Genomic DNA, 136,046 nt, shown 5'->3' on the forward strand with positions numbered 1-136,046 from the left:
GCCCTCCCCTCCCCTCCCCTCCCCACCCCACCCCGGCGGCCCCCACCCTGAGTCCACTCACGGGCTTTGCCGGGCTTGGGCCGCTGCAGCAGCTCGACAGGGAGGAGCTGCCTTCTGGAGGCACCGGAGAGCCAGAGTGACCCGCTTGCGGGGCGGCGATCCCCAGCCATGGAGGAGCTGGCGCAGCGCAGAGGGGCAGCAGCCCTTCAAAGGGGGCGGCGGGACCGCTAGCAGGGAGCAGCTGCGCCACCACCCCTCCTGCCCAGGCTGCGGCCCAGCACCCCTCCTCCTGAGGGCTCCTGCAGCAGATGCATGTGGGCAAAGGCCCCCATGCGCCTCCCCCGGCTCCCACCTCACCATGCTCGGGCTCTGCGGCTCCTGGGAGTGTGAGCCACTGCCACTGCTGCCCCTCCTGCAGCAGGCTCAGGGCCCCGTGCCCCAGCAACGGCTCACATTCCTGGGAGCCGCAGAGCCCAAGCACGCGAGTGGGGAGCTGGGGGGCTGCACGGGGGCCGGTGCCCGCATGCATCTGCTGCAGCCTGAAGGAGCCCCCGGGGGGGATGCCAGGCCACAGCCTGGGCAGGAGGGGTGGGGGCAAGGCTGGGAGAAATGGATGGACAGAAAGGACAGGAATACTTTGGAAGTAAGTTTTTTTACTATAGTAATTAAAATGTGTATTTTAGATAAGGGTGGTCTTTTGAAGAATTTATTTAAAAAACCATATGTCTGAAGATCCAAACATTTAAGGGTAAAGATGATTGTGCAGCCAAAAATCTATGCAAGGAGTTTTTAGAGATGTGATTTTATAATCTTCACCAACTCACTAATGAAATATTTTTAAAGCAAATTTTAAACTAAGGTCCTGTAGAGTAACATGTTCTGAGTAGGTTTCAGAGTAGCAGCTGTATTAGTCTGTATCCGCAAAAAGAACAAGAGTACTTGTGGCACCTTAGAGACTAACAAATTTATTTCAGCATGAGCTTTCATGAGCTACAGCTCACTTCTTCGGATGCATAGAATGGAACACACAGACAGGAGATATTTATACATACAGAGAACATGAAAAGATGGAAGTATGCATACCAACTGGAAGAGTCTAATCAATTGAGATGAGCTATCGTCAGCAGGGGAAAAAAAACTTTTGAAGTGATAATTAAGATGACCCATAGAAGGTGTGAGGAGAACTTAACATAGGGAAATAGATTCAATTAGTGTAATGACCCAGCCATTCCCAGTCTCTGTTAAGGCCTGAGTTAATTGTGTCTAATTTGCATACTAATTCGAGTTCAGCAGTCTCTCTTTGGAGTCTTTTTGAAGTTTTTTTGTTGCAAAACTGCCACCTTCAAGTCTGTCACTGAGTGGTTAGAGAGGTTGAAGTGGTCTCCCACTGGTTTTTTAATTTTATGATTCCTGATGTCAGATTTGTGTCTATTTATTCTTTTGCAAAGAGACTGTCCAGTTTGGCCAATGTACATGGCAGAGGGGCATTGCTGGCACATGATGGCATATATCACGTTGGTATATGTGCAGGTGAATGAACCCCTGATGGCGTGGCTGATGTGATTAGGTCCTATGATGGTGTCACTTGAATTGATATGTGGACAGAGCTGGCATCGGGCTTTGTTGCAAGGATAGGTTCCTGGGTTAGTGTTTATGTTGTATGGTGTGCGGCTGCTGGTGAGTATTTGTTTCAGGTTGGGAGGCTGTCTATAAGCGAGGACTGGCCTGTCTCCCAGGATCTGTGAGAGTGAGGGATCATCTTTAAGGATAGGTTGTTGATCTTTGATGATGCGCTGGAGAGGTTTTAGCTGGGGGCTGTAGGTGATGGCTAGTGGCGTTCTGTTATTTTCTTTGTTGGTCCTGTCCTGTAGCAGGTGGCTTCTGGGTACTCTTCTGGCTCTCTCAATCTGTTTTTTTACTTCAGCAGGTGGGTATTGTAGTTTTAAGAATGCTTGATAGAGATCTTGTAGGTGTTTATCTCTGTCTGAGGGATTGGAGCAAATACGGTTGTATCTTAGAGCTTGGCTGTAGACAATAGATCGTGTGGTGTGTCCTGGATGGAAGCTGGAGACATGTAGGTAAGTACAGCAGTCAGTGGGTTTCCTGTATAGGGTGGTGTTTATGTGACCATCGCTTATTAGCACAGTAGTGTCTAGGAAATGGACTGCTTGTGTGGATTGATCCAGGCTGAGGTTGATGGTGGGATGGAAATTGTTAAAATCACAGTGGAATTCCTCGAGGGCTTCTTTTCCATGAGTCCAGATGATGAAGATGTCATCAATGTAGCGCAAGTAGAGTAGGGGCGTTAGGGAACGAGAGCTAAGGAAGCGTTGTTCTAAGCCAGCCATAAAGATGTTGGCATACTGTGGGGCCATGCGGGTACCCATAGCAGTGCCACTGACTTGAAGGTATATATTGTCCCCAAATGTGAAACAGTTGTGGGTGAGGACAAAGTCACAAAGTTCAGCCACTAGGTTAGCTGTGATGTTATCGGGGATACTATTCTTGATGGCTTGTAATCCATCTTTGTGTGGAATATTGGTGTAGAGGGCTTCCACATCCATAGTGGCCAGGTTGGTGTTTTCTGGAAGATCACCGATGGACTGTAGTTTCCTCAGGAAGTCTGGTGTCTCGAAGATAGCTGGGAGTGCTGGTAGCATAGGGCCTGAGGAGAGAGTCCACATAGCCAGACATTCCTGCTGTTAAGGTACCAATGCTTGAGATGATGGGGCGTCCAGGATTTCCAGGTTTATGGATCTTGGGTAGCAAACAGAATACACCTGGTCGGGGTTCTAGGCATGTGTCTGCACATATCTGTTCCTGTGCTTTCTCAGGGAGTTTTTTGAGCAGATGGTGTTCTGAGTAAATATTACAGTCATGCACAACTGTTTTTGTCAGTACATTCAGAAACTGACAGATACCTGGGGGTTGGCAAATGCCTGTTAAATGGCTTCATTACCCCTTGAATGGCTCTTTAACAGTTTCACTGTTGTGCTAATAGGTCTGGCAGGCTGGAGGCTCTTTCTCTTTTAACTACTAGATCCCCTTCCCAGGAAGACTAAGGGTATGTCTACATCTACAATTTTGCAGCGCTGGTTGTTACAGCTGTATTAGTACAGCTGTATAGGGCCAGCGCTGCAGAGTGGCCACACTTACAGCAACCAGCGCTGCAAGTGGTGTTAGATGTGGCCACACTGCAGTGCTGTTGGGCGGCTTCAAGGGGGGTTCGGGGAACGCGAGAGCAAACCGCGGGGAAGCAGGTCTCCTTCCCTGGTTTGCTCCAGTGTTCCCCGAACCCCCGAGCAAGCAGGTCTCCTTCCCCGCGGTTTGCTCTCGCGTTCCCCGAACCCCCCTGCAAACCGCGGGGAAGGAGACCTGCTTGCTCGGGGGTTCGGGGAACGCGAGAGCAAACCGGGGAAGGAGACCTGCTTGCACGGGGGTTCGGGGAACGCGAGAGCAAACCGGGGAAGGAGACCTGCTTGCACGGGGGTTCGGGGAACGCGAGAGCAAACCGGGGAAGGAGACCTGCTTCCCCGCGGTTTGCTCTCGCATTCCCCGAACCCCCCTGCAAACCGCGGGGAAGGAGACCTGCTTGATTACCAGAGAGGCTTCCTCAGGTATGCTGGGATACCTGCTTATTCCACGGAGGTCAAGAAAAGCGCTGGTAAGTGTCTACACTTGATTACCAGCGCTGGATCACCAGCGCTGGATCCTCTACACCTGAGACAAAACGGGAGTACGGCCAGCGCTGCAAACAGGGAGTTGCAGCGCTGGTGATGCCCTGCAGATGTGTACACCTCCTAAGTTGCAGCGCTGTAACCCCCTCACCAGCGCAGCAACTTTGTGATGTAGACAAGCCCTAAGTGTGATATGCAAGCTATCACTTAAATCAGCTTCTGTACCAAATGACTGGAGGAGAGCTAATAAGACACTACTTTTTTTAAAAGGCTCCAGAGGTGATCCTGGCAATTCCAGGCCGGTAAGCCCAACTTCAGTACCAGGCAAATTGGTTGAAACTATAGTAAAGAACAGAATTAGCAAACGCATAAATGAACATGATTTGTTGGGGAAGAGTCAACACAACTTCTGTAAAGAGAAATCATGCCTCATCAATCTATTAGAATTCCTGGAGGGGGTCAACAAACATGTGGACAAGGTGATCCAGTGGACTGTACCTGGATTTTCAGAAAGCCTTTGACAAGGCCCCTCACTAAAGATTCTTAAACAAAGTAAGCAGACATGGGATAAGAGGGAAGGTCCTCTCATGGATCAATAACTGGTTAAAAGACTGGAAACAGGGTAGAATTAAATGGCCAGTTTTTAGAATGGAAAGAGGTAACTAGTGGTGTCCACCAGGGGTCTGTACTGGGACCAGTACTGTTCAATATGTTCATAAATGATCTGAAAAAAGGGGTAAACAGAGGTAGCAAAATTTAAGATGATACAAATTACTCAGGATAGTTAAATCCAAAGCAGACCGCAAAGAGTTACGAAGGATCTCACAAAACTGGGTGACTGGTGACAAAATGGCAGATGAAATTCAGTGTTGATAAATGCAGAATAATGCACACTGGCAAATAACCCAATTATATATGCAAAATAATGGGATCTAAACTAGCTCTTACCACTCAAGAAAGAAATCTTGGAATCACTGTATAAATCCACTATATGCCACTATATAAATCCATGGTATGCCCACATCTTGAATGCTGTGTGCAGTTGTGGTCAGCCCATCTCAAAAAAGAAAAATTAGACTTGGAAAAGGTACAGAGAAGGGCAACAGAAATGATTAAGGGTATGGAACAGCTTCCATATGAGGAGAGATTAAAAAGACTGGGACTTTTCAGTTTGGAAAAGGAGGCAGGGCTGGTGCAACCACTAGACAAACTAGGCAGTCGCATAGGGCGCCAAGTGGATGGGGGCGCGCAGGGCCATCCTTAGGCATAGGCAGCTGGGTAGGACACCTGAAAATTTGGGGCACCACTGAGTCTTAGGCCTTGGCTACACTGGCACTTTACAGCGCTGCAACTTTCTCGCTCAGGGGTGTGAAAAAACACCCCCGAGTGCAGCAAGTTACAGCGCTGCAAAGCGCCAGTGTAAACAGTGCCCCAGGGCTGGAAGCACGGCTCCCAGCGCTGCAAGCTAATCCCCACGGGGAGGTGGAGTACGTGCAGCGCTGGGAGAGCTCTCTCCCAGCGCTGGCACCGCGACCACACTCGCACTTCAAAGCGCTGCCGCGGGAGTGCTCCCGCGGCAGCGCTTTGAAATTTCAAGTGTAGCCATACCTATAGAATCCAGGACAGTCCAGTCCACACCAGTAGCGATGCACCATTACTTAGACTGTCAGTTCTTTGGGCCAGGGATCACCTTTTTGTCCTGTGCACAGCACAGCACCTATTACCTACTGCAATAGAGGTAATTAATGATAATGATGGTTGCAATGGTGGAAATTGTTTGGGGAAATGTTCCAGTGTAGACAAGAGCAAACAGCATAAGGTTTGCACAATAATCCTTCCCATGAAATCACAGAAACTGGAAAAGATGTATTTGGTCTGATCTAGCCACACAAGAGCCATGTTATTCCATACACCATATTTTCTAGTGTTTTGTCCAGTGTAGCTGTAACTGACATTTCCAGCACATCGCTTGGGATGCTACTCCACCATCTGTTAGATCTAGCTCAATTTCACCACCTCTCTCATTGTAATTATACCTCTAAACAATTCATTCCTCCTACTTGGTATAGTCCACCTTGGCAATACTGCATCGTGAGCCCTTGCTTAGGGCAGTGGTTCTCAACTTTTTTGGGCTCACAACCTATTGGTAGACCTTGATGGCCTATTGTGACCTAGTAAATTGCTTTTTGCAAAAAACATCTGGCTTACTGAATATTTCTTACCCACAATATACACATATTAACATCATAAGTATGTAGCTGTGCTGCTGTAGTGGCTATTATGTAGACATATCCTCAGTGTGTTATCCCTGGTGTCTCCATCATATTCCTAATCTGACATTTATATCCTGCATAGTTCCTTCATTTTCCATTGGCTACAATGCTTTCCTTCACTCCCTGTCCTGAAATGGGGTAGGATGTTGCTGTGCGCTGTTAAGCAGCTTGCAGGATTCATTACATAGAGGGTGACAAGATAGCAAATGTGAAAAATCAGGACGAGGGTGGGGGTTAATAGGCGCCTATATAAGAAAAAGCCCTGAATATCAGGACTGTCCCTATAAAATCGGGACATCTGGTCACCTCCCAGAGGAGGCTGCAATTCCCTGACAGATGGTTTGAAGCGAGGCCTGTAAGTAGGCCATTTGCATATCTTTTTTTTTTAAGTTTCAGTCATTTTTAATGGGTTTTTTTGTTTTTTTTTAAAGGAACTAAGACAGAATTCTTGCCCATGAGCTGTCCCAATCCTGATTATTCCAATGAACTCCATGGAGCTGTGGTCACTATTTCTGATATTATTGGCTCCCCCTGCCTCCCAGAGTGTGTTGTGAACAAATCAAAGCTGCACCATTCCAGCATCTGAATAGGCCAAAGACTTGGCTGATTGCTTTTTATAATACTCTTTATTTGATTAAAGAATCTGTATTCTTTGTGTACACTGGAATGTGTTCTATTCCCTAAGTCATTATTATACAGGGTTACAAAACTTTTTTTTTTAAATATTACCCCCAAAGTAATTTAAGAAAAATGCTCCTTTGATGTTTGAAACTAACCATGACTCCATTTTAAAATAATACAGACAAGCAACTCTTGAACACAACTGAATTAAGATTCATAGTCTGCTTAACTACAGGACAGGATTTGCTTCCACTCCCTCCGAACACATCACCCTCACATGGAAAGTGGGCTGGTTTGGGACCAAACCTACAACCCTGTTAACAAGAACACAGGCGTCACCTACCAGTTTGGTGCTGGTTTTGGTTCTAAATCCTGTTTTTTTCCCTCCCACCCCCCCCAAGTGGAACATTTTATGAGCTGGGTTTCTCCTCCCTCCTCCTTTTTTTTTTTTTTTTTTTCTTTTTTTTAGTTTCAGGATTGATGGATCTGCAGAGAGAACAATTGGAAATCCCATAGTTGCCTCCCCCTCCCCTCTAAAATACCCGCCTGTCCCACAGGCATCCAGACAGCCGCTCCCCCCGCCGGCAGGAGGCGCACAGCCAGCGAGCCTGGATTTTTCCATCGCCCCCTCCCCCCCCCCTCCGTGCTCCCCTGCAGGCCGCCGCCCCCCACCCCCTTCACTCACATCCGGCCCCGCCCCCCGACCAGCCGCCCATTCATCACTTCCCCTTCGGCGCGCGGGGCCCGCCCCCATCCGCTCGCGCTCTCTATATAGCGAGCGGCCCCCGCCCGCCCGCCTCGATTGTCCGACCTCGGAGCAGCCGCCGCCATGTTGGCGTTGAAGCGGAACGCGGTGATCGGCCTCAACCTGTACTGCGGGGGCGGCCCGACGCTGCCCCCCTCGGCGCCGGCCTCCCCCAGCGGCGCGGGGACCCCTCCCGCCCCCGGCCCTGCGGCGGAGGGCGTCCGGCCGGCGGCGCTGATTGGCGGAGCCTCTTGGGGTTCCAACGGCCATTCTGAGGGGGCCCGGGCGCTGATTGGCTCCCCCGCAGCCGCCCCGTCTCTGGTGGCCGGGGGGCCCCGGCCCGGCCCGCTGTGGCGGCCGGAAGAGGAACTGGACGGCTGCGACCCCGACGCCGAGCGGATGGGCCCGCCGGGCGCCGCCGGCGGCTCCCTGCCCAGCACCCCGCCCGCGGAGGACGACGACGACCTGGACGGGCTGTACCAGGACTCGCTGGAGCTCATCGGCCGCTACCTGCGGGAGGCGGCGGAGCTCGGCGGGCCCGGCGGCAAGAAGCTCTTCAAGCGGCTGCTGAGCGGGCCGCGGGGCGCCGGCCCCGCCGCCATGGAGAAGGCGCTGGAGACGCTGCGGAGGGTCGGCGACGGCGTCATTGAGAAGCACCAGATCGCCTTCCAAGGTGGGGGCGGGGCCGGGCCACCCGGGCGGGCGGCGGGGGCGGGGGTGGTCGCCCCTTCCAAGATGGCGGCTGGGGAGGGGCCGGGCCCCTTGGGGAGCCGGGTTCAGGCTGGATCCCGGCTGAGGGGAGTTGCGCTTGGCACGGGGGGGGCCGTACACGTGTGGTGCCCCCCCCGGAGAGCGCAGGCGGGGGGGGCCCAGCTGGTGGCCTGTAGAAGGCAGCGGGTGTTGAGTCACGCTGGGCCGGGGGGCTTTCGGCCTGATCACGGGCGGTGGTTCCCAGCCTGGCTCCGGGCCCCTGCAGCCTGTGTCTAAAGGCTCATCGCAAGCTTGGCGTTGGCCCGGAACCGGGGTTTTCAGCCTGTGCCCCGCAGCGTTTCCAGAGCGGTCTGCACCTCCCTTCGACATTGGTGTAGGAGGCCCGCGGATGGGAAGACAGTTGCAAACTCCTGATCTGGGGAATGGCGAGCGAGCCCCGAGGAGCAGGCTGGGGAGTGGGGCTCTCCAGCTGCATGCAGCAGGCTGGGCTGCAAGGCTCTTGGCACCACTTGGAGGCATTCTTTGCAAAGCTCTTTGGAAAGAATAACCTTCGTTTCTTCCAAAACGAAACCAAACCTTGTTTATCGAGAGGGTGGGGAAAACCCTTTGACTTCTGCAAAGCTAGATTGTCACATATTAACCATAGCAGGGTGCAAGAAGTGAGTAAACATGCAAATATATTGTAAATCTTGTCCAAAGGTTAGCCAGTTATGGATTAGACCTTTTATCTTCTAGGCTGCAGTAAAACAGAAGTACCAGCAAGTATTTATTCAGACGTTGATTTGTTGCACTGTTTTAGCATTTTATACCAGCTTCGTCCTTTAATGCTGCACAATAGTCTTAAAATAGCTACAGAAACTTGAATGCTAAAGTCCATGTCCATAGGTGGGTGTCCTGAATCTTCTTGACTTGTAATATTCCCATCTGTAGTTTCTGGCAACCTCTGAAGGTCACATTGTTTTCAGTTCTCTTCTAGTGTCTCAAACTTGATTAGTAATAACAAAAGAGAATTTCAATACTACATTAAGCCCTGAGTTTCAGGTTCTATTGAAATGCCAAGCTTTGAAAACTTTTTCATGAAATTTGTGTAAGTCACATCTTACAGTAGTTGCCATAATATGAAGTCTCAAAACTCCTGGAGACTTATGAGCAATGCTGTAACTTTTTTCTTTTTTGAAGAGAAACCTCAAATAACTTCTAAAATTTAATGAGTCTAAAGTATTTGAGATACTATAGACTTTCCACGGGTTATATTGTCCTTAGTCAAAGAAGATAAGGACTTTCTGGGAGTTTAGTTCCTTGGGGAATGGAATTCATTAGCCTTTACAGTTGGCATTAAGCCACCTGAATAAATTACCTCTTTCATGAGTTTGAGTATACTGCTGGGATAAACAGTATTTTTGGGTGACTAATCTTTTAACTCCTGGTGCTGGATAGGGAACTAATATTGGAGGAGAATCCTGTAAATTTTAACCAACAACAAGAAGTAGTTTCAAATGTCTGATGTTTGTTGTTCATCAAGAGGGCCCTGGGGCCAGAATGGTTGGACTTCCTTTTAATAACTAAACTAACATGATAAAGAAGTGACCATTTTCATAATTGTTCCAACTCACCTCGCCTGTTCAAGGAGTGGCCAAAAGACAGGCTGAAAAGAAACTGATTTCGTTGTTTAGTGGTCTGTCATTCTATATCCAGTGAGAAGGGAGGGTACTGTGATTTGGCTAATACAGAGATTTTTCCCAAAGCTTAAGTGCAGTGTCACAGCACTTTCATTTTAGGTCCCTGTCTCAGAAAGGCTTTAACAAATTAAAATAGCTCATGCTAATATAATTGTGTACTAACACTTCCAAACTTAATGCCTGGGGATAATGGCTTTCCCATCTTCCTCTATTCCACTTGGGAGGAAGGATATACCATACTGTCTAGCCTCTAAGGAGGATATTTTTGCTGGTGTTTATACTACCTATTGTATAGTGTTTGCGGTCACTTAGTGAGTTACTTTTGTAGTCTCAGTGTGGTTTTCTGCTAATCTTTTACTTCAGGGATGCTTCGGAAGCTAGACATCAAGAATGAGGATGATCTGAAGTCAGTGACTGCCGTTGCAACCCATGTTTTCAGTGATGGAGTAACAAACTGGGGTAGAATTGTGACACTCATCTCTTTTGGTGCCTTTGTTGCAAAACACCTGAAGAGCATAAACCAGGAGAATTGCATCAACACACTAGCAGGGATCATCACAGATGTGCTTGTCACAGGCAAACGAGATTGGCTAGTTAACCAAAGAGGCTGGGTAAGTGAGAGATTATAGACTGATGGACAACTTTGTTAGCCACATTCAGTCCCTGCAATGTTTACCTATCTCTGGCTGACGCTTGGTGACACCTATGCTTGTACATGCCTAAGGTATACAGGGTCATTTACCACTCCAGTTAAAACTACTGGCTGGAGCAGTGCAAGCAGATTATGAATCACTTAATTGGTGTAGTAAACATATGTGGTGCTTTATGGTGTTAATCTGTACTTAGAGCACTTTCATCCATATATCTGAAAGCCCCATGTACATATCTCCAAATTAAAGATAGGAAACAGAAGGTGCAAAGGTGAATTCACTGGCTCTGTCATACCATGAGTTCTGCAGTTAGATCCAAATTTCACACTCAACCCATGAGACAGGTTCCCTTAATCAGGTGGAATGCAGTGAATTGTTTCTGTATTTGGTACAAGTTTGTCATAATTAGTCCCCAGTTGGTGTGCAGGGATGCTGCTGTTATGAGAACTTCATAAAGGCAAACTGCATTGTGTGCCTCTCTTCCCTTCCCTTCCTCCCCCCCCCCCCCTAAAATGGCTAATGTTAGACATTAATAATTGACTTCTTTTTTTTTCCAGGAGGGATTTGTTGAATTCTTCCGTGTAGAGGATCTAGAAGGTAGCATCAGGAATGTTCTGGTGGCTTTTGCAGGCTTTGCTGGACTGGGAGCAAGCTTGGCCTATATGATGCGATGAGCCAGGAGTGGTATAAATGACCTAAATGCCAGGTGGGCTAGCTCTCCTTTGCATCTGGAGTTACTGAACTGCACACTGCCTACTGTGAGAGAATACCTATGACACTGTACTTCGCAGGAACATAGAGAATAACATCTGGGAATCTCGTTGAGTAACTTCCCCCCAGAAAGGATAGTATGGTGCAGTCTGACTGAGAGTACCAAGAGGATTTTTTGCTAACGAGAACAGAAAATGAAGCAAGTAGTACTGCTTCCTTGAAGAGCCCTGTGAGAGGATGCTAAGAGTATTATTTCCAAGTGCAGCCTTGTCACCTAAGGGAACAGCTCCTGTTCTGCAAATCAACAAAAGCACCAGTGGCTCTTACTCTGGACTACCTAGAGGCTTTTATTAGTTTGGTGTGATGGCTGTACGTGGAATGAGTTTCATTTCCTTAGCTCTGAGTTGTGATCATAGCTTACTGGAAATGTGGACTAGGGTCCTGTGGACCCACTGAGTCTCTAAGTTTTGTAGCTTGTGTCTTGAGTTAAAAGTGAAAAAAGGTTTATTCTGGGTATAACCAGATATACCAGCTATGAGTGGAACTTTTGCTGAAATATTCCTACATTCCATCAGCAGTAAAAAGGGTACAGTCAATCTTGAAAGCTGAGAAACCTGACCTTAACTGTAGCTAATCAACCTCAACAGGCTGTCAGTAGAGCTCCTTAGGCCATTATTTGCCCCCTCTGTTATGACTCCCAAAGAACACATGCAGCTAGAAAGGGAGTGCAGTTGTAAGTATGTAAAAACTTCCCAGAGGGTGGGGAGGCTGTACAGAGAACTTTGTAAATGTCTATAAAACTGTAAAATATGTACATTTTTACAGAGATCTCTTGAGAAAGATGGCTTGAGTGAGTCCAGATCACTTTATTGAAATACTATACTTCAGCCCATTGCACACAACATTTTATTTTTTGCTTCTTTTACCTGACTTCCACAAAGTGTCTCTTCCTCATGTACTCTAGTAAAACTGCTAGGCTTTTCTGGCAAAGATCAGCTATGTGACTGATTATTGTGTTCCCCATCATGTGCTGGCAACAGCACAAGTGTTCTTTTTATTATTTTGTTTTAATCTTTGGGCTGTTCCTGACTCTTTAATGGGTGGGTGAGTGTTCTGGAAGCCACTGTTGGCTATTTCCTAGTCACGTTTTATTTTGACCTATTTTTTTAGTCTTGATTCAAAACTAAGCTAATTTGAATGTAAGCATTTTCTGAAACTAAATAAAACTAAATTGGATTGAATCTGCAGTTAGCACCATGAATCCATTAATTTGACATAATTCAATCCTTCAGTAGCTACTTCTGGACAGACTTGCGGGGAGTAATCTGGTTTAACTATGAGCCAGTTGATTCCCTCTTTGGGTGCACAATAGTTTCACGTTGAATTTTGTTTTCAGCAAAATTAGGTATTGGTCTTCACTGTATAAAATCTTGTTCAGACTGAATTAGAGTTGAAGTGGAAGCTAATGTAAAACAAAGCCTAGACTTTAAACATGGTGCTAGTGTCAGGCTGGCTTGTTTACATAATAAATGAGCATCCTACTCTTGTCAGTAAAGTGGTTTTTGTTCACTTCTGCACAATTAAATCTTGCTGCTGTTCCTCTGCCTGGAAGTTAAGGCAGTAGCACCACATAACAGTATTCTGTGGCCAAGTGTATGCTATGACTCTAGTGAACTTTTCTCCCTAATGTGCATGTAATTTCCAGCCTTCTGCTACAGTGGTAGTGGAAGTCTTCAGTTATCGTATGGGCATGTACAGTATATTCATTCAAAGTGTTCTATGGGCCTGGGGTAGCTCATAGCCCTTGCACAGGGCTTGGAGCTCCCTCTGACCATAGTGCTATCTCTACTTGCATCCAGCTGTTGCATCAAGTCACACAGATGACAGAGCATGATAGCTTTTCTAGTACTCTCTGTAAGCAGCTGTTCTGGCTGTCTTAGCAATAGTTTCCAACTGTGAACGAGGGGGTATCAAGACAAATCCCTAACATCCTGTCCATAGTACAAAAGTTGTGAGAACCCTTACTCCATGATCATGTTCAGTTGACCCAAAGTTATGTTAGTAAGGAAACACTCAGATTCCTCTCCAACACTTTAAATCTCAAATTGTTCAGCAGATTACAACTATCTTTAAAAGGAGAAGGGGAAATCTTTCTTCACTGAGCAGCTCAATTTACCTCTTCAACAGTCACATACAAGAGTTCAGCTAAACATCACACAGGACTACATAAAAAGTGCTAACAGCTGCACTCAGAGGCTCAACCACAAAGGGAGAGGCTAATTCAACAGTTGCAGTAACATTTCACAAATAGCCTTTAATCTTTAGAGCTTTTGTTTAAGCTTGGGGTGGGTTAGTCTCTTCAGCCCTGCCCTGACATTCAGGCAGAGTCCAGACTATGTGTACAACTGAAATACTTGTTCCTTTTCCTTCTCCCTCTGCCCAGCCCCCAGATGTGCAACAGCCTTCACCAAACAAGTGTAGTTTTTCAAGGGTGTATTAGATTCCAGCTGCTCTGCAATTGTGCCTGCCTGCTTTTCTGTAGACTGTTCCCTCCTAAAATCATGCAAATATATAAGTATATCTGTATTTAAACCACACGTGCTTTCTATAACCTAGTAAGGGTTTACTATTAATTACAGCCACTGTGTAAACTAACAGTGCAGTTTTAGCTATACCTAGAGCCTACTTTCTTGCCTGAGGCAAGAAGACATCAATTGGTATTCAAGTATTGTTCCTGCTTGAAGCAACTACCCAGGATTGACTGTCCCATACAAGCTTCTGTAGAAACAAGTACCTCTCCACGGCAGCTTCCCTCCTCCATGAGGGCAACTGGCCTGATGCATCTTGCTGCAGAAGCAATTCGTGCTGATGTGTTCTTACCAAAGGTTCCTCTTGATAATGGGATATGTGCTAGAGCTGCTAGCTTTTGACCTACCCAGAGTCATGCCCTCTGTCACTGCAAGCTGAGGGTGTTAGGACTGCTTTTAAGGGTATAGTGATAGGGGGCAGGGGGTTCTTCAGTATAAATGCACCTTTCAATGCCAGCAAACAGCTGTATGATATTATAGGAGAGTGAGGTGCAGGGGTTTACACTTGGTTCACAGTTTGATGTTTCTGTTTGCAACTAGAAGCTTAATTTTGGTTTGGAACAAAAACGGGTTTGTTGAAGAACAAGGTGATGAAAAAAGAATCATGCTTGCTCACCCTCTCAAAGAGCTTTAGACTGGCTCTGTGTATACTGGTGATAATGACAAATTGCTTATGGGGAGGCAGGGTACTTGACACCATGGCAAATAGCTGTTTCATAGGCCTGTCTGAAAAGGCAAAAGCTGTATTGTGTGTAGCATGGGATGGTCGTGATCCTAACTGATGGGGTCTTCTCCCTGCTGCTTCTATGCCTTCAGCCCTTGCTTGGGAGGCAGAATTCTTGGCAGCCTTGTTAAAAATGAAACCTTCTCACGATTAAACTAGAAAATGCTTAGTGTAATAATCATGTGCCTCCCTTTTCCTCACCCCCACTTTGAATGAACAGTCTGTCAGCTTTCATATAACAATGAGGCAGATGGCCACCTTCTAGAGCAGCAGCTAGTCGCTGGCCCAATCCTCAAAGGTATTTGGGCTCCAACTTCCATAGGAACCAATGGAAGTTAGGGGCCTCAGTACCTTGGAGAATCTGGGCCTCTGCCCCTGGAAGAAAGGTGGTAGTTTTAGTATATGGTGATGAGTCTGGAAGTGTTTGGCTAGGTCTTCCTTTTAAGCTGCTTTTAGGAATGTTCTCTATGCAACCTCTTCCCATAGTCCAGTGGCTTCATACAAAGGTGGGGCTGTGCTATGGAAATATGCAAATACGGAATTTGTAGAGTGATTTCCCCTTCGCTACTTGGCTGCTCTTTTTCTAGGTAGTGGGTGTAAAGTGCGTCAAAGCTCTCTTGCTTCCTGGTAACCATGTCTATATTGTGAAGGCTATCTATTCACCACAGCCTATCTCGGCTTTGGTAAAAGGGTGGCAACTTCCTTTCCCTTTCAAAGAAGGGCTTTCAGAGAGCAGAAAATGCGCCAGTAATCACACTCCATACTTTATTTTTCCCTCTCTGAAGCAGTTAGTTAATAAAGGCTCATGTTCTAAACAAGAGTTTCCTCCAATTTTTGAACAAGGTCAGTGACTTCATTTGTCCTTTCTGAGAATGATCCCGCAGTTCCTGGAACCAGCTGAACTGATCAGCTAAGAAACCCTCCTTGCCCTGTTAACTATTAAGTTATCACAACACTAAGACACAGGAACGTCCATCAAACCCAAGGCTGAAGACATGCAGCAGTAGCATTTCTGTGGTACCTAGAGGCCTCATTGAGGTCCCTGTGGTTCTATATGGACCTATCTAATGCACACTATGGAGGGGCTGATTGATGTAGCAGGGCTTCTTGTATATTTCATTTAAAAAGAAGTTTGGGGCTTGCTTATGCAATATATCCTACTATGAAAAGTAGTTCCTGGTAACAAAACACAGTAGTAGGAACATGTTATGAATGCCTGCTCTATCATCTTGAACATCTCTCTCTCATCCCCCATTCCCAACCCTTTTACTCTCTTTTTAATAAAGATTCCCTGGACTATTTGAATCCCTTACTCCCCTGCCCATGATGGGGTTTGTGGCCCACTAGCCAATCTCAGCTCACTTTATTTTATCAGAAACTGGCTGAGATTTTCAACACTGGCTCTGGGATTTGGACATCAGAGGAGGGTGTCCAATCCCTTCCCCCCCACTTCAGGAAGCTTTAAAACTCACTCAAAAACTAGACTATTGAATATAGTCACAGGATGCTAATAGAATTAAAAGTGACTGCAGTGTCCTCAAACTGCTGCTGCAATGGCAGCCTGCCATTTTGGGGATAATTCAAAACTCGCCTTCAAAACTTCACCACTCTTCCCCCCTGCCCTGCCTCAAATCCCTATGGGGCAACCATTATTTTCAGTCTGTACCCCACTGACATTTCTCTGCATTTAACATCCTTGGCAGAGGGATTTACTGTGTACCATGGGGTGTTGGTATGTGGCTGGAATACCAAAAAGGTCTGTCCACAATGTGTCTTTGGAGCTTTTAAAATCAAGTCATTCTGCTTACCAGCTTGCCTCCGCCACACGCAGGCTGATGCCGGTTGTTGCTCAGACATACAATGTTTCATACCCTTTGAAGGGCAAGGAGGGAGGGGATTGTGCTGTACCTTTACAAAGAATTTGTTTCTGTCACAAATGGTTGTTAGATCCCTGGGCCCAGCCCTCAAAGGTATTAAGGCTTGGGAGTTTGGAGTCTGAATACCTTTTGGGGAGCTGGGCCCTGACTACAACTTTCAGGTCAGAATTGAAGTGGGGAAAGGAGCAAAATGGTAATCAGAAGTGATGTTTAAAGGTCAAGCTCGTGCCACCTGCTGTGGCTAGAAACATACTTTTATGGCACTGCAAAAGTAGAAACCTCAGCACTAATGGAGGGTTAATTTAGTGTTCTCATTGGGCCTTTGTCTAGCAGTGCTTTTGTACTACTGGTTTGGGGCAAAACATTGAGAGTTCTCAAGCGAACAAATGTAGTTTTCAATCTCCCAATTATAATGCTCAGGGCATGATGTCGTAGTTTCTATAGTGACAGACAGACGCCATAAACAGAGGACTGCAGTGATCAACTGTCTTTGCCAGCTATTCACTGCTGCTCCCAGCTAAAATCCCATAGCTTGGCTCCATATACCAAAGTTACACTGTACCAAAGTATAACACACTGAACACTCAGCAATGTGGTTTTTTGCATTCTTGCTAAAGAGCTTACTTCATACGGTGGCATGAGACTAGGCCCGTTTCCTTTAATGGATGCAAGCTGAAGGTTTTCTGAAATACCGTGCAAACAGCAATGTGCAAATCATGCCTGAAATTTTTTGGTGTTGCAGTGCAACCGTTGTGCAAATCTCTCTTGGCATGCATGCTTCTGCAGGTAGCAGGCCAGTGCTGTGACAAAAATAGACAGCCTAGGGCTTTCATAGAAATTTGAGATGGAAACAACCTGTTACGTGATCTAATCCAGCAATTTCCAGAACCCCACCAGCCCCATTTTCCTGGTTTCTTTCCTAGAGTCTATTCAGTTGCCCCAAACGATAGTTTTTCCATTATTTCTCTTGGGAGGCCACTCCAAGTCCTTGTAGATGGTTATATTCGCCTTTTCGTTAGACTCAATTAAATAGCTCCCATCTATCACCATAATATCTGAACGTTTCCTGACTCCTGATCAGGTATCGACATATTATCCCCATTTTAGAGATAGGAGACAAGGCACATAGATGAAGTGACGTGATTGAGATCACAGACCATGGGTATGTCTACACAGCCGACGTCAGAGCGCTGCCGAACGTGGCTGTGGAGTCGCGGCTCCACCGCTGGGAGAGCAGCGCTGTAATAAAACCACCTCCGCGAGGGGAATCGCTCCCAGGGCGGGGAGTAGCACTGTCTACACTGCCACTTTACAGTGCTGAAACTTGCATCGCTCAGGGGGGTGTTTTTTTCACACCCCTAAGCGAAGAAGTAAGTGGTAGTGGTACACCAGGCTTGAGTCTGTAGCAGAACCAGATCTCCTGAATCTTAACGCAATGCGCAGCCTCAACTTCCTCTTCTAAAGTGCTCCACTTTGAGTCTTCCCTTAGACAAACTCACATCAGTTTTCTTCTCAGAAGTGGTCATCAAAGGAAAGGTACTTTTTCTAAGTGCTTGCTCTCCATCCTTCTACTGTGGATATTTTAGATACTTATCCCATTACTGTAGTATCTGAACAATTAAAAATGTTCGAAGTATGTATTCTCACCCCGTGAGGCAGGCCTGTGATCCCCATTTACAGATCTTTAGCGATAGCTGAGCAGATAAAGTCATGAGCCAACCCACCCCAACAGCTGGTTGCACGCAATGTTCTCACTTCACATCGTGGTCCCGACTGTTGGATTGGCATCTGGTTTTCAAGTCCCTTTGCCAGCCCGCCGGCTCCAAGCGGGACATTCTGTTTGCCTTCAAAGCTGCCATTTGTGAAGCGCGTTCTTAGAAAGTCCCTTTGCTCTGTTCTCTTGCCAGTGAGCAGATGCTAGTGTCCCAGAAATCCCCGGCACGTTGGCCAGCACACCAGCCTCCCTTTCTTGGAAGTCTCAGTAGAAAGAGAAAGGCTAGAGGAAGCCATGACCAGGACTAATGGGGTTCGGGCAAAGCTGCTGCGATGGATGCTCTTCAGCACTGCCACAGGGCTTTACACCTAAGCGTAGTCCTATGGACAAAGCTGACGTATGGGATCTTCGCAAGGGAGCCTCTTTTAACTTTCCATCCTGGGAACAAACACTTGAATGCTGCCCATCTGTTAACACCATTGCTTTCCGATGAGATCATTGCCTTGGCTCCTACTGTAATAAGAGACCCCAGGGCCTTGCAACAACAACAAAGGGAATCCTTCCAAGAAGAAGGAGGAATCATTGCTAGAGACGGGGGGAGGGGGCATTCTGTCCCCCAACAAGTTTGCACTGGTTCACGGTTGCATGACTGCTGGAGTTACATTGATGTAAAACTGGCGTGAGTTGCCCTGAGGACGTTTCGTGCCACCTTGGCTGCATTGAGCTGCCTTGAAGTGGGTGTAAATAGCTCTCTGGAGTCCACTTAAGGCAGGGGGCCTCCCTAGCTGATCTCTCGCTGCACCAGGCCTGCTCCCAGGCCCTCAGCACAGGGTGCCGGGCCAGAGCACGCTGCACTGTGGCTACTCAGTGCTTCTCAGTGGCCCGTGGAACAGAACAGAGTAAAGAGTATGGATACTTCCACACAGCTGCTGGGAGGTGTGATTCCTAGCTCAGGTAGACATGAGCTAGTGCCTAAAAACAGCAGCATGGCATGAGCCAGCCACCTGAAAACACCCCCTCCTGGCCCCCGAAGCATATCCTTGGGCAGTTCGCTGCCTGCCGCAGCTACGCCCCTTTTGCTGGCTTGAGCACCGCTAGTGAAAGCTCATCTACCTGAGCTGGGCGTCGCGCGTCCTAGCGGCTGTGTGGATGTGCCCTATGTACCCTGCATGGTGCCTGATGCAGGAAGTGCTGCCTTCTCTCTCCACCCCTATCCCTGCCCCAAGTGCAGAGTCCGGGCCAGGCTGCTCAAGGACGGACCTAGAAGCGAGCGTGGGAGGCATTCCATCAGGGTGAATTCATGCCTGGATCCCAGCCAGGGCTGGAATGTGGATGGCTCCCATTTTAATTTGTTTCTTGAGTGTCATTAGTGCACTGAACAGCCTGGGTTGCTTTTAAACCAGGGTCATTTCCTACCTTCCCCAGGGAGCAGAGGTGACTTTGAGCATTTCAGGTTGAGTTCCTCTGGCTGTCACGTTTTGTTTACCAAACAGACAGTATTTTACACAACATATTCCCCTCGAAAATGCCCCAGGACAGCCCCTTCCAGCGGGTATAAACTGGCAGAGCTCCCTCAAAGTCAATGGAGCTGCACCAGTTTACACCTGCTGGGCATCTGGCCCTATTGACTCCCATGGAACCATAACATTTACACCCACGGGGGTTTTGGCCCCACTGACTCCCATGGAGCTACACCCATTGATGCCAACTGGGGGCCTGCCCCCCTGATTCCACATTGCACGCCTGGCCCCATTTCGCAAATGGGTGAGGGCTGGACACACCTGAGCTCCAAGCCAAGAGGTGGGCCTGGCTGAGGGTGGCTATTTCAGTTGCCCCTCAAGGTGCAATAAAAGAAATCCCCGGTCACTCCCACTTACTTTCATAGACTCAAAGGCCAGTAGGAACCATTTGAATCATTTCGGACATGGGTTCCACACAGTCAGTTGGTACCAGCTGCTGGCTGTTTGACAACATCTGTGCAATGTGCCAGAGGCGCTCAGCCTGGTCACAAAATCTAGGCAAGGACCATAACAACAGGGTCCTTGGCTGGTGATCTTAGAGGAGAGGCTCCAGGCTGAATGAGCCGCACAGCCCCTGCTCTGGTGGGAGGCTTGAATGGCTTCTGCCTGTTGTGAGGCAGACTGGAACACAAACCACCTGGGTTCTAGCTCGGATAAGGCATTCCTCCCGCACTGCCCCTGCATTCCCGAGAATCCTCCTTTCCCTCCCACGGTGGCATGGAGTTCCAAGGAGGTCCCTGAAACTAGAAATGCTGCGGTAAGGCGTTAGCGTAGAGAGTCCCTGCAGTGCCAGGAGGGGTTCTTCCCTCGCTGTACTTAACCCACCTCCCTGGAGTTCTGCTGTTGACCTGGCAGCATCTACACCTTAAGGGTGTAAGTGCATCGCATGAAATCTTTCACAGCCGATGTAGTTAGATTGATCTCACTTCATGGTGTAGACCAGGCCTGAGTCAACAAACAAAAGCAAGCCCAGGGGCTTGGAGAAATCGGAGGCCAGAAAACACGTTTCAGGCCCTGCGTCTGATCCATGGACCATCCAGGGGATGTTCCATGGTTTTGTCCTTGGCCTGATGCCACAGATATGTCTACTGCAATTCCCAGGCTTTAGCACTGGATGGTCATCTCTCCTGCTCCAAATGCAGACCCCATTTCTCGCCACGTAGCTGGGAACTGGGCAGCTTTGGGTACTCTAGGTCAGTGGCAGGGGAGCTTCACCAATGGAACTGGGTTAGCTGCCGAGGAAAGACGAATGAGTTGGAATATTTAATGCTAAAGTACTCTTTGGTAGAGATATTAAACCTCATGCTTCAGGGTCTAAACCAATCGAACTAAAGGGACCAGGAGGAAACCTAATGTGAGATGCAGATTATTCCTCGTCTGCCTGATGAGAAGTTTCTTGGACCTTCTTCTGAAGCATCTGGTGTTACGCAGGGTCAGAGACAGGATACTGAGCTCAATGGACAATGGGGCTGAACCAGCAATTTCCATGGGGTTGTGGGTAAGGCACTGGGCTGGAACTCAGGAGATTTGTGTGCTAGTCCTGGCTGTGCCACTGTGAGTAAACCAGATAATTTCTCTAGGCCTCAGTTCCCAGGTGCAAAATGGGGTAATGAGATTGTGAGCTCTTTGGGGCAGGGACTAGCCCTCACTGTGTGCCTACAGGACTTAGTACAATGTGGCCACCTCTAGAGGAAGCTGCAGAGGTAGCTGATCATCTGCCCTGTGTCTACAGCTGAGTCAGTTTCACTTTAAGCACGCTCAGGGCCAGCCCAGCTGAACCTGCTTTCTCAGAATTCAGAAGCCTCTTGCTAAGAATAAAGTGAGACGTTTCGGTTTTACTAAGAAATCTGAAGGAAAGGGCACAGAGCTAACTGGGGCCCCGGGCAGAAGTCGAGCATGCACAAGAGATCAGGGCCCGCTTCCTGGAACAGCAAAGGATCAGGAGAGATAAAACGCCAGCTGCAGCTTATCGCTTCCCCATAGCAGGGGTGGGGGCTAGAGACAGGACTGTGCGTCAGATGCAAGTGGCTGAGACTAGCTCACATTCAAAGGGGCTTGGCTCCCTGTGGCGCACAACAAAGCCCCAGCGCTGGAGCAGGGCTCCATTCTACGCTCAGACCCCAATGATTTCCAACTGGATGTTTGTCCCTCCCAAGGGCTGGCAGAACCTAGCTCTTTTCATCCATTGGTCTGAAAGTATTTCACGACACAGGGGAAGTAGCACCAAGCCCTGTTTTACAGGTGGGGAAACTGAGGCACAGAGCACTAGAAATGACATTCCGTAGATCAGAGACAGAACCCAGGGACCTGGAGCCCAAAGCCCACATGGGGTAAGGTAGCCGTGGAGGCACATCCAGGAAGCCAGCTGAGCTGAATTTATCTCACTGGAATTCCCCTCCCTGATGCGATTTCCGGTTCCAGCCCCTTTCTCCCCAGCCCAGCCCCATCACCTTTGAGAAGGTTCATCTGATCCCTGCAAAGGGAAAAGAAGGGGATTGGCAAATGAACAGCCTGGGGGAGGAGATCGAAGGGGACAAGAAAGCAACTGGGGCCTGGGCCGGCAGGTAAACGTCAAACGGAACCGAGAACAATGCAGCGCTTGAGAGCCAGCTGCTTCTGGGTGGCAGCTGGTGCTGCAGGCCTGGCCTGCCATCTGTTCCCAAACAGCGGCCACCCGTCCTGGCTGGCAACAGCTGCCTCTTTTGTCTGCCCCTTTGCGACGAGCAGCCTGGCCAATCGACAGCAAGAGAATTAGCCCATCCTGCTTTGTTCCTTCCAAGCTGCAGAACCCAGGGGCTCAAGGAAAATCCGCTTCGCCCTGGAAATCCTGAGCTGTCCAGCCGGCAAGTGGAGAGATCCCATCCCCCTGCCCACTTGCGCAGGGTGAGGCTCCACCTGGGAGGCAGCTAATCCCCCTCACACACACCCCCGGGTGCCGCGTGCTTTCTCTGCATGTGAGCTCAGCATCATGGGATCTCCTGCTTTCCCCATCTCTGCACCTCGTGCAGTGCGTGCGCCTCCACTCAGCACTTTGCAGGGTCCAGGAGAGAGTCACGTTCTCTGCTCATCGCACCTCCTGCCCCCCCGCTGGGTGTGAGCAAAGGGGCTAGAGCCCAGCCGGCTGGAGGCCACCTGCAGCCTGGGGGGGCGGGTGTCAGACCCCACGCCCCAGCCCATATCCGGGGGATCCAACCTGCACCATCTCGGCTGTACATGGACACAGAAATCAGGCTCTCCCAGCTGGATATAGATTAAACGCACCACGAGTGGGGCCCGATGGGTTAGGCACTGAACACACACACCCACACCCACCCACCCCTCTCTGGAAACACAATCGCACACACACAACCCCCGTCACACTGCTCCTTCTCCCATGTACAACCCATGCAACCCACTCTGTGTACCACACAAACCCCTCCTGCACGCACAGCCCCCATGCAGACCCAACCCACACAACTTGCTACACACACACAGCCTGCATACAAAATCCACGCAACCTGCTCTGTGTACCACACAAACCCCTCACGCACACACAGCCTCCCCACACACAGCCCCCATGCAGACCCAACTCCCACTATACACCACACAACCCGCTACACACACACACACACACACACTCAGCCTGCATACAAAATCAACACAACCCCCTCTGTGTACCACACAAACCCCTCCCGCACACACAACCCCCCTACACACAGCCCCCATGCAGACCCAACCCCTGCTATGCACCACACAACCTGCTACACACACACACACACCCTGCAACAAAATCCACACAACCCCCTCTGTATACCACAAAGCCCACCCCCCCACAACTCCCTACATATAACCTTCTGCATACACAACCCCCTCTGTATACCACACAGCCCACCCCCACACAACTCCCTACATACAACCCTCTGCATACACAACCCCCTCTGTATACCACACACAACCCCCCACACACAGCCCACACAACCCCTTGTACACACATGCACACAACCCCCACCCCACAGCTTCCTGCTACACACATCACCTTCCTCCAAGCCTAACCCTCCCCCCTCATGCGCACATGCAACCTCCTTCCAGTACAAACACTGCCCCCCCCCCCCCCTTGACAGGCACAGACCAGAACACACCGCACCCATTCATAGCAACACACCCATGTCCCATCTCCATGGCTGAGCGATCCCTCTGTGATTCTCCCACTGGGAAGCAGACCCTGCTGCCAGTTATCACAGAGGCAATTCCAGCCCAAGACCCCAGCTCCTGTGCCCAGGGGCTCTCCTGCCTTCTGAGCCAGTTAAACACACCCTGCGCCTGCTCTCAAAGCTGCATGGAGTACAGGGGAACCCTGGGTTGCTTAGATCCAAGGTGCGCCTTGTTCTGAGGTTCCGCTCAGAGTCCCCGTTGCCGCTAATAAAACTAGGAGCCGTTTCCATTAGGCACCTTGCAGCTGCTAGGGTGGCAGGGTTGGGGGAGCGGGGCAGGCTGGCAGCTGCAGATCCCCATGCTAGGCCTGGGCACTACCCAGAAACCCTGGGGTGCTTAACAGCCTCCAGCTGGGCTTCTGCACAGGGCCAGGCCCTCCCACACCTTCTGCAAACTGGCTGAGTCCCTGCTGAGGGCAAAGGGCGTTATTCCTGCACAGGGAGGAGAAGTGTGTGACAGCGGCTGGCTGAGGGGAGGGGAAAGAAATGGAAGCAGACACCGGAGCATGCTGGAAGTGGATGGGGTAGTCACTTAGCCCTCACAAGAGATGGACCCTTGAATCTAGCTTGAATCTAGCCAGCTCGGGTGCCAAACAGACTTGTTCAGAGCCGCCCGCAGAGGGGGCGGAGGGCAAGTGGAGCAATTTGCCACGGGCCCCACAGGGGCCCTCACGAGAGTTTTTCGGGGCCCCTGGAGCGGGGTCCTTCACTTGCTCTAGGGGCCTTGGAAAACTCTCGTGGGGCCCAGGCCCCTGGCGCTTCTTCCACTCCAGGTCTTTGGCAGCAATTCGGTGGTGGGGGGTCCTTCCGCTCCGGGACCCGCCACCGAAGACCACAGGCCCCCTGAATCCTCTGGGTGGCCCTCGACTTGTCCAGCCCCTGGTGAGGTCTGAGCTACTGCAGGTGGGACCCGAGGTAGCTAGATTAACAGTAGCTTGGCTGTGTGTACACGAGCTGCGCTCACGTGCAGGGCAGACATACCCTAGGACAGGAGACACACAGCTGGGGAAGCACAAGGCAGCAACGAGACGCTCCTGGTCAGCAGGATGGATGGTGGTCTCTCCAGTTACGGGTTTGACTCCCGGCCCTCCATGCCTCTCTGGTAGACACACTGATATTTCCCGTGAGGTTTGCTCCCTTGGTGTGCGGGGGTCATGCAGTTTCAAGCATCAGGAACCAAGGTCTGGGCTCCATACATCCCAGGGCATTATCCATGGGAGCTGGGAGGGGTCTTCGTCCTGAGGTGGGTGTTTGGGGGAGAGGAAATCTGCTAGATCATCCCTTATGTGGCTTGTTTCAATAGAGCCAAACATTCCCCCATCCCCGCCAGTGTCCCTGCTAGCCACTCTCTCCTGCAGCATGGGAATGCCTGGACATGACTGGTCCCCCATCCCAGTTTAAACTGGGGGGGAGAGAAGGTGCTCTTCTGGATAAGGCTCATGCCAAGAAGCCTGGATTCCCCGTGCCGTGTGAGCTCAGGTACGTCAGCTCCCCTCTCTGCGTCTCAGTTTCACCCTCTGGAAAATGGGGGTTGTGATACCAGCCTGGCTTTGGTGAAAGCGCTTCGGGATCCTTGGATGGAAGCTGCCTGGTGCTGAATATAAAGGGCGGGGGAGGGTGGCAGTCTCAGCCCCAGCAAGGCCTCAGTAGCATCCATCTCGCCATGGTTGAAGGGGAAACTGGTCAGTTTCCTGAACATTAATGCCAGGTTGAGGGTTGACGCTGGGCTCAGATGGGGACTAGTGAGACTGGATGGTGGAGGTGGTGGAATCTTCTTCTTTAGAGGTTTTTAAGGTCAGGCTTGACAAAGCCCTGGCTGGGATGATTTAGTTGGGGTTGGTCCTGCTTTGAGCAGGGGGTTGGACTAGATACCTCCTGAGGGTCCCTTCCAGCCCTGATATTCTATGATGAGCATCTGAGGGTTATTGCTGGGTCAGATGTGGGTCAGATGAGCATCGTGGGAGCGTAGTGAGTCTCTTGGAAGAACCAATGGAACTGGATGAATATCTTGGGGGGTATCATTGAGTCCCCTGGAAATGTCCATGGGATCACAGGGTATCTCGGGGGCGTCTGTGGAGTCAGATAAGCATCTTGGACGGCCCAGTTTGATCAGCTGATTCTCACATGCCCGGCTTTGAATGCTTTTCTCACCAGCGACCTCCCAGGGGTTGGGCTTCATCTTTTGAGGCATTACGCTGGGAACCCCTTGTGGGAGGATGCAGGTGGGCTTATCCCACTCACAATCAATCCCCTGGCATTGCTCGGTGGCATCCGGAAGCTTCCAAGGGGCAGGTCAGCGGTCTGGCAGAGCGTATGCCAGCTGAGCCCTGTAATTTCCCCGCCGTCGCTAGGGAAGCGACTTTGCTTTGTAGCTGGTTTCCCTATTAGTCATCCGGCCCCCTGACATGCAGATGGAACGTTGAAAGCCAGCGGGTGTATTTCACCTCAGGGCGGCCGGGGGAGGCTGACCTTTTCACGAGGCCCGTGACTAAGCCAAACTGGGTTAGAAACAAGAGTTTCCACAGAGCACAAATATTTTGGTTGTTACCGGCAGTGGTGGCCAGGCAAAGAGTAGAGGAAACCATCTGCTCAGAGGACAAGATTGGGCACATTTTGCCCCATTACACACATGGCCCCAGCCAACGTGTGGGTCCTCCGCCGACTCTCATGGACGTGCTTCGAGGTTCCATTGCGGCAGGCGTCGCACGGCCATGGAGTGCGAGACAGGGGAAGAAAGGGAAGGGGGAGAAACTGAGGCACAAAAAGGGGAAATGACTTGCCCACGGTCACTGACGGAAATGGGAATAGAGCCCAGGTGTCTGAGACCCCAGCTGTATTAGCCCATCTTTCTACACAGCCCTTCTATGGCACCTGAGGACCTTAAACCACTTTGTAGACAGAGGTTATTAGCTCCCTTGCGTCGATGGGAAAACTGAGGCACGGCAAAAAGGCCACTTGCCCAAAGCTACTGGCTAGCCTTTTGCTCTAACCACTAGACCCTACTTCCTCCTCAGCTCTGGAGGAATCACATGTAGGCAGTAAGACTCTCAATGACTCGCCAGGGGCCATTCAATTCTAGCATTGCCCATTAAGGGGTGTCCTCCACCATCCCTGCCCAAGCAACCAGCACACAGCCACTCTCAGAGGCAGGCTACAGAGCCACGCTCTGATCCAGCCACCATGGAAACCAAATCTCTGCCCCACTGTTAACCCCAAGAGCCGTCTGCTACTCCAGATGCCTGCGAGCCAGTTTAATAGAGCTGGAGAAATGTGCTCCCCTCTCTCTAGGGTTGCTTGCGGCCGGTGGAGCTAACCAGGCCAGCTGCAGAGCCCATTCTGGACCTGTTCCCACGAGCTCCGTTAGGCCCTGGACCCCCAAACCGTGCAGGCTGGAGCCCCATGCCAGGCTGCAGCCTGCGTTCTTCAGCGCTTGACTAAGCTTTTCCCCTTGGCAGCTCAGCGTGTTTCTGTCTGCCTCGGTGACAGCACAGCAGGGCCATGACTAAAACAACACTCTGCTCAGCTCGAGCCAGCGGAATGGGTCTTTGAGCCCCACTGGGCTCAGCGGTTCCTGGGCTGATGACGCCGGAAGCTGCGATTACAGAGCACGGCGCTACATGGCTCACACTATTATGGGGCCAGGTTAGGAGGGCCAGGCCGCAGCGTACTGCACATTGAAGAAACTAGAAAGGAGCCTGTCACAGTGGGGGCCCTGGCTTAGATGATCTACAGATCTTCCCAGGGCAATACAGCATACAACAGTACCTAACCCTAATATGGCACCTTTCATCAGTACATCCCTAAGGAGGTCAGGATCATTAGACCCATTTTAAAGATGGGGAAATGGAGGCACAAAGAGAGAACAATCGCTCACCCAAGATTACCCAGCAGCATTTAACCCAGGGTCTTCTGCCCTGGGGACATGCTCTCCAGAGATGCCCTTTGAGAGAAATCTTAGCAGCTGCAGACCTGTCAGATCTAAGTAAATATTAAAGTTCCCTAGTGCTTTCCATCTGTTGTCCATGATTTCTGCTCTCTCCCCATCTGTGTGCTAGTTGGCTGCTCTCCTCCACCCCAGAGGTGGGTGCATTACCCTGGTACTGTTTGAATACACAGCTTGAGAAGCCCTTTGGGGGAAGCATTCAAAGTGCGATTGAAATGTGAGCTCAAGAATGTTGCTTTTTTAACACCGTCCGAGCTGTCCGGCAGGCTAATAGTGCCTGCTTCCGGATGGTGCCTGAGATTTTTACTGGAGTTGTTCCAGGGGAGCTCGGTGAAACTGGCCTCCGAATCCGAACTAATGGCTACCTTCCTCACAAGTCAGAGCAAACGTCCAGCCCTGGGCTGAATATGCTGTGGGTTGTCAGCGTCCCTAGGCTGTTGCTAGATTCTAGCTCCTGTGTCGAGTTTGCCGGGTCTCAGCTGAATGCAGAAGGGGGAGTTTATCGGCCTCACACACGCACCACAATGTCCAATGGGATTGGAAGCCCCTTTCCCAGGGTCCCCTGAGGCGTAGCCACTGATTTTTGGTTTGCCCTGTGAGTGCTTCACCCCGACTCCACCTTGAGGCCCCACCCTTACTCCACCCCTTCCCCCAAGACCCTGCCCTCACTCCACCTTTTCTTACCCCTCCCTCAGCCCGCTGCTGGCTCCTCTCCAGAGCTCCCTCCCCTTCCGCCTCCCTGAACAGCTGATTGTTGGCCCACCCAACAGCTGTGACTGGTGCCTGCCAAGCACCTCCTATTTTTTTTCCATGGGTGCTCGAGCCCCAGAGCATGCATGGAGTCAGTGCCTCTGGCCCAAGGGATGCAGCGGACAGGCCCAGAGGTGCCATGGGAAAAATGCATGACAGGGCCCTGGGCTAATACCCAGCAGTCGGAGCTCAGCAGAGCAGCATGCGGTCACCAGGCCCTGCAGGGCTGTAGCCGAGGTCTGGGGAGCAGCGGAGGGCTCTGAGCTGGAATAGCAGGGCAGGAGTGCTGGAAGCCGGGACCGAGATGCATTGGCAGGGCTGAGGGAAGCCCAGGCCTGATGAAGCTGTGGGCAGAGACATGAGTGGAGCATCGGGACAGGGATTTGCCAGGGGGGCCAGGGGTTGGACGTGAGGTGCATTAGCAGAGCAATCCCAGGCTATGGAACAGCAGGGGCAGCTGCAGTGTAGGGCTGACATGCACCGAACAAGCTGGGAATAAAGGGGAATTTATACAGCTGCAGCCCTTGCTGTATTGCCCCCTCTTCAGTGCTTAGCAGTATCCCATCAAGTGGCTTTCTGCTCCTTCCCTAGGATTCGGAGCTGGGTGGATGCCCAGGGCCCCTCTCCCATCTGCCCTCTTTAGATCCCAGCTCAGGGGAAGGGGGCCCGCAGGGAATCAGCCAGGGGACATCCTTAGCGGTTGAGCTTGGAAAACAGCTTGGGTTGATTTGGGGCAGATCTGGTTTTATCAGAGCTGGTTCACACACACTCCACTTACCTGAAGCCCTCTGAGTACAAAACGCCCAAGGCTGAGCGGAGCCCCTCCACCCCAAATCCCCCCCCCCACCAGATCTGAAGTGCTATCCCAGTGATGCAGGGAGATCACCCTTAGTTTATTAGTCCCCCCGTCTTGTCTTGCTGAGCCTGTTGCAGCTTTAAACCGCACTAGTGCTGCCATTTGACAGTCCTGTGGGGCTGTGTCTTGTACCACTTTGGGTCTGTTTCCTCTTATGTCCTGCAGGTGCTAAGCCCAGACAGCTGAGGTCTTCCACCCAGGACAGCGGGAGAGGATCTTGCAGCTGTCTGTCCCTGTGGCTGGAAGAGTAGCTGCAACGGTGGTATCTGAAGAGCCAGGCCGTAGGACACGAAGGCAGCCCTTAGTGGTTCTGCAGCCCGGCACTTCTGCAGATGTATTTCCCCCGGTACTTTTTGCTTCACCGTGGTTTCTATACAGGGGACTGTCCCACCAGCCACAAGCAAAGTTAATTTTGAGCATCCGTTAAAGGCTTGATGTCTGGCTGGGCTTTGCAAGCGAGAGCCTCTCAGCATCATTAACTATTGATTATTTCTTTTCACGAGGCAATGTGATAGGACAATGACTGGGTGTCAGAATTGCTGGGTCTTTTCCTAGCTCTGCCACTGACTGGCTGTGCAACCCTGGGCAAGTCACCTCTACCCTCTTTGTCCTTCAGTTTCCTCTGTCTGCAAAATGAGGGGCATGCCCCTGACCCGCCTCTCCAAAGCACATTGAGCCCAATGGATGAAAAGCTCTGTAGAAGCGCTAAGAGTTATTTATTAGTAGCCAAACATGCTAAAGCAAAGTTGAGAAGCTTTTTGTTGAAATGAAGCTGCTCTCGAGGGGAGCAGAGCAGCTGATACAGTGCACCACAACAGCGCACAGCAATCGCTCACCCAAGGTGGAAATGCGGCCACTTCTGGGGCGGAATGCAGGCAGCTTTCTAACAATTCACAGCAACGCCCTACAAAAGGTTAGTGGAGGCAGAGATATGAACCTTAGCCAGTAGAAACCGTGGAGGGGAATTTAAGGAGGCTAAAGGGTAATGACACAGATTGGAATTTACCCCGGGCTGTGGAAGATACCATGGGATTTATTATGACTAGGTGGCCAACACCCTGACTTTATGCCTCATCTGAAAACTGGGGACATGCGTCTCCCTTACCCAACCTCTTGTGCCGTCATTTGCATGAGTGTGAAATGGGCTGGAAAGCACTGGCAGCGAGAATGCTGCGGCTAGCTCTTGCAAGTCGTGTGTAGCTGGGGAAGAAGGAAGTGACCACAGGCAAGAGCCGATTCCTGGTTCTCTGAAACCCTGGGGGGGGGGGGCATTTCTTAGAAACTCATCACGCAACGTCATCTCTCGCGTGGCCCTGCTGCAACTTGCCATCATAAAGTGTGTTGGTAGCCGCCTTTCCCTGCCCGTTGCAGGATACTGAACACAATACAGAGGTAAATGGGTGCTCAGGAGCTCAGACTTGAGGATCTAATGGTCCTTCTGGCCTTAGAATCACAGAATATTAGGGTTGGAAGGGACCTCAGGAAGTCATCTAGTCCAGCCTCCTGCTCAAAGCAGGACCAATCCCCAGACAGATTTTTACCCCAGTTTCCTAAGTGGCCCCCTCAAGGATTGAACTCACAACTCTGGGTTTAGCAGGCCAATGCTCAAACCACTAAAGCCATGATTACAAGCAACATAAAGGAGTTGCTTCACCTGTCACTGAAATGCAACCACCTCTGGGATGGAGCAGAGCAGCTGATACTGCGCACCACGACACCGCACAGGGATTGTTCAGCCAGCCTTGAAATGCTGCCACCTCTGGGGCAGAGGAGAGCAGCTGATAATCGCACCATGACACGGCACAGGGATCATTCATCCAGTGTAGAAATGCAGCCACCTCTGGAGTGGAGCAGAACAGCTGATACAGTGCACCATTCCACTGCACAGGAATGGCTCACCCAGCTGCATATAGAAGCTCCTTCAGCTATCACACAGCCGAGATAGGTGAAAATGCGTGACAGGGCTCGTCCCCCTTGGTGGAGGCACTGAACGATATGCAACACGGTGTGCTCAGCTATTAATATATTACCACGGACACTCTCGTGTCCCCGGGATCATGGGATATGGTGCTGAGAACTTCCCTCCCAGCTATATTTGGAAAGGTTATTTACAGCAGCAATTCCATCAGTCCCTGCGGTATCTAGTGCCTTTCCCACGGCGACACGGGATTTTTTGCAGGAATCAGCAGCATATTTTCCCAAGGGGGTACTTGATGTACAGTTTTCACACACGTGTGCGTGCGCACGTGCACGCACACACACACAGAGTTGTGAAGATGCACTACCAAATGCTCTCAGATGAGACTTACATCCTCACATGTCATTTCAGGTATGCATCGCCTGCGCGTGCGCGCGCACACACACACACTCACACAGTTTGCTCAGCCCAGCAACACGCTCCCCGACATGCCCACTCTGTTCCCTCTCACTTGTGCTCCCATTCATTTTCTTTCAGGTCAGGGCTGGAGCCTGGGCACCTGTGCGAAAAGTGCAGCTCATCTGGGACACACGACGCACCACCGGTCATGCCTAGGCACCGGCGTTTGGCTCCCCCCGAGGGCTCGTCCTGATGAACAGTCCCATGGGAGGTTCATCCCGCATAAGGACTAGCTAGGATCACGCTGTGTGTTGAACCAGTGCAAGTTTTGCCCCAGAGGCTGCCTTTAGCTGCAATACCCATCAGGGGCCATCGCACCAGATTAACCAGGCATCCAATGTGCTTTTTCCAGGGAGAAAACCGAAGCTGGGGAGAGGACCCAGGAGTCCTGACTCCCAGTTTCCCCTGAGGTAACCTGTTAGATCCCCCTCCTCTAGGGTGACCAGATGTCTCGGTTTTATAGGAACAGTACCGATATTTGGGGCTTTTTCTTATATAGGCTTCTATTACCCCCTACCCCGTCCCGATTTTTCACACTTGCTGTCTGGTCACCCTACCCTCCTCTCTCACATCTTGGAACAGGACCCAGGAGTCCTGATTTCCAGCCTCTCCTGCGCTAACCACTAGACCCCACTACCCTCCCAGAGCTAGAGACAGAACTCAGGCGTCCTGACTCCCAGCCCCCGTCCCGCTCTAACCACTAGCCCCCACTCCCCACTCAGTCCCAGTGCAAAGGGAAGATCCCCCCCCCACAGGGATAGGGTGTTGCTTTGCAGCGACCAGGGAGCGGCCAGGGCTGCTTCCGTTCCGATTGGCCCATTTGGAAGATACACAGACACGCTTGTGCACACACACAGGCCTGCGCACACACACACGCCTACAAGGCAGTTTGCTCTGCCCAGCAACAGCGCTGGTAATAGCATCATGGGGGGAAATCACATGATCCGGCTTCCAGGAAGCCAGTTCCTGCATCGCTTGGGGGGAGGGGAGCTGCTCTGTGTCCTGCTAGGCAGAGAGATTCCCCTGGGCCTGACTCTCCCCTTAGCCTGGTGTAAATCAGGAGTAAATCCCCCGGAAGCCGGTGCCGGGGGGATCACCCGCCATTTGGCCACCTATGGTTGTTTCTCTCCCGGCTGCCCTGTCTCTCCCACGTGGCTCCCACGCTCCGTCCGTCCTCTCGCATTGTCCGTCAGCAGCCCCCTGCTCACACAGACATTGCGACAGCAGATCAGGCTTAAAAATCACAAGAGCTGTAAAAAGTCATGACCTTGGGGCACTTTGTGTATCGAGCTGCTGTCAGGGGTCAATATTTTGCAGCAGCTTCAGCTGCACTGATTATTACAGTCACGCCGATTGGCCCAGTGGAGATCAGGGCCCCAGCTGCTGTGCGGGCACAGAGAGACTGTCCCAGCACTAAGCAACCTAAATCAGGAAGGGAAACTGAGGCATGGAGAGGGGAAAGTCCTTGTCCAAGGTGAGAGAGAGCTGGAAATAACAACCACAGCTCCTGGCTCCCAGTCTGATGCTCAAGCCACTAGGTCACACTGGGCCCCGCTTACAAAGCCATTCTGGCTCCTCTGGTAAACAGGAATCTCTGCCCCCCAAGGAGTGCTACAGCCCGTCAGCTGGGGATCTCAAAGTGCTTTGCAAATGTTTATTAGGTCCTCCGCCACTCGCTGTGGTGTACACATCTCTGGGCTGCAGCTGGGGAAACCGAGGCACCGAGCCAGGCAGGAAGCAGAGTCATCTTATGAGTCAGTGGCAGAACCCAGGAGTCCTGAGTCCTTAGCTCCTGCTCTAGCCCCCAAACCATGCTCCTTCCCAAAGCTGGCAACTAAGAGAACCCAGGAGTCCTGGCTCCCAGCTCTAACCACCAGCCAGACCACATTGCCACTTGATCGGCCCAGCCTTCCTAGCCTGTCTTGTCCTGCTAACCCCTGGCGGGCGTTGAATACAGGAGCGGCCCTTGGAAACATTGGCGTGGGACGCGGCAGCTGCAGGGCGGGGCTCTGTTCAAGGACACAGCCTTTCTGCCCTGGCTGAAATTAGCGGTGGAAATTGAAACAAGGGAGGCCTGTACGGCGGGGGAGGGGGCCGGACAAAAGGCCTTTTGTAGCTCCTGTTTATATGTAACCAGATGCACCAGAACCGGGCCCGGCGTGGAATTAAAATGCTCCTGCTACTGGTGGTGTCAGCGGGAAATAGGCAGAGGACCAAATGGATCCCTGGTGTAGCGAATGCCTTTGCAGCCAGCGGGGTCCCCACATGGAAGGGATCAGGCCCCCAGGGGGCTTGGGGACAGGCTGGATGAGCTCAATGGGGGCACAGACAAGGATTTGTGATTCACTGGCGGCCCTCCCGGCAGGCTCTAGGTCCAATGAGAGCAGAGAATGCCTCAGCCTGTCTAATTCCACTGGCCTCCACCCCTGGAGGCCTGTTCACCCCATGGCTTCCGTCACACGTGACTCGAGTTTTGACCATTCTCAGTCCAGCTCCTGTTAGATGCTGGCCCAGAGGCAGTTCCTCAGCTGTGCGCAGACAAGGGTCAGGACTGAACAAGGGCCAGGGCCGGGGTTTGGGGGGCAGCAGACGAGCTGTATGGGGAGAGCCCAGGGCTGAAACAGCAGGAGGGTGGGTTGAGCCCAAGGAGCATGGGAGCACCGTGTGGGAGGAGGACTGGAGGGCTGTGTGCATGGAGCTCCAGGCTGGAATAGCCATGGGGGATGAGTGATAGTCAGCACCGAGGGGCGTCAGCCCGGTTGTGTGGGACCCCAGGTCTGGAAGAGCAGAGGGAGCTGCAGAATGCAGCAGAGGGGTCTGTGCAGGGCTGCAGGACTCTGGTGTGTGTGTGGGGGGGGAGCATGCATGGTGCACGTTACCCCCGCTTGCCCGAGTGTGCTTGGGACCTCTGGTGGCCCTGATGAGTTCAGTGCATTGTAGGAGTGTGTGAAACCTCACGTACACCCAGCTGGGGGGTGGGGAAGGGGGTCATTGGTCAATCATCACTTGCTCGTGGACGTCAGTTGCACACGTGGCAGAGAGCTGACCCCTGAGCCTGGCCTGGGGCGAGGTCAGGGAGCTACTCCCAGCAGCCAGGAAGGAAGCCCCAATCCCTGCCCCTCTCTGACTCCAGCTAGAAGGGAGGGGAAGGAGCCCCCATGAGCCTTGCTGTAGGGCAGCTGGGGCCCCGGGCAGTGCGGGCTCTTGCCCTGGAGGTCTCTGACCCAGTCATTGCCCTTCCCCATCCTCCCCTGTCTATAGTCGACATCCTTGCAGCTGCCTGGCGCTGCCTGCAACACATGCTAATAATGCAACCAACTGGCTACAGAGTGTGTGTGTGTGTGTGTGTGTGTGTGTGTGTGTATGTGTACATGCACACACACACGTGTGCGCACGCACACACACACACACACACACACACAAGTGGCACTGCCCTCTATTGGATGCAATGAGACCTTCTCAACTGTGTACCATAGGCTCTATACTACCGACAGCACCTGGGGATTCTCCTTTAGGTGCTGGGAATGTAGGGGCTTTTGGGAACCAGGAGTCCCCTGTTGTTGCCATAATCTTCCATGTAACCCCCAGTTGTGTTACAATGCACACGGCTTCCCGCTGAAACAGTTTGCGAATGGTTTGCTAATTAACCTTCGCGATCCAGGGTTATTGTCCCTGTTGTGTAGATGGAGATGCTGAGGCATGGACAGCCAGGCAGAGGCGCTGCCTGCCTGCCTGCCTGTGCTTAAATTTGGCTGGTGCTGGGGCAAAACACCACCCCTTTCTTCAGCAGGGTTTTCAGCGTCTACTCTCAACTACCCCTGTGCAGCCCAGGCATGGTGGTGGAGCTGGTTCCTAGGCCCAGATCCCTGAAAGTATTTAGGCACCAAATCTCCAATGGGAGTTGGATGCCTAAACTGAGTTTGAAGATCTAGGCCTTAGTCACCAATGCTGGGGACAACTCACACGCCCCTCCCAGAGCTGGGCTAGCCCCGCTCGGCTGATGAGAGGGGACGAGTATGACAGAGCAGTTCTGTCTGCAGGGTCCCTTTTAACCCTGCCTCTCCTAGAAGACCAGCTGCATTTTACCAAGCTCAGGGGGCTTTTGGTCTCTGTCATAAACAGATAGTTAAGGATTAATGTCTCTTTTACCTGTAAAGGGTTAAGAAGCTCAGTAAACCTGGCTGACACCTGACCAGAGGACCAATAGGGGGACAAGATACTTTCAAATCTTGGTGGAGGGAAGTCTTTTGTATGTGATCTTTGTGGTGTTGTTGTTCGCTCTTGGGACTAAGAGGGACCATACGTCCATCCAGGCTCTCCAAAGCTTTCTGAATCAGTCTCTCGTGTTTCAAACTTGTAAGTAATTAGCCAGGCAAGGCGTGTTAGTCTTATGTTTGTTTTCTCAACTTGTAAATGTTTCTTTTTACTGGAAGGATTTTACCTCTGTTTGCTGTAACTTTGAACTTAAGGCTGGGGGGGTCCCTCTGGTCTATGGGAATCTAATTACCATGTAAAGCATTTTCCATCCTGATTTTACAGAGATAATTTTTACCTTTTCTTTCTTTAATTAAAAGCGTTCTTTTTAAAAACCTGATTGATTTTTCCTTGTTTTAAGATCCAAGGGGATTGGATCTGGACTCACCAGGGATTGGTGAGGGAAAGGAGGGGGGATAGTTAATTTCCCCTTGTGTTAAGATCCAAGGGGATTGGATCTGGACTCACCAGGGATTGGTGGGGGGAAAGAAGGGGGATGGTAAATTTCTCCTTGTTTTAAGATCCAAAGGGTTTGGATCTGTGTTCACCAGGGAATTGGTGAAGTCCCTCAAGGCAACCCAGGGAGGGGACGAAGTTTTGGGGGAACAGAGAGTGCCCCAGACACTGGAATTCTGGGTGGTGGCAGTGTACCAAAGCTAAGCTAGTAATTAGGCTTAGAAATGTTCATGCAGGTCACCACATCTGTACCCTAAAGTTCAGAGTGGGGAAAGAAACCTTGACAGTCTCACAATAGCTGCAAATGCTTTGGAAGGCTGCAGCACCCATCACGGTAAATCCTGAGGGAGTGGGAGAGCTCTGGCATGAAGCACTACGCGGGGGATGTTAGCAAAGCCAGAGAGCAAAGCGACTCCCAACTCAAGTTGCAAACAGTGTGGAAGAAATTCTGAGCTCTCTGTTATTCCATCCTGGGGCACTGCAGAGTTACTAACCTGGGCCCAAATTCTCCTCTCAGTCACACTAACGCAAACTCAGTGCATGGCTACGAACGGATGCGACACCCAGGCAATGCACCAGCAAAGTGCCGTTGCACTTGTGTTAGTGAGAGTCAGGGCTGATCCCTTGTGAAAAGAAATGACACCGGTAATTCTGCCGCCTCGGTGTAAGCGCGAGGCGAATTCCCCCTCTTGCAGGGAGCTGGGAAACGTGTCCCAGCTGCAAAGCTCGGGTCGCGATCCAGCTGCAAAATTTCCCAGCGTTTGGGTGGGAGGCGCTGGGATCCCAATCTTCCGTCTAGGCCTACGTGGTCAAACCCTAAGGGAGAAAGAGCTGAGAATCTCCCCAAGTGCCGTTGGGTGCTGCTAGGAGCCCTGTGGGTCCAGCCCTGTTGACATGGCAGGCGGATGGCTTGGCACTGAACCTGGGCAGATGCTGGCCAAGGTGATGCAGGACCCGGCCGTGCCACTGGGGTAGTCCTGGGAGGGTGAGAGGATGGCGGGGCAGGGGCTGCAAGGACTGGAAGGAGAAGAGGTGGTGAGAGGGAGATGAAGGGGGTAGGGGTTAGAAGGGAGGGACTGAAGATAAGGCAGCTGGGAGAGGGAGGGGGAGGCGAGGGAAGGAGACTGGGTGGGGGCGCTGAGGGAGGTGAGGGGAGGACGCCAGGGACAGGGGCGGCTCTAGTTATTTTGCCACCCCAAGCACGGCAGGCAGGCTGCCTTCGGCGGCTTGCCTGCGGGAGGTCTCCGGTCCCACGGATTTGGCGGCAGCCTGCGGGAGGTCCGCCAAAGCCGTGGGACCAGTGGACCCTCCGCAGGCATGCCGCCGAAGGCAACCTGCCTGCCGCCCTCACAGCAACTGGCAGAGCGCCCCCCGCGGCTTGCCGCCCCAGGCACGTGCTTGGCGTGCTGGTGCCTGGAGCCGCCCCTGGCCAGGGTGACAGGATGGGCGGGGAGGCCTGGTCTGGAGCCCCATCCAGTGTAGCACAAGGCAGCCGAGGCTGGGGCGTCCAGCTCAGATCATGGAGCCTGCCGGGCCCCGGGGCGGGGTCAGGGGAGCCCCTCACGGCCTGACGTCACACAGCCAGACGGCCGGCATGTCTCCCAGCCACGGAGTCGGACACACGCCATTGCTCAGGCAGGAAGCGCTGTCATGGCCCAGCGGGTTCTCTGCTGGCAATTTTTAGTAACCTTGGCACGTGTCATGTCACACGGGCATTGCTAGCTTGTGTCAGCCCCTGGGTGGGGACGTCGGCCCGAGGGGCTCACTCGGCCCTGCTGACACGAAGGGATTAAGCCCCACAAGCTGCCCCGGGGGCACAGAGTGGGCAGGACTTGCCCAAGGTCACGCAGCGAGTCAGTGTCAGAAGGGGAACCCAGGAGTCCTGAACTGCCAGTCTCATGGTGTAACCATAGACACCCTCCCCCACTTGAGCTGGAGAAAGAACCCAGGAGTCCTGACTCCCAGTCCCACTCCCTCCCCTGTTCTAATCACTAGACATCACGGCATTTGAAGGTCGCCGTACTTTGCCACTCGCAAGCTGAGCTGGCGCATTTCACATGGGCAGGGGGGCGGGTGAGCAGAGCTGGCAGCGAGCTCTCGTCTGCCCGCACACTTCCGGTCCTGGCCTGCACCCAGCTCTCTGGGGGGCCCCATTGTTGCCAGCGGCAGGTACGGGCTCGTTCTGGAATGCCCAGGAGCCGCAGGGGGTCCCCGGGCTGCAGAGGAATGCAGGCCCCCCTTCCCTTTCCACCCCACACCCCCATAAACACCAGAGCACTGAGTCAGAGCCAGCAGGAAGCTTCTGGGCCTGGATAACCACATTGCAAAGCAAGAGGCAGAGCGGCTCTCCGGGTTACCCCAGAAACTTCCTGCCCAGAAGGTGCAGATCTGGCCAGCTGCCCGCCCTTAAAGACTTTGTGGCCAGTCACTGTGAGCGCAGGAGTCCTGGGTTCCAAGCCCAGCTCTGCTGCCACCTTCCTGGCTGATTTTTGTCTTACGGTTTGTATTAGCACCACGAGTCACGGCCCCTGCGCCAGGTGCTGTACAAACGCAGAGCAAAGAGCCAGCCCCTGGGCCAATGAGCTTCCCGTCTCAGGACAAGACAAGAGGCACCAGCTGGATACAGGCGGATGGAGGTGTCTCTTAGCCCAGCCATAGGCAGGGTGGGGAGGGGGTGTAGCATACAAGCAGAGCAAACACTATGCTAACAGTCAACAGCATGTCAGCCCCACAGGGTTTTTTTAGTTTCGTTTTAAAGGGTTTTTTTAGATTTTGTTTTAGAGCTGTAGCTTCTGCTCTCCGGCTCTCAGTTTCCTCTTCTATCAAGAGGTGATCATGCTGGAGGGGGTGGGGTGGCCGGGTGTAATTCATTGGAGAAGTTCTGGTGTTACAGAGACAGACGTCCCGGGGGTCGTTATCTCAATAATTCAGTCCCCCGGCCCCCCTCTGGTGTGTGGCTTGGGCCTGGCTCTGCTCTCACCTACCCCAGGAATATATGAACCCACCACCCCCCGTAATTCCCCTGTGCTGTGGGGCAGGATCATTAGCCCCATTTTAGAGGGGAGAAACTGAGGCACGGGCAGGTGAAAATTGCTCAAGGTCATGCAGCCAGTCAGGGTAAGATATGAAAGCAAAATCCAGGAGTCCTGACTCCTTGTCCCAGCTCAGAAGTGGGAATGGGACTCAGGCATCCTGACATCCAGCCCCACCTTTGCCAACCACTAGAAACCAGTCCCCTCCCCGAGCTGGACTAGCACGCAGGACTCCTGATTCCCAGCCCCCATTGCTCCGACCACTAGACCCCCCACTCCATCCAGCATATTACACCCGTTCCCCAGGGACTTGAGGTACATTCCAAGCATTGCTCAGTCCCCAGCCTGGCTTTACCGGCTACACCCACGAAACCTCTGGCGGGGGAGGAGGAGAGCCCGCACCAGATTCCTGGCCTAGCCAGTAACAAACAGCAGTGGATGAATCACCCGTGCTGGCTGCAGAAATATGAACAGCGCTCGTCAGGCTTCCAGCCTGCTAGACAAGCTCTGCTCTCCAGCGGGGCCATGCCTGGCACAAGCCAGCGCTGAGAATCCCTGACTCTCCCGGGCAGCGGCTTGTCAAGTCCTTGACGCTGGCTGCCAACTCGCCTGTGAACAAGCTACTTGCTTCCTTGAGCTCAGAACAAGCCCCTGCCGAGGGACCCAAATGAAGCATCCTGCTTTTCCAAAGCAGCTCGGCACCCAGCAGGGAGCGGTGGGGCGCTGAGTGAGTTAGAAAGAAATCCAACCCATAGTGACCAGTGAAATGCAGCCACCTCTGGGGCGTGACATGGCAGCTGTTTCACAGCTGTGCGGCACCACGGTATGAGACAGGACATAAGGAAGAACCTGAGCTCAGGGCCTCGTGCTGCACAGACACAAAGGGAAAAGCAGACCATGCTCAAGGAGCTTCCAAGCTAACGGGTAGGAGGAGAAACTGAGGAAGGCCCTGATGTGCTGAAGGTCAGTAGTTGAGCTAGGCCTAGAACCTAGCTGTCCTGGCTGCTAGACCCCTGCCCTGCCTACTAGACCATGCTGCCTGCCAGAGCATTTGCTGCCTTTACATCGTTGCAAGCTCGAGATATGGAAGCCGGCCTCAGAGGCTGGCCGGTCATTTCCTGCCCCAAACCTTGGGCCAGCCCGTCGGCAGCCACAGATTCTGCTTTCGCTGCCGGATTCTGCTGAGCTGTGCAGCATGGCCCTGCAGAACTGCCTGGCTCAGCGAGCCCAGCGCCCTCCGGCCCCCACATGCTCTCTACCGGGGGAGGGCAGTTCTCCCACTGAGCGCCCCGTGGCCAGCACAGAGCTGACCACTTCCCAGCGCCTGCCGTCCCAGGACTCACCATGCCCCCCCTTCACTAGCCATGCCCCCTCTGTGGTGGCTCAATGCCACCTGAGGTGCCTCCCCAACCTTTGCAGAGGAGGTTCTTGGGGGGGCTGTGGCTGGGGCCCATATCCCAAGGCTGTGTCCAGTCCCGTGGTGGGTTAAGATTTTCTAAAGCTTCATAAACATTTATGTCCTGCTTTTCAGCCTGAAACCTTTGACCCGGGATCACGTTCCCCCCCCCCACCCCCATGCTGGAATGTAGCCACTTCTGGGCTGGGGTGCAGCCATGCTGTCACAGGCAAACAGCAGTTTAGGACAGGAAGTGAGGGAGACTCCTCTTTCCTGCTGAGGCTGAAGAAGAGGGAGGACATTAGACCAGGCCGTTGGGGTTCAGGGGATTTTTATTGGCCAGTAACCTCTTGGTTTTACATTTCAGCTGAGAGATGCATCTTTAGGGGCGTCACAGCCCCGGCTAGTGCTGCTCCGGGCTGTGCATCTGCCCCAATCAGCTGCTCCCTGGTGGTCTTGCAGCCATGCCCGGCTCTGCCAGAGCCTGCTCGGAGCAGGATCATAACCCGAGGTGGTACGAATCGTAGGGGGAAAACCTGGGACGCCCCCCGCCCCCCGCCCCGCATACAGTGGTTGGTATGCAACCCTTAGATCCAGCAGGATCCACCCAGGCCTGGCCACCATGCTGAGCTCCTCACCGGCCCCTGCTGGTGGCGGCAGAAGGGGGGTGCTAAGGCAGGGTGCCTGGCTGCAGCCCACTCCTCTAGCTCCAGGGCCGGGTGGGGCTGAGACCCAGACCCACGCAGTGAGCACTCAGAGTCCAGAGCCGCTCCTCGCGGCGGGAGACCCCTAACTCCCCCAGCCGGAGGCATCCGGGTCCCCCCACCCATTACAGGAGCCGGTTCATGGGGTCGGGGCAGCAGGACACTTCACCCACACCCGACACTGCCCCCTGCCCCTTCTCTGGGTGGCTTGAATGGGGTGTCATGGTGACTCTGCTCTGTCAAGCACCCCATTGTCGTCTCCCCTGCCACCCCAAGCCCTGAGCAGCAGCCGGAGAACCGGCCATCTCTGCCTCTGGCTCCCATGCACAGAACCCAGCAGACACAAGCAAGAGAAAGCCATGTGTGTCTGCTGCCAGCCATGCCTGGCATGGGGGGAGCTCCCCGCCAGCTGCCACCTGGAGAGTGATCTGCACAGGTCCCGCCAGTGGGGAAGACGGGGGCAGGATGCCAGCACGGGAGAGCAGCGAGACAATGCCCAGGCAAGGGGGCTCAGCTCCCTCTTCATGGGAAACTTGCTCCCGGGGCCCCCCTTTGCAGCTAGTCGCCGTTTGGGGCTGAGGATGTTCCAGTTGAGAGGAGAACTTGGGGCTAGTTGAGTGTTTGGTGCAACCTCGTTTATTTCCAGGAAACGGACCAAGGTCAGGCTCAAGGAGCAGCAAACAGCTGCCTTTGCTCCCTGCGTCAGGGACCCTCTTCCAGCTCACACCCCTTGACCCCAGGCCGGGTTTCCTCCAGGGCCGGGCACCGGGCTTCGCCGCTGCTCCTTCGGGTGGGTCTGTGTTCTGCCTTCCCTCTCCCACCCCCATCAAACCAGCCAGCAGCAAATCTCACCCCCCTCCCGAGGTCACACGCACCCTCTGGCTTGGCCTTTGCCGGGTGCATCCACACCTGTCAATCGCGAGCAGGTCTGAACTCACCCCGGAACGAGGTTACACCCAGCTCATAACAATCCAGATTGGTCAGCCTGGCTCGGCCGTGGTCTGGGGAGCAGGGAGAGGACAGGGCTCCTGCCCAGGCAATGAGGCCGGCTGGGGGCAGGGGGTCTCCTCTCCACCTGGTTCAGGAGAGCTGCCCGGCGGGTAGGGGGAGGGATGTGGAAGTCGGGATTGTTGCTGTGAATTCCAGCAAATTCCCCCCACCCCCTCGCTCCAGCTGCAGCTCAGCTGCAAGGCAAAGGAGAAAGGAAAGCGACAGGATGTGGTGGGCTGAGTGGGGTGAAAAGCCCTGGGCTGTGGTGGAGATAGAGAGGGGAAGCTAGAACACAGCCGAGAGCGCAGTCCCCAGCCCCCGGCCAGGAACAGAAACGAATCCCACGCACAGCTCCTGTGACAGCTCACGGCTTCTGCTACCCCTGGCCATCCCCCTCCCCAGCCAGCTCTGCTGGTGCACCTCACTTCCGACCCACAGCCCCCGGCTATCCCCGCCCTGGGGTCCCCTCCCTCAGCTCAGCCGGTGCCCCTCACTCCCGACCCGCAGCCCCCAGCTATCCCAGCTCTGGGACCCCCCTGCATTTCGCCTGATGCACTTCAGACACCCAATGCGTGAGTGGGGCTTGGCAGCCCAGGTACTCAGGTCCCCACCGTGGAGTGACCCCCTCGTGGGCTCTGTTGGTGGCCAGGCTGAGACCTGCCAAATTCATCTCATGCGGGGACCTAGCAAGCAGCCAATGGGGCTTCATTGAGCCAGGGCCGAGAGCTGCCCCCTGCCCCCCACTACCTGCCCCACTGGCTCTCCAGTGAAGGGGAGGGCGGCTCAGCCCACGCAACATTGCGGGGGGGGTGGTGGGGTTTCCACACCGTGTCTGAGGAAAGTTCCCCTTTCGGCTAGTCTGTGATGCGGCACCTGGGCAGCAACCGCAGCCAGAGATGTCCCCCGAGGGCAGGGCCCCGGCCACACAAGCGCAGCTCAGGCCACGTGCAGAGCTCTCAGGGGGCAGCCCGGGTCACCGGTCCCCTCCCTAGTGCAGCAATGGCCCTGCCTCCAGCTCTGCCACACACACCCCCCAGCCCTGTCCCTAGTGCAGCAACGTTCCCCGCCCCCCCCCAGCTCTGCCACCGCCCCCCCACCCCACACAGCCCCCTCCCTAGTCCAGCAATGGCCTCTGCCCCCTCCAGCTCTGCCACTGCCCCCCCACCCCACACACAGCCCCCTCCCTGCTGCAGCAATGGCCTCTGCCCCGCAGCTCTGCCACTGCCCTCCCATGCCCCCCACACAGGCTCCCGGGGTCCCTCAGCTCTGCCTCTGTCCCTCAACCTCGATCCGCAGCACCCCCAACTTCCAGCCCTGGGCTCCCCTCCCCCATCTCTGCCACTGTGCCTCAGTTCAGACCTGCAGGCCCCCACCCCCTGCTATTCCAGCCCTGGGAGCCCCTCCCCCAGCTCTGCCATTGCCCCCACACCCAACCCACAGCCCCCGGGCACCTGCACACACAGCTCTGGCGCTGCCCCTCAACCCCCCCTGCAACCTCCTACTATTTAAATGATCAGACCTGACCCTGGCTAAAAAAAAATCACCTCACACACCCCCTGACCCCCGTGCATGGGGGGGTGCCCCAGGCCTGCCGCCCTCTCACTGTGCATTGGCTGCAATGGGAGCCCCCCCAAGCCCACCCAGGCCCAGCACCACGGCCTCGGGAAACACCCTGCCAAGGGAGCCTGGCTGGAGCCGGTGGCTGCCTGTTGGCAGCCGCGCCCGGCCATGCCCTGGGCCAGCGTGGGGCACCTTTGGAACCAGCCCTTGGCAGGGAACACCCAGATACTGGCACCGGGGTGTGGCTGGGCGGCCCTGAGCCGAGCAAACAAAAGCCTCTCGCTTACACCCAGGGGGCCTGTCGGGGCAGCACAGATGGGGGGTGGGGGTGGCTGGGGAAAGGGGGCCTGAAAAGCCTCTCAGCTGCTGGAATGGTCCCTGGGGAGGGGGAGAGAAGGGGAGTAAATTAGCTCCACCTCAAGGCTGCTGTAGCTTGTGCTGGATCGGCCCCCAGGATCAGGAACCCTAAAAAGCCACCATTGGTCCCCTCCCGCTGACCTGGTGCTGAACTCGGCCCTAGGCGTCAGCCCAGTGTGCATGTGTGTGTGTGTGTGTGCGCGCGCATGCACACTTGTGCCTAGGTGGGGGGGGAGTGTGCAAGACACCAGCCCCTGGGTTGCCTACATGCAGCTCTGCTCGGAGGTGCCCCCAGCAGAGGCCGGCAGCTGCACGGAGCTGGTCTGGGGAAGTGACCCCGGCAGAGGCTGGCGGCTGAGCTGAGCCAGGCTGGGGAAGTGCCCTCGGCAGAGGCCAGCGGCTGAGCTGAGCCAGGCTGGGGAGGTGCCCCCGGCGGAGGCTGGTGGCTGAGCTGAGCCAGGCTGGGGAGATGCCCCCGGCAGAGGTCGGCGGCTGAGCTGAGCTGGGCTGGGGAGGTGCCCCCGGCAGAGGCCGGCGGCTGAGCTGAGCCGGGCTGGGGAGGTGCCCCCGGCAGAGGCTGGCGGCTGAGCTGAGCCGGGCTGGGGAGGTGCCCCTGGCGGAGGCTGGCGGCTGAGCTGAGCCGGGCTGGGGAGATGCCCCCGGTAGAGGTCGGCGGCTGAGCTGAGCTGGGCTGGGGAGATGCCCCCGGCGGAGGCTGGCAGCTGAGCTGAGCTGAACTGGGGAGATGCCCCCGGCAGAGGCCGGCGGCTGAGCTGAGCCAGGCTGCGGAGATGCCCCTGGCAGAGGCCGGTGGCTGAGCTGAGCCGGGCTGGGGAGATGCCCCTGTCAGAGGCCGGCGGCTGAGCTGAGCCGGGCTGGGGAGGTGCCCCCGGCGGAGGCTGGCGGCTGAGCTGAGTCGGGCTGGGGAGGTGCCCCCGGCGGAGGCTGGCGGCTGAGCTGAGCCAGGCTGGGGAGATGCCCCTGGCAGAGGTCGGCGGCTGAGCTGAGCTGAGCAGGAGAGATGCCCTCAAAGGAGGCTGGCAGCTGAGCTGAGCTGGGCTGCCGGAGGCTCCTGCCATCCCCTTGTTCATCTGTTTCAACGGCCAGGGATTTCCTGCGAACAATACAAATTCCAGTCGCCCCCCTAACGATTCCTTCCCGCCAGCCCAGATCCCCCCCTGTGCGTCGCCGGCTGATGCGCCAGCAGGAATCCGGATGCGCTCGGGTTATCTCCCTTGACCCTGGGGAGCCTGGGGGGCCCCAGCAGGCGGCCTGAGTCACTGCTCAGGAATGCTGGTTGGCCACACACAGCCTGCAGCCAGCATGAGCTGCCAAGTTCCCAGCAGCTCCCCCAGCTTGCCAAGCCCCCTTCGCCTGCTTCTCAAACCCTCCACCCCTGAACTTGGGTTGCAGCCTGGTGGAGTGGGGGTTCAGGCAGTGCTAAGCCCCCTTCAAGCACGGCTCTGGGGTTGAGCCCTGGGGCTCCACTACAGCAGCCTCGGGGCTGCTCTACCTTCTGCTATGGCCCCTGGGGAGCAGAGACTTGCCACAGTGCAGGGCGCTCGGGCCACACCCCCGACCCACCTCCTGCACCGGGGCTGGGAGAAGGGCAGGTGCAGAGCCCCCTTTGCCAGCTCCACACCACCCTACTTGGCCTCCATCCGGTGCCAGGGGCGGGGGAGGCTTCCCAGGGGGCGGCTTCCACCCACTCCAATGCCCCGTAGGCTGCCAGAGGGGTCTCACCACCCCTGAGCATCAGGAACACAATGAGGGGGAGGGTCCTCCGGGCTTGATCTTGATGAACCTCTTGGCCCTGCCAGCAGAAGCCTCAGCAAAGGGCCCCTGATGCGGGGTGGCTGAGGGAGCGGGGTCATGTCCTTGGGGCTGGGCAAGGGGCGCAGCAGACGGGCCTAGTTCACCCCACCAGCAGCAGCTGCTCCCTGCAGGGCGTCAAGGCACAGGCTGGGGCCAGTGATGTCGCTCCCGAGGCTCCAAAGTCCAGGACAGGGACTGGCGCTGCAAATGCGAAGGAAAAGCAGAGAGCTTTCTACTAATGCCCATCCCTGTGCCAACTACATGCCCAGCCCCGCTTCTCCTTTGGACGGGACCGGCCCTGGGCACGAAGGGTCTCCGGGCCTGATCAGCCCGAATAAAATATCTATCTCCATAAACCCACCCACTCATCCACCCACAGAATCTGTCTACCCATCCAACCTCCCTCATGTAACCCCTCTATCCACCCATCCACCCACAGAACCCCTGTCTAGCCATCCAACCTTCCTTGTGTGCCGCCTCTAGCCATCCATCCATCCACCCACCCACCCACCCACAGAACCCATCTGGCCATCCAACCTTCCTCGTGTAGCCCCTCTATCCGTCCACCCATCCACCCACAGAACCCCTGTCTGGCCATCCAACCTTCCTCATGTACCCCCTCTATCCACTCATCCACCCACAGAACCCTTGTCTGGCCATCCAACCTCGTGTACCCCGTCTATCCATCCATCCATGCATCTAATCACCCACAGAACCCATCTGGCCATCCAACCTTACTCATGTACCCCCTCTATCTATCCATCCATCCATCCACAGAACCCCTGTCTGGCCATCCAGCCTTCCTTGTGTGCCGCCTCTAGCCATCCATCCATCCACCCACCCACCCACCCACAGAACCCATCTGGCCATCCAACCTTCCTCGTGTAGCCCCTCTATCCGTCCACCCATCCACCCACAGAACCCCTGTCTGGCCATCCAACCTTCCTCATGTACCCCCTCTATCCACTCATCCACCCACAGAACCCTTGTCTGGCCATCCAACCTCGTGTACCCCGTCTATCCATCCATCCATGCATCTAATCACCCACAGAACCCATCTGGCCATCCAACCTTACTCATGTACCCCCTCTATCTATCCATCCATCCATCCACAGAACCCCTGTCTGGCCATCCAGCCTTCCTCATGTACCCCGTCTATCCACCCATCCACCCACAGAACCCATCTGGCCATCCAGCGTTCCTCATGTACCCCCTCTATCCATCCATCCATCCACCCACAGAACCCGTCTGGCCATCCAACCCTCCTCATGTACCCCTTCTATCCACCCATCCACTCACAGAACCCCTGTCTGGCCATCCAGCCTTCCTCATGTACCCTCTCTATCCCATCCACAGAATGCATCTACCCATCCAGCCTTTCTCATGTACCTCCTCTATCCATCCATCCATCCACCCATCCACAGAACCTGTCTACCCATCTATCCTTCCTTGTGTACCTCATCTATCCAGCCATCTCGCCATCCACAGAACCCCTGTCTAGCCATCCAACCTTCCTCGTGTACCCCCTCTATCCATCCATCCATCCACCCACAGAACCCTTGTCTAGCCATCCAACCTTCCTCGTGTACCCCCTCTAGCCATCCATCCATCCACAGAACCCATTGTCTAACTATCCAGCCTTCCTTATGTACCCCCTCTATCCATCCATCCATCCATCCAGTGTTCCCTGTATTTTCATGACCATGTGCAGAATGAATTTTGTTATCTGCACCAATATGGTGGTGATATGTGGTGGGAATGGGGCTGTGGGGTTTGGAGTGGGGCAGGGGGCTCAGGGCTGAGGCAGAGGGTTGGAGTGCAGGGGGCAAGGGCTCTGGCTGCTGGTGCAGGCTCTGGGGTGTGATAAGGGCTGAGGGGGTTGGGGTGTGGGAGGGGGCTCAGGGCTGGGGCAGAGGGTTGGGTTGCAGGGGGCGAGGGCTCTGGCTGTCAGTGTGGGCTCTGGGATGGGGCCAGGAATGAGGGGGTTGGGGTGAAGGAGGGGGCTCAGGGCTGGGGCAGAGGGTTGGGGTGCAGGCGGTGAGGGCTCTGGCTGGCGGTGCAGGCTCTGGGATGGAGCTGAGGATGAGGGGTTTGGGGGGCAGGCTGCCCCGGGGCTGCGGCGGGGAGAGAGGACTTTCCCCCAGCCCTCTCTGACCGCAGCAGCTCGGGCCAGTGAGAGGCAGCCACACAGTTTAGAGAGAACTTAGCCATCCACCCATCCACCCACCCACCCCTAGAAAACCTCTCTGTCGATAATTAGCCCCATATTCACCCCTCACCTTTCTCTGGTCTTTCCATGCTCCCCGTGGCTGCAGTATCGGAGCTCTATCCCATGCTCCTGTGTGGGGGCCACTGTCCTTTCAGCCCCGGAAGCTGAGTCCTCAGGCCAGGCCAGGGCTCAGGGGTATCTCAGACCCAGGGCAGGCCCCAGAGCCCGAGCTCCAGCCTGAGGGGGGACATCTACACTGGTACTTTTAGCACCGCAGCAAGATCCTGAGCCAGCTGATCCAGCTCTGAGACTCGCTGCCACAGGGTCTTTTGCAGGGTGGACGTCCCCTGGGTGGCACGCAGGCAGCTGGCTGGGCCCTGGGAGGAACTGCAGGGTCCGCCCATGTCCAGCAGCCTCTGTACATTGATCCCAGCTGAGCTCTCCCTCACCGCAGGGGTAGGGCACATCGGTGGTCAGTCCTCGGCCGCCCCCCAGCACCCACCGGGCTGCACTGCAGGATCTGGGGCCTGGCCAGCAGCCGGGCCGTTCCCACAGCAGGGCGTGGGCGGGTGTTTAGGGTTTTATAGCCGTGAGATTGCCCTTGAATAGCTTCATAACAGGATATTTGAGATAAGGTTGGGCACGTGGACATGTCAGTGGAGCTAGAAAGCAAGATCTGTGCATCCTGGCCTCGGCACCGCCACACGGGGTACTTCCTGCCCTCAACTCTACTGCCCAGAGCTAGGGACAGAACCCAGGAGCCCTGCTCTAACCACTAGCCACCACTCCCCTCCTAGTGCTGGAACTAGATCCCAAAAGACCTGGCTCCCAGCCCTCCCTGCTCCAACCACTAGTCCCCACCCCTCTTCTTTCCCAGATACCTCACCCCATGTCATCCCAAGTGTCAAAACTTGCTCACACACTATGGCCATGGAAGACTTTGTGTAATAGCGCCACGTGCCTGCTGGGCACAAAGCAGTTCATTACAGCCATGATTTTCAAATGCTCCTAAGGGAGTTAGGTGCTCAAATCCTATGGAAATTCTATGGAAGTTGGGTTCACAATTCATTTAGGCTCCTTTTGGAAGCAGCCTAGTGATCAGAGCATTGGACTTGGATGCAGGAGACCTCGGTTCTCTTCTATGCCTCGCTCAGCCTGCTGGCTGACCATGGGCAAGGCCCTTCCCCCACCAGACCTCAGTTTCCCCAGCTGTCCAATGGGGATAATTGTGACAGAGGTAATTGCCTGCAATATCCTGGGTACCCGTCGCTGAATGACATTTACTACCTTTGATCTCCATTGCGTTAAAAAAATGCAGTTGTGGCTGTGTTACTGTTGGGGTGTGTGTAGCCTGTCTAGGAGCTGTGACTAATGCAACCCTCAGGGAACTGGTAGGACCGGCAAAGTACTGTTTGGGCCGGGCCGGATGACGTGGGTTTCCTAGGAGCGTCTTGGCTGCGTCAGAGTGACCATCGGTCAGATGCCCCGCCCCATGCTCTGGGACAATCACAGCACATGGATTGAGTCCTCAGCTGGAGGGGCCCGGACCCTGGCTGGAGTGTCTGCACCGCATGCTAGATTCCACCACCGCCCTAGAGCGTCCACACAGCACGCTCAGCCGGGGCTGACCCTGGCTGGAGCTGAGGCTCCCAGCTGTGCTACGCATCCACACCGCCCTTCTGAAGCGGCTCTGCGGTGTGAGCTGCGTCCACACTGCGCTGCGGGAGATCTTGGACCTGCTCAGCCCTGCCCCTGTAGGGCCCAAGTACTTGCTGGGCTGAGTTAGGCTGAGCTTTGTGGACGGAAGTGGGGGGGAGGTTTTAGGGCGCCGTGTAGACAGACTCTGCAGCCCTGCGCGGTGTTCTGCTGTTGTTATCTGGTGACCCCTGGCGGCTGAAATAAGTAACACACCGGCTGCTGTGGCTCTTTTTGTCACCAGATGTTCACAAGGGCGCTGCATGGTGGGTGCTAAAAATCGGCCCCACGGGACCTGCTGGGTGCCGGGCGCTTTGAAGACTTGGGCGCGTGTTTTGGTGCCTAGATGGGAGCCGAGCCCCGGAATATCGGGCTGCTGCTGCCCCCTTGGGAATGCGAATTCCCTTGGTTTTGGTTTCTCTCCATCTCACCGAGCCGGTGGGGATTGGGCTGGGTTTCACAATGACCTGGCCTCTCTGTGCGTGGCAGAAGTCGGTTTCAGGGCAGCTTGGCTTTGTCCTGGCTGCAGTTTTCCTTTCCTGGTCCCAGCTGTGGGTGGTGTTTTGGGGTGACAGGGCACGCCGGCATGCCCGCATCCTTCCCCACACTGCCCGGGGTGTGATCTCAGTGCTCTTTTCCTTCATTTCCTCGCACCCATGTCACTACAGTCCCTGTGCAGCAGTCATCCACCCCCTACCGTGCATGTGGCCCTCTGGGCGGGAGGGGGGAAAGGGCTGTCTTCCTGAAGGCTGCTGTGTGACTGGACTCAGCTAGCTCTGGTCCTGTCCCTCGCGCCCCCCACCCCCGGCACATCCTTCCAATCCTGTGCCTCTTTATCAGACTAAAACAATGAGGAGTCCGGTGGCATCTTAAAGACTAACAGATTGATTTGGGCATGAGCTTTTGTGGGTAAAAAACCCACTTCTTCAGATGCGTGCACTTCTTTATCAGACTGGTGCTTGAATCTTTATCCCACCTACCCCCGGTCAGATAATTACCCCATCAGCTTCCTCTGGGGACTAATTAGCAGCCGAGTGCTCAGCACCCCGGCTCCTGGTCACCCTCTGCACGCTGGCACAGGGACTTTTCACGAAGCCCCATTTTGGCCTTGTATCAGGGTGTTCCTGAGCTGGGCCTTAGGAGCCATTGGCCTGCCCTGCAGAGCTTTACGCCAGGGTGCAATAACCCACTGGCTTGTGCCAGGGGGCAGGAAAGGCGGGGGCTGGGGTCCGGTCTCTCACATTTGTTTTGCACTGGTGTCACCCGGTTGGGCTCACGCTCCCTTTCGGTCTGTGCCTGGCAGAGCCTGGTCAGACCCGTGTGCCTATAAACTGACGGCGCTGGGACCCAGCAAGGAGGCAGTGTAGAATTGCGGCTTGAAGATGGAGGTGAATTCCCCGGGCTGGGAAGAGCTACTCCCCTTGCTAGCAATGTGCTGCTTCCAGGTGCTTAGGGCATGTGCTTTGCTGGATTCTGCGCTGTATCGCCCATGGGTGCTGGCCTTGCAAGCCATGGAAGAACTAACTCGATGCCTCTACCTTGGCCAGCTGCTGTCTGGGCAGCGTAGGACTCCCCCCAGATCTCTGTCAGCTTTTAGGGCAGTGGCACGTCACCTTGGAGCATCCCGCTGCCTTAGGGCTGCGTCATGTACCAGGGCATCACTCCTGGCAGGGGGTGTCTCTAGGGTTTGCATGCCGCTCAGTAGCTGGGAACCCTGCCCTGTACCGACAGGAGGCCCAGCAGGGCTGCAGTTCAGAGCAGAGCCCAGTAGTGAGCTGGGTGGATCAGCCAGAGTGGGGAGCGAGAGGTCCATGAGCTGCTAACGTGCCCTGTCCAGCGAAAACAACCAGCTTCTCAGAGTTATGTTGCATAAAACATGCTGCAGGGGGGATTGCTGATGCCGGTTGTTTCAGAGCAGCTTCAGGTGACCCTACAGCCGAGCTGCTGCTACTAGCTAGAGCCCAGCCGCTAGCAGGGGCTGTGTTTGATTCTGGTAAACTCAGGCAGACCCAGTCTGTAGCCCAGGCTGCACCAGCAGAAGAGCATCCCACGGAGCTCAGCTCGGACGCCACAAGCCGGGCTGGACAGGTGTCCTTGCCTGTTGTCAATAACACACCAGACCAAAGCAAACGTGCTCCTTAGAGCTCCCATGTGTCTGGCGGCAGGACCCGCAGCACAAGACAAACCGCCGGGCACCCGTCAGGCTACACTGATGGTTCCTCCGTCACCTCCTTGCCATGGATCGCAAAGCACCTTGCCCTGAAGGCTCCCAATCTGCCCCGTGCTGCCACTGGAGATGTTGAGCACAGAGCAGGGATGGGACTCACTGAAAAAGGCAGGCCAGGAATAGAAATAGAACCTTCCTGGCTCCCAGTCATCTGCTCTTACCGCTGCCTCAGGTATCTTGATGCCCCACTCTCTGCTAGCCCATGCTTCACTGCCCCTTACTCACTCCCCCTATGCAAGGGTTCCCTCCAGCCTCTGCCCTCTGGAAGACCCATCCCTCTTTATAGCAGAGTAGTGCATCTCTCTGAGTCCCGACTGACCAGCATGTGCTAGGCTCTGCTGCCAGAACCTGCCATGGGAGTAGGAGACTAGCTGAACAGCTGATGGGTGTGTCTGGGAGAAGACAGATCAAGCCTGTGGGCGGCCGGACAGCTAGAGATGGTGGATTGTTTACAATGCAACCAGGCACAACTCACTGTTTGCACTGCCACGTGAGACCATATGAGTGTGACATCAGGCCTAGCATGTGGCTGCATCCGGATGCAGATTATGCACTGTCCGGCCTCTGCCTCCTTTAAGTTTGGGGGCAACTGGGGGAGAGCAGCTGATTCAGCTCTCAATTACTCCAGTGTGACGCCCTTGCAGGCCCTGCAGTCACACTGAGATAGAAACGGTATGATGGGACACAGGAGCAGAGTGGCTTGTCCTCCCCACACAGCCTGGCTAGACGCACTCAGAGGAAATGCAGAGGCAGCTAGTTACACTGATGAAAATGACTAGAAAGACAGTAGAGAGACCAGGTGCGGGAGGGAATATATTTTACTGGCCCAGATTCTGTTGGTGAGAGGGGAAGCTTTCGAGCTGCTTCTTCGAGGTTGGGAAAGGAACTCAGCACCTCACAGCTAAACAGAGAGTGGAACAGATTGTTTAGCATAAGGAGCTAACATTGGCTGAGATCATTCAAAGAGACGCGGCCCATTAACACCCCTGCAGTCGTAGGATCGAAAGTGGGGTGAGTGAGTGACACAGTGTTGTAATAAGCCATAAATCCTTTGTCTTTATTAAGACCATGATTTTCCCAGGCTCGTCTTTTGAAGATGTTGTGCAGGTTCTCCTTCGAGGCTGAGGACTGAGAGGTCAGATTGTGATCACTTTGTGACAAATGTCTTCCCACAGGTGATCTAGGGTGTCATAAACAGATAGTTAAGGGTTAATAGAACAGGAGTACTTCATGTCTCTTTTGCCTGTAAAGGGTTAACAAGTTCTGTGAGCCTGGTTGTTACCTGACCAGAGGACTGATCAGGGGACAGGATACTTTCAAATCTTGAGGGAGGGAAGTTTGTGTGTGTGCTGTTAGTTTTTGGTTGTTGTTCTCTCTGGGTTCTGAGAGTGACCAGATGTGCAACCAGGTTTCTCTTCAATCTCCCTGATACAGGTTCTTATAGATTCAAAATAGTAAGTACTAGGTGATAAGGCGAGTTAGGCTTATGTTTGTTTTCTTTATTTGCAAATGTGTATTTGGCTGGGAGGAGTTCAAATGTGTATTTGGCTGGAAGGATTTTACTTTGTACTTGTATACTTAGGCTGGGAGCGTATTCCCAGTGTCTATAGCTGAAAGACCCTGTAATATATTCCATCTTAAATTTACAAAGATAATTTTTACTGTTTTTTCTTTCTTTAATTAAAAGCTTTTCTTGTTCAAGAGCCTGATTGTTTTTTTATTCTGGTGAGACCCCAGGGGACTGGGTCTGGATTCACCAGGGAATTGGTGGGGAGAAAGGAGGGAAGGGGGAGAGAAAGGTTAATTTCTCTCTGTGTTAGGATCACTTTCTCTCTCAGGGAGAGTCTGGGAGGGGGAGAGAGAAGGAGTGGGGAAGGTGGATTTTCCTCTCTGTTTTAAGATTCAAGGAGTTTGAATCTCAGTGATCTTCCAGGGTAACCCAGGGAGGGGAAGCCTGGGAGAGGCAATGGTGGGGGAAAGGGTTTACTTTCCTTGTGTTAAGATCCACAGGGTCTGGGTCTAGGGGGTCCCCGGGCAAGGTTTTGGGGGGACCAGAGTGTACCAGGCAAGTACAAGTACCAGGCATTCCTACAAGTACTAAGCTGGTAATTGAGCTTAGAGGAATTCATGCTGGTACCCCATCTTTTGGACACTAAGGTACAGAGTGGGGAATTATATCATGACATAGGAGTTGCGTCTTTTAGCGTTTTCCTGTGCAAATTTATCGGAGAGCGCGGCGATTGTCTGGTTTCACCCACATAGTTGCTTGGGATAGATGTGTGTAGGACCCATGGATTCTGAAAGGTGGGTTGTGGGAGGTGTTGATCATTGTAGCAGTGGAGACAGGTCAGCAGGTTTTGCATCTGTTGATCTGGCAGGCTCTGGTGTCACTTCAGGTGGTTCTGTGGGGCACTTGCTTCTGCTGATGAGCTTGGCAAGGTTGCGGGGTAGTTTGAAGGCCAGAAGAGGGGGTTTGGGAAAGCTTTCTTTCAGGATACCCCACGAAGTATCAGTTGTAACTGTTTAATGCTACCCTATATGAGATCCACTGGTGTGGATCTAGAGGTGTGTAGTTGGAGGAGAGGCCCATACTGAAACAGGTTCTCTTGGGGTATTTGGGTGGCTCGTTCCATGATGCAATCATGATGTATATCTGGGAATTTCTCCTCGAGCATATTCTGTGGTATCTGAGTGCCTGGCTGTAGATAACAGATTTATTGGTGTGTTTGGGGGCATAGGTGGCAACTCCGTGGGTGCTCTGGGGCTGGAGCACCCATGGGGAAATATTGGTGGGTGCTCTGCACTCACTGGCAGCCAAGCTCACCTCTGCCTCCGTTCCACCTCCTGAGTGCGCTGTGTCCCCACTTCTCCCCCCTATCTCCCAGTGCTTCCTGACATGAAATAGCTGTTTCACAGCAGCAAGTGCTGGGAGGGAGGAGGGAGGAGAGGGAATGTGGCGCGCTCGGGGAAGAGGTGGGGCTGGGGCGGGGATTTGGGGAAGGGGTCCAGCAGGGGCAGGGAGGGGGTGGAGTTGGGGCAGGAACTTTGGGGAAGGGGTTAGAATGGGGGCGGGAGGGAGCAGGGGCAGGGGAAGGGGTGGAGTCAGGGCGGGGTGGGGGTCAAGCACCCACCGGTGCTGGGAAAAGTTGGCACCTATGTTTGGGGGAAGGTAGGTGTGGTGATCCCTGGGTTTCTTGTATATGATTTTCTGTAGGGTTCCAGTGATGAAGTTGATTGTGGTGTTCAGGAAGTGAAGGCTACCGTGCGAGTGCTCCCGGGAGAGTTTAATGGACAGGTGGTGGTTGCTGGAGTTGTGGTGGAAATCGATGAGGGAGTTTAAGCCATCTGACCAGAGGATGAAAATATCATTGGTTCTGTGGCGCATCTGTCCAGAAATTCTTCTTTGGGATGGCCCATGAAGAAAAGGATGAAATGGGTGAGTGTGCCGACATGTCTGGGGTGGATCTCTGAGGGTCGTCCATTGTCTTGTGGATATTTGAGGCAGGCAGCTATGCCTTCAATGTGAGGGATGTTGGAGTACAGGGAGGTAGTTGCCATAGTGGCAAGGATGGTGTTCTGAGGGAGGTTGTTAATGTTGCAGAGTTTGTGGAGGAAATCAGTTGTGTCCTGGAGGAAGTTGGTCCTTTGTGTGGTGAATGATTTGTGGATGATTTCCATGGATCTCGATATTCCTTCAGTAGGAGCACAATGGCCAGATATGACGGGTCTGTCTGGGGTCCTTTGTGCATCTTGGGAAGCAGGCAGAAGATAGAATTGTAGGGGGGACAAGGTGGTAGAGTTGTTTGGGGAAGGATTTGATGATATCGTTAAGTTCCTGGGTGAATTGTAGCGGGAGTCTTCTCTGATCTCTTCCTAGTAAGCGGTGCAGGAGAGTTGTCAGCTGGTCTCTTGTCAGCTGGTCTCGTTAATGTAGTCATCATGGTTGAGTACCACAATGGTGCCCCCTTTGTCTGCTGCTTTGATACTTATCTGGTGGTTAGCTTTCAGGGACTGACTGTAGCTGTTCTCTCGGTAGTAGAGAGATTGGGGTGGATGTGATGTTTTACTAAGGATTTCAATTTTTTCCCTGATGTAATCAGTGTAATGAACATGGTGTGATTTCGGCTATTGTGCAGTCATATGATTGTTTTCCCTTATGACTGTCAGTAGGGACGTGATAGTTGTGGGTGGTGTTGTTATTGTGGTGAAATTCTTTGAAGCAGAGTCAGCAAAAGATTTTTTCTAGTTGACCACCTTAGTACAATATCAGATTTTGTGGTGGGGCAAAGTTCAGTCCCTGGTAGAGTAGAGACAATTCAGCTCCAGATACAGGTGGTCTTGATAGATGGATGATGTTGGGGTGTCATGTAGTGTCCATGTGGGTCCTGGTGCCCTGGTTTCTTCTGGAGGCGGTGTTCTGTGTGTTGTGGAGTTCTTGTTGTTTGTTCTACTTTTTTGTTTTGTGTTGGATGGTTGGCATCAGAGGGGGTTGATAGTTGTTTTGAGTTTTTTGCATGGTTTCCAGGTAGGATTCCTGATTTTATACTTCCCATGCTTGGCACCATATGCTGATTTCTTGTTTGAGAGGGGGGCCCGTTCTGGAGCATGTGAGCTCCTGGTGAAGGTTCCTCAATTTTTCGGAAGTCCTTTTGCACAGCTGATCAGTGTATTTGGGGCTGTATGTCAGGGTTAGAGGGTTGTGGAGAGTGAGTCATCTGAGGATGTTCTGTTTCCTGCCATTGCTCAGGAAGTCTCTGTTTTGCTTCCTTTTTCTTCGTGTTGGGGAGTTGCCATTTCAGATGAAAATTCAGTTGTCTCCCATTGTTGTCTGCAATGATGTTGTAGCCAGGTTGGTCCCTGACAGAGAGTGAGATTCACCGGCTCATGCCACCATCCCGACCAAGCAAAGCGCAAAGTCTAAGGCCCCAGTTCTGCAACACACACGAATACACCCTTCAATTCTAGCATGTGAGTAAGGCTCATTGACTTAAGCGCTCTGCTGAATCAGGGCTTTAGATGGTAACCGTTTAGGGGACTGTCTCTCACTCAGCCTATGCAATGCCTGGCACAACAGGGCCCCACCCTCAGATGAGGATTCTAGATCCTATTGTAATACAATAATAAAACATTATCATTCTTTACACAGTCTTTCCCAGCTCCAAGCCCGCCCCCTCCAGATTTCTCTGCACCAACCAACCCTCAACCAGGTAACTAATACTGAATACTTTTTTTTTATGGTCTTCAAGTTGGCAAAAGTAACATATTTCTTAAAAAGGGGGAAAAAATATAAGCCCACAGGGAAACATCAGCTCATCTTTAATAAAAAATAAATTAGATTTGCACAGAAAAACCCAGATACAATCTTTATAATATATCGTTATATATTTATATAATCTGGACACTCTGAATGGCTTTGCAGTAAAAATGTTCTATAAAATGTCTTTAATATAATGCCTCTATTTGTCAGGGGTTTGCTATCCCCTGCTACCTTCTTCTTCACCCAGCCTCATAAAATGTGTCCCTGCAATGCTCTAGCATGGGGTGTCCATGTTGTTGTCTGGCGGCTGGGCCACAAGAGGTGAAAGGTCTACTACAGAAAATGCCTGAGAGGGGTGATGCTTTAGCTCAACTGGTAGAGGGGTGTGCTTTTTTTTTTTTTTTTTTCCTTCTCTTCTGAAGATCCCAGGTTCAAATCCTATGCATAGCTCGAGCAGGCAGGTGGGGATTACGCATGGACAACAAAAGTTATGGGAAATCTAGGGCCTGATCTATAGCCCATGAAGTTAACAGCAAGAATCCCGTTGGTCTCAAGAGAAGCAGAAAGACGTGATGGAGAGACGCTATTCCCAACACAGCCAGCCGGCCCATGCAGATGTCCCCGTGGCCTGGGGGGCGTGTGCTCTACGCAGGAGGTTTGCTCTGTAAGTTCCCCAGACAAAGCAGGGACAGGGAAGAAAGTTGATGGGGAAACAACTGGAGGGGACTCGCGCGAGCTTGACACGCATTCGGGGGTCAGGTCAGCACCTGTAGAAGCGGTTGGGCTGGGTGTGCAGGGCAAGCTCCCCAATGCAGGGGCGTCCCCTAGGGGTGAGAGGGGAGTTCAGGTTCCTGCTGCCGGTTCGGTCCTTGGTCAGGTGCTAATCAGGGCGGTGACTTTTGTCTGCCAGGAGCTTGACTGAAAGCCACCCCACACACACACTTCCCCGACCTCCGAGCTGTGTCACCTCCATGCCCAAAGAAGGGCTCAGCGGCTCAGACGTGGGACCCAGCTCAGGCTCTGGGGTGGGACATGTAGCACACGGGTCCCTTCACACCGTTACGAGGAGGTCAGCTGGCACGGGGCATCGCTGGGCTTCGCAGCTCCATGGGACACAGGTTGTGTGTGGGTCAGGCTCCACGGAAGCGACAGGAGTCGTGTTTCCCAGCAGGAAGCACCAATTCCTTCAGGTAGGTGGGGGGTGGCGGGCTTTCTGGGCTCAGCATGTGTTGAGGGGGCAGCTGGGCCAGAGGCGGGGTCATACAGCATCACAGCCCTGGGGAGCAGTCAGCATCACCCCTTCCCATCACCATTGGGCCCATATGCAGAATTGGTCAGTGACTCACAAGGGCCCTGATCCTGGGCAGGACTGCCCCCGCTGGAGTGAGCGCGGACACGCTCTCAGCCCCACCCAGGATCAGGCCCTAGATCTGCGAGCGGAACTGGCCTCTCCAGCGACAGGGAAGATCTGTGGCCCTGGGACAAGCCACACATGCGGCCTGGCCGTGATCCTTGTTCAAAGCCGTCCCGGCCGCTCATTCCTCGTCCCTGCGGGCAGAGTCTGGTTGTCCCCTCCCCACATGCAGCTGGGTCACCTCGGGGGGGATGAGCAGCTGGGTCCCAGGAGCATCTGTGAGGGCTGGGCGTTGGTTTCACAGCCCAGGTCCGTCCGAGTCCTCCCCAAGAAACATGCCCAGCCCCACGATGAGCGGGCGAGAGCCCAGCCCCCCGTCTCTGGCCGGCCGGCGCCGCTATCGGCTCTGCATGTCCTTGCTCCGCTCCACGGCCCTCGTGCAGGAGGCGCAGCACACCAGCTTGTAGTATGAATAGACGCAGAGCCGGGCCTGCACCACCACGGGGCAGTTGTGGTACTTGTCCCTGCAGTTCTCGCCTGGAAAGAGGAGGGGAGCGGTGAGGAGCTGGGGGTATGGTTAACACTGCAAGGAAGCCCCATTTGGTCCCACACCCGCGGCGGGCTTCCAATCCATCATCACCGCTCAGCACCCATGGAGCAGCCATTGCTCTCAAAGGGGTTTTACCAAGATGGGGGGTTGGGCAGGAAGTATCATCCACTGTATAGAAGGGGAAACTGAGGCACAGAGAGGCAAAGTGACGGAGCTGAGACTAGAACCCACGAGTTCTGGCTCTCATCACTAGCCTGCTGCACACCTTCCCTGCTCTGAGAATAGAACCCAGGAGTCCTAGTTGCCAGTCCTGTGCTCATACCGTGAGCCCCCACCTCTAAGGAATATCTCCCCCCGCCCCGGCATGAAGCTCAGGGAGTCCATCCCCTCTATATCAGTCTGTGTCAATTCCCATTAAGCACCAGGTCCTGGTCCCTGGGTCTGCACCGCCTCCCCTATCAGCCTCTCCCCCGTGCCCTGGGCTCCTTTTGGCTGCTCTCTGCTTGGGGCACTGTAGAGGAGAGGCATACAGATGGACCCAGGAGCGGGGGCGGGGGGGGTAAAGTGGGGAGAACAAAGGGGAGGCTGAGCAGGCCACGGGGCAGTTGGCATCCCTTACCAAGGTCGGGGGTGCAGGGCTGGGTATTGCACGAGCGTTTCTTGATGGGCTTGAGGTCCGGCTGGCAAAGATTGCTGAAGGTTTTGTTCTGGGTCAGGCACTGCACCTCCCTCACCTGGACTCCCCCTACACATGACTTGGAACACTGTGGGTGGCAGAGAGGGGGTTAGGAAAGTAACCGACATCCCCCCAGAACCCTAAGTACTCCTGCGGTGCTTTGCAGATTTTGTGCAGGGGAATCGGCCCCCCACCCAGCACAGAGATGCAGCCACCTCTGGTGCAGAGCATGGCAGCTGACAACAGCCACTCAGCAACGCTGCACAGGGAAATCACTCACTCACTCACTCACTGCTGAAATGCAGCCACCTCTGGGGCAGAGCATGGCAGCTGCTAACAGTACACAGCAATGCTGCATGGGACTCACGCACCCAGCACTGAGATGCAGCCACAGAGATGCATGGTTCAGCTGCATGTCATAGCCTCTATACGGCTCCCACCTGAAGGGGAGTCTCCCTAGGCTAAGCTGGCAGGGTCCTGGGTTGGAGGGTGGGAGGATCTGGGTTCACCTCCGTGGGAGCCCGGGAGCTCAGGTCTGTGCGGGGAGGGGCCTGGCCTGTCTGGGGGCACGCAGGTTCTCACCGCGCTCCAGGAGGTGGAGAACCAGCGAGCGTCACAGGCACTGCCGGTGCAGGGCTGCAGAGAGGGCGGCTTCTCCAGGGGAGCACACTCCGATGCCTCCGTCACGTTGAACTCCGAGCCCAGCTTGCTGACACAGATCACATCCCGCCGCTGGGTGCCAGTACCACAGTCCGCCGAGCACTAGGGGGGCGGGGAAGGGAAGGGGACTCAGTCTGCCTGGGGTGCTCAGAGCAGGGCTCCTGCCTGTCACCCACCCAGCACTGAGGGAAAACCCACACGCTGCCCACCCAGCACCCACATCCCACCTGGAGTGCTCATCATTAGGGCATGTCCTAGCAGGACCAGGCCAGCTAGTCGTGGGAGAGGCTGTTCTCTCTGTCTCTGTTAGCTGGCAAAGTGGCTTCTGCTCCCTGGGCTTCCCGGAATTACGGTGTGTCCCTGCGGGGTCTGCGAGAGACCTCAGCTTCCAGGAGGGCAGAACTGGGGTTGGCGAGTGCACACACACACCAGGGTAGCTAAAAACCCTTGACAGAATGTCCCCGTGTCCACACTACTGTAACAATCTGGGTACCGAGTTATGCCTTGGAAGGTATCATCGGAAAAGTAATCGTCTGCTGATCAATACTGCTCTGATAAAATATGGGTGGCCACACTGTGAAGCGATAAGATTCCAGCTGCAGGAGGATCTTAACATATGGTCCAAAGGGAGCCCGGCAAACAGGCCTGTCTCAAAGGAACGAGGACTCTGCTTAATTGGCATTTAAGCAGCAGACTCATCAAGCAGGATGGGTAGACACAGAAACCCCAAACAGGTGAGGAAAAGCAGCAGGGAACATCCTTCCACACAGACTCTCTGTCGCCAGAATCTCAGCTGGAACTGTTTTCCAAGAGGAGGGGAGATGCTGTAAAAAGGGGGACAGACACCCCAAGGTTCCCTTCCTCTCTCTCTTTCTCTGCCCATTGATTCTCTGCACCAGAGGGACAAAGGAAGCAGCCGTTGAACTGGGGATGGGGTCCTGGCCTAAGAAGTTTGTTCAATAAGACGGCAGAGAGCATATGGTGAGGAAACCTTGCCCCGAATTGAACAGAGGTTTTTAAGTTAGGCACCAGCAGCGTTTTCTCTTTACTTTTCTTGTAGCCATTTCTGACTGTTATGCCTCATGACTTGTACTGACTTAAAATCTCTCTCCTGGCAGTTAATAAACTTGGTTTATCTAACCCAGCATGTCGGAATTGCAGTGTCTGGGAAACTCCATTTGGGGGAACGAGATATGTGCATGTCACTTCTATTAATAAACAGAGGGACTTTTTATTCACTTGTATTGTTCAGCAGAGGGTGGAGCAGGACAGGATGTACATTGCTGGGGGGAAATCTAGGACTAGGGGAGTGCTGGAGTCACCCTGCAGGATCAAGGTGCGTCTGGCTGGCTGCAGCCATAGCTGGGAGTGAATTGCATGCTGGAGGCTGTTTGGGAGCAGTCCAGATTGGAGGCTATAGATGCCAAGCTGTGTAAAGGGCACCCAGTTTAGAGGGCGGGGTGACACAGCTACTCGTTAGGCTGGCCTGTACACTGGGTATGTGTCACACACACACACACCCCACTGATAGTTATGCATGGGCACGCATACACACAGATCAACACATATGCACACCCTTGAACACACATACACACAGAGCACTGATTGCTCTGCCTGGCACATGCACGTGCACACAGCACTGATTGCTCTGCCTGGCACATGCGTGTGCAGCACACATACCCCATGGTGAGTGCAAACCATCCCAAGAGGCTGCAGAGAAGCATCCCCAGGCCTGGTCCTGAGAGCAGGGTGCTTTCCCACCCAGCCCGGCCCAGCACCCGTACCCCTCCTCACCTCGCTCCAAGGCCCAGTGTACCACTTGACGGTGCGGTGGCAGGGCCCGCTGTTGCAGGCCCGCATGTCGGCCGGCTTGGTGCCCGCGCAGGTCTCCTCCACCTGCCCGTTGGCGTAGCTGGACAGACAGACCACCGAGCGGCGCTGGATCCCCGTCCCACACTCCACCGAACACTGGGACCGACAGGAGAGAGAGAGAGATGCCATCAGGGAGCCTGGCCAGGATCTGAGAGACGGGCACCTCCCAGCGCAGGACTCTTGGGGCCTGGCGCTATCTAGCCTGGGGTGGTTCAGACCCCCACACCCTGGCTCATTACACAGGGATCCACCCCGCATTGGCCCCATGGCTCCCTGGGCCATGCAGGGGCTGGGGCGAGGGCCTGTGCTCTCATCCATCGTTCTGCAAATCCTATCAGCTGCGCTCCCTCCTTGGGACGCTAGAGAGCAGCACTGCCCAGCATTGCAGGGAAGCCACGGTCGGGCTTCTCCAGGCAGGGAGCCACCGGCCAGGGTCGGCACCTAGCCCCTCCTGGCCCCCGACCCCAGAGGAGCAGCAGCCCCAGCCCTGGGGCAGGGAGCTTCTCCTACAGGGAACCCACTGAACTCGCCCGGGCCAGGTTGGGGAGTAGGAGGAGGGTCACCATGGCACCAGCCTTGTTTCTGCAGAGACCTGGGTTCTAAGGGTCTCAGGTCACAAGAGAAACGAGTTTGCTGGGCCTCGCCCTTGTTCCCAGTGGAAGGGCTTCAGCATTGCAAGATCACTGCAAAGTCTGGCATGCCTGGGCTGTCCCTACTCCAAGAGCCCAGGGCTGGGCTAGCAGGGGCTATGGGTCAGGACTGAGGGGCACCAGCGGAGCAGGGGGGCAGGGCTGGGTTAGCGGGGGGCTGTGTGTCGGAATTGAGGGGCACCGGTGGAGCTGGGGGGCAGGGCTGGGCTAGCAGGGGCTGTGGCACCGGTAGAGCCGGGGGTGGTATCACCGACCGTGTTGCTCCAGTCGCTGTGGAACCAGCTGCGCACACAGGGCCCCATGTCGCAGGCCTCGTTGGCCGGGGGCCGGTGGCTACCGTTGCACTCGCCGTCACTCAGCAGGTCGCCATGGTTACTGATGCAGCGGATGTGGCGGGTCCGGTGGCCCAGGCCACACAGAACCGAGCACTAGGGGGAGGGCGGAGCGGGAGATGGTGTCACCATGGAGACTGGTGTCACCACGACAACCTCTTCCTGTACGGGATGGGAGGGGAATCCCTGCCCCCCAGGGGCTCTCCTCCCTCATGACACCCCCCAGGCATCCCTCCCTTCACAGCACCACCCCTCAGGAACTCCAGATCAGGCCCATGGCCCCTCCAGCCCCCATCCTCCCCCCATTCGAGCCCCGCCCAGGAAGCCGCCCCCGTCCCCCCCATGCCCAGCTCCCAGCGCTAGCCCCGAGCCCCGGCCCGTCCTTACCGCGCTCCAATTGGTGCGCACCTCCCAGTGGCTGCAGACGCGGAGCTGGCAGGGCTGTGTGGGGCTGGGCTTGTCCAGCTGGCCGCAGTGCTGCGGGTGCACCATGGTGCTGCGGTTGGCGTAGGTCTGGCGGCACAGGACCTGGCGGTGCTGGGTGCCCGGCCCGCAGGACTTGCTACAGGCCGACCACTCGCCCATGTCCCAGCTGCAGCCAGAGAGAGTCAGGGTCAGCCTGGGCTGGGCACTGGGGCCTTCCGGGCTCCAGGCCCTGCCCTGCGGCCGTGGGCACCGGCACCTGGGGGCACCAGCATGAACCACAGTCCTGAGGTGGGGACCTGCACTCACTACAGCCCGGGGTGGGGGTGGGGGCGGGAGAACTCACTATAGAACTGGGGGGAGACCCACACTCACTACAGCCTGGGGTGGAATCCACACTCACTATATCCCGGTGGGGTGGGGGGACTCACACTCACTGCAGCCCTGGCCGGGGGTGGGGGTCCGCACTCACTAGAGCCCCGGGGTGGAGGAATCTGCACTCACTACAGAACTGGCGGGGGGACCCACACTCACTACAGCCCGGTGGGGTGGGGAACCTGCACTTACCATAGTCCGGGGGCTGGCGGGGGGACGACCACACTCACTACAGCCCGGGGGGGGTGGAAACTCTCACTCACTACAGAACTGGGGGGAGACCCACACTCACTACAGCCTGGGGGTGGAATCCACACTCACTATATCCCGGTGGGGTGGGGGGACTCACACTCACTGCAGCCCTGGCGGGGGCGGGGGGTCCGCACTCACTAGAGCCCCGGGGTGGAGGAACCTGCACTCACTACAGAACTGGCGGGGGGACCCGCACTCACTACAGAACTGTGGGGGGACCTGCACTCACTACTTTCCCGGGGGGGGGGGAGACCCGCACTCACTACAGCCCGGGGTGAGGGGTCCCACTTTCACTACAGCCCTGGACCTGCCCTCCCTCCCCAGGGCCCTGTGTCCTTGCCTCTCCCCAGAGGGCGCTGGCCAGGCCGGGGGCAGGGGGACGCAGATACTCACTAGGCCGGGCAGGGCTGGGTGTTGCAGGCTTCGTCCGGCGCCGGCGGTTTTGGGGCATCAGCACATTGCTCCTCCTCAACCTCCTCCTGCGAGTGTCGGGCGGCGCAGCGGAACACGGGCTGCCAGAGCCCTGAAGAGACACGGGGGGGAAAGGGAAAGAGGGTCCCATATAACACAGGGGTCATAGACACGGCTGAGGGGACCCCAATAACCTGGGGGTTGTAGACACAGGGGAAAGGAGCAACAGGTTGGAATGGGGCAATGGGGTTGGGGAGCAGGGGGACAAGAAGTGGAGGGAAGGGCAGTGGGGGGGGGATGGGCATCAGGGGGATGGGTTATGGGGGATGGGGCATAGGAGGGGACAGGAATCAGGGGGATGAAGGAGGGGACAGGTAGTGGGGAGGATGGGGGTGGGGGGCTGGGTCATGGGGGGACAGGGCGCAGGAGGGGACAGGAATCAGGGGGATGAAGGAGGGGACAGGTAGTGGGGAGGATGGGGGTGGGGGGCTGGGTCATGGGGGGACAGGGCGTAGGAGGGGACAGGAATCAGGGGGATGAAGGAGGGGACAGGTAGTGGGGAGGATGGGGGTGGAGGGGTGGGTTATGGGGGATGGGGCGTAGGAGGGGACAGGAATCAGGACGATGAAGGAGGGGACAAGTAGTGAGAAGGATGGGGGTAGGGAGGTGGGTCATGGGGGGACGGGGAATAGGAGGGGACAAGAATCCAGGGGACGAGGCAAAGGAGGTGAAGGATGGGGATTGGGGTCTGGGTCATGGGAACAGGGCAGAGGAGGGGACAGGCTGTGGGGAGGGGGCTGGGGCGCAGGGGGGTCACTCACCTTTCCCGCAGGAGGCAGAGCAGTCTGTGCTCCCCACCCGTTTCCAATAGACGCCATGTGCCTGGGACCGGGGCGGGACGGGTGGGGGCGGCAGTGGTGGGACGCGGACGTTGCGCTGCAGTGTCCCGGGGGTCCTGCTCGACTGGCTGGCTGGTGCTGGCCCCCGGTGCCGGGTCCCCAGGGGGTGATCGTAAGAGGTGGGTGGCACCAGCTGGTCGCTTGGTGATAATATGGTCAGGGCACCTGGAGGGGAGAGCAGAAGGGCACCCTTGATGGGTGATATGGGGGGAATGGCCTCCCAGGGGGAGGGGGATGAGCCCCTCAAGGGGTACTAGGGATGTGAAGGCCACCTGGGAGGTGATGGGGAGGAGGCCTCCAGGGGGTGATGAGGGGAAGGGCCCCGAGAGGTGATGGGCCCCTCTGGAGGGTGATGGGAGGTGAAGGGTCCCCAGGGAATGATGGGGGAAGGGCTCCCCGCAGGGTGATGGGGGGAGGCCTCCAGGGGGCAATGGGGGGGAAGGTCCCCCTGGGGAGGGAATGAAGGCCCCCCCTGAGGGATGGGGGAAATGGCCCCCCACGGATGATGCGGGAAGGGCCCTGAGGGGTGATGAGGGAAGGGCCCCTGGGGAATGACGGGGGTGAAGGGCTCCAAGGGGAAGTGAAGGACCCCCAGGGGTGATGGGGAGAAGGGCCCCGAGAGGTGATGGGCCCCCTGGAGGGTGATGGGAGGTGAAGGGCCCCCAGGGAATGATGGGAGTGAAGGGCCCTGGGGGGGAGTGAAGGACCCCCTGAGGGATGGGGGGGAATGCCCCCCCGGGGATGATGGGGTGAAGGGTCCCCAATAGGTGATAGGGGAAGGGCCCCTAGGGTGGGAGTGATGGGCCCCCCTGTAGGGTGATGGGAGGTGAAAGGCCCCCTGCAGGGTGAGGGGGGAAGGGCCCCCAGGGGGGTGATGGGGGAAGGGCCCCTGGGGTGGGAGTAAAAGGCCCCCCGGAAGGTGATAGGAGGTTCCTTACTGATGCCCTGCCGGTGGCTGGGAGGGTCACGGGCGGGGCTGTCTGGTCTGGCCCGCGCCAGGAAGAAGCGGTAGGCAACGCCGGGGTTGTCCTGCTGGAAGATCATCTGGGGGAGAAGACAGACAGCGGCTTGAGCAGGGCGCCTGGGGGGGTGAGGGGAGGGGGGCACCTGCCATTCAACAGGCCACCCAGCCTGCCTCCAAGTCTCTCCCACCACAGCCAGCAATGGCCTGCCATGCATGGAGCCAACCAGCTGCTCCTCTGCCAGCCCCCTTCCCTGGGATCCCCCCCACCCAGGGCATAGGAACCCCTGCATCCCTAGCCTGCTCTCCACTGGCCCCGGGGCCAGAATCCCTCCCTGCTCCCCCAGTCTCTTCTAGGGCACACGGTGTCCCCCCAGGAGCCAGGCCCCTTCTGTACTCACATACACATCAATGGGTTCTGTGGTGGGCCCCTCGGCTGTCAGCGACTCTCCGCCCCCACGGGGCTCCTCGTGGCCCGGTCGGGTGTAGATGAAAACGGTGCCGCCTGCCTCGTAGCGCCCGGGGGGATCCACTGCCCAGTTCCCATTGATGAGCGACTTCCCAGAGCGACTCCTCAAGGCTGCAGCACAGAGCATGTGTGTGTTGGGGAAGGTGAGCAGCCTGAGCCTGGGGTGGGCTCCAGGACTTCCCCCGTGCACACTCGAGACCCCGGCGTGCTCTGCATGGACTGCGGCCCTGAAGCCCATGCCCCGGGGCATAGGGAGAGCTGCCACGCTGTGGTCCCAGCAACAGCCTCACAAGAAGGAGGAGCCCGGGCGGCTCGTATGGTATAAGGGCAGCTAGTGAAAGGTGCACTCAGTGTGTGCGTGTGCATGTGTGTCCATTTCTATGTGTGCACATGTCCAAGTAGATTTTGCATGCATGTCTGTGTTGGTGTACAAGTGTGCCTGTATAGAGCTGTGTGCATGTCTCTGTGTGTCACTGTAAAGGTGTGTGTGTGTGTGTGTGTGTGAGTGTAGAAGTGTGTATGTTTGTATCAGTTTACATGTGTTTATGTGTATGTCTGTGTGTGTCAGTCTACAGGTGTGTGTGTGTGTATGTGTGTGTCAGTCTACAGTTGTGTGTGTGTCAGTGTACAGGGGTGTGGGTGTGTGTATCTGTGTGTCAGCGTAGAGGTGTGTGTGTGTCTGTATGTGTCAGTGTACGGGGTGTGTGTCTGTGTGTGTCAGTATATAGGGGTGTGTGTGTAGGTGTGTGTCAGTGTACAGGTGTGTGTGTATATATGTCTCTGTGTGTCAGTATACATGTGCATGTCTGTGTGCAAATCTTTGTGTCACTGTACAGGACACGTGTGTGTCTATGAATCTGTGAGTCTATGTGCCCACATGGATATATCTGTGTCCGTGTGTGTTTCAGGCTACCCGTGTGTCCATGTGTGTGTGGGTATGGCCTCTATGTGGGTGTATCTGTGAAACGTGCATGTGTAGGTGCACATATGTGCACATATCTGTGTACCTGTGTATAAGTGTGCATGTCTCTATGCACACAAGTGTAGGTGCATGACACTGGCTGTCCCAGATCCCATTAGAAAATGGTCTGAACTGCAAAGTGCCAATCTGGACCCAAACTCCGCTGGGAGCGATGGGCTCTCCCATCACATCAGCTCCTTGCCCCATGGCTCATGCCGCTCATTGGCGCCAATGCCTGGTGTGTCAGAGGATACACACTTGCCTAGAGCACAGAGCTGCATGGGAGGGAATTTACCAAACACCTTCCTGACCATGCAGGCAATCAGCCGAGACCCTGGAGCAGGAGAGCTGCCTGCCCTTGTCTCAGCTGGGTGTGAGGTGCCTGGGTGTGTGACGTCTAGATAAGGCATGCCTGCATGAAGATATAGCATGTGTACACAAGGTTTACATGTGCAGCGCGTGCCCAAGGTGTGCATGTGCAAAGTGCACAGGTGATGCAGGAGAGATACATGCCAGGTTTACATGTATTAGGCACATGCGTGCAATGCATCTGTGCAGTGTGCTTGTGCAAGGTGTGTGGGCAGCGCATGCAAGATGGCATGGGCAAGGAGCAAGCCTGCAAAACGTGAGTGCCAAGTGTGCATAGATGAGACCCATGCAAGTGTGCAAGGTAGGCAAGCCAGGTGCACATGTACAAGGCATGTGCTTGTGATGCCTGTGTGTGAAGTGTGCAGGCAATATGGAAGCCACATGCTTGTGCAAAATGTGTGAGCAACAGCTGTGCACACATATAAGGCATACACGTTTGTGTGTGTAGCATGCAAGGTGTGGGTATGCAAGTGTGAGTCCGGTGCATGTGTGTGTGTGTATAGCACACATGTGTGCATGCAAGCTTGCACAAGTTCCAATGCAGGTGCAGAGTCCCCTGGTGTGACGAGGCCCGTCCTCCCCATCCCATCCCACCCCGGCCTGCCCCAGCCCTCACCCAGGTAGTTTGGGCTCTGGGTCATCTCAGTCACGTTGATCCTGGTGGCGCCCTGGGGGATCTGGAGGATTTTGTGGTAGCCGATGGGCACGTTGGAGTCGCTGAAGTTGCCCACCACCAGCTTGCAGGTGGAGTGGTCGCCCCCGCACACCCCGCAGCTGTCCAGCGTCCGGTTGGACCCCAGGACCCCATCGCAGCCGGGGCTCTGCAGGGCGAAGGCCAGAGAGAAACAGGCGTGTGGACTCAGATGGGATGGGGCCATGGCAAGACCCTCCCCCTCGCCACCTAGATCCACCCCTACCAGCCCCCTGGCTCCTCTGCCGTGCCCGTGAGCCCTGTGCAAAACAGACCCCACCATGTGTGGCACAGGCACCCCACTGCCCTGGCTATGGTCTAATGGGCCCCCCTGCCTGGGCAAAGCTTGGCCTGGCTGGAGAGAGGGCAGCAAACCCACATCGCAGTAGGAGCTGGGCTGAGACCCGACACAGTCACCGCCTGACCCCCTGGCCTGGGGGGCCCCCCATCTCTCCGAATAGGCCCCGGAGCAGCCTATCATGGGGGGTGGGGTGATGGCACAAATGCGGGTTCCCAGATGAGCCCCTGAGAAACTAACCAGGGCCTGCCTTAAATCAGGGGGCTGCCCACATCTCACCCAGGCCCTAGCCGGACTCCATAAGCCAAGAGATATGTGACCACATCGGCCCCGTCCTTCACACGCTGATGCCTTGGCTGGCCACACAGCCCCTCCCCAACACAGGCCCCTCTGCAGCCGTGCCTCCGTTTCCTTCCTGTTACCTAGAGGGACCCCAGAGCATGGGGGGCTCCCCGACTGCAGCCAGGGGAGCACCCCTGCTCTGCCAAGAGGTGCCGCTGCTCCTTCAGGCAGCCTAACAGCTGGTCCAGTTTTGGGGGGTATGGGGGTTTCCACCTGAGCCAGGCAGGGAGGGGGACCTGCGCTGGGCCAGATGTTAAACTTGGGGGTTAAATGCAGGGTATAAATTACCCCTCCCACATACCCATGCAGTCAGTGCTCAAGGTCAGGAAGGGGTTAACGAGGGAGGAGTACATGGCAAAGAGGGACTGTGGGGCTAGGAAAACAGACAGACCACCAGAGATGGGCAGGGGGTGGGGGGAAGGCCAGATGGAGCGGAGTTGGTGGGTGAGGGCTGCTGTGTGGGGCAGGGCTCCGGGCTCCACCCCCCCCCAGCGTCCTTCCCCCGGGGGCTGTCCCCTGGCTCCCTCCTTTTGCATGAAGGGGGAAATTGAGGCACGGAGCACGGGCACCACTCTCCTAATGTCACTGAGTCTGTTAGTGGCTGAGCCAGGAAGAGAACCCAGCAGTCCGGGCTCCCAGCCTGCTGCTCAGACCCAGAGACGTTGCCATGACCCACTCCAGGCCAGAGTCTTCCCTGTTCCCTTCTCCCTTGAACTCCAGCCACAGCCAGAGCCTAAAGCAGTGGGTCCTGGGGCAGGGGGAGGTCCTGGGGCACAGAGCTCCCCCTTGCATATAAACGCCCACATCCCTGCCTCACTTACCAAGCACTCTCCAGCCACGCAGATGTCGAGGGAGGCGGCCTCGCACGGTGTGCCGTCCCGCACCTTCTCCGTGTGCCGGACGTAGAACCGGAACCCCACCGGGCGGCAGTTCAGCTCGCAGCGCTGGGAGCCCCGCACTGCAACCACATGGAGCCAGGGCTCAGGGCGGCCCTGCCAGGGAGAACCCCCGGGCGGGCGACAGCAGCACCTCGAGTTCCCACCGAGAGCAGGTGGCACCGTGCACCGTGCAGCCCCAGTGGGAGCCCGGCTCTGCCCCGGAGAGCTCTCAGACCGGCTCATCGCCCCCTTTCCCTGCCATCCTCCCGTGGAAACAGACCCCGGGTGTCCTGACACCAACCCAGCGCCTGCTCATCCCTAAAATGAGGCTTTCCCAGGGCACAGCTAAAGGGTGGGGTGGGGAGCTGACAAGCATTAGGGGGGCTTATTATATCCTGGAAGGGGATTAAGGGGGCTTCTCAGGGGGTCAGATCAGGGCATGCCCCCCCCCAAGCTGGTGGAGCAACATGAGGCTGATGGGGATGGTAGGTTCAGACTAGTGCCCCTGGCGGGTGGCTCACACACCCCAACCCCAGCTCTGGGCATGGGCTCTCTGCCCTCGTGAAAAGCAGCCACTCAGCTGGGCCTGACCCCAGGGAACGGACCAGGTGAGAGACCAGAGAGACCCCAGGGGCCGGGGGTGTCGCTCTGGGTATCCGGGGGGCTGCACTGGCAGCCACCGGGGGCTTGCAGAGAAACCAAAGACACGTCGTTGGCAGCGTGCGCCACCCGGAGCTCGGAGGAGCCCAAGGAGGATGCGAGCCCTGCACCCAGCGGGCACAGATGGGCTGAACAGGGTGCTCGCTCTTTGGGACAGGACCGGAAAGAAAATATCATGTCCGGGGGACTGCTGGCGAATTCAGGTGGCAGAAGGGAATTGGCCGCAACCTTGGGGAGATTGCTGGGGGATCGTTAATGATGGACCGGGGTTTGGAGCTCCTCTGCCCCCCCTTGCAGTGACTCAGAGGGGAGAGCGCCCGCTATGGGCTCCTACCCACTCCACCCCCCAGTTTGTTTCCAAGTTCTCCCAGCCATCCGCTAGCCCAGCCCAGCTCTGAATACTGGGGGGCTGGGGCCGGGGCATTTTGGCATCGCTGCTGAATGTCCAAACCCTCCCAACCCCCTCCCTGGGCTCGGTAATGAAACAGAGTTGGAGGGGGCAATCGAATGCCCACCTTGTCTAGTCCTTCCCAAGTGACCCACCCCCAGGCTGCATGCTGCCCCACGAAGGGTTAACCCCCCTCTGCCGGCCCCGCCCTGCTCCAGGCCAGGGTGGAGTGGGGGAGCAGCCAAGACTTTTTAACATTTTCCAGAGTTTATTTTACTAAGAACAGCCGGCTCCGGGGGTGATTTATCACCAAAGGCCCCCCCTCCCCCCATCCACATGGCTCCCTCCCTTGCCCCCCAGATGTGCAGCGATTGGCCTTTCGCTGCCCTATCTCGCCTGGCAGCCCCGGCTGGCAAAGCCTTGGGGCTGATAGCGGGGCAGGGAACAAAGGACTTTTTGTGCAAGCCCCACTCCCCCCGCGTCTAGCACAAATCCAAATATTGGCTGGGAGCAGAAATAATACAGAGGGGGAAGGGGGAGCTGCTTTCACCCTGTCGCCTCTTGCTTACGCAGGCTTTACCCCAGTGAAGCGCACGTGCCTGCTCCTGATTTCCCCCAGGGTCGCAGGCCAATTACACCCCTACACTCTGTGGCTCGACTGAAATCCCCCTCCCTTGTGGCAGAAAAGCTGGGGAGGGAGCAGCCCAAGCCAGCCTCATCTGCCCGGGCCAATGCAGGATTCACGGAAGTACCGTTAGATCTTCCAGGCCGTCCTCCTGTATAACCCAGGCCAGAGAAAGCCCCACTGTTGGCCACCAAATTTGCATTCGGCTAAAGCCTGGAAGATGTCAAGAGCTGGAGAAGTCTCCGTTTCCCCAGGCAGTTCGTTCCGGTGTTATTCACCCTCTCTTGGAATGATCAGTCCCTTAGTTCTGCTAGGGATGGGTCTGGCTTCAATGTCCAGCCTTCGGTTCTTGCCAAGCTTTTCCCTGCAGCATCCCTAGCCCGGCGGGATGATGCGCGGCCAGGACCGGAGGGCATTCCCCCAGGAACGCGAGAACAGGGTGGCTGGGCTACCCGCTAAAAGCCGCTCTGTGCATCTCCTGGACATTGACAGCTCTGCCGGGGGGCCGGATGGCACCCAGAGCCCAGCCTGGCTTTGTCACTGGGGTGTGGGGCGAGGAGGAAGGATGGCCCAGTGGTTAGTGCAGTAGCCTCAGACTTAGAAGAGATGGGGTTGATTCCCTGCTCTTTTACCTGTGTCCTGTATCTCATGTTATGCAGGCCCAGCTCCTCCAAGGTCATCGGCTGCCTCATTCACATTAATAAGCCTTTCCAGGCCTTAGTGGCCCATCTCTACAAGGGGGATAACAGTGTAGCCCTGCCCCACAAGCAGGTTAGGGGGGGAAGATACAGATGAGGAGATGCTCTGGTTCTGCAGTGGTAGCAGCCAGAGCAGGCCCTTAAGTAAACAGCGAGCCCAGCTCCTGGAAACGCAAACCACCCGGCTCCAATCTCCCGGAAAGGTTTGGGGCAGACGCCTTGGGAAATCAGTTACCAATCAGGGCCAAGCGGGATGCAAACGGCTGCTTGCTCAGACAAGCTGCGTCTCGCCCTGACGCGGACGGGCTGGCATAGACCCGCGTCCTTTGAACACGTCCGCGCCACAGTAGATAAGAGAAAAGGCAACGGGGCCCTTTCGACTTTCCAAATGCCTTTGCTAGAGCCCTTCAAAGAAGGCTAGGAAGGGAACGAGGGGCTTATCTATGCAGATAAGCCACGGGACTAACCCCTACCTGCAGCCCTCTGAAACCAGCGGGGATAAAGCGGGTTAGATCTCGTGTTGCGGCTGCAGTTACCGCTGTATAAAGGTGGGTTAGGCCCCATGCGCTTCGTCCCGTCAATTTAAGATCTGCCGGAAGCTGCACCAGTTAAATGGCTTTTCGTTAAAACTGGTTCAGCTTTTGGGTGCAGATGCCCATCTCTATGTCAAACTGTTTTTCCTGGTTTAACTTGCACCTGTACATTTCCCCAGCAGGAGCTGGGCCAGGTTGAAATCAGCGTCAGAGCGTCCCCACCCCACAGGGCACTGGCTTCGCGACGGCTGTACTATCGTGTAGCTGCCCCGTTAAAGCACTGCCCCACTCCCCGCTATGGGTGGAGTTATACTGGTATAGAGATGCCTATACCAGCACAGCGTCTGCCCATAGGGGAAGCAGCTGGAAACTGGGAGTTTCTAGGTTCACCTGAATAACCCCCCACCACACACACACACATACACACATACACACACACACGCACAGCTCTCAGCCAGCCTTGAGGTCTGACCTCAGCCGATCTCCTCCGCATCTTCTGGGCCCATTCTGCAGGGAGTGGGGAAGGGGCAGATTCCGGGGCTCTCTGGGTATCTGAGAGGGAAAATGGAGTGGGGGAGCAGCAGAGAGAGAGGGAGAAAACAGGGATGAATAAAGCGGTGGGAACAGAGTGTGAAAATGGAAGAGGGAGGGATGGGGAACAAATGCAGGAGAAGACTCCAGCCCAGCCTGGCTGACCGCCCCTCTTTTTCCACCACTATCATTCTTCGCAGGTCATTAATCACTTGGGGTGACTTTCTGCTCTCCCGTTTCCAACGCAAACGTCCCGTCCGTCCGGGCTCTTTTCTTCCCCAGGCCTCTCGGTCTTGGCCGGATTCCCAGCCCTGCTGCTTCCCTCCCCACCCTGCAGATTGCAGGGCAGAAAGACCAGGTGGTTTCTGGGTAACTGAATTCACCGAGTCACCAACCCCGCAACATACTCAAAACCCTGCCCTTTCACATTGGGAGCCAAACGGATGGTTTACCTGGCAGTGGCTGCACCTTTGCAGGGATGTTCATTTGCACGGTGATGTCTGAAGCCAGAGCCACCCAGCCGCTGGCATGCAGTGACGCTTGGGGTACGTCTCCCCGGCAGCTGGGGTGCCTGGCTGCAGCACGTGGCCCCTGGGCCTCTCTGCAGGTGCTCAGTCACCCCCCAGCTGCAGTGTAACGAACTCCTTGCATCGTCTCCTCTCACTGCAGGAGCCAGGCTCCTAAAGGCCTGATACGCCTAAGTCGCCTGGGAAAATGACCCTGCCAGCTCCTCAATCACATTGGCCCCTCTGAATTTCACCCAATGCCTGAAGTGACCTCAAAAGCAGACACCAGGCTCCCCGCCCCCAATTCAGTCTCACGGCGCAGCCCCCACCATCCGCTATGGCCCGTGATCTTCACAACCCTGGGCAAACAGGGCAGTAAAGAGACTTGGCCCTCGGCTCTTGAGCTCAATGGGTCTCCATCAGGAGCACGTGTACCCCTGGGGGTACGCAGAGGACCGCCAGGGGGTACTCAACTCATCTAGATCAGTGTTTCTCAACCTGGGGGCTCGCAAGTGCAGGGCCGGCATTGGGGGTGGCAAGCAGGGCAACTGACCCGGAGCCCCAGCTGCAGGGGACCCCGTAAAGCTGAGTTTCATGTTTCAGCCCTGCTGCCTGGGGCTCTGGCTTCAGACAAGTCTTGCAAATGCAAGACAGGCTCAAGCCTCACACTGAAATGTAAGTACAATATTTATATTCCAGTTGATTTAGTTTATCATGATAGGGGGAAAACGAGAAAGCAGTTTTTTTCAGCAATCGTGTGGCTGTGACACTTTCGTATTTTTCGGTCTGATTTTGTAAACAAGGAGTTTTTGAGTGAGGTGAAACCTGGGGTACGCAAGACAAACCAGACTCCTGAAAAGGGGACAGTAGACTGAAAAGGTTGAGAATCACTGAATGTCATGTTCTCTGCCCCCCCTGCCCGATCAGTCTCAAGGCGGTTCCAGGTCGAGCGCCTGGGCTCCTGCCCATAGCACAGCTCCTTTCTTGCAGCCCCAACCCGCCCCCCACCCCCCAGCAAAGGTCATCAGCACCTGATTTCCCAGCCCCCACCCCTCTGCGGGACACGGCTTGTTGTTACACTACAGTTCCTGGCAGACCTCCTCAGCCTGACAGATCACCGCATACTTCGAAGCAAACGTCTGCAGGGCCCCCTGAGATCCCCCACCCCCGGCCTCACTCCTGCCCTGCGCCAGCCTGGGTGATTGAATCCGGCTGTGGAGCTGCGGGAAGAGTCCAGGCCGCTCCTGTTGTAAATCGAGGGCGGGTGCCGACAGGGGGGCGCGTGGGACAGCGCAGGTGGGAGATGGACACGGATGGATGGGGGCGAACGACGGTGTAACGCACCAGGAGCAAACGCGTGGCATCTTTTACAGTCCAGAGCATGGTGAGCACGGCTAGCGGGTTCACAAACTCTTTAAAGGGATGCGGCCCTATTCTTAGAGACTGCACACTTCGCGATGCCCCTCAGCCCTGCAGTCAAACCAAGAGATTTACAGTCTCTTTTTCAGTCTGTCTCCTCCTGAGCTATCTGCCTGACCCTCCCTCTCCCCACGCTGCTGAGCACTCAACACCTTGGAACATGGGGGTGAATACCACTTAAGAGGGTGTGGTCTGAGTGCAGCACTGGGAGCTGAGGGGGACAGGGGAGGCCTCACTAAGGATAACAGCCTACTACTGCTGCTAACTGACCATTACGCCTTTAGCTCAAGGTGCAGAGGGCCAGGGCTCAAACCCCGCTGGCAGGGGCAAACGGTGGTTGCCACCACATTAAGGGAAGATTGATTATTGAGGCTGGTCCAAGGGGTGAGAGGGAGAGGGGCTGGGAGGCAGCCCTCGGAGGGCCAGCAGGGGGTGTTTGGTATCGTTCGGGGGTCTAATGAGATAGCAGAATTGTCGCCAGGTGGGGGTGGAAACCTCATCAGGTGGGACATTTGGAACTAGATGGGATGAATCAGAATCACCAAGTTGTGACCCTGACCCAGATGGACCCAAACCCACTAAGTTCTGACCCAGATGGACCTGAACCCACGAGTTCTGATACTGATGGACCCAAACCCATCAAATACTGACCCAGATGGACCCAAATCCACCAAGTGCTGATGCCGATGGACCAACTCCACAGGTTCTGACCCCGATCCAGATGGACCTGAACCGAGTTCTGACCTCCCCCAGACTTCAGGGGAAGGGAGGGGTGCTGTGGAGGTAAGGTTGAGCCCAGATCTGCTCTGTCCCCATCCCCATTGGGTGACCCTGCCTTGCCCTCCAGCCTGGCACCTCCCCTCTCCCTGGCATGCTGTGGGCTTCGGGGCCGGTTTAACGCTGGCCAGAGCGCGTCCCAGCAGCTGGACACATGGCATCAACCTGAGGGGCAGGTGGGAGGCCCCGATTCTGCCTCAGATCACGCCACATGACCTGGGCGCCACCCCTCCCCTGGCAGACCAAGCCATCAGAGATGCTGGTGCCCTCTGGTGCCAGCTCGTGGGGGAGGGGGAATAGCCAGAGCAGGATCCTTTAATAATAATAACCCAGCCAGGGTTTATTTTCCCAACGTGCTGTCTCAGCGGCTGGAGGCCACGGCTCTTCCCCGGCCAACTGGAAAGAACACAGTGTTTGAACAGAAATGCTATTCATGCTTCACGTCCTCGCCCCCCGGCGGGACTCGACAGCCGAGGGCTGGCTGGGCATGGACGGTAGAAAGGTAGCTGCGTGGGGAGTGCATGTGCAGGGCATGCCCCTGCACATCTGGATGGGAAGGGGAAGGATCTTGCACATCTGGATGGGATGAGGGGAGGGAGTGTGGATCCTGCACATCGGGCTGGGACGGGGGGCAGATCCTGCACATCTGGATGGGCTCCGCCTAGCTTTAGCCTCTGGAAGGAGCTGAGAGCCAGAACAACTCCCTCGTCCCCCAAATCAAAGTGCCTGACTCTAAACCTAGAGGGCCAGCTCTACAATGCAAGATGGGGTGAGGGGGGCACATAGAGTAGAGCACAGTGGGGTGGAGTGGTTGGTCAGCTGAGGGAGACCCGGGCCCCCACCCCACTGAGCCACGCCGGGCAATCTGGGCCCCTGCCCCACTGGGCCATGCCGGGAGATCTGGGCCCCTGCGCCACTGGGACACACCAGGAGATCTGGGCCCCCACTCCACTGGGCCACGCCGGGAGATCCGGACCCCTGACCCATGGGGCTGCACCTGCAGATCTGGGCCCCTGACCCATGGGAGATCTGGGCCCCGACCCACAGGGGTGAGCTCTTGCCCACGGGCCCATCACTGGGAGTTGGGGATACGGCAGCACCGGATCTGAACTGTAGTGGCACCAGCAAATCCACTTCTGAAATGATCCCCTAGAGGCACTGGGCGGGGGCGGCTGCCTTTGATCCTGCTGTGGAACTGCATTAGCAACGGCCCGTCCTCCGAAAGGCCCCAGCTCAGCTGAGCTAATCATGGACTCCTGGCTGGTCTAGCCCTGGCCGCGCAGAGCCGTTAACAAGCCACATCCTTGTACTAACTGGGTAAAGCCTGCGGCACCAAGCGTGGGGAAAGGGCCGGTGCCCACTGAGAACACTGTTTAATGAACGCTCAGGGCTTCGTTAGCTACCCTGCACTCCCCCACCCACGGGGCTCTGCTACTCGGCTCCGGGGCGAGCTCAGAGAGCCGTTTGCCCTGGAACTGGCTGCCCCACGCGGGAGTGGCACACTCCATGCCAGAGCCCTGGGGATATGGATGGGGAAGGCTGGGTGCCCAGACTCCTGGGGTTCTATTTCTGGCTTTTTGGAGGAGAGTGTGGCCCCCATGGTTAGAGCACGGGACTGGGCACCAGGATTCCTGGGTTCCATGCCCGTGTCTTTCACTGACCTGCTGTGTGATGCTGGGCCAGTTGCATCCCCCGTTCTGTGCCTCAGTTTCCCCACCTGTAAAATAGTCGGTCCCTGCCTCCCATTGCGTAAAGTGCTTTGAAATCCTCGGTGAGACGGGGCCAGAGAAGGACGAAGGGTTATTAACAGAGACATTGCTGTCACCTGCTCGGCTGGGTTTAGAAAGGAATTTGATAAACACCGTCTTGGCAGCAGCCTGATGGCTAACGACCCCCACCCCAGTGCCAGACCCACAGTGAGCAAGGCCTGGGGAAGGGGGTAAGCCCCCGGCTGCGGGGTGAAGCCGTGAGATGGGCTCGCCTCATGCCGGGGAAGGCAGAGGGGCTGGTGGCTCAGATTCGCACAGCCCTTGGTTCTGCTACGCCTGGCGCACAACAAACAGTGTAGCGTCAGCTGGTTATAAATCTTCCAGCGCTTAATCAATTTGCTATGCACATCATTAGACCAGGGCCGTTCCGGGGACGTGGCCAGGGGAGGGAAAGTCCAGCAGGGTGGGCAAGGGGGCTCTGGCAGAGGATTGTTTGTAAAGAGGTCCTGCAGGGTTGGTGGGTGCCAGCTGGGGGAAAAAAAGAAAGAAAGAAAGAAAGATGAATGGAGGAGAGAGACGAGAGAGGAGGAAGAGACAATGAGGGAAAGGAAGGAGAGAAAGAATGACAGAGACAGAAAGGAGAAGGTGAAAGAAAAGAACGAAGAAGAGAGTCGGGGAAGGCAGCCAGCCAGCAGGCCCAAGGCGTGGGGCGCCTGCTGGCAGCCAGCGTGGGTTCTGGATTCCTGCCGCCCCTGCCCTGCCCGAGGACCGAGCTGGGCAGAGAGAGCCGGCGGGGCGTAGAATAACAGACCGGGCGCAGGGCTGATGCCATTCGACAATTACTGCACAGGCCATCGGCCATGAGAAAGGGGATTATGGCCAAAAAGGCTGGATCTGCCGAACTCGGCAAAAAACACCTGCCAACCCTTGAGCCATGGATGGGGCAGCTGGGCACAGACGGTGGGGAGGGAAAGGTGGGTGGAGTGGGCACCACAGCACAGAGATGAGGGGCTGACTCCAACCTCTACTCCTCTCCCCTCCCAGCTAGGTTCTACCTTTCTCCATCCAATTCGATTGGTGCTGAAATGTCTCAGCCTGGGGCTCGGCCTCTAGGGACTGTGGGGCACAAAGGGGCTCCTCTCAGGGGCTTTCCTGGGCACTCCTCACCCCCAGATCAGCTGCTGCTAGTGTTTTGAGCAGGAAGCTGGGTGTCAGGACTCCTGAGTTCCATCTCTGGTTCTGGGAGGGGCGTGGGGCCTTGGGGTCGGCATTTCAGAAAGGTTACAACTGCTGCCTGCCACCCAGAGGCGGTCACTGATTTAACAGAAGACCCCCCAGGATTCCCAGCAGTGACTGGACAAACAAGTTTGAATGAGATTAGAAGTGACCCCAGTGCCCCTGCTCAGAACCGAGAGATCAGATCAGAATTGGAACCAAGCCCATAGCCTCCCCAGATCACCCTGCCCGCCCAGATCAGACTCAGCCCCTGGTCCCCTCTGGATGGGAACTGCTCCTTAAACACACACCCTGGATTGGGACCAGCCCTTGACTTCCCCCAGATCAGAACTGGTGCCTGGTCCCCCCAGATTAGAACTGCCCCCAGACCCTCTCTGGATCAGAATCATCTCCAACTCAGAGACAAGTGTTTTCCAAACTTTGACACTGTGCTCGTATGAGTTATTATTTAATTCTCATCCAGTCCGGCTGGAGCTGCCTCCGAGACCTGAGAGGTGTCAAGGTCCTGCCCTCCCCACTCGGGCCGGTGCCCTCTCTCCCACACCCCTGCTGAGGACACACGGGAAAGGAAGTGAGCAAGTGAGTCAGGGGCTGAGGCAGGAAATGAGAATGTCCCAGCGCCCTGCTGGGACCCCAGCCCCCGGCATGGGGAACCCTCCACCCCCTTCCTCAGCACAACGGCCTCCTTGGAGAGAAGTTTTCCAGCTAATTGGCTTCCAAAGTGCCCTGGACGTGGTGATTTAAGAGACAAAAGGCCCTTTCCCTGCAGATATGTTCACAGCCAGTTCCCTGCAGACATGTTCACAGCCAGCAAGGCACACGCAGTCCGTGCTCGCATGAAACACACATGCAGATCCAAGCAGTATGTGCAAGGAGGAGCCCGTGGACACAGCCAGGGACACACACACAAAGCATATGTGTAGATCCATCCAGGCACCATCCTTGCCCCACCTGTTCACATGCCACACACGCAATCACTTCCACACACACCAGCCCCCAAACTGCTGCCATGCTCAAGGACATGTGTGAGCCCGTCCCCTGTCCAAACCCCAAGCCCGGGTTACGCTCCCGAGCAGCTTCAAAACGAGCGCTGAGAACTAACCGGCTCATCAGAGAGCAACCCAGGCGGTGGGAAAGGCTCCACAAGGAGACCCTGCACACACCCTGCTCAGCCAGGGGAGCGGGGCAGTGTGCATCCATCACCAGTGAAACGAGTTTGCTGGGCTCAGCCGAGCGACACCAAACAGCTCCCTGACCCACTCCCTTGGCTAGGAGACGCGGGCACGTGGGTCTCTGTTGACGCCCGTCGGCGTGAGTAACCCTGGAGCCGACAGGACAGACACGCCCTGGCCCAGCTGGGGCCCATCCATCACCGTGTGACTATACAAGCCCAACAGCTGCAGGGAATGTGTCCTCCAGGTGCAGAGACCAAATCCGGCTGCCAGAAATGAGGCAGGGTGGGAGCAGTGCCTGCGCCTGCGGGGGAGCAAGGGAAGGGGAAAGGACCCAGAGAGCGAGAGGAGCCGCGGCCAACAGCCCCCGAGATAAAACTCTGAGCACAGGGCCCTTCTGCAGTGCCACACTCGGCCCTGGGGGAGGGAGCTGAGAGGCCTCAGCTGCAGTCCAGGGTCTCAGGGTGACAGCCATCGGAGAGCAAGGACCTTTCACCCTGCGACTCTACAGCCCGAGCAATCAACACGTGGAGGGTGTGGGCCAGCCCACCAGAGACGCAGGCATCTCCTGGGAACGCCAAGCCATGGCAGAGCAAAGAGAGTCCACTGGGCTCCCCCCTCCCCTCTAACCATGGGAACACCGCATCCCAGTCCTGGCTCCCAGTCCCTTACCGTCCGTGAAGGGCTCCCACTGGTAGAGGCGGCCCATGAACTCCTGGGTGTTGAAGGCAGCGCACTGCACGGCTCGGGCGTCGGGCTGGTCGGTTGGGCACGGCTGGAAGGGAAAGGAGGCTGGGATGCAGCTGAATATGGCACTAGGAGACGCCAAGCAGGTCTCCACACTGCTACCCATCGTGGGGGCATGCGTTGCTATATCAGTGCCCATCACCAGCATGAGATACAAATACCCTGGGATCTGAAATGCAGCTGCCCCTGGGGTGGGGCATGGCAGGTCTTTACCAGCCACACGGCAATGCTGCACAGAGATCACTTGTGCACTGCTGAAATCAGGTGGGCATGGGAGGGCAGCACCTGGTTAAGAGCCATGTAGCAACTCTGTAGCAGAGGCTGCTTACCCAGTGCCAAAATGCAGCCACCTCTGGGATGGGCCATGGCAGCTGTTCATCAGGGATTGCTCATGCAACGCTCATGATCCTTTCTTTCTCCTCCCCGGCACCCATCCTCCCCTCTTCTCCTACCCCATTCCTTCCACTCTCTGCCCATCCCCTTTCCCCCTTACTGCTTAGCCACCTCCCCACTCCACAATCTTTCAATGTAAAGGATCAATCCCTTGAGTCAGCAACGCCCTCGAGGCCTCAGCTGGGGGGAAAGATGCTATGGGCTGTGAATGCACTTTCTTTGCCTTCCTTGGGCACCTTCCCTGTGAAGATCTGCAGGTGTTTTAAAAATGTTCCTGGAGTTGCAGTTGGTGAGGCAGGAGAGGGCTATCCCATTATAGGAGGGAAACTGAGGCAAAGGGAAGGGACACTACTAGCCCGGGGCCAAGAGAGAACCAGTGAAACAGAACCCAGGACTCCTGCCTCCCAGTTACCTGCTCTAATCATCAAACCACACTCCCTGCTCAGCCCCATTCCCTGCTCTAACCACTGAAATGCACCTCCCTCATAGAGCAAACCTAGACATCCTGGCTCACTCCCCTTAACTGCATGACCTCAAGTCACCAGACAATGCGGCCCCTAAATAACTTCTTCCCAACAGCCCCTGTAACTCTCCCAGCATGCTCTGGGCCCTGTCCTGCGCCTCCAGCCCCGCACGGCTATTTACAGGAGCAAGTTCCCGCCAGCCACTGGGGGAGGTTTGGCTGGCGTTGTATAAACGAGTTGGACGGGTGATTTATAAGCCCTGCGCTCTCAGAGCACGGTGGCCGGGCTTTCCTGGATCCGGCTGGGCCTGACATTTGTATATTTTTTCACTGTTTATTAAATCGAAAAAAAAAGAAGCAGCAAAAATTGGCAGAAAAAACCCCATTAGCAACCGAATCGCTTGTCGTCTGCCTTTCCAGCTCAGACGCTCTCAGCCTCGCCAGCGGACACTTCCCTAGATGGACTCAAATCCTTTTACTGTTAAATGGACGCAGGCCCCACAAGATAGTTTGGTCCCGCTGGCTAAAGTGGAGGAGGAGGGAGTCAGAACTCCTAGGTTCTTTCCCGATGGGCTGGGTGACCTTGGGCAAGTCATTTTCCCTCTCGCCTGTAAGATGGGGTGGCTAATACTGTAATAAAGTGGGTGAGGGTGTGTACCCAGCACTGCCCTCTCCTGGAGGAAAGCAGAGCTGATCACCAGTGTGTCTTATGCCCTATACTGCTAGTGGAGAATGGAGAGTCTCCTGTAGCGGGTTTGAAGCATGGGGCTCTAAGTTCTAGTCCCACCAGGGGGAGGCATTCGATGTTCCTGTAGGGAAAGCAGAGGCCCTTACCTCCTGCCTGCAGGCTTTGAACTGCTTGCTCTCCCCCTCGCAGTGGAAGGTCTCTGTGCCGGGGTGGTAGAGATTCCACTGGGGCACCTCAGGGCCCGGGTGCAGGCCGAGCCTGGGCCTTTGTCCTCTGGCCTGGAACTGCACGGGGCTGCCGCGGTGGAGAAGCCAGATGTCCGGTTCTGCCAGCCGGTGACGCGAGGGCTGTTCCAAGAAGAGGCTCTGGGAGGTCCGGGTGCCGTAGCCGCCGGGGCGGTACTCATTCTGTCTCTGAGCACGGGGCCTGGCCAGCTGGTGGGGATGGGAGTGTGCGGGGGGGTCGACAGGGCCTGCTCCCTCTGGCTGGGTCAGGTGGGTGGCCTCAGGCCTGGGCTTTGGTGCTCCTGTGGCCCGACGGTGGGAGTGTGAATGGGGGTGGTTGAGTTCTGGTGCCTCCTTGTGGCCACCCCCTGCCCCGCGTCCCTTGGGCACCAGCTGCGCCTCCAAGGCGGAGCTGTGGTTCTTCAGCCCCTCGTGTGTGAGGCGCAGCTCCCCCCGTGGCCGAGGGGCGCGGCCGCTGCTCGGGGCCCTCTCTCCCACGGGGATGCCAGGGCGGGAAGGCTGCTGGGTGCCCCCTGTGCTGTCCCCGGGCCCGTCTCCATCTCCTCGCTTGAGGGGTGCCTCTGCTCCTGCCTTCGGGCGCGACTCCTGCAAACCCGTCTCCTCCAGAGCCGTTGGCTCTCCCCCGCCGGGCCCTACAGTGCCCGCCAGAGCCCAGCCAACAAACAGGGATGGCTGCTCCGTGGGAGAGGGGCCCGGCTGGGGAGTTCCCTCCGCGGTGCGATGCCGGGTCTCTTGTGGCTCTGGGGGTGCTGCTGCTGGCTCCCGATTCTCTCCAGGACTCGCCTTGTCCTCCGAGGAGCCTGTGTGGGGCTTGGCCGTGGCCTCGGCCAGTGGCCCAGCGCTGCCCTGCTCGGCCGTGTGGGGTTGGCGGTGTGGAGCGGGCCCATCTCCCCCACTTCTGGGCCTCGCCCTATGCCCTGCCAGCTCTGACCTGTTCTCTGCCAGTGCTCCAGCCTGGAGCCAGGGCTGCATGGAGTCCTCCGCCAGCACGGCCTTCCTCTGCTTGTGCTGCAGATGGTGCTCGCCCTTGGCCAGCGGCTCCTTCTCCCGGCTGGGGGCTTCCTTGGCCTTGCGCTTGGGAGTCTTGGTGGGCGGCGGTGGCTGGTCGCTCGAGGGCCCTGGGTGTCTCTTGAACCGTGGCGTGCCCCCCTCTGCCACCTCCTTGTGCAGGGGCAGTGCAAAGGGCACCTTCCCGTAGCCATATTTCCCCGGTTTGATCGACTCTCGAATTCGAGACCTGCAACGAGGGGCGGGGTGGGGACGTATTGTTACAGGCCCTGCATAAACAGAGCAAAGGGGGAGCCAGGGACCTGTGTGCGCCTACTGTGTGGCTTCAGAATGGCACCCCTTGTGTCATGAGCCCTGTACTGCACACAGCTCAGGGGATTCTCCCATTGTTTAGCAGGGGTGGGGCTAGGCTTCTGGAGTGGGAGGATCTACACTCTCTCCCTGCTGTTGCCATGGGGCATTCCAGGTGCCGTTACCGTGCGGCGGCGTGTGGCCTTGATTTAGTGACCCTGTGTGGGAGCTGGGGGGTCACACACAACACTGCTTCCTAGCTAGTATGCGCCGAGAGAGCAAGCTTGGCCCTGTGGAGAGCCCCTAGTAAGCATGGGAGGAAGGACAGTGCAGTGGTTAGAGCTAAGGCCTGGGGCTAAGGTGATCCAGGTTCAGTTCCTACTTCTACCTTTAACCCACTGCGTGACCTTGGGCTAGTCCATCCGTGCCTCAGTTTCCCCATCTACCCAATGGGGCTAACAGCCCTGTCTCGTGGAGGGGCTGAGAGGCAAAGTGCATTCAAGGTGCCCCAACAGCATGGTGATGAGGCCCAGTAGCTCACAAAAATCATCTGATTCCTTTTCAGTTTCTGAGTGGATTTAGCCCTGGGGGCCATTGCCGGATGGGCAGCCCTGAGTGTCCCAGGACAAGGACAGTGACGGGGCCCACACCCCACTGTGGAGACATGGGTGGTTTGGTCTCCATGCCCAGATCCAAGGTATTTTGGCGCCTATGGAAGCTAGGATCCAAGCCTGCCAGCTGGGAGAGGGGCTTCAGAGTAGAGGCCAGGGCAGCAGGAACGGTGCTGGGACCCCTGCACACCCGTCACGTCACCCAACACCTCAAGCCAGCCAGTTCCCTCTCTCTCGCCTCCCACCCCACCCAGGTCGCGAGCCCAAGCTGTGCCACAGGGGACCCTGGCTCTCACCTCCTGGTGGCACGGGACTCCTGCGTCGGGGACACCACCCACTTGGACCCGAGGGCACCGTGTCGGGAGCTGCGGGCTGCACCGCCCGCCTCGTGGCTGCCCCGCCGCTCAGGTTTGAAGAGGGGGAGTGAGCCCTGGGCAGGCAGCTGTGCCGGTGCCGAGCTGCTGCGTCTGAAGGGCCTTTCTGGGCTGGAGGTGGCAGGGGCATCCGGGTGGCGCAGCCGACGCGAAGAGTGGGTCAGGCCGCGGCTGGAGGCTCCTGCTTTGCCAGACGGGTCCTCTTCCTGCCTTGGGGCACCGGGGGCGAGGGCGGGGTCCCTCCTGCGGCTGGAGTGCGGGGAGGAGGCATCCCGCAGCGGGGACAAAGGCAGCTGCTCGGAGGGGAAGGACTCGTGGCGGATGTACCTGTTCTGGGGCCCATAGCGGGCAGGAGGGGGGGCCGCCCGGGTGTGGCTGGGGCTGCTGTGGAGGGGGAGGGCAGACCCGCTGTGGAGGGGGCGGGCAGAGCCACGGTGGAGGGGGAGGGCAGGCCCCGGTGGGGAAAGAGGCGCCCTCGACTCCCCATCAGTGTGAAGGGGGTAGGACGGCCTGGGCGGGTAAGGATTGGGCCGTTCCTCTGGGTACAGGGGCTGGGCATACGTGTGTGGGCCATGAGGGCCCCCCCAGGGGGCTCGCTGATAGGGAGGCAGGCAGGTGCGGACCCTTTCCAAGACCCCCACCCCACAGGGCTGGGAGCAGGATGACCATGGGCCCCAGCTGCTCCAGGCACCCGCCACTTGGTTGCCAGCTTCATCCTCCTCGGGCACCTGCCGAGACGTCCGCTGAGGGACCTGCAAGGGCACAAGGAGATGGCCTGGTCACCGGGGGCTCCCTCAGGAGGGGCCTGTCCCCAGCTCCAGGCCGAGGTGACGCTGCCGCACCAGCTGGGCTCTCACACCCTCCGGTTGGCCATGGCTCTTAACAGCAGAGGACATCCACTCCGCTGGCGCGGGCTCAGGCCCCCACCTCCCCCCGTGAGCATCTGACCAGGGGCTTCACCCCCTCTACACAGCGTAACGCCTGACCCAGCAGCCGGGGCTCAGGGGTGGCATTGGGTGCCCAAGGGGCAGCTTCGGCCCAGGTCTCTGGGGCTGGGACAGATGGAACGATCTGGGCAAATAGAGCCTCCTGGATCCGGGAGCAGGACAGTTGGTACCTGGGAAGAGACCAGAGCAGGGGGAAGAGAAGCCAAAAGACGGGGCTGAAGGGAAGCCAGCTGGGTTGAGGGGCACAGACCTGCCCAGTCAGCATTTCCTTTTGTTTCCTTGCTGCTTAACGCAGGGCCCTTCCCTGTACCCCCCCACCTCAGCTGGCTCTGCCTAGCCTGGCCTCTCCCGGGTGCCTCAGACAGAGGGACAATCCCACGCCAGGCGGGGCGGGCCCAGCTGTGGGGAGCAGGCTGGGGACTTTATCGCTGCCCAGCTGTTCGCTCCTCCTCGCTACAACATCTCAAAGGCCCCTGGCCTGGAGGGCTCATCGTTAGCCAAAAAAGGAAATTAAGAAAACGAACGTGCTCATCGATTGCTAAAATATTTGGCCTGGTTCAGGAGTGCCTCGGAGACAGATAGTGCTTGGCTGGATTTTACTAAAGGCACAGGTATCATAGGGAGGGCTGTTAAACCCACTCAGTGCAAAGCAGAGCACTGCCACTGCCCCCTCCAAACATTCCTCCCACACCCTCTGCTCTAGTGGCCAGCCAGCAAGCCTGGCTGCAGCCCGCTAGCTTCACCGGGGCGGGGGGCTATGTATTTTTTTTATAGCTCAGTCATCGAAAGGAGATTCTGCTAAGGCTCAGCATCTTCAGGGGAAGCATCAATGACCTCTGGCGCTTGTAGAATGCTTTTCATCAGGAGATCTCAAAGCACAGTGCAAAGCAGGTCAGGATCACATCACCATTTGACAGATGGGGAAACTGAGGCAGAGCAAGGGGCAGAACCTGGGTCTCCTGAGTCCTACGCCACTATTCTAGCCCCTATGCAACACTGGCCCTAGGCTGAGAGCTAGCAACTCATTCCATGCAGGCCAATGGCAAACAGCTGCCAGATGGGTGTAATGACTGTCCCCCAGTAACACTCCAGGCTGCATTCAACCCAGTAATCTAGAGCCCTCATCAAACAGCCTCCCCCCACGAGCCCATCCAGGCCCCTGTGTCCACATCAGAAATTTCTCACGTTTTTCTTTTCATGTCCAGGGACGCTGGAAAGTGCCAGCAGGCCAGGCCAGGATTTCCACGCCAGGGACCCAGCCGCCCTGCACCCGGCACTTTCATCTGCTCCTGGAGAAGCAGTGGAGGTGGGTGGAGGGAATGAGATTTCAAAAGATTTGGGGCCCCCTCTCCTTCCTCTCCAAGAACAACAGCACCTTAAGGAACAACACAGCCAGGCTGAGAGCCGAGGGCCAAGTCTGCTGCTGGCGTCAACGGGCGCCATTCGACTGGAGTCAATCTGGAGCAAAGCCGATTTACGCCTGCTGGGGCTCAGGCCCACGATGCCTCAGAGCCTTTCCTGCACTCGGAAGCGTAGCTGCCAGCGCAGTATAAGCAGTGGGGGCAGGCCTGGATACAGCCCCGCTGCCCCTTCACACAAAGACTCTGGGCAGCTGCTTACAGCATTCTAGTCCCAGCGCTGTCACTGACCTGCTGGCTGTTGTGCCTCAGTTTCCCCTTTGGCTGTTCAGACTGTGAGCAAGAGGGCAGGGACTGTCTTGCACTCTGTATCTCTGCAGTGCCCAGTTGGGGGCTTTCAATGCTACCGTAATCCTGTGGCGTAGTAGGCAGAGCACTGGCCTGGCATGCAGGATCTACTCCCTGCTTGCGGGGTGACCTGGTGCAAGTCACGGCCCCAGGCCGTGCCTTGGTTTCCCCCGCAGTAAAAAGTGGGGACTCATACCGACCCCTTTTGCAAAGCGCTTTAAGATCTGCTGGTGAGATGAGCTAGGGATTGTTTTATTGGATTATTAATCAGCTCTTCTCTGGGTTGCTTCTGCATGCAAGGATCTGGTTGACTTCAGGGCTTGGAACAAGATAGGGAGCCTTTCACCTCCAGAGTGCTCGCCCCTGCCCTGCCCTGAGTCAGTAACAGTTGAACGCTGAGACCATGTGCGAAGGAGATGGCTGCATCGGGGGGCTTCCAGGCAGGATGACAGCCAGCTGTTGAGTGACGCCCGGAGCCCCTGCTCCGCTGTCCCCAAGCCTCGGCCGCAAACCCCTAGCGGCAGGGCCCGCCGCTCCAAATCCCAAACTCCCCCACCCGAGGGCCCGATCCTCTGACTTCTGGCACCTTGTGCGGCCTTGTGCCCAAGTGGGCGCAGAACACCAGCAGATCAGCACAGTTGCGTGTGGCGCTCACTGACTGGGCACAACGTGCAGGGCAAAGGGTGAACGTCGGCTCACAACTTGGCTTTTGAGCAGGGGCCTCTGATGCCTAAGGACACTGGTGCAGGAAGGGCTGGCGGGGGGATGGGAACTGCTCGGCGGAGCCAGGAAAAGCTCCGTTTTGCAACACACAGCCAGGTTAGCAATGCTGCCCCGGATAAACACATGCAGAACCACCCCACCCCCCAGAGCGCTTGGCTTCGCCCTCAGCCCAGATTGCTGCTAATTTCCACGGGCTGTAAACGCCTAACACGGACAAGATGCTGCTCCTGCCCCCGCCAGCGCTCACTGCAACACACCAAGGCTGCAGGGAGAACACTGCGTGCTGGCTCGGCTCTTTGGGAATTTCCTCGATGACCGTGGTTCGGAAGCTCCCCTCCCCCCAAGCATCCCGCTTCTCATGGACTTTGTCCGTGATGTGATGCTGTGTTTTAACACATGTCGCCCCTGCCCCGGCCTCTCCTCCAGCCCACAGGCAGCCCTGACATGCAGGCTGCCCGCACACCCCCCAGACGGAGAATCTGGTGAAAGGAAGAGGCCTTTTGCCCGGAGAACCTGCCCACCTCGCTCACTTAGTGCACTCCCGTCCCTGTTCGGTGCCGCGTGCATGCAGCTCCCATGGTGTATGCAAATCCCAGGGCAGAATCCGGCACGAATCTTAAGCCTCTTTCTCCCACTTATTTCTGTACCTTCCTCTGCTACTGGTTAACCTAGGACCTGAGCTTTACTTGTTCCTCCAGGGATGGGATCGGGTGGGTGGGGAGGTGCTCTGACTCTTACACTATACTCCCTTCCAGCATTAGGAATGGAACCCAGGAGTCCGGACTCCCAGCACCCCTCCTACTCTGACCACTAGACCCCATCTCCCCCAATTCCTAGCTGGGAATAGAACCCAGGAGTCCTGACTCCTCACCCACCTTCTTTTAACAGATAGACCCCACTCCCCATTCACAGCTGAGAATAGAACCCAGGAGTCCTGACCCAGGAGACCCCCCACCCCCCAGTTGCTGTGGCAACACTGTGAGTTTCCACTACACTTGTGACCCCTGCACACAAGGCCTTGTCTGGCCCTCGGTGTAATTTAGAGCAGCCCTGAGGTTGCTCTAATAACTCATGCTCTGCTTCTCACAGCCTCATATGGGCTGGGGGAAGCAGAGACTAGTCAGAGCACAATGCGCTCGAGCAACATCCCAGATCCACCTGCTATGCAGGGGGCTGGGAGCAGGGTGAGTGCCGGATGCTTATGCCAGGGAGGCCCTGGGATGAGGGCTTTCTCAGGGGAATGTAAAAGCAGTAAAGAATCCTGTGGCACCTTATAGACTAACAGATGTTTTGGAGCATGAGCTTTCGTGAGTGAATACCCACTTCCTCAGATGCACAGGATTCTTTGCTGCTTTTACAGATCCAGACTAACACGGCTACCCCTCTGATACTCTCAGGGGAATGTTTCCTACCTGAATAGCATAAAGAAGCCTCAGCATCATTGAAAATCAGGCCCCAGGGAGTTATCCCTGCCCCACCATTCCCACTTGCTCCTGGTTTGCCTGATTATTAGCCACTTCTGGGGCAGAACATGGCAGCTGTTTAACAGCCCACAGCAACACCCCAGGCAATGCAGTGCTGGAGTACAACAGACCCAGCCCCAAGGGAGGGTCATGGAGAGAGAACATCATCTACCTCCAGTTGGGACTGGCCAGTACAACCCCCCAAAAAGCACCAGGAGATTGTGATTGACCAGGTGCAGCCAGCACGTTTGGCGTCACCCCCACAGAAGGGAGGGCGCCTCCTAGGGGCACCTCCCCAATGCTTTCCAGGAGAAAGGTCTCCAGGTCACCAACAGGGCCGCCCAGAGGATTCCGGGGGCCTGGGGCAGTCGGTGGCAGGCGGCTCCGGTGGACCTCCCGCAGGCGTGCCTGCGGAGGGTCTGCTGGTCCCGCGGCTCCGGTGGAGCATCCACAGGCACGCCTGCGGGAGGTCCACCGGAGTCGTGGGACCGGCAAGCGGCAGGGCGTCCCTCGCATGGCGAAATGTCTAGAGCTGGCCCTGTTCGGCGGCGGGGGGGCCCTTCCGTTCCAGGACCTGCCGCCGAAGTGCCCCGAAGACCCGCGGCGGGGGCCCCCCGCCAGCGAATTACTGCTGAAGCGGGATCCGCCGCTGAAGTGCAGCCCGCTCTTCGGCGGTAATTTGGTGGCAGGGTTCCCCGCCGTGGGTCTTCGGGGCACTTCAGCAGCAGGTCCCGGAACGGAAGGGCCCCCCGCTGCCAAATTACCGCCGAAGACTGGGTTGCACTTAGGCGGCAGATCCCGCTTTGGCTGTAATTCGCTGGCGGGGGGTCCTTCCGCCCCGGAGCGGAAGGACCCTCCCACCGGTGAAGACCGGGAGCGGAAGAAGCTCTGGGGGCCCGGCCCTGCAAGAGTTTTCCGGGCCCCCCGGAGTGAGTGAAGGACCCCGCTCCAGGGGCCCCAAAAAACTCTAGTGGGGGCCCCTGCGGAGCCCGGGGGCTGGGGCAAATTGCCCCTCTTGTCCCCCCCCGGGGCGGCCCTGGTCAACAACCCTGCCTAGCGTCCCAGCCCGGCTCCGGGGGAGGGGGCCGGGATCTATCCCCATTAGCCCTGCGGGGCCAGCCTGGCTCCAGGAGAGGGGGTGTATCCCTGTTAGCCCAGCAGCAGACCCCAAGAGAGATGCCCCAGCCAAGTTCCTTGATGCTTTTTTAGCTGGTGATGAGGCCTGTGACTCCAGGAAGTGGCGATGCACATGTGACATTGGGGCTGGTGAGATCACTCATGGACAAGCTTCGTGCTTCCCAAGCTGCTCCCCCACCCCACCAACCCGCCCCCCTACCCAGCTGTAAGATCCTTGGTCTGGTGACTCACCTTCCTGCTGCCTTGGCAGAGCTGGGCCATCAGCAGGGCCAGAGCCAGGGCCAGTCCAGGCACGCAAAGCCTGGAGAGAAACCAGAGACGCTGCCGTTAGCAAGAGGAGGTGCCCACCCTGCTGCTCCGTCTCCATTAACCCCTCACTCTCCTGGACAGCCCCCCTTATCCCAACACCTCACAGCTGCTAAGGCTCAGTGGCTGTTCCGGGCTGGCCAGCCTCCTCCATGCGTCTCTGCTATTGGCCCGTGTAATCTGTTGTACAGATTTTACCCAAAGCAAGAGCAGCGATGCTTTCTTGCCTTGTGGCTAGGATGCCCTGTTCCTCCACCAGCGCCAATGCCCCAGCACTCAACAGCAACCTACAATACCAAATTAGACTAGAGGATCACAAGGTCCCTGTTGGCCTTGGAGTTTGGGAAACCATAAAAGCAAAGCATCCTGCCCCATCAACCCTACCATAATAAACCTGCACGTGCTGCCCGTGTACTCATGGGCAACTCGCCAACAACAAGCCTGTATAGGCAGCCCCAACACCCAGGAGCAACCAGAAGACAACAGACCGGTATGCCCATGAGCAACCCTACAATAACAAACCCCTCGAGGACTCTGGCGTTCGAAGCAGCACTCAGAAAAGCACCTCCAACTCAGTAACACTTTGGCCACGATTTTGTGTTGCTAGCAGCCCAGGCTGGATTTAAACCCAGAGCCTTGAGCCACCTCCCATTCCCAAGCCGCCTGGGGTGGGGAGGGAGGGGTTTGACCTGGCATCCGAGTAGCAAGCAGCTCCCTACCCCAGTCCCGCCACACTCCTTGACCAGCACTGGAGACGAACCAGCGCCCTGGAGATGAAAAGGTCCCGTATTCCCAATTCCCGCGGGCGTCACTGCCAAAAAATTGAAAGCGGGGTTGGGGGGGGAGACCACGTCCAACGTCAGGCACCACCCCGGAGCATACAGACCTACCAATACTCTGGAGGGGGGCACAAACCAAGACCAGCAAAGACCCCCCCCTTGCCCATGCACCCCAGAACTATCTGAATGGGGGCTCCCATTTGAAACAGTGACCTAGTTATACTCCATTGCTGCCTCCTGAGTCATCCTCTCTCCTCCCGGACGATGAGTTCACAGAAATTGGCCCAGCATCTTCTCACTCTGTCTCTTTTTTCTCCTCCAAACAGCGAAATAGCGACTCATCGTCTTTCCGACCCACTCGTCCGTGCTCAAAGGCCCCGCTCCTCTCCAGGAAGAGCCCCCTCGCTCCTTTCAGCACGAAAACGGGAAGCCGAACTGCTCGTGAACCCTGAGTCAGCCGGGGGCGGCTGTTAACATAACCGAGTGAGGGCCAGTCTGGACAGCACATCTTCGCCCAGGGGTTGCGGGAGGGGGCCGCAGCTCCAGTGCAGTGAGCGGGGAGCTGCGGCCTGTCCCTGGCTGGCTGGACGTTACAAAGCCAACTGCTCCTCCCAAGAGAGCAGGAGTGCATCACGCCCTCACGGCTAGCATGCCAGAAGACCTGCCTTCTAGTCCCAGCTCTACTGCCGAATGACCTCGGGCAAGTCCCAGCCCTGCTCCATGACTCAGTTTTCCCCTTCTTTAAAATGGGGCTAAGATTATCGCCCTCCTTTGCAAAGCACGTGGCACTCTCCGGACATAAAATACGGGTGAGGCATCATCACGGTGACTAGACGAAAGACCGGGTGGGGGGAAGCTAGACGAGACCACACGAAATAGAATAGTAAATCAGTGCCCGTCCTTCTTCCAAGACACCTGCTCCTTGACAGCACCCTCAGCCCGTGTCTCGGCCCCAGGGACAGCAGGATGAGTGGTACATCCACCCCACAGCAGCACGGCTCCAGCACAGCAGCTGTAGCACCATAGTCTAGACTGTCCCACCAGCGAGGGAAGAGGTTTCCCCCCAACTCTTCGAGAGGCTGGAGCTGGGTCAACGGAGGAATCCTTCCATCGACCCAGCAGTGTCTGCTCCGGGAGCATGGCCGTGGCTAGTGCGATCACAACAGAGGGGTCTGTGGAGAGGCCATTCCCAGTGAAATCCTGGTAGAAGCAGCGTCAGGGAAGTGGCAATCAGTCATCTATCAGGGTGGCGATGGGAGATCTAGGCCTAGGGCCCCTCCCAGTCTATTATTTGGTCTTTGGGGTCTGGAATTCCTGACCCTTTTCTGGACTCCCCAGGAACAGAGAGGAGATCCGGCTTCTGGGGTGACTCGAGCAGGGCGGTCACAACATGCAGGCTGGGTTTAAGGGGCGGCGGGCAAAAGAGCATGTGGTTTCACATCCAGGTGGCACAAATGGCACCGGGGAGGCAGCAAACACAGCGAGGGGATGTCAAGAGCAGCCAGCTGTGCGGGTGACTGCAGAGTAAACCTGGGCTGGGCCAGGCCACGTCACGCGTCAGGGGCCGTCATCAAGTTGTCGGCCAGTGTCTGGGGTAATGCTGACCGGGGCCTGAGACTCCTGCTGCAGCCAAGGGAGGGCTGGATGAAGCCCCAGCGCCTTGCCCACGGTGTCTGGCCCGGAGCTGCCTCTGCAGCATCCCCGGCCTGGGAAATGCGGGGTGAGACTCCTCATCCTCCGCACACGTCGACCAGAGGAGCCGGCCGAGGCCCCAGGGGTTAACCAGCTGGAGAGGGTGCATCTTCCACAGCATTCCTTCAGCCAGCAGCCTGGGAAAGCCAGCCCAGCCCAGTCAAGGGCACGGGGTATTTTCAGACTGGAGGAACACGGCCAGTGGCCACAGGCAGCACTGGGGGAAAAGTCGCTGTGCAAAGGAGACCGGAAAAGCTCTGCTTAAAGGGAATCCGACCCCCTATCCAAGGTCTCTGGTGGCGGACGAAACCAGCGCAGACATTCCAGGAGGATTCGCACATCTGCCCACCGAGCCCCAAGTTCAAGGCTCCGTGTTTCCCCCAGCAAGAGCTGGCGGCAGCATGGGGCCCCGAAGGCAGCCCAGGGAGCTGAGGCGGTTGCGTTGCTCGGTTGTTCGGGGAAGCGCCTGCAGCCAGAGCCCAGCAAATGTGGGATCCGGAGCTCAGGGTGCTGGGTTAAAATCAGTCTGGTCAAGGAGTGAGTCAGATACCAATTAAATTGACTCAGGGCAACGTTTTCAAAAGCACCTGAGGGTACGTCTACACTGCAAAGGAAAACTCAGGCTCGTGGGGCTCAGGCTGCATGGCTAAAAACAGCAGTGTAGACGCTCCTGCTCCGGCTAGTGCCTGGGCTCTGAGATCATCCCCTCTCACTGGGTTTCAGAGCCCGGGTTCCAGCCCAAACGGGAGCGTCTACACTGCTATTTGTAGCCCTGCAGCCTGAGCCCCGCAAGCTCAAGTCAATTGATCCAGGCTCTGAGATTCAGTGCCACAGGATTTGCTTTGCCGTGTAGATGTAACCTGATTTAGGAGTTTAAATACCAATGTAATATAGGCTCCAAAATCACTTAGGCACTCTTGATGTTTTAGCTCTAAAACTCATATTAAAATATCCTGCAATTCTAATTACAGTTCAGATTAAGATTCAGCTCAAATGTATTAAAATGCTGACTCAAATGATTAAAGTTCAAATTAAGATGAAGGGCTGGCCCTGCAAACTCTTACGCCCATTTAATTTTACAGTCTCGTTCGTTTCAATGGGAATGTCCACGTATATAAAACGAAGCTCTTGTGGAAACGTGTACAGGATCAGAATCTAAAATCCAACTCCAGAGTAAAATTCAGATTACATTTATTCAAAGTAAACTTCAAACGAGATGTATTCAAATGAAGACTAAGAATCAAGTTCTGACTCCAGCAACAATTCATTTTAAATGTATTCCAGTTAAGATGCAGGATTCAAATTTGATTCATTCAGATTCAATTTAAGATGTGTGTCTTTGATTACCGGATCCTAGCTTCTAAAGCCAGACAGGACCACTCTGATTCTTTCATCTGCCCTCCCGTATAACACAGGGCAGAGAACTGCCCTGTATTAAATCCTGTTTGAACTCGAGCATGTATTTTAGAACAACATCCAATTTTAAAATTGCCAGGGCTGGTGAATGCACCTCTACCCTTTGGAAATTATTCATGGTCAGAATAAAAGTTTGGATTCAGAGTAGATTCAGATTCTAATTCTGATTCAGATTAAAGTCTTAAATTCAGTGCCTCAGATTGACTTCTTGGGGCTCTTATCCCAACCGAACCCTCCCCTCTATCCCCACCGAGGTACCCCTGTTAGATCTCGTTCAGCTTCGTGCAATGGTCTCTGGCAGTGAACTGGTGGCAAAGCCCAGATCCCAGCCGGAAGCCAGGTGCAAGCCAAGAGGGCTGAAGGTTGCTGGTCTTTTCAAGCGCTGTCGACACAGATGAACTCTCTCGTGCTCTGTGTTTATTATTGTTTCCTCCGGCTTGGACGGGGAGCTGCAGGAGCGTCGAGCCGTGATCTGAAAGGTCGGTTTGTTCGAGAGAGCTCCCGGGAGCCGCTCCACTGCCTCGGCAGGGTTGGAATTAAGTAGCTGCAGCCCTTGGCCCTGAACTCCTCTGGAGAAGGCACCTTCTTCAGCGTCTCATCTGCTCCCAGCCTGAGACGCACCCCTGGGCCCACACTGGTTCATGCCTCAATGTGGAGCTGAGATCTCTGCGTCTCACAACCCAAACCACAAACCGTTCAAGTGTCCCAAATGGCTGCTGATGTTGTATCGCAACATGCCTCCCTTCACCACGCACTGACTCCTAGCCCCATAGCAGGACTCCCACTAGGAAGTCAATGCCAGAACATTTCCCGTGTACCTCCATTCTGCGCTCAGGCACCAGCCCTTTCGCCGCTGCTCACATGCCCCTGCAATCCAGCTGCTCCTGGGTTAAACAGCTCAGGACGGTAGCACAGGGTCTGAGTAGAACTCATCCAATTAGCTAAAAGAATCTGGCCTCTGAGAAAGAGGAAACACTGTTGCAACTTACGTTCTGCAGCTGTCTAATTAAATGCACGCAGAAGCCTCTAGAGGCTTCTGTTCTGCCGCCTGGATGCTGAAGGTAAAAAGAGGAGGCCTGATTCTCTTCTCTGTTACACCAGTTTAAATCCATATTGGGCCAGATCCATAGCTGGTGTAAACTGGTGCAGCTCCACTGATGTCCAGAAAGCTGCAGCCAATATATATCAGCTGAGACTGTGACCTACTGACAATGGTGTCACTCTGGATTTACCCCAGTTTAAGTGTGACCAGAGTCAGGCTCAGAGACAAACATCGGCTCGCAGAAACTCCCTGGGTCTCCTGCTCCACTGCCCGGCAGCCTGCGTTGTCATTTACACCCATGCAGATTCAGATTCAGCTGAGGATCTGGCCCCAGTTCTGCTAGCCATCCTGGCTAGAGCTGGGCCTTCCAGGCTGTCAGGGGAAGTTTCACTACATTTACCAGGAACGTGAAGGGAGCTAGCGGAGAAGGAATGCAGGCAAGGAAGGCCACATCCCAAGCTAGGAGGCCAGCGGACACTATCTGGGTCGCCATCTGAGCACCAGGAGACATTGTGGAGCCGACCAACTCAGCTTGGGGCAGCCTCAGGCCATGCAGGGGCTCGCCAGCGAACAGGTCCCCGCGTGCAATGTGGTGCTCGATCTCGGCCTGACATGGAGCGTGGGATGCCTGGCGTCGTAGCTCCCCGTGGGCACAGTCTCTTGGCTCTAGCTTAATCCGTGGCCCCTCCACGGGCCCCTCTGCTCCGAGCAATGCCGGAGGCATGGCTGCCCCTTTCATCTCGCAGGGACGGGCGTTGTGCTGGGCACCAGGGTCAGGGCAGGGAAGCTCCCACCTCCCTGATGCAGAAGTGAGCTGAATTCGCTTCACTGATGGTCCCTTCTCGGTGCATTTTGTGTCCTTGCCACGGCAACAGTGCGAATACATTGGTGTGGGCCGGTTTCCTTCCACGTCCCCATCCCGTTCCAGAACTGATGCCACCACAGGTCACCAGCAAAATCAAACCTAGGAGCTGCAGCACAGTCTCATGCTATAGCTGCAACTCCACTAGCTAGCAACAGTAGCGGGCTTTTATCCATTCGCTGCACCAGCCCCCAGAGGGAGAGACGGGAGCATGCGCTCAGACTTTTAGGCTGCCCCTACATAATAGGACACTATCCACAAAACTGCCACTGCCTTGGCCTCACTTCCAATCCCCTCATAAAACTCACTTCTCCTGCAAACCTTACGAGAAGTGAGATTTAAAGGGGAGCCACCCCCATGTGTCCGTGCCCTAGAGTCAATCCAGAGCCCCAGGGACCGACTGATCTGCCGTGATTTCAATGGGCTTTGGATCAGGAGCTTTCTAAGTGGCCGTATGAGCCTATTAATTGTCCCCTGATTTTTACCTTCTTCCCTTCACCCTGGTTTTTGGTCTGTTTAGGGCCCTCACGTTACGCTCTGTGGGGCCAGGACTGAGCATTTAGCACCTGGCCAGCTTGTGTGTCCAATTAATGTTCTAAAATTCCCTGTGAACGGTTGGGATCCCCTGCCTTGCAAACCCAGACGGCTGGGAGCATCCTTCTGCTCTTGGGGGTGGGGGGACGGCCTCAACAGCGGGCGGACCCACGTTCATCATGTCTCAGATCCTCGGTCTGGCTGGCTTGCCTGCCAAATAAAAGGACGGGCTTTCTACCCACCAGCCCCACACCTTCTCCCAGGCTCATAAGAACCACGCCACACTCTGTGTGGTTTACGTGCCATCCTGTGCGTAACCCTGACCCCGAGGGGCTAAGCCAGAACTGAATCCACCTGATCCTGAAGCTGGGCTGGGCTAATGGGAATAGACAAATGCCAGCTCCCTCCCCCAGAGCTGAGATGGCTCCAGGGGGCTAGCAGGATAAGTACTCATCCATGTCACTAAAGGAGCTCTGATTCTACATGTGCACACATATACACACGTGTATACACACATGCATCCCCACATGTGCACACACTCGCACGCCGATGTCTGGATAAGAAGGGGACATCAGTTGTCACTTTTCTGACCCCAGTCGCCTGGTAACACCCAGTAAGTAGGAGCTGGGCGAGGCAGAAGAGAGGAGTTGCCCCGGCAGATCAGACTGTCGGCTTGTCACGTCTGGCATCCCTGCCTCCGGCAATGGCCGAGACCTGATGCTCCAGACAAAGGAAGTAAAAAACATTCCACACTGCACCTGGATGCCTGTGCGGCACGGAACATGGGGAAGTGAGGAAGCAGGGAATTCCCGCCTGACCCCAGCAGGTGGTCACTCGCTGCCCTGAAACCTGAGATCTGATTAACCATGTTATCTGAGCTCGCACGGCTTCCATGCATGGGCCAGTGAACAGGACACAGGCTGCGAGGCAGAGAGCACAGGAGGAAGGATGGTCCAGTGATTAAGACACTATCTCAACTCCCTGCTCTGACACAGCCTCTCTGTGTGACCTTGGGCGAGTTTCTTAGCTGCTCTGTGCTGCAGTTTCCCCATCTGTGCAATGGGGAGAAAAGCACCGCCCTGCCTCCCGGGGTATTGTGAGATACATGCATTGCAGACAGTGAGTTGCTCAGATAGATTATTCCAGGCTCTGCCCTTGACTCACTGGGTGTGCTATCCCTCTAGCTGTAAAGTGAGGGATGAAATGGCTGTAGCCCTATGGACACAGCAAGCCACAAAAATAAACTGAGCAGCGGTTGAGGCTACCTCCTGCAGCAGTGAGTTCCACAGATTGACTGAAGTCCCTGTACATCAGATGCCAGGTCTTTCTCTTCCCTACCCCCACCATATCTAAACCTACAAAGAAGCTCAGGGACTATCCCTCCTTACCTGCTCATCCAGCCTCCATAAACAGACCCCATCCTGCCTTAGTTCCTTCCTTTGAGGTGGAAGCTCCCTGCTTTACTTCTTCAGAAGACCTCCTCTTCCTCTCAGCATCTGAGCTGTCCTGAGAGTCCCAGGACTTTTTAAGGCGTCCTTGCCTCCCTGCATAAAAATAGTAAGAGACAAAAGTCAATTGCTGTATAAGCCCTTTACCTCCACCTTAAATATTGACCACGCCTCCAGGCAGTTCTGGTTTTAAGGGTGGCTCTGTTCTTAAATCTAACACTGAATCCCTTTGGGACATTTTATAATCAAAGAACCAGCTGCATGGCGGAAGCATCATTGCAAATGTGGGTGCACCACGGCTCTCTGCTGGAAAGAACTGGGAACTGCTCGCTCTGTGTCTTAGATGCCACACTGCAGTGAGGATTCTTCATTAGCCCAGGTGGCAGAGGCCTATGCTTTCAGAGAAGGAGGATGGTATTGATAACCCTGAGGCTATTGTAAGGTTCCCAGCCAGCTCGGGTGCAGCATTGCCAGCCCCCAACGCCAGGAGACAGGCCTTCAAAAAATCATGAGATTGAAAAAAAATAATGAAGTCAGGGATCTTGTTATTTCCTTTCTGGGTTTACAGCCTTTTGGGGAGTTACATGTTTCAGCTTTTCTCTCCAACAATGAGGGTTAGGAAAAGTCTTTTCTTATTGAAATAAAAGCTGAGAGCTCATCATCACCTGACTCCAGGAGCTGGGCCTTTAAGGAAAATGACAAATCTCGCAAGACACCCAATAAAATCCCAAGAACTGGTGCCCCGCTAATGGCAGCTGCGATTATCAGAGGGTACGCGTCTATCCATTGTCACGCCTCTTAGTGCAACGGCTGTCATTCAGTGTGGCTGCCCCTCATAGAGGGAGGGTTTCAATGGGATGCGTGCTTACATAGCATGAGATTTTCACATGAACCTACAGGAATCGGACACCCAAATCCCACTGAAGTGAGAGTTAGGCACCAGACTCCCTTAATCTCCTTTGGAATTCCACACCTAAAATGCCATCAGTGAGTTCGGTGACCCATGCCCCAGGGAAGGAGAGGATACGAATGGGCATCACCCGGATAAAGCTGAGGCCAGGCTAGATCCCAGGGATGACTTCCAGACCGTGAGATCTCGGCGACGGCAGAGCGGCTCTCCTGAGGAACCCTGAACAGCAGCTGGGAAATATCGAGCACAAGAGTTGCTCCAGTGCGGGGCCCTTCAGCAGACTGGATGGGACGGGCTCATCCCATCTCCAACATGGGCTTTACTGAGACACCCTCCAGAGGATCCAGGCCTGGGCTGGGGACGGGGTCTCCTGGGGACGGAACCAGCTTCTGACCTACCCCGGCTCAAGAGCAGCTGCTCGTGATTGGTTGCCTCTTGTTGACATCCCACAAGGTCGTCAGAAATGGGGCCCAGGGGCTAAGATCTCGTGTGCAGTCTCCACGGGCCAGTTCAACCCTTGGGGGGCAATTAGCACCAACTACAGCCACCCTCACCAGCGCTCGGCTCCCCGGGAACTGGACCTACCCGACCTGTTCGAGAACAAGGGCACCTGACTGTCGCTGCTGCTGGCTACTGCTGCTCCGGGCTGGGGCCCAACGGGTAACCGAGGGGGATGGATGCTGCAGCCCCTTCTCAACCCCCTGAGCCATCCAGCCCTCGCCCCAGAGCCAGGGCCCATCAGGCAACCAAGAACCAAAGTCGAGGTTGCTGCTTTCCCAGATGGTCCCGTTAGGGTGACCAGACAGCAAGTGTGAAAAACCGGGACGGGGGTAGGGGGTGGGGGTAACAGGAGCCTATATAAGAAAAAGAGCCAAAAATCAGGACTGTCCCTATAAAATCGGGACATCTAGTCATCCTAGGTCCCATCCAGGGATGGCCTGAGCAGTGCAACACACAAGCTCGGCTCTCCCACCAGCGCCCCCAACCTTTGAAATAAGGACTTTCTGTTAGATCAAAATTCAGCACAACCCTGAGACTTTGCCCTCTGGTTCTACCCAGAGCAATGTCTAGGAGAATCCACCCACCCTATGCCAGGATCCTGGGGGAAAGCCTGGCCCCTCCAGGCAGGATGCTGTCAGCCCGGACTGAGGGCTTCTTTCTTGGCGCTTGCCTCTGTGTTTTGTGGCAGGAATCTGGACGGCTGGCAACGCACTGCAGCCAGTGGGACAAAGTTGGTCACCGCACAGCAGGAGCCAGTGGCCCACAGCAAGCTGAAATGTACACACACACACACAGAGCACACACAGATCCACTTCTGCTCCCATGCACAGAGATGCATACCTGATCCAGAGACACAGCACACACGGACACACCGCCTTGTACACCCTGTGCCCCATTTCCCCCAGTGCAGAGTAGGGGGGGCTGTGATGCTCCCCAGGCAGAACGGCAGCCTGCACGCCCCCGGAATTCCCTGCCCCTGCAGGGCCGAGGTCCCATCCCCAGGCTGTGGGGGAGGACGGCTGCACGCTGTTCAACTGTCCTGATAAAGAACTCCCTCTGCAAAGACCGAACTGTTCCTTCCTCCGCTTGGGGCCATTGCTCCTTACCCAGGCTAATTCCATCCTTCCTTTAGATGGCTTCCATGGAGGTATTTAAAAGCTTTGATCACTTCCCCTGAGACTCCAGCGCTCTCAGGACTAGGAGTTTAACCCCTTCCACCCCTCCTGTTACGTTTACCGCCCAGCCTTGAAATCGTCTTCCCGCACCTTGGGCCGAGGTGCTCCAGATGGGCCAGCACTGGGACTCCCCCGCCCTTACATGTGACCCCTCTCTGCACCCACCCGGGAAGCGAGTCAGTCCCTGGAGCACTTCCTGATAAGCTCTGCTCTGTTCACACGGTAGCACCACTGAAGCCAATAGGGGCCCTCTGGATTTCGCCCTGGGTCGGTGAGATCAGAATTGGTCCCAACAATGCGTTCGCTGCCAACCCCCTAGGTCTCGGGTGTATTGCATCCAGGGTGCTGTCCCTCTGTGCCTGTCCTCTGGCTGAGTGGCTGTGCATTCATCAGCACTGGATGCAGACGTGGGGCCCGATCCTCATCTCAGCGGCGCTGGTGTAACGCCACTGTCATCCATGGGACTTGCGTGCAGCAGGGTGGGGTCAGGCCCTGGACTGCAGGTGAACGTACTCCTCCCTCTAGTGATTGTTGAGAGAGACAAGGCGGGGGAGGTAATATTCTTTATTGCAGTGGTTCTCAACCAGGGGTGCGGAGTCCCTTGGGGGACCGTGAGTAGATTTCAGGCAGGGCTGCAAGCAGGGCCAGCATTAGATTTGCTGGGGCCCAGGGCAGAAAGCAGAAGCCCCACCATGAAGCCTGAGCAACTTAGCTTTGTGGGGGCCTCTGTGGCGTGGGGCACTGGGCAGCTGCCCTGCTTCCTACCCCCTAACGCTGGTCCTGGCATTTAAGTACAGTTGTTGTGGCAGAGACGAGTTTTTAATAGTATCTTGGGGGGCCCTCAGAGAGAAAAGGGTTGAGAACCTCGACTTTACTGGACCAACGTCTGCTGGTGAGAGAGAAAAGCATTTGGATTGAAGAAGATGAAAGTTTTGTCTCTTTCACCAGGAGAAGCTGGATCCAAATGAAGAGATGACCTCACCCACCTCGTCTCTCTCATATCCTGGGACAGACGCTGCAGACAACCGCCGGTTGTTGTCAGATGGTGGCACCTAGACACCCATCACGCTGAGCACTGCGTGAACAGAGCAAGGGACAGTCCCTGCCCTGACGAGGAGCAGACCAAGCAGGCTCTTATCCTGCATCTCAATTGCTGCAACCTTCTCCTCTCTGGCCCGGACAGACGCCATGTGGCCTCGCTCAGAGACATTCATGAGGCTGTTGAAAAGATGGTTTTCCTGGCCTGTTGCTTGGCCCCCTCTCTGCATCCTTCCACTGGCTCCCTCTTCTCCATCGAACCAAACGTCGGCTACTTGCCTTCACTTTCAGAAGTCAGGACCCTTCCCAGCCCGGCCCCTCCCTCCCTAGCATCTCTCCTGCACCATCGAGATGTCGACCCACGATCCCAGCTTCTGTCGCCAATGTGATGCATGGGCAGATGAGCCCCTTTGTGCTTCCTCCTCTGCTCCTCCTCACCCCAATGGGGGAAGCTCCCTGTCAACGTCCACAAAATAACCTCCTTCTAAACCCCCTCAAAACACTCCTGAGCCCAGGTTGGGCAGAGACTGACTTTTTGTCCTGCGTGTGGTTCTTTTTCTCTGGGTTTTTGGCGGGGGTGGGTCCATGCTGGAAGGACTGAAAAAGTGGGGCAGGGGGACACATTTGCTTCAGCCACCCCTTCGTTATGGTGGAGGCGGGGCCAGGCCAAATCTGAGTGAGTGGCATTGCAACCTGGTGCATGAGGTCACAATGCCACATAAATTTGTGCCAGCCACCCCTATGTGGCCAAGTGAAGAGGCTTTGCTGGGGTGCCACCTGGCTATGGTCAGGGGCCAAGGAGGGGCCCCTGGTCCCCTCCTCCGTTGTGCCCCTGCTGAGTTCAGGTTCTCAGAAGTAGGAGGACGGGTGGTCTTATGGTTTCTCATCTCTGGCAACCAAGGGTGCAAGGGAATTCAGAATCCAGTCCCATTAGACAATTTCTCTTCCTGGGTCTTGCGCTTTTATGTTTAGGTTCCCAAAATGACTAGGGGCGGGGGGGCGGTAGGGAGTGCAACTGTTTCCATAAGAACCACAAATGTTTTTGTTGCTATTAAAAATAAACCCCCTGGTCACATTTCTATTTACATTCAACTCCCTATTTTAAAAAAGTCATCCATGTAAATCAACGCCCCAATCGTGGGGTTGACACTACACATCGCTGGCTCAGATTCTGCAGTCAGTTACTCTTGGGCAAAATCAGACCAGCTCCCCCGGACCCCTGGATGTCTCACTTGCAAAAACAAGGTGCATTTTTATATTGAGCTGGCCGGGAATCTCATGACAAAATGATTTTTTGCTAGAAAAAGTTGATTCACCGAAACCGAACCTGTCGGGAAGGGGCCCGTTTCCACCAATTTCCCGACATGAAAAAACCTTGGGGAAAAGTTTCATAATCTCCCATTTTGCTGCTCTTGGAACAAAAGTTTGTGGTTGGGCGGTTCGAAATTGAACTTAATTTATACTAAAGAAAGGTTGAAAAGGGTCCAAATTGAAATGAAACGTTTCAATCGCCTCAAACCAAAAACGTTTTCCATTTGTGAACATTGTTGAGTGGGCCTTAGTGAGAATTAGGCTCTGTTAACTCTAAGGTAGTCATGCTAGATGTGAGATTTTGGCTCTGTCCGCTGTTGGCCAACCAGCCCCTAATCCGCGCTCTGGTATTTTTATCTAGTTGGGATGTCTCCAGCTCCTCGTTATGTGGCACTCGCTCAGATGGCTGAGTGAGATCTAAATATGCTGCACCCGCTGCATTCCCCTTTAGCTTCCCAAATCAGTCGTGACCAAGTGGGGGATTAGAAATAGCACCAGCTCTCCAGGGCGTGGGAGCATTCAACAAGCCACGGCCAGGCAGCAGGACAACCGCTCAGCCAAGACGCATCTCTGCCATGCAAAGAGCCCATAACGGAGCTAATGCTTCTAATGCCTGCTCGTTGGAGCGCTGTCAAATAGCCTGGAATAAAGCAGGTCAACATCCCAACGCCCCACCCCAAGGGACCCCCAGATCTCAGCGCTAAGGCCTAGCTGCATCCGTTGTCTCTCTCTCCAGTCACTGTGCCCAGGTTCTTATCCCGCTGATCCACTTCCCATTTGGCTGGTGAGAGGGAATAGACCCGAAGTGTCCTGAACCAAACCTGATCCGGTCACCAAGCCACACAACCTCCCTGTACATTGCTTGAGAATCAGGCCTCGCTGACTGATGGTTGTGCAAACTCCCTGGCATTGCAAATTATTCACCACTCACCCTGCCAACTCTCTGATGAGCCCGGCCTTGGCCAGGAACCCCCAAGCCCGGCAAGAGCCACTCCAGAACCCTGGACTTCAAAGGTGCATGTCTATCACGTCACCTGAGCAGGGGCTGCTGCGGAGAAGGAGGAGGATGCGTTTAGCCTCAGGAAGCATCTCCCCAGCCTGTCTGTAATCCCGACCTGGGTCCTTCCTTCTCAGCCCGGCCTAACTTTGCAAATATCCATGGGATCAGGGTGTGGCGTGGGGAGATTGATCCCTCACTGCAGTGTGCATCACCATCCCAGTGGGCAGGGCGGCTGAAGCCTGAATGAGCCTCTGGGCTCCCCTCTCACCTCCTGAGACAGTTCTCTCTGGGGTAGGACTGAGCCAGGCTGGAGATCAGGCTACACGGACACTGCACCTGTCCTTTGGAGACACAGAGCTCTACAGCACCGGCAATCCAACAGTCAGCACCACCACTCAGACGTACCAGGCCTAATCTCCAAGATAGCGGAGCCATCACAACGTCCACCAAATCATGTCTGGGAACCAGGGGACATTGAAAGACTCCTCTGATGGGACCTGTGCCGTGGGCAGCCCCTAGCTCCAGCAGCACCTGATCCCCAAGGCTAGCGCTCAAGGGCGTTTTAGTGCTGAGGATACAGTTATGCAGGGAGTCTGACTGGATGATCTTAAAGTCTATGAATCTATGAACCTGCTGGTTCAGCTAAGAATCAAGAGGGAGACGATCCCTCATCAAGGTTTCAGAGGAGATTATACAAAGAGCGGAAAGAAGCCAGGAGACTTCACGCAGCGGCTTTTTGTCTGTGAGGAAAGCGATTAGCTCTAATCACTTTAGAACCAGATCTCTGGGCTTGAAAACATGATAATGTGTGTCCCCAGCTGCCCCTCCACCAAGCTAATGCCTTAAGGGGCAGGGGGAGCGGAGGGCAGGGGTGCTTGGAAAAGTGAAGGTTGTTGGGAATTGGATCAGGTTGTAAAGTGACATTTCACCCGACATGCCATCAGATACCATTCAACAGGTGTCACCCGTAGGGCCTCTGATCTGGCACTGGATTTAACGGTAAGGCAGGGAAAGGTATCATGCCTGCCTCTCCTCCTATGCCCTCCTAAGCACCCTGTTTAGCCACTTCTTAGCTCTCAATGCTAAGCGCTTACAGCACTTTTCAGAGATGAACTAATTAACCCTCCCCAAGGTCTGCGGGAGCAAGGACAACGTTATCCTCCCCATTGCACAGAAGGGGAAACTGAGGCACAGAGTGGTGCAGTGACTCACCCAGGGAATGAGAGCTGGAATGAGAACCTCACTCTTCTCAGATCATCCAGTGATGCTCCCCTATCTGAACTGTCCTTCAAGCTATGAGAAATCCCCATAGCTGCGCTTGTCAGCTAGCCGGTCCTGGAATGCTGGCTGTGAAACTTTCACCAGAACTTGTTAAAAATGTGGACATGGTATTAAAAAGGGAGCGTCTATTTGCTCCGTCACTCACCACAAGAATAAACAGGAGTCAAAAGACCAGGATTTAGCAATCTCTGTGTCTAACTGGCTTTCATCCCTGATGCTATTGAGGTACTTAACATTTTTTTCACTTTTGACTGTAAAACCAGGCTGGTCAATTTCACTTCACGTTTTTAGTCAGTTTCACTTTCTGATTCTCATAGGTCAGAGCTAGTTTATTGTGTTTGAGTCTCTGGTCCCACAGAAAAATTAAAGAAAAAGTGTGACAGATGCTAGTCCCATCCCTTACGGCACTACTGCAAAGGGACCAGGTGCCACAGTGATGGGCGTGGTATAGGAACCTCTCTAGGATAGAACACAATTTTTGAGATCATGATATTTCCTATTCCAGACCCATTGAAAATCTAACCCTAAATTGGCATTCTCAACTACCAGATGCTTCCTCTTTCAACTAGAAAGCTGGAAAATTTGGAACCCGATCTGAATGTGCAATTTCACACGCCCCAAAATTTGAGATGTGGGATTTTGCATTTGGTTTGTTACAGTGAGAGAGCCAGCCACGAAACCAAGCTTCCAAAACACACCAGGGCTTGGAAGAGTTTTTCTGGGTGGGGCCCAGATCTGGGTTATGAACTGAATCCAAGCCCCCATTGTTAAAGAAACAGCCCTGCTCGGTTTTATTCAGATTCAAGAGCACAACGGTTCTGATAACCTCATATGAGCCACCATTCCTTTGCAGCAGGGAGGTGGGGGTGGGGAGGGAGCAAGGGGAGGGGGAGAAATATGCTAGAGGAATTAAGTGTTCAGGGAAAGCAGAAAGCTAAGACAGATGTTTTCGCACAGAAAACAGGAGGTGATTTGCAGATAACGTTGGATGCTGTGAGCTAACTGTCTAGCAAGCCATTTTAATAACACACAAAAAACAATGAATAAAACCAATGCTGGATGCCAAGACAGCTGATGCCTAGTGGAAAAAACTTTCAGGAACACTCTGTATGGAAAAGATCCTGCCTTCGCTCCTTTTATTGCTCTCTCTTATTAAGGGACTCGAGAACTTTTTGCATGAGAACTCAGGAATTTGGCTCCAGTGCTTATAAACTCCCTACCTGAAGTTACAACATCACAGTCATTTCTGTGGCAGTCAGCTACAGGCCTGCCAACTGCAAGCATCCTAAAATCACTCATCAGGCCCCTCAAAATCATCAGATTGGCTTAAAAATAACAAATAATGCATTTTGAGTTCTTTTTATCTGCTGTCTGGATTTTGAGCCTTCAGGACACACTCAGTACACAAGCTTTTATCTGCCACTGTGAGGGCTAGAAACCTTTTTCTTTTAAACCGAAGGTGAGTTTCTTGTACTGTCACGGGACTCCAGGAGCTGGGGGTTTACAAAAAACCCACACCAACTATCGTGATAAAATATCAAGAGTCGGCAACGCTGACACCAGAAACGAGAAACATGATGTGAGGAGGGAGAAGGGGAGCCCCAGAGAGCGGCAAAAACCTCATTTTCATGCAAATAATCCTGACAGTAATAAAGAAAAAGAGAGAGGAAAACCCTCCATTATAACTAGCTGGCTCAAAACAGGACCGTTTGCCTGGAGACATTTCCCACACAGCATTATGGTCCTTCTGCCCCTTTCTCACTGGACAAGCTGTTTCATGTTCCCTACTAACTAACAGCTGGATGAGAGCAGAGGTTAGGTCCCTAAACAAAAGCCAGGTCTTCACAATAAAATGGAGATCCATGATCTTTGCAAAGAGCGAGGAGACCCTAAGGGGGGAAGAAGAGTAGTAAGTCATCCCCCTCTTCCCCTGATCTTTAGCCTGACTCAGGGCTGGGCCAGCCCATGTGATAATTTAGAGCAGCCTAAAGGCTGCTCTGAGCCACACGCCCCCAAAGGATCTTTACACCAGCCAAGGACTGCAGGAGCACTTTGCATTATGGCTCCATCTCCTCTCTCCATCAGCCCCCTGCACCTGGTGGGATATAGGCAGCATAGAGCTGATCAGTTAGATGGGACAGTGATGAAAAGGGGGTGTAGCTTGGGACCAAAACCCAGTCCCAACTCATTTTGTCTGGCCCGTCCCATCACAGATATGGGGCCTGAGTGTCTTTGAAAAGAGACTTTCTCCTCTGTGGGATTTTCAGACCACAGGAGCATCTCGACTAAAACATCGGGACTAAGCACCGACACTTAGCACGTCGGCAGCCCGTTCCAGGGAGGAGGCATTTCATCCACCATTTCATCTAGAGGCGGCCCAGGACTGACACCTCAAATGCCCTCGGACTTTGAGGGGTTAAGGGAATCCAATTCTGGAACCTGAGCCTTATAACTCATCCTCCACTCTTCCCCAATCACTCAGGGAGGCATGTCCCCCAGCTGGTGATAACAGATCACAAAAGTTCAAAGTCAAATTTCCAGAGGGGGCCTTGGATTTTTAGTGCCTCATGTTTTCTGTATGTGTATATATATCTCCTTACTATATGCTCCATTCTATGCATCTGATGAAGTGGGCTGTAGCCCATGAAAGCTTATAGAATCATAGAATCATAGAATATCAGGGTTGGCAGGGACCTCAGGAGGTATCTAGTCGAAGCCCCTGCTCAAAGCAGGACCAATCCCCAACTAAATCGTCCCAGCCACGGCTTTGTCAAGGCTCAAATAAATTTGTTAGTCTCTAAGGTGCCACAAGGACTCCTGTTCTTTTTTCAGAGGCACTGAGCACCCACCACACCGATCAGAATCAACGGGAACTGGGCCTCTCAGCACCCCGCAGGCTGTCTCAAGTTGGGCCCCCCAAATCACTAGTTACTTTGACCCTGATTCAGCAAAGCACCCAGGCACCATTTATCCAAGCACTTAAACACAGGCTTAACCGAACGGGGACAGACCTGAGGACAAGCATAAGTATCTCAGGCCACTGATTTCCCTTCCATTGATTGAGCTGAGTCTGAATAACCTGCCTAAGGGCCTACATTAAGTGTCAGATCTAGGACTAGGCCCCAGATCCTCCAGATTGCCACAACGCCTCCCCGGAGACCCGAGGCTGTTCCAATTCATTACCCTCACATGTGTTCCTTAACACTATGATGTACTCTTTTCTTGGAGATGCGCTGGAAAAGGAGACAGGGCGCTGGGAAATAAAGCAGAGACCCAGAGACAAAAGGAAACGAAGAGCCAACATCAAGAGAACGCTCCCGCTCCAAGCCAAACTGCTACGCTTAGTTCAGTCCCATTAAGAGTCCCTGCCCTCCGCCCTCCTTTGGTTTGACATCTGCTTTACGAGGCTGCTCAGCACCAGCGGCCAAGCGCTGCTCACGTTTTGGAACCCAAGAAAGGATTGCGTCTTCCTGAAGCCCAAGAGTTTCAGATGAGCTCAGCGGGGGGGGGGGGGGGGGGGGGAAGCGTTGCCAAGATCTTTGCAAAATCTCACCATGGGAGCTGCTGGGCGCTGAGTGCTTTGGAGAATCTAGCCCCCGTCGTGGGTGCCGATCCCCTGGAAATCTGGCCCGGAGTTCTTGGTAGAATCTTGCCTTTCATCTTAACAATCTCACCATCTGCATTAAAGCAGAGATCAGCCAACCCCGGTCCTGCAATCAGATCTGGGTGCAGGAGTCCGTCTGCACAGATGCCATTGCAGCTGCAGGCCCACAGCCAGGGTCACACACTGCTGCTGAACGCACCTATAACTAGATGTACCAAGCACACAGTAACGAATCAGCTTCCATCCACAGGGGGACAAGGGCCGATCAGGAAAACTGTGATGCAAACTGGTGCAAATCAACATCCGGGGCAAAAATGTCACAAACAGAGCTGAGTGGGCAGTGGGGATCTTTATCCTCTCATGAAAAGTTTCTATGAACATGACAAAATTTCTACCAAATTTTCCCTCACAAACGATTTCAGCAGGATTTCTCTTGGTCTTAAAGTCAAGCAGCTCCGTTCTAAGTGTTTGCAGAATCAGGGCACATCCACAGTGCAGAACAAAAGCCACATCAGTGACTCTCAGAGCCCAGGTCAACCCACTCCCCCGCTTTCTGGGTTTCACAGCCCCAACACCTGCATTGCTATTTTTAGCCCTGTTAACCCCAGTCAATTGATCCGGACTCAGATACTTGCTGCCACAGGGTTTTTTCTGCAGTGTGGATGTACCCTCATTCAGTCGTGTGTTATAGACACATGATACATGCAAGATCCCTTCTCAAGAGGGCGCTTGACTGAACATTTTAAAGCAGGGGTAGGCAACCTGATTTTCAGTGGCACTCACACTGCCCGGGTCCTGGCCACCAGTCCGGGGGGCTCTGCATTTTAATTTAATTTTAAATGAAGCTTCTGAAATATTTTAAAAACCTTATTTACTTTACATACAACAGTAATTTAGTTCTATATTATAGACTTATAGAAAGAGATTAAAATGTATTACCGGCACGTGAAACCTTAAATCAGAGTGAATAAATGAAGACTCGGCACAGTGCTTCTGACAGGTTGCCGTCCCCCGATCTAAAGCCTGGTCCACACCTAGTTTTCGTCCTGGTATAAAAGTGCCTTATGCTGGAATAGTTTATTGCCCCTTCCTGTAAGCACCTTTATAACGGTATAACTACGGGAGGCTTGTACCGCTTTAACTACCCTGGCAGAGTACACTTTTGCAGAGAGAGAAGCCAGCTTGTTAGCAGGGGCGGGGACTCCTGCAATGGAAAGCTACCATAGCATCGCCGGTGCGCGTAGGGAAAAATCCGGTGTTGGGCATCAGCCCGCATGGTTCTTCTGTTTCTACTTTCTTTGATCCCCACGTGAAAAGGAAGCTTCTAAATGTGATATTTAGGCTAGCAGCACATTTACTCCACTCAAAGGAATAAATACGGCAGGGAAATGCTATTTGCTCCTCATCTAATGACATCGCGGGCACCATCTCTTCTGTGTCGGGATGGCACCCAGCACTAAGGGTGGCGCTCTAGAATACACAGAATAATCCAGGGTCATGTTACCATCTGTTAGGAGGGATTTTATACTACAGCGAAGTCATAACACACACACACACACACACACACACACACACACACACACCCTGCCCTGTCACGGGCGTGGATTGTAATCTGAACATTGCAGAGCACTGAAATAGCTTTGGCTTTCCATTCTCTTCCACTATAAACAGAGTTTGTTCCGTTCCAGTCCGCAATTAGCAAGTTCCACTGCACATTATTTTGGGGACCACTCAAAGCTTCTGGGGCTGCTACTGACAGACTATAGGAGATTCAGGATGGATATGAAGTTTAGTCTCTAGGACTCCGTGCTGGTTCTAAACTGACTTGGGCAGACGATTTGAAGGCTCGGGGGCAGGATTTAGGGTTAATGGGTGGGCAGGGGTTAATGTTGGCATTGCCACTCAAATATATGCTTAGAGGAGGCGTATAATATATCCCCATATCCTTGTGAAATAATACTTTGCTCTTATAGATTGCCTGTCATCGGAGGAGGTCAAAACCTTTCTCAGCCAGATGGGATCTGTACTCCCCACTCAGGCAAACTTCCCACGGGAGCCCATGGGACCCTAATCAGTGACATTTCACAACTACTCTATAACGGCAAGGAATAGTCTCCCCTTGGGAAAACAGAGGCACAAAAACAGTGATGTCAGCTCTCCTAATTTAACTGAGAGTCTTGAGTTACTTGGCGCTTTTCTTGCAGCCCCAGCTGCTGGAGTCATGTGAATACATCAAAATCTCAGCTTCCTGGTTGTTTGGGCTTTTTTTTTTAAAGTACATTACTAGCCCTCATGGTTATGAAAAAAGCATCAAAGTCTCAGAATCCTGAGGCCTTACAGAAATCCCACAAAATTTATTTTTTTCTTTAGCAATCTCATCATTTCTAAACTAATCTCATGGATATTTTTTTTTTTGCAGCAAGGGGGGTGTGGAGAGATGACTCATCATTTTCAAACACTTGTCATTGGCATTACTGAAGAGCAAGCAAATGACTTGAACAAGGTCCCACAATGGAAGAACCGGGAAAAGAACCCAGGTGTCATAACTTCCAGTCCCTGATCTGATGATTAAACAAACACTTCTCTTTCAAAGCTAGCTCTAGACTGCAGGATCCCTGAGTCTATCCCAGGGGTAGTCAATTTATTTTTTTTTTTTTGGTCAAAGTCTAAATTTCTTGGTCAAGGTATAGCCAAGGTCCAGACTCCAGTGAAAATAATAAAAAAACCAACAACAATAATAATAATAAGCAAATGAAAAGATTGTGGGGTCTGGAGGTCCGGATTTGGCCTGCAGTCTGCCTTGTTCTAGCTGCTATTACAATGCATATGCCCCAGAGAGAACGCACACAAACACAGTCAGTGTGAAGTCATTTTTTTTCCACCAAGCAATTCCACTCCACACGGGAGCTTCCCAATCAGCACATTGCAATGTAGTGAAACAATCTGGGACTTTATTCGACACATGGCTCTATAAAGGGAATTTTGCTGGGAGTTGACAGCAGGTGGGTTCTGCTGTAGCCCCGCCCACCGCCTGCCACCTCCCAGGGGATTACGGCCCACTAACATTTTCCCTCGGGGATTAAGCCAGGCCGTGTGAACGACAACGGAGTGCAGCGCACGCAGTCCTGGAAGGACTGAGGTTCCAATCACCCCAGCAGCAGCTGCAACAATGGGTGATACGCATCAAGAGGTGGGTTTTAGGGTCTTTTGGGGAACAGAGCCATGGGCTGGGTACGATGGGCTGGCACCAAATTGGGGTGAGATTGAAGCAATGTGTCCCAGAATAATATCTATCTATCTATCTATCTGTCACAGAGAAATGACCCACATCCCACCCTTGCACCTAGGACCACCCAGGCTGGCACTGAGGACTGAATGGGAGAGATGTCATAGGTTTTACTCTTCGAGTATATCACAGGAGGGTAGTGCCAGCCAAACGTGGCTATAGATCAGGGTTAAAAAAAAAAAACCAACAGCACTCTTTACGTTTCTTTATGCGATGCAGGGTCCTTTTACATTTCTCTCACCACAATCCTTTTCTCTTTTAGTGACAACAGCAGAGTGGCCAGTGGCTTCCATTGCTCAGATTCCTCACTGGAGTATCTTGGAAAACTCAGCCCGAAATACCCGGACCCACAGGGTAGATCTGTGCTGGGCCCAGAAATGGCTAAAGGCCAGAGCTCTGCATTTACCTTTCTCTTCCCCTCTGTAACCTGTCCTTGTTTGTAAACATTCTCCTCCCTGCCCTCTTCCCTGAGCCCTTTGAAATGAAAGAATCTGAAGTATTTTTGGATGCCAAAGTGAAACAGTAGAACCGCGTTTTGCTGTTTCCTACTGCACAGAGGCGCTCAAAATCAATAGGGCTGGGGGAGTGGGGGGGTTGCATCAGGTCCAAAGCCTTCAAGGGTGAGAACCACAACTGGGAAGGAGAAAACCGTTGGGGAGGGGGGAGAATTTCTCACTTGCACGTTCCATAAACAAATGTTTCCAGCTATTTCCCAGGCAAAGCTTTGTCTCTGCAAGAAATAAAAGTAAAAGCAAAGTTGATGGGACGCTTTTTTTGTGTGTGTGGCTTGCGAAAGCATCACCTCTGGCTCCCGTTGGCACGTTCCAGCCACTGCTTTCAACACACCCCAGTGCACACAAATGCACACACCGCGGTAACGATGCCACACCCACGATGGGCAGAGAAAAGGGGAACTTTAAAAAGCCAGATTGACTTTTTGTTAAGCCTCTGGTGTCTGAAATATCATGAACCCCCGGCCCTACCCCGTTGCTTTTACAACAATGCGCCCAGTGGTGCTTTCAGGCGGACATCAGTGCAAGGCGAAATATTACTAGCAGATGAAAGATTCATTTGCAACCAAGGGTGGTAAAACAAGACTCATTTTAAACACACACACACACACACACTCTTACACTTTTCTGGCACTTTCTGGGGAGTAGCAGCTAAAAGATTGTCATACACCTGTTGGGGTTTTGAGACTATTAGCCAGCAGCACACTCAGGCAACAGGTTTCAAACTACAGTGAAACTGACCCAATTCCAGTGAGTATCAGGCAGGAGAAATCCACTTAGCTACAGAGAATAATCAAGCCGCGTCACTTACCTTCTTTCTGAAGAGCTCCCGAGTCACATCCAGGGGTAGGGGCGAGGGGGCTGCAGACCGGACGTTTAACCCTTTGGCTCTGGGGTTTGTTTTGAGAAAGAAATTTGCTCCTGGAGAAATAAGGGGGGGGGGGCAGAGATTAGATAGATAGAGAGGATGGATGTGGATAGATAGGGGGGTGTATGGGGACAGATAGATGGATGGGGCGAATGGGGATAGATAGATGGGGGGATGGGGACAGAGAGAGAGAGAGGGCTGTGTGTATGGGGATAGATAGATCTAGAAAAGATCTAGATCGATCTAGAAAAGGGGTGATGGAGGGATAGAAAGAATCAGGAGCTGGATATAATATTTTGGGAGGGAAATCCACTGAGGAGCTGGTAACGCCAGATGTTTCGCTTGGGATCGAACAGCTGGTTCCTTTTCCAAGGCAGAAAACGCGCTTTTCCAGCGTCTCCGGACGCCCCCAGTCCGGCACTGCAGATCCCGGGAAGGTTGCAAGCCCCTCACCCCGCTTCTGCTCCGCGCCCACCTCCCCGTGCAATGCGGGCAGAGGGTCCAGCGGCCGGTCCGGACTCGGCTGTAACTTTCTTGTTGCTCCCTTCGCCCCCCCGCCGCTCCCAAGCTGCCGCGGGCGGGTGCACCGGGGCCGGGTCACGCCGCCGGTCGCTGCCTCTCTCCGCCGCTGCCGGACCGGGGGCTGGTCAGTTCCAGCCGGTCCCCGCGTGCAGCCCCCCAGGCGCGGATCGCAGCAGCAGCCGCCGCCCGGCCTCCTCCTGCCCCTTCACCGCCTCCTTCCACAGGCAGCCCCGGCCGCCCCGCCTCCCTCCCGCAGCCTTCGACCGCGCACCCCTCCCCCGCGCCCGGGGCTTGCTTCCCCCGGCTCCTACCTCCTTGCATACTGCCGGCGAGAGGCTCCCAGCGCCCGGCCTGAGAAAGGACCGAAGAGAAAACCGAGCCGAGCCGAGCCGAGCCAAGAGACCCCCCCCCCACAATTGCCAGCTCTGATTCATACGCCTAACCACCCTCTGACCTCTACACCCCCGGGGGCTGGAAATTCAGTGGGGGTGATTATCCCTCCAAGTGGGGTGATTATCCAAACACCCCCCGGGGGGGAAACTGAGGCATGGAGAAGGGAAGGGACTTTTGCCCAGGGTGACCACATAGCAAGTGTGAAAAATAGGACATTTTTTTTCTAGGAGGGGGGGTGTATAGCTGCAAGACAAAGCCCCTAGTATCCAGGGCCACCCAGAGGATTCAGGGGGCCTGGGGCAAAGCAATTTCAGGGGCCCCTTCTGTCACGGAGTGTGGGGGAGTCCGGCCCTGCACCCCTCTTCCTGGGACCCACAGTGACTCTCAGCCAGCCAGTAAAACAGAAGGTTTATTGGACAACAGGAACACAGGTTACAGCAGAGCTTGCAGGCACAGTCAGGACCCCTCCACCGAGTCCTTCTGGGCTTTCAGGGTGCTTGGATCCTAGCTAGGATACCCTGAATTCCACCCACACCGCCCCAAGCCCAAACTCCAACTACTTCCCTCCTGCCGCTCCCTTCCTTTGTTCCCCTTCCCGGGCAAAGGTGTTTGACCTTTCCCCTCCCTTACCTAGCTCAGGTTACAGGCTCTGGCATCGTCCATCCCCTAAAGTCCTCCCCTGCTCTCCCGCTCCCCACACAGACAGTCCCTACTGCATCACATCTCTCCCCCCTTCGAGACTGAACTGAGCGGGGTCACTCTGCCCAGTGACCTGGGGAAGTTCAGGGTCCCCTCTCCGGGACAACGCATCCGCTGTCAGGTTGGCACTTCCCTTCACATGGACCACGTCCATGTCATAGTCCTGCAGGAGCAGGCTCCACCTCAGGAGCTTGGCGTTGGCTCCTTTCATCTGGTGCAGCCAGGTCAGGGGAGAGTGGTCGGTGTACACGGTGAAGTGTCGCCCAAAGAGATATGGCTCTAGCTTCTTAAGGGCCCACACCATGGCCAGGCATTCCTTCTCGATGGCCGCGTAGCTTTGTTCCCGGGGTAGCAGCTTCTTACTCAGGTACACGATGGGGTGTCTCTCCCCCTTTTCATCCTCCTGCATTAACACTGCCCCCAGTCCCGTATCTGAGGCATCAGTGAACACCATAAAGGGTTTGTCAAAATTTGGGTTTGCTAGAACTGGGCCACTAACCAGAGCCTCCTTCAGCGCCCGGAAAGCCTCCTGGCACTGCTCAGTCCAGATCACCTTGTCTGGCTTCCCCTTTTTGCATAGTTCAGTGATGGGGCCGGCTATGGCACTAAAGTGGGGCACGAACCTTCGATAGTACCCCGCCATCCCAATAAAGGCCTGGACCTGCTTTTTGGTTTGGGGAGCAGGCCAGTCTCTGATCACCTCCACCTTGGCTGGTTCCGGCTTCAGGCAGCCACTCCCCACCCGATGGCCCAGGTAAGATACTTCAGCCATCCCCACCTTGCACTTCTCAGCCTTTACTGTTAACCCAGCCTTTCGGAGTCGGTCTAGGACTTGTTTAACCTGGGACATGTGGTCCTCCCAGGTCTGGCTGAAGACGCAGATGTCATCAATATACGCCACGGCAAAACTCTCCATCCCCCTCAGTAGCTGATCCACCAGGCGCTGGAAGGTGGCCGGCGCTCCCTTGAGGCCGAAGGGCAGGGTCAGAAACTCATAGAGCCCCAGAGGGGTGATAAAGGCCGATTTCAGCCTGGCATCTGCGTCCAGCGGCACTTGCCAGTAGCCTTTGGTAAGATCCATAGTGGTGAGGTACCGAGCACCTCCCAGCTTGTCTAGGAGCTCGTCAGGCCTGGGCATAGGGTAGGCATCCGATACGGTGATGGCATTGAGCTTTCGATAGTCCACACAGAACCGGATTGACCCATCCTTCTTGGGGACTAGCACCACTGGCGAGGCCCAAGGGCTGGAAGATGGCTGGATCACCCCCAAAGCCAGCATGTCCCTGACCTCTCTTTCAAGATCCTGGGCAGTTTTACCAGTGACCCGAAAAGGGGAGCATCTTATAGGGGGATGTGACCCAGTCTCCACCCGGTGGACAGTCAAATTAGTGCGTCCAGGCTGGTTGGAAAACAGCTGTCGGTATAGATGCAGCACCGCTCTGATCTCAGCGTGCTGGCCCGGGGTCAGTTGCTCAGAGACGGGAATCGCCTCCAGGGGGGAACCAGCTTTTGTCCCAGGGAATAGATCCACTAAGGGGTCATCTCCCTGCCCCTCCCAATGTCCACACACGGCCAACACCACATTCCCCCTGTCATAGTATGGTTTCATCATGTTCACATGGTACACCCGACGGTGATGTGCCCGGTTTGACAGCTCCACCACATAGTTTACCTCATTCAGTTGCTTGATAACCTTGAAGGGCCCTTCCCAGGCGGCCTGGAGTTTGTTTCTCCTCACGGGGATGAGAACCATCACCTGATCCCCGGTGGCGAAGGTACGGGCTCGTGCTGTGCGGTCATACCAGACCTTCTGCCTCCTCTGGGCTCGGGCCAGATTCTCCCTGGCCAGGCCCATGAGCTCGGCCAGTCTTTCCCGGAAGGTCAGGACATACTCCACCACTGACTCTCCCTCGGGAGCGGCCTTCCCCTCCCATTCGTCCCTCATCAGGTCTAGGGGCCCCCTCACCCGCCTTCCATACAACAGTTCGAAAGGTGAAAACCCGGTAGATTCCTGGGGTACCTCCCTGTACGCAAACAGCAGGTGAGGTAAGTACTTGTCCCAATCTTGCGGATGCTGGTTCATAAATGTTTTTAGCATCATCTTCAGCGTCCCGTTGAACCTTTCTACCAGCCCGTTGGACTGGGGGTGATACGCTGAGGCCCAGTTGTGCTGGACCCCACATTTCTGCCATAAGGACCGGAGCAGGGCCGACATGAAGTTGGACCCCTGGTCCGTTAAGACCTCCTTGGGGAACCCCACCCGGCTGAAAATTGTCAGCAGCGCATCTGCCACTGCGTCTGCTTCGATAGAGGACAAGGCCACCGCCTCGGGGTAGCGAGTGGCAAAATCCACCACCACCAGGATGTATTTCTTCCCTGACCGGGTCGTCTTGCTGAGAGGTCCCACTATGTCCATGGCCACCTTCTGGAAAGGTTCTTCTATGATGGGTAAAGGCCTCAAAGCCGCTTTCCCCTTGTCCCGGGCCTTCCCCACCCTCTGGCAGGGGTCACAGGATTGGCAGTACTGTCGGACATGGGTAAAGACCCCAGGCCAGTAAAAGTTCTGTAGCAGCCTCTGCCTGGTGCGCCGGATTCCCTGGTGCCCTGCGAGAGGGATGTCATGGGCCAGGTACAACAGCTTGTGACGGAACTTCTGGGGAACCACCAGCTGCCTCCTGATCCCCCATGACTCTACTTCCCCTGGGGGAGCCCATTCTCGGTACAGGAACCCCTTCTCCCACAGGAACCTCTCCTTGCAACCTCTCCTCATGGTCTGTACCGCACTAAGGTCAGCCCGGTCCCTGTGCTTCCGCAAGGAGGGATCTTTCTGCAACTCGGCCTGGAACTCAGCAGCTGGGACAGGAATGGGGACCGGCTCTCTCTTGCTGGCTGGGTCTGAGGCCGCAGCCTCTCTGCACCGTGCCCCTGGGCGTTCCCCGCTCCCTGAGTTAGGGTCCTGCACCTCAGGTCGAGTACCTTCCCCGTTGTCGGGGAGCAGTGCCATTTGCTGACTCTGACTACGAGTCACGACCAGGGCACTCTGGGTGTTACTAGGCCAGTCCTCAAGGTCCCCTCCCATTAACACGTCAGTGGGCAAATATTGGTGTACCCCCACATCCTTGGGGCCCTCCTTGGCCCCCCATTTCAGGTGTACCCTTGCCACGGGTACCTTGAATGGGGTCCCGCCCACGCCCATCAGGGTCAGGTAGGTGTCGGGCACCATCCGATCTGAGGCCACCACCTCGGGCCGGGCCAGCGTCACCTCTGCGCCCGTGTCCCAGTACCCAGTGACCTTCCTCCCATCCACTTCCAGGGAAACAATGCACTCCTTCCGGAGGGGCAGCCCCGCGCCCACTCGGTAAACCAAAAACCCGGAACCGGGAGCATCCACAGGTGGTATGTTGCCAACCCCCCTTTCCTGGGAATGTAGCCCCTCCTCCGATTGGGTTTTTACCCAGTCCACCCTCTGCGGGTTGGGTCTGCTTGGTCTGTCCCTGAGCTTCGGGCACTGGGCCCGTATGTGACCTCGTTGGCCACAGCGATAGCAGCCCATATCTCGTGGGTCCCCTTGAGTGGGTCGGAGGGACCTGCCGCTGGATGTTCCCCTTTTGGGGGGGTTCTCCATAGGCCCCTTTTGGGAGGTCCCATGATGACTCTCTCTCTGCGTTGAGGCAGGCCTGCTCCTTCGAGACTCCTCCCTGCCATCCCCTGCCCGACTGTCCACAAATTGGTCGGCCAGCTGGCCTGCGTGCTGCGGGTTCTCCGGCTTCTGGTCCATCAACCACAGCCTCAGGTCGGACGGGCACTGCTCGTACAGGTGCTCCAGTATGAATAGGTCAAGCAGGTCCTCTTTAGTTTGGGCCCCAGCTGTCCACTTGCGAGCATACCCCTGCGCCCGGTTGACCAGTTGTAGGTATGTGACCTCACGGGTTTTACGCTGGCTCCGGAACTTTTTCCGGTACATCTCAGGAGTCAGCCCAAACTCGCGGAGCAGGGCCTGTTTGAACAGTTCGTAGTCCCCTGCCTCCGCCCCTTTCAGTCGGCTGTACACCTCCACGGCTGTGGAGTCCAGTAAGGGGGTGAGAACTGCGATCCTGTCTGCAGGGTCAACCCTGTGCAGCTCGCAGGCATTCTCAAAGGCCGTCAGGAAGGTATCTATGTCCTCCCCCTCCTTACGCCGGGGCAGCAAGTGCTTATCAAAGCTCTTTGTAGGCTTGGGTCCCCCCTCACTCACCGCAGCTGGAGCCTCACTGCTCCTCAGCCGGGCCAGGTCCAGCTCATGTTTACGCTGTTTCTCCTTCTCCTCCCACTCACGCTGGCGCTGGTTCTCCTCATGTTTACGCTGGTTCTCCTCATGTTTACGCTGGTTCTCCTCATGTTCACGCTGTTTCGCCTTCTCCTCCAGCTCTCGCCTCTTTAACTCGAGCTCCTCCCGTCTCAGCTCCCTTTCATATTCCAGCCGCATCCGCTCCACGGATGCCGAGCGTTGGCGGGAGGATCCCCTGCTGGGGGGTGAGCTTCGCTGGGCAGATCCCCTGCTGGCCGGGGGTGTCACGGTGCCCTCGGTATACACTGGGCTCCTCCCCACCCTTCCTCTACGCCTAGGAAGGGGGGGTCTCGGGAAGCCCTCGTCCGCCGGCTGACCACTCCCAGCGGGGACAGACACTGGTGCCTGCGCTGCATCTGCTCGGCTGCTTCCCTCAGAGACAGGGCTCCGTTCATTCATGCGGTCTCCCTGCTCCAGCTGTGCAATCAGCTGGTCCTTGCTGAGCCTCCCTGGGTGCAGCCCCCTCTGCTTGCACAGCTCCACCAGGTCACACTTGCGCCGCTTGGCATACATCTTCCTGCTGACCACTCACAGGCCGGGGTGCTCGCCGCTCCCCACGGTTTCCAGGGGGACCCCTAGTGCACCAGCCCTTCTTGAGGTCACCACCTCTCTGCCAGGGTCGAGCTGCAGACTCCTCCGCCCCTGGGACCGCTCGCTGCAATCCCCCGGGGGACCCTGTTACTGCAAAGTCCTTCTCACTGGGCACACACTCCCAGGGGTTAACCACCCCTTCGTTTTACTGCTCCCCAGTCACTTACTGCAGGAAGCGCCGTCCACGGGGTGCAGTATCTCCCACCGCTGCCACCAGTTGTCACGGAGTGTGGGGGAGTCCGGCCCTGCACCCCTCTTCCTGGGACCCACAGTGACTCTCAGCCAGCCAGTAAAACAGAAGGTTTATTGGACAACAGGAACACAGGTTACAGCAGAGCTTGCAGGCACAGTCAGGACCCCTCCACCGAGTCCTTCTGGGCTTTCAGGGTGCTTGGATCCTAGCTAGGATACCCTGAATTCCACCCACACCGCCCCAAGCCCAAACTCCAACTACTTCCCTCCTGCCGCTCCCTTCCTTTGTTCCCCTTCCCGGGCAAAGGTGTTTGACCTTTCCCCTCCCTTACCTAGCTCAGGTTACAGGCTCTGGCATCGTCCATCCCCTAAAGTCCTCCCCTGCTCTCCCGCTCCCCACACAGACAGTCCCTACTGCATCACACCTTCCATAAAGAAAAGTTGCAATACTATAGAATACTATATTCTTGTGGGGGCCCCTGCAGGACCCGGGGCCTGGGGCCAGGGCCGGCTCTACAGTTTTCGCCCCCCCAAGCAGCGCGCCAAATTGCCGCTGTGGGCGGCGGGGGCAGTCCGTGTGCCCTTAGGGCGGCAGGCGTGTTTCCGCAGCGGCAATTCTGCAGCAGCTTCTATGTTTAGCTGAAGCCCCCACAGACAGCTAAACATAGAGGCTGCTGCCGAATTGCCGCCACCGTGGAAACACGCCTGGTGCCCTAAAGGCACACGGATTGCCCCCGCCGTCTGGCGGCAATTCTGCGTGCTGCTTGGGGCGGCGAAAACACAGGGACTGCTGCCCCAAGCACCAGCTTGGAATGCTGGTGCCTGGAGCCGGCCCTGCCTGGGGCAAATTGCCCCACTTGCCCCCGGGGTGGCCCTGCTCATATTGGGATGTCTGGGCCCCCTAGTTTTGCCCAAGCTGGCACAGCGACTGGGCGGCAGAGATCGGAAGGGAATGCAGATGTCCAGACTCGCAGGCCCCTGCACTAATTGCTAGAGGACTAGCCTAGCTTCATAGTTAGGGAAGCAGCCTGGCCTAGTGGATAATCACTGGCCTGGGAGACCTGGTTCTATCCCTAGCTCTGTCGCTGACCTGCAGGATGAGTGTGGGGAAGTCCCTCACTCTCCTCTGTGCCTCAGTTTCCCCACCTATAAAGTCAAGCTAATGGCACTGACCCCCTTTGGAAGGCGCCTGGTGCTCTGTGGCTGAGAAGCACCGTACAGGATCTGGCCACTGTCAGTTTAGGAAAAGTGGCCGCAGAGACCCGGCCTCTGTGCCCAGCTCTGCTACAGCCTCCCTTTGCAACCCTGGACTATTCTCTCTCTCTGGGCTTCAGCTCCTCAGCCACCTGGGGCTACAAGAGCCTGTGTCTGTCTCTGGGGCAGCTACCATCACACAAATAAATCTTACGCCTAAAAAGCCCATTGGAGGTGATGAGATGGCCACAGGCAGACGCCGAGTATCCCCGGGAGCCTCTTGCTAGAACCCCTCGTCCTTCGTCACTCCCCCCCCAGCCCCCTTCCCACCAAACGCCTCAACTCCTAACATCAGGCCATGCTGTTCTGGGGAGTACTCAGCTCTCTTCTGGGTGCTGTAAAGCAACAACGGGAACCCCTTGCTCCAACTAGCCCAGACTTGCCTCACTAACCCTCACCAGTGCCCACACGATTCAAGGAAATCCAAGCAACCGTGTGGATTTTCGAGCAATTAGAAGAGTTGCTCTTTGAACAGAAAGCTGGTCTTACCCTTGGCTCCCACAGGCCTGGCCGTACACGGCTAGGAGAAGAGGAGCGATAATTGCTAGATCCCCAACTTGGGAGTGGCACAGGGAAATCCTGCTCTGGCGGAAAGCACCATAAAACCTGCCATGCGACTGGGTTTTATGTCTCCAGCCAGAGTCAACCCCCAAACCCAGCACCAGGCTGGTGAGATGATTCATCCCTGGGGAGTGCCACCTGTGAGTCACACCCACACACTTCCAGCTGCACCTGGCAGACTCCCCTCCAAACACCAGCCCAGCCCCATCCTCTGGGATTTGCAGTTACGAGGGCTGCAGCTCTCGCCCGAGAGGCTGGACCATGCGTTCTTACCAAGCAGAATTCCCCAGGTAGGGCTGAAAACACCTGGAAACTTGGCTGCTTTTGGCTGACCATGTGGAAGTGGATCGGCCTCGCGAAGGGACAAAATCCCTCAACAGATCTGGGCTTCAGGACACAAACCAACCTCAAACAGGTGCGGCTTTGGAAAACCCTTCCTCTGCGGCCAGGGTATGGCATAGTCGCCCTCCAGTGCTGCACATCCACATGGTTAGAGTGAGTGCCTATCCCGCAGTCTGAACAGGCCAGACAAAGGCAGGGGCAAAGGAAGATTACTCGCTCCATTCTACAGCTGGGGAACTGAGGCCCAGAGCCATTAAGGCCCAGATCCTCGGAGCTATTTAGGTCACCCAACTCCTCTTGATTTCATTGGGATGCCTTTGATGATCTGGGCCTAAATGACTCACCCAAGGTCATACTGGAAAGCAGGGGCAGAGCTGGGAGTAGAGCCCAGATCTCAGATTGAGGCACAGCTCAGTGTCTTAACAAGACCATCCTGCTTTAGGGGGTGTCTTGCATCTCCTTCTAAAGCATCAGCTCCAGGACACGGTCAAGGACGGGATTCTGATTTTAGCTGGGCTGCCCCGGGTCCCCGGCCTGGCCATCCTCACGGATTACCTGCTTGTGAACAGGTGGGGAGCACTGGGAAAACAGCTTTCTCTGCTGCTGCTTCCTGTCCCAACCGCCACGTGGAAATCTGGGTGTGAGGCACAAGAGCAGGGAGAGAACACAAAACCAAAAGTTTCCAGATTGCAGAAGGACTGTCAGGTTTTGGCCTCCTGCTCAGATCTGCTCTAGGAACGATGTGAGGGCAGTTCTCTGGCCTGTGTCATACAAGGGGTCGGACTAGAAGGTCTCTAGGGTCTCAAACAGGTGCCTCTGGCCTTCGAATGGATGAATCATGAAACGCTGGCAAAGGTTCAGGTTGACTCTTCTTCTGAGCGGACCCAAGGGCGGAGGGGGGGGGGCGGAGAGTCTCGCCCCTCCAGCTCACCTTACATGCCCCCGGCTGTCTTTTTTGTGGGTGCCGTGCCCCTCCCCCATGCCCTGCACCTACCGGTGGTCTGCATCCAGCCCTCCTGCTCTGGGGGCTGGCAGGTATCAGCGGTGAGGGGCGTTCAGAGCACAGCTACAGGACTGGGCCCTGCTGGCTTCAAGTTGCTCCTTAGCTGGGGGTGAACTCAGAACTCAGGCTGCTTTCAAATTGCCGTCCAGCAGAAATGTAAGTGCCATGGGGAGTTAGGCACCAGAGGGGATGTACTGCAGCTCTGACGAGGTCAGTGGTGCTGAGGGGTGCCAGCGGCCCCGGATTATCAGGAAGAGCCTTTCTATAAATAAAACATCGCCCACTCATCCTAAAGCAGCACAGAATGCCTTTGGTCTCTGCAGTCCTCACCGCTTCCCTCTGCCTGCTGAGCTCCTGGCATGGCCGCCCAGAGGAGGGGGACAAGTGGGGCAATTTGCCCCAGGCCTCCACGAGAGTGTTTCGGGGCCCCTGGAGCGGGATCCTTCACTCGCTCCAGTGGCCCCGGAAAACTCTCGCGGGGCCCGGGCCCCAAAGCTTCTTCTGCTCCAGGTTTTCGGTGGCAGTTCGTCGGTAGAGGGTGTTTCCACTCCAGGACCTGCTGCGGTGGCCCTGGCTTCTGGGGACTGGAGGGGCTAGGGCAGGCTGAACATGGAAGCCCATTGCCTAGGACATGGCTGAATGACACAGGAGGCACCCGCATTTGGGCCTCATGCTGCTCCCTTCCCCCCCCCCCGCCCATGCACAGAGGGTGGCTGGCGAGTAACGGGTGCCTGCCCCAGAGGGGCCCATGTGTGCCCAGCGCTGGTGCTTGCGGTGGGATGTGCGTGGGCACAGCAGAATCTCTGGGCCACTCACCAGGGGAGGCAAAGGGGATCATGATGCTAAGAAAACTTCCCTGTAGTTTTCAAATATAACTCTGGCAACCCTGGTGAGCGTCCTTCTCCAGTACTCGAAATCCCATTCACAGTCTAGCCCTTCATCTCTTGGGCCCAGATCCTCGGAGGTATTTAGGGGCTGAGCGTGAGGAGCTGGCCTAAATTTCCCCATCTGTATAATGGGGGTAATGGCACTGCGTTGCCTCCTTTAAATCCATTAAGGTCTATGAGGAGCTCAGATATTCGGGTGATGGGAGCCAGCTCAGGCCCAGAGCTAGACAGATGGAGTGGGTCAGGGAGCAACAACAGCACACTGGCGAGGGCAGAGCGCGACTGGCCAAGAATCCTTGCTGCAGAGCGGGTAAGAGCCACCCAGAAGTGGTGACAATTAATATCTGACAGATGCCGCAGGAAAACAGAGTCCCCCCGGCCGCACTCGCTCTCCCCGACACGACTGAGTCTTTTGCCAGGTGGGTCACTGGCTGCCCCGTGTTTACAGATTTGGACACCGCTGCTCTAGCTCTCCGGTGGCCCCGAATGAGCCCTGACAGGACTTCCAGCCCCAGAACCCAGTGAACGCAACGTGCTCCTGCAGGTTGCTAGCACAGGCGTGCTCCTCCGCGCTTGGGGCTTTCTCCGGTCGCAGCCTGGCAGAGTGTCCAAGACGCACGCCTAGGGGGCCAGATCCAAAACAGGTCAAACTCTTTGCATTGACTTCAGCGGGCTTAGGTCAGGCCCCTGCCAGCAGGAGGGGAATGGGATGGGAGGAGGCTGAATCTGGAAATATTTCTTCGCGGGGAGCTCTGTGCAGGGACGCAGTAAAGGCCCCATTGCTCCAGCCACTTACAACTAGACCAAGCAGTACTTTGCATGGAACAAGCTTGCACTGGGCAGGGTCTGGCCTAGATGCAGTCGAGCAGGATCTGATCCCAGGAACCCCTGGATCCTACAAATAAAAGGTACGCACGCATTTTATATATAGTGATACGCAGGGAACCCAGGCGCCCTGGCTCCCAGCCCTCCCTGATCTACCACCAGACACTATCTCCTCTCAGAGCCAGGAATAGAACCCATGAGTCCGGATTCCCACACCCACCCTTGCTCTAACCACCAGACTCCACTTCCTCTCAGTGCCAGAAATAGAACCCAGGAATCCTGATTCCCACGGGCCCTACTCCCGCCCCTTCCTCTAACCACCAGACTCCACTTCCTCTCAGCAACAGGACTAGAATCCAGGCACCTGATTCCTCCGCCACCCCCTTGGTCTAACCATCAGACCATGCTACCAGAGTTAATAGGGGGGAAAAAAAACCCTCATTTGGGGTCAAAAAGCCCTTCGGCCCTGGCACTCCCGGGGTGCCGCTGGAGGCAGAATAGTTGTATTTCAGAGATGTGATCTGCATCCTTTGCAAGGAAAGAAATCCAAGCTCTCTGGCCCTGCAGCAAGTCCGCACACGTTCAGGGCACTACCTGAGACCAAAGGGGTCGACCAAGCCTGACCTCCTGTATCAAACAGGCCACGGGTCTTCCCCCAAATTGTTCCTGTTTGAATGTGCTTCGTCCTGCAGATCTGGCAAAACATTTCATTTTGATTTTGCCTTTTAAACCTTTTAAAAAAATGTTCATTTAGATTTTTTAAAAATCTCCATGGCTTTAGTTTCTAAGCAAAAAAAATCACAACTTTTTGCCCAGGCAGTGGTGAAACTGGACGCTTTGACATTATTGAAATGCTTCAGGGTTTTTCTTTATAAACTAAATTTGATTAAAACTGACACTTCTCCCCCCTCCCCCAATGTCTTGATTTTGATAAAAACTGCAGTTTTGGCTAAAAATAGGTTTCCAAGAAAAATTTCCCACTCCCTCTGCTGGAGGCTTTTAGCCTGGTCTTACCACTTCAACACATCCCACGCAGTGGGGATTCACCCACGAAAGCTCCTGCTCCAATACGTCTGTGAGTCTATAAGGTGCCACAGGACTCTTTGCCACTACAACACAGTTATACCAAAGGCAATTTGCTTAGTAGAGGCAGGACCTAAAGCAGCAGCTGGGAATCACTTTTGCTTTTAAAGGGATTTTTCCCAGGGAAAATGCTTGTACTTGAAAACATATCATTACCTGACTAACTTATAAAACCTCAGCACAGGATCAGGACCACGCAGAATCATGCCCCTCGGGTCACATTTTATGGCACTGTGGTTGGTGAACAAAATGATCATCATTCTTGTGAAATTTTTCTGAAAGCTTCAGCTCCTGGATTCCTGTGATTTTGGGAGAATGTTGACTTTCCTTTAAAAAAGAAAAAGCAAGTGTCTAAGTCCTTGTGGTTCTGGAGAAAAAAAACTTTAAAATGTGAACCCTAAACCCAGAAAGGAAATAAGAGAGCCTAAAATGTGCATCTTTCTTTAAAAAAAAAATCCCATGATTTTAAGTCAGTCTTGTGATTTTGGGGGCCTGACTCCTGACTTTCAAAAGCTCAGGGCTGGCAGCATTGCACCAGTGCCACGAGAGTGCATTCAGTCTGGGCAGGGTGTCCCGCCCCTGCTTGGCACTGCTGTCAATGACCATCTCTGCAGGGCAGTGGAGAATGGGGTCCCTACAACATGGCTGTGTCTTTTTGCTCTTGTACACAATGATGAGAACAATGTGAAGGAACCCCACGGCACGCCAAGGGCCCTGTTTGCTGACTACCTGCAGTGTGCCGAGCCTAGCGCCGCACACGCACTGCTGCTTTGCTGGGCATCTGGTGCCTTTGGAGACACAAAACACAGTGAGTGCTGTCAAGGGGTCCACAAGCTATTTAAAGGGATACCACCATCTTCCAGTGCACTGCAACCATTGGGCTCGCTGTGTAACTAACCAGGCCCCTTGTCTCTCTCTTTCTCTCCTCTTCTCACAGCATCTAGTGCCACTTTCTTCTGCATTGCTCACCGCTGCTGGCACAAGAGCCTTCTCCTCTGCAACAGCTGCTGCCTGCCTGTGTCTTTCCCCAGCTCCGGCCTCTCTGCATCTCTTTCCCAGCCCCATCTGTAACCCTCTCCCCCTGGCAGGGCCTTCTAATTTCTCCCCATTTCTCCCTGGAACTGAGTGGATTTTTTTACTCTTAGGAAGCATTTGGGATGGCGAATAAAGCCCTTGTGCCTGGGCTGTGCATGGGACTCCTCTCCCAAGCACTGTTTTAGAGAAGAGGGTAGATGGGGACTGGTGGGGGGGGGGGGCGCTAAGGGAGGGTGAGTCTCTCGCACCAGTGGGTCCCCCCAGCCCCAGGTAATTGCACATCAAGTCAGAGCCGCTCATCGTCCAGCAAATTCCCTTGCCAAAAATAGAACAGAGCAATTAAAAGCATTTGACAACCCTGGCCCAGGCTGCTTCCAGCTCCCTCCCGTCCGCTGGGAGTCAGGTCTCCGAAGGTTCGCTCCCCTTCCGTCTGTGCTACCCGCCCCCCTGGTTCTTGGCTCCGGGCCTGCAGTCTGGGGTTTTCCCTGGCCCCAGGGCTGCTATGGCTGTGGGCTGTGCGAAGCAGAAGACACTTTGCATGGCACTTCCGAGGGTCTTCCACGTCCAGCAGGCAGCTGCTTCACCTGCCTGCTCAGAGCAGAGCCTTGGGCGTGAGCCCTCCACCCACCAGGCTAAAAGGTGGGATACAGGCCAGTGGGGTGGAGGACTCAGGGCTGGGAGATGTGCCCCTAGGCCAGGGACCCAACAACTCCAGCAAGAAGAGTTCGGGGCGACGTTGCCTTGTGGCTCAGGGGTTGGGCCAGCGTCTGGCACTCGTCCGTAGTTGGCGTCCACCTGGGCTCAGCCTGCTGTGACCATTTGGCAGCAGGACGACGTGGCTGGCGCGCTGTCCTCTGTGCTGCCACCGCCTTTGGGATGGTCCCAGCAGGAAAGCCAAGGGGAATTCTCCCCCCTCCGGGGCCCTGTCTGCGCTCCACTGTGGATTGAACTGATCTTCGACAGCCGCATACATAGACCTAAAAGCAGCCTTCGATTCGGTCAAGAGAGCTGGCTGAGACTAATACAAGATCTAGCTAGTGACTCAGGGACATGGGTGCGTTGGGGAACCAACATGTTTCACGCTAGATCCAGGGTGATGCAGGGATGTCCTGGCCGCAGCCCGGTCCTGTTGTGCAATAGATTGGCTCCTTGGCCGTATCCCTGCAAATATTGAGCTAACCGTTGGTTTGACCTCTTTTACCAGCCTGGCTTATGCAACGGTGGCGTCCTCTTTGGTCAGGATGCAGGCAATCTCAGAGAGCTTCCAGCATGAGGCAGCTGTCTTGGAGCTAAAGGGTTCTGGGCAAATCCAAAAACCCAGCACAAGGTCAGCACAAAAGGCGTGATGCAGACGTCGATGCTTCTGGCCGCACCGCAGCAGCAGGGGATGTCCTCATCTATCCAGGCAGGAAACTGTCCTCCAACAGGGGCTGGCTGCCAGACATCCTAAGGGGAGCTGGTTTAGCAGCCTCCGCTCCATGGGTCTACAACCTGGACCCTTCTTCAGCAAGTCATCAGGAGGCAACTGCTGAGTACGAGACAGGCTGATGTTGTCAGGAATAGGGACGTACCATTAAGAACCAGCCTCAAGAGGACAGAACTCGTCACTGGCCGCTGTCGGCCGGCTCTTTTGGGTCACATTGCCCGCCTCGGCCACAAAGCACCCACACGTCAAACCAGCCTTGAGGTCAGGAGGAGACGCTGCCTCATCACGGACTGGCGGCGGTCCCACAGTCACCTGGGATTAATCTGGCTGCAGCAGCTTAGCAATAACCCTGTGGTGCTTTCAGACGCTTGGAATAAAGCCATGCAGTGTGGTCATGGTCATGAGATGCAACGCACCCCTGTGTCTAAGCACATTGTGGTGGTGGCATATTGTGGTGCCCTGGGCTGGAGCTCCCTGGCGGAGGGGTTTCCCAGTTTCACAGAGCTCTTCTAAGGAACACAAAGGCTCAGGACACAAAGAAGGTGCTGCCACCCGTCCAGCCTGGGCTGCTCTTGGCACGTCCTCCCTGTTGTTACGAAGTCCCATCTGCTTTCCCTCGCTGAGGACTGTCCAAGCCCGTCCCCCCAGCTGGCCAACTGCACAGCTGTCATGGCAGCCGGTCTGGTCTCGTCCTTAACACCCAGCCCCGCTGCTGCCATCTGCTTTGCTAGAGCACCATAGAGCTGCTCTTTGAGGAGGGCGCTAAATGGGATTCCAGGTGTTGCCTGGTCCTCTCTGGATTTGGGACTAGATCATGGCCAGTCCATCCCCTGTCCCGGTAGGGAGGAAGAAGAGAGTGAAGATTTTATCCCTGATTTATGGAGCTCTGCTTTGCCTCTCCACAGGTCAGGATGGACCTGGACACCCCAGAGCAGCGGAGAGAGTGCTCAGCATCTTAAAGTCAAGCTGGCTTTGGTTAATCACACTAGCCAACTCTTTTCCCTTCCTGGGTCCCATGGCGCTTTACGAAGGGAGGGAAGGGTCCCGTTAGGGGTGGGAAAACAGAAACCCAGCATGATTTGGTGCTTTGGTCTAATGGGAACTTGTTGGCTGAGCCAGAGCCAGATGAAGACCTGAACAGTGGTGGTGGAACCCGAAGCCACAGGTATGAATCCAGCCCAGGTGTGGGGCAAGTGTCTCCAGTTATCACCTGATAGCTGATGGGCAGTGGTTTGACTGGGCTCGGTCCCATGACTAGCCGCCACCAACTGGTAGGCTCAGCACAGACCGAGTCATGCAGAATGAACGCCCATGTCACCCAACTCTGCTTGGGAGGTTTGCTGCAACCAGGTGTGACGGGCCGGGCAGGCACCCAAACCTGATGGGAGGATCTCTCCTTTAGCTGATGCATTAGCAGGACCCTTTCTCAAATGTATTTGCTGCAGCTGACCTGGTTATAGTGAGGAGGATTTGCGTTGAGAGCTGCCACCTGCCCAGGTTTTCCCAGCATTATCCCTTTTGCGAGGGAGCTGTCCCGGATGAAATGGGGCAGGTGTCCTGGTTTGCTGGTGCCTATTTGCATTAACAGTAGCGTGAACAGAGATCAGGACCCCATTGTGCCAGGACAATCCCCACTTCAAAAGGCTTGCAAGCTAAATAGACAAAGAATGGGAGGGGAAACTGAGGTACGCAGAAGGGAAGTGACTTAGCTGGGAATAGAACTGAGGGCACCTGAATTCCAGCATGTTGTTCTAACCACTAGACAACCCTGCCTCTCTAGAGACTGTCCTGCTGCCCCCGACTCATTGGGTCTGACTTGCAGGGAGAGGGTACCCCAGAGGTCTAGGGGACATGCGGAGAGGGTGGAGGTAGGGTGCTACTGATAAGACAGACACTAGCATCTCCACAGCGTATAAATAACACTCCCTCAGCGAAGATGTGCGCACGGCAGGGCTAATATTAGCATTTTTCTGGCAGGGCTGGTTTCCTGCGCCCATCCAGAGGAAATAGAAAGTGAGTGAGTCACCGGGACCTGAGGAAAAAAAGGGAATTTTTTGTTATTTGACGAAGTCTGAGCTTATCGCGCTTTGATCTGGGGCCAGAGAACATGGGATAAAAAAGACAGAGACTCTTCAAAGGGCAGCTGGATTGTTTTACCCTGTTGGCCTCGCTGAGACCCCAAATGTTGATCTTTCACTGAGGGGGGCATTTCTCTGGGGAAGAGAAAACCCCGAGACCGCAGCCGAGTCCCCCAGCTACTGCTTGTCCTTGCAGGCCCGATCTGTTCTTAACGAATCTGCCGGCCTCTGGCATCTGTAATGCGCCAACCCCCACAGACCCCAGAGCTGAGTGCGCTAGGGATCTGGGGGCGTGGGAGCAGGTCTCAGAGCAGGTCCCGACCGGGGCTTTTGCTGCACGGGAGGCCCAGGCAGAAGTTCCTTGGCAGCTAGCGAGTGAGGGGACTGACTGGCTCAGGAGGCCAAGAGCAGGCCACTCGGTTTGACTCCAGCACCACTGGCTGTCAGCCGAGGCCAGGCCATTCAGAAGTGACTCTGGGAGTCTCCCTACAGGGGCCTGGCACTCGGAGGGTGGTGGCTTCACGTTTTCCAAAACTCAAGCCCTTTAAAAGGTGTCTCAGGGGAAGTCATCACTCCCCCCATCACCAATCCCGCCCGCACCCTTTGGACAATCTTGATGACACTATCCCCACTGTCATGGAGTGTGGGGGAGTCTGGCCCTGCGCCCCTCTTCCTGGGACTCTCAGAGCTTGTAGGCACAACCAGGACCCCTCAATCGAGTCCTTCTGGGGTTTCAGGGTGCTTGGATCCCAGCTTAGGATTCTCTGAATTCCCACCACCCAGCCCAAAACCGAAACTGAAACTAACCCCCTCCAGCCGGCCCCTTCCTTTGTCTAGCTTCCCGGGCAAAAGTGTTGACCTCCCACCCCCCTTGCCTAGCTCAGGTTACAGGCTCAGGTATTATCCATCCCCTAAAGTCCTCCCCTGCTTTCCCATCCCCCATGCAGACAGCCCCTACTCCATCACACCCACCTGCAGGCCCCTGGGACTGGGGGCTTGATTGGTCATTCCCCAGTGGGAAGGTGTCTGCCTGGGGGTAAGGGGCTGGACTCACCATCATTATTATCTATTTGTATTGTAGCAGCACCCTAGTGTGCTAGGAGCTGTACATTTTATTGCTAGTAGGTGTATTACAGTAGCACCTGGGCACCCCACTCATGGACCAGAACCCCAATGTGATAAGGTGCTGTACATTTTATTGCTATTAGGTGTATTATGGTAGCACCTGGGAGCTACAATCACAGACCAAGGCCCCAGTGTGCTAGGCGCTGTACATTTTATTGCTATTAGGTGTATTATGGTAGCACCTGGGAGCCATAATCACGGACCAAGGCCCCAGTGCACTAGGCACTGGACTTCTGAGGAGAGAGACCAAGGGCTGACTGATCCAGGCAGACTGATCCCCCTCCCTCACCCCACTGGGATTTTTTAAAGAGGCCTCTGGGTTTCCCGCCTTTACGGAAGCATCCCTGTTTCCTCCCCTCCCCTTCCCTCCCCAATTGAATAGTTGAGGTTAGCAGAGCAGGATCCTGGCAGCCAAATCCAGTCATTGAATTAGTGGTGGGATTAGGGGTAGGCCACAAAGTAGCAGGGACAGCTGACTAACCCGCCCACTGGCACTCGGGTGCCTTCGCCAGCGCTGCGGCCAAGCACCGGGGGCTGCATGTAATCAGTAGCATGTGGCGAAGGGCTTGGGATTGCTATGTTGAGTAAAACCCTCTAGCCACTGTGGTCTGGGCGTGCAGGGAGCTGGGGTTAGCTGCTGCTTAGGGCTTTTTTTTTCTCTCTCTTTTGGCATATTTTCCCCTGTGGTAAGCAGGTGGCTCAGAGGGGAGAAAAGGCAGAAACATCCCAGCAGTGGGAACTCTGTCTCTTGGGCTGATTAGATAGTAGCAGCAAGGCCCATGGGGCTGGATGCTGCATGAACATAGTCCCTGCCTTCTGCAATCTAAAGAGACAAGGGAAACTGAGGCACAAGGAAGGACTAGAACCAGTGGCAGATTAACCACTGGGTTAATGGGCCTGTGCCCAGGGGCCCCGGCCAATTGGGGGGCCCTGGAAAAACGGGGGCCCCGACCCGCTTCTGCCTGCCGGGAAGCAGGGTCAGAGCGCTGGGTGGGCAGGGGAAGCATCTGACCCCACTCCTTGGCACAGGAGGGGACAAAGGGGGACTGCAGGCGGAAGGGGTTGGGAGGGGCCCCCAGTGGCTTTGGCCCAGGACACTACAAAACTGTAATCTGCCTCTGAACCTGGTCTTTTGACTCCCAGGCCACTGCTCCTCCCACTAGGCCATGGTGCAGCAGCAGGAGCCACCTTGATTTGCACCCAGCCCGGTTGGTCAGCTGGTCTCTTCTATCTCCAGCGGCTTCCTGACCCCTCATCCCCCGAGGGGGGCGATGCCACAGGCAGCGCGGGCAGCGTTCGTGGGCATGGACGGCCTGTGCTTGTGCAGGGCTGGGAACAGTGCACCCTTGTGTGCTGGCGGTGGCTTCCTTCAGCAAGGGGCTGCCAGCTGCCCGAAAGGGCTCGGCCAAAGTACACAGCCCGTGGGCTGGGGCCGGTGTTGGAGGCACCGGCCTGTGGATGGAGGGCTGGGCTGGACTGAGCAAGGTGGAGAGAAGCTTTCCGGTTCTCCTGACCTCCCCTTCCACGCCAGGATCCCAGGCAGGCACCATGCTCTGTGCTGGTTCCCCCCGTCCATGTGCACTGCAAGTTCTCCCTGCGGTCCACCAGAGGAGGATACAACCACCCCCCTGCCGCTGAGCTAGCATGGGAATGTCTCAGAGACCGTAAGGTCAGAAGGGGCCATCATGATCATCTAGTCTGACCCCCTGCACACTGCAGGCCACAGAGAATCCCCCCGCCACACTCCTGTAACAGAACCCTGGCCTCTGGCTGACTTACTGACATCCTCAAATCGTGGCTTAAAGACTTCAAGTGACAAAGAATCCCCAATTTATTCTAGTTTAAACCTGCATGTGACCCGTGCCCTTCGCTGCAGAGGAAGGCGAAAAATCTTCCAAGGTCTCTGCCAATCTGACCCCGGGGGAAATTCCTTCCCGACCCCACATCAGTTGGACCCTGAGCATGTGGACAAGCCCCAGCAGCAGACACCTGGGAAAGCACGTAGCCCTGCCCAGCTAGTGTCCCCTCTCTGGCCACTGCAGATAGTTGCTTCTAGCAGTCACAGATCAGCTACGTGCCATCATAAGCCATCTCCTCAGACCATCCC

General features: G+C 55.4%; 2 protein-coding genes and 1 long non-coding RNA gene across 8 annotated transcripts; 1 reads left to right on the top strand and 2 right to left on the bottom strand.

Moving 5' to 3' along the window:
- Positions 1-7,382: 7,382 nt before the first annotated feature.
- Positions 7,383-12,622, top strand: MCL1 (MCL1 apoptosis regulator, BCL2 family member). Its single transcript, XM_050930409.1, has 3 exons — positions 7,383-7,989; positions 10,070-10,317; positions 10,914-12,622. The coding sequence occupies exons 1-3, from the start codon at positions 7,401-7,403 to the stop codon at positions 11,028-11,030; spliced, it is 954 nt and encodes a 317-aa protein (XP_050786366.1). The 5' UTR covers positions 7,383-7,400; the 3' UTR covers positions 11,031-12,622.
- Positions 12,623-46,450: 33,828 nt separating this feature from the next.
- On the bottom strand, positions 46,451-47,898 carry LOC127038060 (uncharacterized). 2 transcript variants are annotated; one of them, XR_007770554.1, is made up of 4 exons: positions 47,681-47,898; positions 47,216-47,493; positions 46,774-46,869; positions 46,451-46,707 (listed from the first exon to the last, which is right to left on the bottom strand). It is a non-coding gene; the product is annotated as an uncharacterized LOC127038060 (long non-coding RNA). The 2 variants fall into 2 exon arrangements; XR_007770555.1 differs by having other exon boundaries at positions 46,452-46,631.
- Positions 47,899-53,388: 5,490 nt separating this feature from the next.
- Positions 53,389-116,512, bottom strand: ADAMTSL4 (ADAMTS like 4). Of its 5 annotated transcripts, none has more exons than XM_050930384.1 (19): positions 116,430-116,512; positions 115,540-115,649; positions 100,051-100,206; positions 92,263-92,332; positions 85,978-86,807; positions 83,673-85,008; positions 81,908-82,010; positions 70,925-71,061; positions 69,389-69,593; positions 67,375-67,553; positions 66,951-67,056; positions 65,935-66,177; positions 65,096-65,225; positions 64,040-64,244; positions 63,575-63,748; positions 62,593-62,766; positions 60,721-60,900; positions 60,082-60,226; positions 59,300-59,449 (listed from the first exon to the last, which is right to left on the bottom strand). In XM_050930384.1, the coding sequence occupies exons 3-19, from the start codon at positions 100,080-100,082 to the stop codon at positions 59,310-59,312; spliced, it is 4,389 nt and encodes a 1,462-aa protein (XP_050786341.1). In that variant the 5' UTR covers positions 100,083-100,206; positions 115,540-115,649; positions 116,430-116,512; the 3' UTR covers positions 59,300-59,309. The 5 variants fall into 5 exon arrangements, with proteins under 5 accessions (XP_050786343.1, XP_050786341.1, XP_050786339.1 ...); XM_050930382.1 differs by lacking the exon at positions 116,430-116,512 and adding an exon at positions 116,050-116,213; XM_050930381.1 differs by lacking the exon at positions 116,430-116,512 and having other exon boundaries at positions 115,540-116,213.
- Positions 116,513-136,046: the final 19,534 nt, after the last annotated feature.

Source organism: Gopherus flavomarginatus, chromosome 20, assembly GCF_025201925.1.
Source record: "Gopherus flavomarginatus isolate rGopFla2 chromosome 20, rGopFla2.mat.asm, whole genome shotgun sequence".
In the NCBI taxonomy this organism is placed as follows: Eukaryota; Metazoa; Chordata; order Testudines; family Testudinidae; genus Gopherus; species Gopherus flavomarginatus.

What these genes read in the sequence shown, in the direction of transcription:
- ADAMTSL4 (XM_050930384.1), bottom strand. Translation starts at nt 100,082, where the DNA reads ATGGGGTCTGTTTATGGAGGCTGGATGAGCAG. An exon ending in TATGGAGGCTGGATGAGCAG is followed by an intron (nt 92,333 to 100,050) that starts GTAAGGAGGGAT and finishes GTTTCTCTCCAG; the next exon opens with GCTTTGCGTGCCTGGACTGG. An exon ending in TCTCCACCTCCTGGAGCGCG is followed by an intron (nt 60,227 to 60,720) that starts GTGAGAACCTGC and finishes TGCCACCCACAG; the next exon opens with TGTTCCAAGTCATGTGTAGG.
- MCL1 (XM_050930409.1), top strand. Translation starts at nt 7,401, where the DNA reads ATGTTGGCGTTGAAGCGGAACGCGGTGATCGGCCTCAACCTGTACTGC. An exon ending in GCACCAGATCGCCTTCCAAG is followed by an intron (nt 7,990 to 10,069) that starts GTGGGGGCGGGG and finishes CTTTTACTTCAG; the next exon opens with GGATGCTTCGGAAGCTAGAC. An exon ending in TAGTTAACCAAAGAGGCTGG is followed by an intron (nt 10,318 to 10,913) that starts GTAAGTGAGAGA and finishes TTTTTTTTCCAG; the next exon opens with GAGGGATTTGTTGAATTCTT.